Source organism: Eurosta solidaginis, chromosome 1, assembly GCF_040869045.1.
Source record: "Eurosta solidaginis isolate ZX-2024a chromosome 1, ASM4086904v1, whole genome shotgun sequence".
In the NCBI taxonomy this organism is placed as follows: domain Eukaryota; kingdom Metazoa; phylum Arthropoda; class Insecta; order Diptera; family Tephritidae; genus Eurosta; species Eurosta solidaginis.
The window spans coordinates 284,695,037-284,839,215 of NC_090319.1; the positions used below are offsets into that span (position 1 = coordinate 284,695,037).

Genomic DNA, 144,179 nt, shown 5'->3' on the forward strand with positions numbered 1-144,179 from the left:
AAGAGGAGGGTGGATAGTCCTCCTCGGTCAAACCAAGGCTGGTGGACTTGAACACTCCAGCTCACCGATTGGTACCAACTTGTTGGGCCGAAGATCAACGGACATTGATCTGTGTTTTACACCGGAGGTAGGTCTACGAAGACAGGGACTCCTGTAAGCACTTATCGACTGTCCGTAAACACGATAAATTGAGAAATTTTGAGGTATCTTGATGAAATTTGGTATGTAGATTCCTGGGCACTCATCTCAGATCGCTATTTAAAACAAGTAAGGAAGGCTAAGTTCGGGTGTAACCGAACATTACATACTCAGCTGAGAGCTTTGGAGACAAAATAAGGGAAAATCACCATTTAGCAAAATGAACCTAGTGTAACCCTGGAATGTGTTTGTATGACATGTGTATCAAATGAAAGGTGTTAAAGATTATTTAAAACTTAGTGGGCCTTAGTTCTATAGGTGGACGCCTTTTCGATATATCGCCATAAATGTGGACCAGGGGTGACTCTAGAATGTGTTTGTACGAAACGGGTCTCATATGAAAGGTATTAAAGAGGGTTTGAAAAGGGAGTGGCCCTTAGTTGTATATGTGAATGCGTTTTCGAGATATCGACCAAAATGTGGACCAGGGTGACCCAGAACATCATCTGTCGGGTACCGCTAATTTATTTATATATGTCATACCATGAACAGTATTCCTGCCAAGATTCCAAGGGCTTTTGATTTCGCCCTGCAGAACTTTTTCATTTTCTTCTACTTAATATGGTAGGTGTCACACCCATTTTACAAAGTTTTTTCTAAAGTTATATTTTGCGTCAATAAACCAATCCAATTACCATGTTTCATCTCTTTTTTCATATTTGGTAAAGAGTTATGGCATTTTTTTCAGTTTTCGTAATTTTCGATATCGGAAAAGTGGGCGTGGTCATATTCGGATTTCGGCCATATTTTATACCAAGATAAAGTGACTTCAGATAAATACGTGAACTAAGTTTAGTTAAGATATATCGTTTTTTGTTCAAGTTATCGTGTTAACGGCCGAGCGGAAGGACAGACGGTCGACTGTGTATAAAAACTGGGCGTGGCTTCAAACCGATTTCGCCCATTTTCACAGAAAACAGTTATCGTCATAGAATCTATGCACCTACTAAATTTCGCAAGGATTGGTAAATTTTTGTTCGACTTATGGCATTAAAAGTATCCTAGACAAAGTAAATGAAAAAGGGCGGAGCCACGCCCACGCACCATATCATTACTGGAGTTGAATGTTTACTTATATACTGTAAAGATTTTAAATTTTTTGTTAAAATTTGGCTTTAAACATTTTTTTTTTTAAAGTGGGCGTGTTCGTCATCCGGTTTTGCTATTTTTTATTTAGCATACATATAGTAATAGGAGTAACGTGCCTGCCAAACTATATCATGATATCTTCAACGACTGCGAAATTACAGCTTGCAAAACTTTTAAATTACCTTCTTTTAAAAGTGGGCGGTGCCACGCCCATTGTCCAAAAGTTGACTAATTTTCTATTTTGCGTCATAAGGTCAACGCACCTACCAAATTTTATCGCTTTATTCGTTTTTGGTAATGAATTACCGCACTTATTCGATTTTTCGAAAGCGATCTGAGATGAGCACCCAGGAACCTGCATACCAAATTTCATCAAGATACCTCAAAATTTACTCAAGTTATCGTGTTTACAGACGGACGGACAGACGGACGGACGGACGGACATGGCTAAATGAATTTCTTTTTTCGCCCAGATCATTTTGATATATAGAAGTCTATATCTATCTCGATTAGTTTACGCCGTTACGGATTACCGTTATGCGAACAAAGTTAATATACTCTGTGAGCTCTGCTCAGCTGAGTATAATGAACGAAATCGGACTATAACAACGCCCACTTTTTCGATATCGAAAATTTTGAAAAACCAAAAAAGTGCGATAATTCATTACCAAAGACGGATAAAGCAATGAAACTTGGTAGGTGGATTGAGCTTATGACGCAAAATAGAAAATTTTTAAAATTCTGGACAATGGGCGGGGCCCAGCCCACTTTTAAAAAAAGGTAATTTAAAAGTTTTGCAGGCTGTAATTTGGCAGTCGTTGAAGATATCCTGATGAAATTTGGCAGGAACATTACTCCTATTACTATATGTGTGCTAAATAAAAATTAGCAAAAACGGATTACGAACACGCCCACTTTTTAAAAAAAAATTTTTTAAAAGCCAAATTTTAACAAAAAATTTAATATATTTACAGTATATAAGTAAATTATGTCAACATTCAACTCCAGTAATGATTTGGGGCAACACAAAACAAAAATAAAAGAAAATTTCAAAATAGGCGTGGCTCCGCCCTTTTTCATTTAAATTGTCTATAATACTTTTAATGCCATAAGTCGAACAAAAATTTACTAATCCTTTTGAAATTTGGTAGAGGCTTAGATTCTAGGACGATAACTGTTTTCTGTGAAAAAGGGCGAAATCGGTTGAAGGCACGCCCAGTTTTTATACACAGTCGACCGTCTTTCCTTCCACTCGGCCGTTAACACGATACTTTTTCGATGTCGAAAATTACGAAAAATTAAAAAATACCATAATTCTATACCAAATATAAAAAAAGGGATGAAACATGGTAATTAGATTGGTTTATTGACGCAAAATATAACTTTAGAAAAAACTTTGTAAAATGGGTGTGACACCTACCATATTAAGTATAAGAAAATAAAAAAATTCTGCAGGGTGAAATCGAAAGCCCTTGGAATCTTGGCGGGAATACTGTTCGTGGTATTACATCTAATATATAAAATTCTTCTGTCACGGTTTTAGAGGCTGAACTCCTCCGAAACGGCTGAACCGATTCTCATGAAATTTTGTGAGCATATTGGGTAGGTCTGAGAATCGGCCAACGTCTACCTTTTTTTTCGCTACGTGCCTAGGGTCTTGAGATCAAAACCTGGACCCGGGTACCCCTAGAATGTGTTTATACAATATGGATATCAAATTAAAGCTGTTGATGAGCGCTATAGTACAGGATAATTTTCATACCCCTGGGTGACTAGGGTCTCGAGATATAGGCCAAAACGTGGACCCGGGTACCCCTAGAATGTGTTTATACAATATGGATATCAAATGAAAGCTGTTGATGAATGCTATAGTACAGGATAATTTTCCTACAACTGGGAGATTAGGGTCTAGATATAGCCCAAAACGTGGACCCGGTTACCCCTAGAATGTGTTCATACAATATGGGTATCAAATGAAAGCTGTTGATGAGTGCTATAGTACAGGATAATTTTCATACAACTGGGAGGCTAGGGTCTCGAGATATAGCCCAAAACGTGGACCCGGATACACCTAGAATGTGTTTTTACATTATGGGTATCAAATTGAAGCTGTTGATGTATTCTTTAGTACAGAGTAAGTTTTACACCGCTGGGTGACTACGGTCTCGAGATATAGGCCAAAGCATGGACCCGGATACACCTAGAAAGTGTTTTTATATTATGGGTATCAAATTGAATCTGTTGATGTGTGCTATAATACAGAGTAAGCTTTACGCCGCTGGGTGACTAGGGTCTCGAGATATAGGCCAAAACATGGACCCGGATACACCTAGAATGTTTTTTTATATTATGGGTATCAAATTGAAGCTGTTGACGTGTGCTATAATACAAAGTAAGTTTTACGCCGCTGGGTGACTAGGGTCTCGAGATATAGGCCAAAACATGGACCCGGATACATCTAGAATGTTTTTTGTATATTATGGGTATCAAATTGAAGCTGTTGATGTGTGCTATAATGCAGAGTAAGATTTACGCCGCTAGGTGACTAGGGTCTCGAGATATAGGCCATCATGCCTATGGATATCAAATACCCCTAGAATGTGTGTGTATTATGGATATCAAATGAAAGCTGTTGCTGAGAGCTCTAAAGGTCATTGTGATATTCGATTTAGTCGCATCAACCAGGCAAAACTGATAAATATGCATGCGAAGCCGAAATAAAGACAAGAATTAATAATACTCACATACCTATTTATATACGTCCTATTCGATTTGCCTGAAATTTCATATATAAATTTGCCTATATTAGTATTTACGATGCTTTTTTCCGGGAAGTATACCAGAGGCGGACTGGGACTGGGATTAGGACTAGGACTGGTACTGAGACTGAGACTCGGGGTGGAACTGGGACTGAGACTCGGAATGGGACTGGAACAAAATACATACCACCCTCTGGGACTGGCAATAAGAGATGAAGAAGAAGGAGAAAACCTTGAGAGAAGAGAAAAGAGAGAAGGATACTGAGAAGGAGATAGAATGAGACGAAGATGGAGATGAAGCGAAAAAGACGGAGGGAGGAGTGAACAAAAAGATTAGGAAAAAGTGTAGAGGGGTAGGGCAGAGTTAGACGGAAAAAGCTTATTAAAATGTATACAGATAGGCCAAATTTAGGGCAGAACAACGTCTGCCGGGTCTGCTATAAAACTAAGGCCCACTCCCTTTTAAATGATCATTAACACCTTTCATTTGATACCCATATCGTACCAATGCATTCCAGAGTCACCCCTGGTCTACCTATATGGTGATATCTCGAAAAGGCGTCCACCTATAGAACTAAAGCCCACTCCCTTTTAAAATACTCATTAACACCTTTCATTTCATTCCCATATCGTACAAACAAATTCTAGAATTACCCCTGGTTCACCTTTATAGCGATATCTCAAAAAGGCGTCCACATATAAAACTAAGACCCACTCTCTTTTAAATGATCATTAACACCTTTCATTTGATACTCATATCGTACCAATGCATTCTAGAGTCACCCCTGGTCTACCTTTTTGGCGATATCCCGAAATAGCCTCCACCTATAGAACTCCCTTTTAAAATACTCATTAACACCTTTCATTTGATACCCATATTGTACAAACACATTCTACAATTACCCCTGGTCCACATTTATGGCGATATCTCGAAAAGGCGTCCACCTATAGAACTAAGGCACATTCCCTTTTAAATAATCATTAACACCTTTCATTTCATTCCCATATCGTACAAACGCATTCTAGAGTCACCCCTGGTCCACCTTTATGGCGATATCCCGAAATGGCCTTCACCTATAGAACTATGGCCCACTCCCTTTTAAAATACTCTTTAATACCTTCCATTTGATACCCATGTAGTACAAACACATTCCAGGGTTACCCTAGGTCCATTTTTCTACATGTTGATTTTCCCTTATTTGTCTCAAAAGCTCTCAGCTGAGTATGTAATGTTCGGTTACACCCGAACTTAGCCTTCCTTACTTGTTTTGTTAAAGTTTGTGCGTACAGAATTTCCCCAGAATTTCCAGAAGTGACACACCTGTTTTGAAATGATGCGAAATTGCAGTTTTTAAACTTTTTACCAGCTGAATTTGTGGCATTCGCGTATTTAACGTTGAGTTGGTGACAGGCACGAAAAATAAACGCGGCTCGCGCAAAAACTCATACACGCAGACACGATCGTTTGAGCTTCAGTGAATGATATACTAAACATAGTGTAACTAAAACTCGGATTTTGTTGTTATTTATTATACGCTTTCGCTGCTGGGGCGTGCGGTGTATAGCTGTGTACTTTCGCAAAAATGATAATTGCATATTAATTTTAAAGATAAATCTCTTCGAAGTTCGCGTGTGAATATTTCATTGCTTAAACAAAATAAAAAATTGTGTTCTTTATTGCATTTCAATTCCTTTCAATTCCTGTGTTAAAAAATTATTACTAGTCAAATTAATAAAACCCGTAATTATTTAAGACTAAACTCAAATTTAGGCACAAACACCCCCATCAAATGACTACCGATCGTTTGGGTATGATCGCACCAAGCGTACAAGGCAGCTACAATAATTACGGTTCAGAAATATCCTTAGATATAACGCCAAATGGTCAATATATTGGCAGCAGTGATTGTATAATTCACGAAGATGATAACTCAAATCAAATAAATCACAAAGATTGCTGCGCACGGACTGGAGATTTGGTGAAACGCACAGCTGCGAATGTTTTTCGCAAAAAGACGCTTTACAAACGTTTACCAATATTAAAATGGTTACCCAAATATAATCGCCTTGATTTTGTTGGTGATCTTGTTGCTGGTATAACCGTTGGTTTAACTGTGATACCACAAGGTTTGGCTTATGCGGCCATAACAGGCCTTGATTTACAGGTAAGTTTTGAATGCCTATTTGAATGAATTATAACACAGTGCAACAGTGTTTTAGGAGACTGAAAAGCTTCTGTTCAGAATGTAAGATTAAATCTTTCACTGTAAATATAGGTTAGATTACGTTGAACTGGTCGGGAAATAAGACCTCACATAGACTGAATGTGTCCCTAGTTTTACCAGAATTTGTTTAACGACCAAACGTAGGAATTCCAATCATGCGCCAGGACCCACGCTATAGAATAACTATAGCCATCATCATGTCGCAAAGATCCTGATACAGATAAATAATTTTGCATGGAAATGCAACAACAACGATTTGAGCAAGATAAATCCAGATAGCAGTCTGGTTCAATTTGTGAGTCAGATAATTTGTTATACTCAGTTGAGCAGAGCTCACAGAGTATATTAACTTTGATTGCATAACGGTTGTTTGTACAGGTATAAAGGAATCGAGATAGATATAGACTTCCATATATCAAAATCATCAGTATCGAAAAAAAATTCGATTGAGCCCTGTCCGTCCGTCCGTCCGTCTGTCCGTTAACACGATAACTTGAGTAAATTTTGAGGTATGTTGATGAAATTTGGTATGTAGGTTCCTGGGCACTCATCTCAGATCGGTATTTAAAATGAACGATATCGGACAATAACCACGCCCACTTTTTCGATATCGAAAATTTCGAAAAATCGAAAAAGTGCGATAATTCATTACCAAATACGCATTAAGCGATGAAACTTGGTAGGTGAGTCGAGCTTATGACGCAGAATAGAAAACTAGTAAAATTTTGGACAATGGGCGTTGCACCGCCCACTTTTAAATGAAGGTAATTTAGAAGTTTTGCAAGCTGTAATTTGGCAGTCGTTGAAGATATCATGATGAAATTTGGCAGGAACGTTACTCTTATTACTTTATGTCTGCTTAATAAAAATTTGCAAAATGGGAGAACGACCACGCCCACTTTTTAAAAAAAATTTTTTTTAAATTCAAATTTTAAAAGAAAAGTTAATATCTTTACAGCATATAAGTAAATTATGCCAACATTCAACTCCAGTAATGATATGGTGCACCAAAATACAAAAATAGAAGAAAATTTCAAAATGGGCGTGGCTCCGCCCTTTTTCATTTAATTTGTCTAGGATGCTTTTAATGCTATAAGTCGAACAAAAATTAACCAATCCTTGTGAAATTTGGTAGAGGCTTAGCTCCTAGGACAATAACTGTTTTCTGTGAAAAAGGGCGAAATCGGTTGAAGCCACGCCCTGTTTTTATACACAGTCCGTCCGTCTGTCCTTCCGCTCGGCCGTTAACACGATAACTTGAGCAAAAATCGATATATCTTTACTAAACTCAGTTCACGTACTTATCTGAACGCACTTTGTATTGGTGTAAAAAATGGCCGAAATCCGACTATGACCACGCCCACTTTTTCGGTATCGAAAATTACGAAAAATGAAAAAAATGCCATAATTATATACCAAATACGAAAAAAGGGATGAAACATGGTAGTTGTATTGGTCTATTGACGCAAAATATAACTTTAGAAAAAAACTTGGTAAAATGGGTGTGACACCTACCATATTAAGTAGAAGAAAATGAAAAAGTTTTGCAGGGCGAAATCAAAAGTCCTTGGAATCTTGGAAGGAATACTGTACGTGGTATTACATATATAAATAAATTAGCGGTACCCGACAGATGATGTTCTGGATCACCCTGGTGCACATTTTGGTATATATCTCGAAAACGCCTACACATATACAACTAAGGGCCACTCCCTTTTAAAAACCTCATTAATACCTTTAATTTGATACCCATATCGTACAAACACATTCTAGAGTCACCCCTGGTCCACGTTTATGGCGATATCTCGAAAAGGCGTCCACATATAGAACTAAGGCCCACTCCTTTTTAAAATACTCATTAACACCTTTCATTTGATACGCATATCGTACAAACAAATTCTAGAGTCACCCCTGGTCCGCCTTCATGTCGATATCTCGAAAAGGCGTCCACCTATAGAACTAAGGCCCACACCTTTTTAAAATACTCATTAACACCTTTCATTTGATAACCATATCGTACAAAAAAATTCTAGAGTCACCCCTGGCCCACCTTTATGGCGATATCTCGAAAAGGCGTCCACCTATAGAACTAAGGCCCACTCCCTTTTAAAATACTCATTAACACCTTTCATTTGATACCCATATCGTATAAACAAATTCTAGAGTCACCCCTGGTCCACCTTTATGTCGATATCTCGAAAAGGCGTCCACCTATAGAACTAAGGCCCACGCCCTTTTAAAATACTCATTAACACCTTTCATTTGATACCCATATCGTACAAACAAATTCTAGAGTCACCCCTGTTCCACCTTTATGGAGATATCTCGAAAAGGCGTCCACCTATAGAACTAAGGCCCACACCCTTTTAAAATACTCATTAGCACCTTTCATTTGATACCCATATCGTACACAAAAATTCTAGAGTCACCCCTGGCCCACCTTTATGGCGATATCTCGAAAGGGCATCCACCTATAGAACTAAGGCCCACTCCCTTTTAAAATACTCATTAACACCTTTCATTTGATACCCATATCGTACAAACAAATTCTAGAGTCACCCCTGGTCTACCTTTATGGAGATATCTCGAAAAGGGGTCCACCTATAGAACTAAGACCCACGCCTTTTTAAAATACTCATTAACACCTTTCATTTGATACCCATATCGTACAAACAAATTCTAGAGTAACCCCTGGTCCACCTTTATGGCAATATCTCGAAAAGGCGTCAACCTATAGAACTAAGGCCCACACCCTTTTAAAATACTCATTAGCACCTTTCATTTGATACCCATATCGTACAAACAAATTCTAGTGTCACCCCTGGTCCACCTTTATGGCGATATCTCGAAAAGGCGTCCACCTATAGAATTAAAGCCCACACCCTTTTAAAATACTCATTAGCACCTTTCATTTGATACCCATATTGTACAAACGCATTCTAGAGTCACCCCTGGTCCACGTTTATGGCGATATCCCGAAAAGGCTTCCACCGATAGAACAAAGGCCCACTCCCTTTTAAAACACTTATTACACTTTTCGTTTGACACCCATGTTGTACAAACGCATTCTAGAGTCAACCCAGGTCCACTTTTATAACGATATTCCGAAATGCGTCCACCTATAGAACTTAGGCCCACTCCCTTTTAAAATACTCATTAACACCTTTCATTTGATACCCATATAGTACAAACAAATTCTAGAGTCACCCCTGGTCCACGTTTATGGCGATATCTCGAAAAGGCGTCCACATATAGAACTAAGGCCCACGCCCTCTGAAAATACTCATTAACACCTTTCATTTGATACCCATATCGTACAAAATAAATTCTAGAGTAACCCCTGGTCCACCTTTATGGCGATATCTCGAAAAGACGTCCACCTATAGAACTTAGGCCCACTCCCTTTTAAAATTATCATTAACATATTTCATTTGATACCCATATCGTACAAACAAATTCTCGAGTCAGGCCTGGTCCACCTTTATGGCGATATCCCTAAATGGCGTCCATCTATAGATCTATGGCCCACTTCCTCTTAAAATACTCTTTAATACCTTCCATTTGACACACATGTCATACAAACACATTCCAGGGTTACCCTAGGTTCCTTTTACAACATGGTGATTTCCCTTACCTTGTCTCCACAGCTCTCAACTGAGTATGTAATGTTCGGTTACACCCGAACTTAGCCTTCCTTACTTGTTAATTACTTGCCCTTAGTTTTGCAACGCTGCCTTTAATAAACTTACTTTTTCAAACATAGATGTCGCTGCTTAGCCTTTCGCCTACGACATCTGCCTAACACATTTCACGTGTGCAAAAATATCACAACCTCTGCTTTTCAAGTCGGTCAATGGTCCAGAGCATTTCCGTGAGAATTGAGCGTGATACGGAGCTAGAAAACTCACTGGATGATGGCTTATATCCTCTTGGCAAAAACTAGAAGTTTTCTAGGAGCTAGCTCGAGACCTGGCAACTTTGCCGCCCCAGATAGCTGGAGGGTTTACCTGGCGAGTGCAGGACATGAATCAGAATGTGCTCAACAGGTTATTTCTATAGCTCGCACTTTTTACATCTGCTGTTACTGATGAGGCCTAACTTATAAGAATGTGACGCCTTAAGTCTTCTTTCTTCATGAGCCAATTTGTAAGTCTAATATCGTAGTTTTTGCACATGACCTTAGAAATTTTATATTTTGACGCAACTGCAGGTTAAACACGCTTCCTTTAGAATTTCTGCTGCTTTCTTCACGGTTATACTTTCCGCTTGAAAGACGCTACAGTTACCTGTATGATCTACTTATTTCTGCATCGACACAGTAAACACCATCTCGCGAGCCCTTCCGTTTGATTGGAGTCATCGGTATACATGTGTATACTATGTTCTGCAATTTCTGCGCCCTGGCGCCAACCTTCCGGCGCAATTGTGGCCCCAATATCTCTTTCCATATATTCCGTTTGCCTTTCACTCATGCTGCCCCGAGGCTTTAAACCTTGCTGCAGTAGCTAACGCGATATTTTTGGCCATGAGGGCTGTAGGCGAGATGTGTAGAATAGCATGGAATGCTGCTGTCGGGGGTAGTTTTTAAGGCTCCCCTTATGCTTATCATTGAAACCTATAGGTTTATGAAAATTACAACTTGTTTGTTTGAGTATTGTAAAAAAAATATGGTAAAAAGTACTTAAGACCGGGTGTTAATGACACCGTACTTCTATGTACACCAATACGTTTATTCATACAGACTTCACGACAAAGTACGTTCACCTTTCTCCTCGTCTAAAAATATGGACCGCAAATTATAAGAATGGTCGGCAAGCGTCGGTTCAATTTAGAAACGAATCCTCTAACTCTAGGAAAAATAAACAGAGGGTCTACATATCAAAGCTACCTTGTTCACCATTTCCTACGCCGGCGACTGCGCGATAATTCCAAAAGGACCTGGTCCTACAATAGATGAACTTGTTTCTTGAACAAACAGCTGTCTCCCTAGTCTTTCTGTTTACGACGTCCAATGAACAGATGGGGGTTGATAAGCGCAATTCAAAGCTTCCGGAACGCAAATGTCAACCTCACATCGTGGCAGATCCTGTTACAATTGTGAATGAATCATACACATATTTAGCAGCCGAGGCTCTGGCGACCCCCAGTTTCTCATGGAATTATGGCGTGAATGGTGGGGTAGGGGATGGCCTGCATACGATGTGTTCCCATATGAGACCAAACATCTTTTAAAAATGAAATTGCAACCTACGCTTCCAACAGCACCTTTTGAAACTGCTAGTTTCCTCGGACTCCCGCTAGAGGAGTTTGATGACAATTTAGGAAGCACTGTTAACACAACAACAACAAAATGTTTTTTGAGATTTGCTATGAAAATAAAAATTATTGTTTTTCATTAAATTCTTAAGAATTCATGAGCTTTACACCGAATATTAATCATTGTTTCTCAGTTATTATTTCTGTTTATCAGGGAGAAACTGAAAAGTACGAAGCATATTCTACGGGCGTTGTGAACACTACAACGAGTTGTATGTCGTATTTAAATACAACCATACATTTAAATAACCATCAGTTAAAAGCATTAACAAATCCAAATTTATGCAACCGCTTATTTCTCTCATGTTAATAACAATTTTTTTTTTTTTTTTTTTGTTTTGCGTTTCGTTACGAAATTTCTTTGAAATAATTAAAGATACATACATAAATATGTTTATCATAATAATAACTTAGCACACCTGCCGGTTTCATAGTATTATCAAGGCAGAATTTGGTTGCTTTATCAAAGGCAATTCAAAAAGCTTGTCGAGCTTCATTTTTCTACGAAAAAGTTCTATAGAAAACTCACAATATTGTGCCAGTCGGGCATGGTGTACAAAACAAGTATGATATTGTGACGAATATTAGCATCACTAAGCTGATAGTAAATAATCACGCAACAACAAAAACATGAAGCAGCCACTCTTATGTACGTGTACACATTAAAGCTAGCAACGCTTATGCAGAAGGCGACGAAGAGCTATTTCACACACACAGATGTAGGCATCAACCGAAGTATTTACTGACACGCATACACGCATATGCCTATAAACTACAAATATACATGTACTTGTATAGCTGGTAACTAACCAAGCATAAGCTATAACTGTTCGCGAAATTACTAGACTTTAGGAGAAATGGGTGAACGAGGAAACCGAGAGTATAAAAGCAGTGCAAGCTGAGTAATAACAATTCAGTTTTGATTTAAGCACGCTGTTGGTTGTGAAGTTTAATTGTGAAGTACTACTCTCAAAGTATTCTAAATAAATACTTGTTTGCAATACTAAATATTGGAGTGAATACAGGACGACAGGATGTTTAATATGTTCGGCTATCTTCAGTAGTGACAGAAAGAGTTACAGGATGAGATCACGATAGTCACATTAAAAATCAGCTGATCCATTTTTTTTTTTTAATTTTGACGTCTATGCAGAAGATATCACACTTGTCTTCTCCACAATGCAGTCGGGTTTCGAAATTGTTGCTGAAAAAATTACCGCATTGTCATATATCATTTTCTTCTTTATTTTTGCTTAAACAGTAGCACTCATCGACTTCAAAATCATTAGAATTAGTGAAAAAATAATAGGGGGACTCATGTAACCGTATAAATGCCTTATAAAGTGTGTAAACGTATAAATTTATCTAGTTTACGCACGAGCTGTCAAATTTTGTATGAAAACTCATTTACACAATTTGTGTAAATTTACGCGCACATTTCATTGTGTAAACGCGGTAAACTCAAAGGAATGCAACCTTGCAGACATTACAGCAGGTATTTTCATCAGAAATCTCCAACATCAGCAAGTAAAGGCGTTGTAGTTTTAATTTTTCACTTAATCTTGGCATTTTTAAATTTGTATAACAATCAACGGCCACCGTGGCGTGATGGTAGCGTGCTCCGCCTATCACTCCGTATGCCCTGGGTTCAACTCCCGGGCAAAGCAACATCAAAATTTTAGAAATAAGATTTTTCAATTAGAAGAAAATTTTTCTAAGCGGGGTCGCCCCTCGGCAGTGTCTGGCAAGCGCTCCGATTGTATTTCTGCCATGAAAAGCTCTCAGTGAAAACTCATCTGCCTTGCAGATGCCGTTCGGAGTCGGCATAAAACATGTAGGTCCCGTCCGGCCAATTTGTAGGGGAAAATCAAGAGGAGCACGACGCAAATTGGAAGAGAAGCTCGGCCTTAGATCTCTTCGGAGGTTATCGCGCCTTACATTTATTTTTATTTTAACAATCAAAAAATTTTTGTTTGGCAATATTACAGCTGATAAACAATCAAGTTTATCAAGAGTATTTCTAGGTGCGTTCATATAACAGCGTGTGTAAATGGATATAATTTTACACCTTATAAGTTTATATGCTTTCATGAGTCCCCCTAATAAGTTTACATTCTATATAACGATGAATTTAAGTTAAATCACAATAGAGGTAACTTTACTAGAAACAAAAAGTTTCAGGCTTTTTCAAAAGAGCTTTGTCGGCTTCTTATCAGTAACAACCTAACTGCTTTGTTTTGTAAACACTTTGTGTATCAGTAATAAAAATCCCACATTTCCCATGTTTGCCCTTATATCTCTACCTCTTTTTTTCGTGTAGGACTTTATTTGTAGATGTAGAGTACGCGTTTGCCTCCAGTTGCTGTGTGTTTTCGCTCTCTCATCAACCTTATTCCTACTATCTCTATCTAGCAATCCATACAGTATATCAATACTTCACACTATTCCACGCTTACTCTTACGCTTGCATTGAGGATTCCCCCATACCGTGAGCAAATATGCTTACAAATCAAATGTAACTGCGAGTTTAGTCTCGCATTTTGTGTGATCGATTTTCAAAAAAGGCACTCCTACATACCTCTTTCTACGCTCAAAAAATATCGCTCAAGCGTAACCAATGCTACGTAGAACCTCTCCTCGTTCTTGTTATTTTTGTAGAGGTAAAAACACTTCCCGAAGGTTATGGGGAGTGTTATCGATGTTGACGGATATAGATCCGTTAATCTCCGGTAAGAAGCACCATAAAGGTACTAGCCCGACCATCTTGGGAACGATTTAATATGACCACATTCAACCTTCTAGGCCATCCCGCCCACACCCCCTTATTCCATGAGCAATTTGGGGTCGCATTTAGCATCGCCTGCTAAATATGTGTATGATACATTCATATTTGTAACAGGATTCGCCTCGCGTATGTGAGGTTGACAATTGGTTTGCGAATTGTGAATTGGTTTGAGTACTATCCTCTTCTCGTCTGTACAGGTCTTATTCATAAAAATAAAGTTTTTGTTCTGACTCGAATTTCTCAATAAAAGGTGGGAGTTTCATTTGTGTGGCAAAAACAAACAAGCCACCTTTTAATCAATAACTCGAGTTTATAAAGGTCTTATAATTGGAAATTTGTATTGAAATATTTTTTTAAAAAGCTTTGTAAACCTTTTGTATGTCTTATGAATAAAAGCGAAACCAAATGTAAGTATTTTATGCATTTGGCTCATTATCGGCGTGTGTGATTTACTCAGCTCTCTTGTAGGTTTGTGTATTCATTTTAAAACATATTTCCTTATGAATTAGCAATGTTGTCGCATCGCCTGCAAACTTATTCTTTTGGCAGAGCACAAGGTAACCTACCTGAAAAGTTTACAATTAATTATTACTAGAAAGAAAGACCTACATGATAATATAGGAGACTACTCCATAGTCCAGTCCTGGCCACTGATGGGTACTGTGAATTTAAATTGACTTGTAAAGGAAAGGACTAAGATAAACATTAAGTTTTATGAACGCCTGACATCTAATAGACTAAAATCTATGCGGTGAAAATGAAATGTGCTAATAAATATATTCAAAGCTGCAATAAGTAAATTTAAAATTGTTAAACAATAGTTTTTAACGCGGGTCAGTGAATGCTTTTAACCACTTTTGTTGTAAGAACCTTAGGAACAATGCGATTACGTGATTTTTTGTTAAATTTTTTGTATTGTTGTAGCCCGAACTCGTGGCTTGGGAGAAAATATATTTCATGGAGTAACAACATACAGACGTGCACATTAGCGACGCTAACCGCGAGCTTATTCATTAGACCGTTAATATATGTACATACATATGAACGTTCGATAGTAAAAAATTCCATCGCCGTTTGTAAACTTTGCAATTTTCTCTAATAAAAATAGTAAAAAATTCAGCGAAAATGCGCTTGGCTTGCAACTGCCGTTCGCAGTCAGCACAAATTGTAAGAGAAGTTTGGCCTAAATCTCCTCGAAGCTAAGAAGGGAGGCGCGTGTGCATATCAACTAATATGAAGCTTACTGCCACCTTTGTCCATGCCTAACAAATTGCACTTGCCTTGCAACTGCCGTTCGCAGTCAGCACAAATTGTAAGAGAAGTTTGGCCTAAATCTCCTCGAAGCTAAGAAGGGAGGCGCGTGTGCATATCAACTAATATGAAGCTTACGGCCACCGTTGTCCATGCCTAACGGATTGAGGGACTTCAATCAAATTTGAAGCTTACGGAATTGAGTCGTATATTCTTGAACCATTTTGGGACTGTTACGTTAATATTTCGCGATGATTTCAGCATCTTTTCTGCATTGAATTCGTTATCATTTCAATACTATATCAGGAGCAATTTGGAACGATTGCAAAATCACTTCGAGAGTATTTCGAAACCATTTTAGGATTGTTGCGGTATTATTTACGGAATCATTTGAAGACTATTTCGGGAGCAATTTGAAACATTTTCAGCGTCACTTCGGTATTATTTTGGTCATCTTCTGGAAAAATTTCATAATAATTTCGAGACTATTTTGAAATAAAGTGTTACATGAGCCTTAAATTAAGACTTGAACAAGTTCGAAGTCTGATGCGCACGTAAACATTCCAGTAATTATCCCGAAATGATCCCAAAACCATTCTGAAGTGACCTTATAACTATTTTAAAACTGTCCCGAAAAAGTCCGTTTTTATTACCTTTTTTTACAGCGCTTTTACAGATATGTTAATAAGTTTCGCTTTTATTCACTCCTAATATGAATCTCCATTTCACCACACCGACAGTTCGTATAGCTATCATGCACTGAATACTTTAGATTCGAAATTCATGAATGTGTGAATCTAGTTGTACAAAATTATACGTATTTTCGAGTTGTCGATTCGGAGTTATAGGCGATTAGATATTCACGTCTATTATATTGTAACGAATTTTGAGAAATTCCGCTTATTTGAAACCTTAAGCTAACGATCGAATCGCTGAACTGTCGAATAAATAAATCCAATATTCTGTATTGCAAAATGGGCTTTATTAGATTACTTTAGGAGTGGTACAATTATACTTCACAATTATACTGCACTTCGCAACTAATACCATGTTTAAATCAAACTGATTAGTTATTACTCAGCTTGCGCTGCTTTTATACTCTCGGTTTCCTCGTTCACCCATTTCTCCTAAGCTCTAGTAATTTCGCGAACAGTTTTATCTCATGCTTGGTTAGTTATCAGCTATATACAGTCCACGCCTCTCCCATAGCCATATGCGTTTGTATGTGTGAGTAACTTGGGCTGTGACTACATATTTGTGTGTGTGATATATCTCTTCGTCCCTTCTACATAAGAGTGGCTGCTTTATTGTTGTTGTGCATTTATTTAGTAGCAGTTTAGTGATGCTATTGGACTGTGGGTACTCCATGGATTACTATGATATAATGTTAAGCTGAGGTATTACCCTGCAAAAATCGCGAGTACTCTATGCATGCATGTATGGAGTGCTGCAAAATTAACCACAATTCATACAAAAAATATGGTCCAATTACCATTGCGATGTCCTAGGACCAGACCATATACTCCAGCTCAGCATTGCATCAGAGTAATCCATGCAGTACCCACGAGCAATGATCGGCTTACAATATGTTCGTGTAGAAACATGAGTTGGTCCATTGCTGCATTACAGTGGAGTATAATGGTAAATACTCCAGTGGACCACATGATCCAACTATTTTTCCAGGGTATTGTAAGCCGATCATTGATCGTTTTTAACGATTGTAATCACTACACGATGTTTATTGGACTGTGGGTACTCCATGGATTACTCTGATGTAATGTTAAAGCTACCCTGCCAAAATCGCGAGTACTCCATGCATGCATGTATAGAGCGCTCCAGAATTAACCACAATTCATACAAAAAATATGGTCCAATTAACATTGCGATGTCCTAGGACTAGACATATACTCCAGCTCAGCATTACATCAGAGTAATCCATGGAGTACTCCAGTATGGCACAAGGGGACCACATGATCCAACGATTTTTGCAGGGTATTCGTCACAATATATATATATAAGACAAATAGATTTACTGTGCACATTGACGACATTCCATTTGCGTATTTTCTAATTTTAGTGACAATTTGTTTACATATTTACATAAAAATTTGATGATGAGTTAAATTTTTTTAGATTTACTAACACACGTCTTTTATCTTATGAATATCCCTAATTAGCATCCTATCTGAAATTGCAGACCATTTAAGACGAAGGAAGAACAATCTCATATTTAACGCGTAGATACTACTTGTCATTGATGGATACATGAATTAAACTCTTTAGAAAAGTGCAAAATAGCACCGTATAATAAAGCAAATATGTACATTTTAGGCAATGTGATGTCTATGCAGAGCGTTTCCCTGGTATTGCAGTATTCCAATAGGCTACCAAGCTCCTGATCTCACTGGATTGTTCCAGTTTTATAAGGTGTGAATGCAACGAACACTTGATCATACACATTAGGGCGCCACTTATTTACTCATCTACAATATCAGACAATTTTCAAAACTAAATGAGACGTCGCCAGTTAGTGAAATAATTATTCACGCTCACTTCACACGTATTATTATTTTTTTTCGCTAATTGTAGTCGCTGATCAAGCGTTGTAGCAACATCGGAGAAAGCTATTGTTTATTTGCGTTTTTGAAAAAAAAAAAAAACATGTTTTATTGCCATCAAATGCTTACGCGCAGAATGCTTTAACTTTTTAATGCTAGAAATATATTATATTTTAATTGCTTGGTAGGCTCATGTAGTAAAGTAGTAAAATATACTATTATAATAATATATTCACGACTATTTTTTGACTATTAACAAAAATGCGTGCACCTTTTTTGCCTCGTTACTCGTAAACGTACGACTCAAGCACCACGACCACGATGAAAGAACTCTTAGCAACACTGTCGAAATTTCAACTTATGTAGGTGATGACTGATCTAGTTACTTGCTCAAAAATCGATCTACATATGTTCGGCCTCCACACTTAAGCACCAAATACACGACACGAACATTTCCGCGAACATTCCGCAATCTTGTTCGCAGCTTTGGCCATACACCATACGAACTTTTGGCCGAACATTAGTTCTCTTTCAGACAGCGATGAATACGTACAACAATTGTGCTGCAGCAATATTGCTCGCTGTGGCTCGCCCGCAAACTACTTATTATACTCAGTTGAGCAGAGCTCACAGAGTATATTAAGTTTGATTGGATAACGGTTGGTTGTACATATATAAAGGAATCGAGATAGATATAGACTTCCATATATCAAAATAATCAGGATCGAAAAAAAATTTGATTGAGCCATGTCCGTCCGTCCGTCCGTTAACACGATAACTTGAGTAAATTTTGAGGTAACTTGATGAAATTTGGTACGTAGGTTCCTGAGCACTCATCTCAGATCGCTATTTAAAATGAACGATATCGGACTATAACCACGCCCACTTTTTCGATATCGAAAATTTCGTAAAACCGAAAAAGTGCGATAATTCATTACCAAAGACAGATAAAGCGACGAAACTTGGTAGATGAGTTAAACTTATGACGCAGAATAGAAAATTAGTAAAATTTTGGACAATGGGCGTGGCACCGCCCACTTTTAAAAGAAGGTAATTTATAATTTTTGCAAGCTGTAATTTGTCAGTCGTTGAAGATATCATGATGAAATTTGGCAGGGACGTTACTACTATTACTATATGTACGCCTAATAAAAATTAGCAAAATCGGAGAAGGACCACGCCCACTTTAAAAAAAAATTTTTTTTTAAGTAAAATTTTAACAAAAAATTTAATATCTTTACAGTATATAAGTAAATTATGTCAACATTCAACCCCAGTAATGACATGGTGCAACAAAATACAAAAATAAAAGAAGATTTCAAAATGGGCGTGGCTCCGCCCTTTTTCATTTAATTTGTCTAGGATACTTTTAACGCCATAAGTCGAACAAAAATTAACCAATCCTTTTGAAATTTCGTAGGGGCATAGATTTTATGATGTTAACTGTTTTCTGTGAAAACGGGCGAAATCGGTTGATTCCACGCCCAGTTTTTATACACAGTCGTCCGTCTGTCCTTCCGCATGGCCGTTAACACGATAACTTGAGTAAATTTTGAGGTAACTTGATGAAATTTGGTATGTAGGTTCCTGAGCACTCATCTCAGATCGCTATTTAAAATGAAGGATATCGTACTATAACCACGCCCACTTTTTCGATATCGAAAATTTTGTAAAACCGAAAAAGTGCGATAATTCATTACCAAAGAAAGATAAAGCGACGAAACTTGGTAAATGGGTTGAGTTTATGACGCAGAATAGAAAATTAGTAAAATTTTGGACAATGGGCGTGGCACCGCCCACTTTTAAAAGAAGGTAATTTAAAATTTTGCAAGCTGTAATTTGTCAGTCGTTGAAGATATCATGATGAAATTTGGCAGGGACGTTACACCTATTACTATATGTACGCCTAATAAAAATTAGCAAAAGCGGAGAAGGACCACGCCCACTTTAAAAAAAAATTTTTTTAAAGTAAAATTTTAACAAAAAATTTAATATCTTTACAGTATATAAGTAAATTATGTCAACATTCAACTCCAGTAATGACATGGTGCAACAAAATACAAAAATAAAAGAAAATTTAAAAATGGGCGTGGCTCCGCCCTTTTTCATTTAATTTGTCTAGGATACTTTTAACGCCCTAAGTCGAACAAAAATTAATCAATCCTTTTGAAATTTGGTAGGGGCATAGATTTTATGATGTTAACTGTTTTCTGTGAAAACGGGCGAAATCGGTTTATGCCACGTCCAGTTTTTATACACAGTCATTCGTCTGTCCTTCCGCATGGCCGTTAACACGATAACTTGAGCAAAAATCGACATATCTTTAATGAACTTAGTTCACGAACTTACTTGAACTCACTTTATTTTGGTATGAAAAATGAACGAAATCCGACAATGACCACGCCCACTTTTTCGATATCGAAAATTACGAAAAATGAAAAAAATGCCATAATTCTATACCAAATACGAAAAAGGGATGAAACATGGTGAGGTAATTGGATTGGTTTATTGACACGAAATATAACTTTAGAAAAAACTTTATAAAATGGTTGTGACACCTACCATATTAAGTAGAAGAAAATGAAAAAGTTCCGCAAGGCGAAATATAAAACCCTTAAAATCTTGGCAGGTATTACATATATAAATAAATTAGCGGTATCCAACAGATGATGTTCTGTGTCACCCTGGTCCACATTTTGGTCGCGATCTGGAAAACGCCTTCACATATACAACTACCACCACTCCCTTTTAAAACTCTCATTAATACCTTTAATTTGATACCCATATCGTACAAACACATTCTAGAGTCACCCCTGGTCCACCTTTATGGCGATATTTCGAAACGGCATCCACCTATAGAACTAAGGCCCACTCCCTTTTAAAATACTCATTAACACCTTTCTTTTGATACCCATATTGTACAAACAAATTCTAGGGTCACCCCTGGTCCACCTTAATGGCGATATCTCGAAACGGCGTCCACCTATGGAACTAAGGATTACTCCCTCCTCATTAACACCTTTCTTTTGATACCCATATTGTACAAACAAATTCTAGGGTCACCCCTGGTCCACCTTTATGGCGGTATCTCGAAACGGCGTCCACCTATGGAACTAAGGATTACTCCCTTTTAAAATACTCATTAACCCCTTTCATTTGATACCCATATCGTACAAACGCATTCTAGAGTCAACCCTGATCCACCTTTATGGCTATATCCCTAAATGGCGTCCACCTATAGAACTATGGCCCACTCCCTCATAAAATACTCTTTAACACCTTTCATTTGATACCCATATCGTACAAACGCATTCTAGAGTCACCCCTGGTCCACCTTTATGGCGATATCTCGAAAAGGCGACCACCTATACAACAACCACCACTCCCTTTTAAACCCCTCATTAATACCTTTAATTTGATACCCATATCGTACAAACACATTCTAGAGTCACCCCTGGTCCACGTTTATGGCGATATTTCGAAACGGCGTCCACCTATAGAACTAAGGCCCACTCCCTTTTAAAATACCCATTAACACCATTCGTTTGATGCCCATATTGTACAAACAAATTCTAGGGTCACCCCTGGTCCACCTTTGTGGCGATATCTTGAAACGGCGTCCACCTATGGAACTAAGGATTACTCCCTTTTAAAATACTCATTAACACCTTTCTTTTGATACCCATATTGTACAAACAAATTCTAGGGTCACCCCTGGTCCACCTTTATGGCGATATCTCGAAACTGCGTCCACCTATGGAGCTAAGGATAACTCCCTTTTAAAATACTCATTAACACCTTTCATTTGATACCCATATCGTACAAACGCATTCTAGAGTCACCCCTGGTCCACCTTTATGGCGATATCTCGAAAAGGCGGCCACCTATACAACTACCACCTCTCCCTTTTAAAACCCTCATTAATACCTTTAATTTGATACCCATATCGTACAAACAAATTCTAGGGTCACACCTGGTCCACCTTTATGGCGATATCTTGAAACGGTGTCCACTCCCTTTTAAAATACTCATTAACACCTTTCTTTTGATACCCATATTGTACAAACAAATTCTAGGGTCACCCCTGGTCCACCTTTATGGCGGTATCTCGAAACGGCGTCCATCTATGGAACTAAGGATTACTCCCTTTTAAAATACTCATTAACACCTTTCATTTGATACCCATATCGTACAAACGCATTCTAGAGTCAACCTGATCCACCTTTATGGCTATATCTCAAAAAGGCGACCACTTATACAACTACCACCACTCTCTTTTAAAACCCTCATTAATACCTTTAATTTGATACCCATATCGTACAAACAAATTCTAGGGTCACACCTGGTCAATCTTTATGGCGATATCTCGAAACGGCGTCCACCTGTGGAACTAAGCATCACTCCCTTTTAAAATACTCATTAACACCTTTCTTTTGATACCCATATTGTACAAACAAATTCTAGGGTCACCCCTGGTCCACCTTTATGGCGATATCTCGAAACGGCGTCCACCTATGGAACTAAGGATTACTCCCTTTTAAAATACTCATTAACACCTTTCATTTGATACCCATATCGTACAAACGCATTCTAGAGTCAACCCTGATCCACCTTTATGGCTATATCCCTAAATGGCGTCCACCTATAGAACTATGGCCCACTCCCTCATAAAATACTCTTTAATGCCTTTCATTTGATACGCATGTCATACAAACACATTCCAGGGTTTCCCTCTGTTCATTTTCCTACATGGTTATTTTCCCTTATGTTGTCACCATTGCTCTCAACTGAGTATGTAATGTTCGGTTACACCCGAACTTAACCTTCCTTACTTGTTTTTTTTATAACATTTGCCCGAACTGTTCGTGCGTGTATGGCGAAATAGCTCATAATCGTAGTAATTTCTGAACGGAACAGACGTGCGCGGAAAAGTAAAATGGACAATAAAAAATTTCTGAGTGAATTTATCGAAATGTATAAATCTTTGCCATGCAAGTAAAAAGCAAAGATTATTGTAATAGAATTAAAAAGAATAATGATTATGCGACTTTAATCGAAAAATTAAAAGAAGTAGATCCTGATGCCACAAAGGATACAGTTATAAAAAAAAATAAGTAGTTTGCGGGCGAGACACAGCGAGCAATATTGCTGCAGCACAATTGTTGTCCGTATTCATCTCTGTCTGAAAGAGAACTAATGTTCGGCCAAAAGTTCGTATGGTGTATGGCCAAAGCTGCGAACAAGATTACGGATTGTTCGCGGAAATGTTCGTGTCGTGTATTTGGCGCTTAAGTGTGGAGGCCGAACATATGTAGATCGATTTTTGAGCAAGTAACTAGATCAGTCATCACCTAAGTTGAAATTTCGACAGTGTTGCTAAGAGTTCTTTCATCGTGGTGGTGGTGCTTGAGTCGTACGTTTACGAGTAACGAGGCAAAAAAGGTGCACGCATTTTTGTTAATAGTCAAAAAATAGTCGTGAATATATTATTATAATAGTATATTTTACTACTTTACTACATGAGCCTACCAAGCAATTAAAATATAATATATTTCTAGCATTAAAAAGTTAAAGCATTCTGCGCATAAGCATTTGATGGCAATAAAACATGTTTTTTTTTTTTTTTCAAAAACGCAAATAAACAATAGCTTTCTCCGATGTTGCTACAACGCTTGATCAGCGACTACAATAGCGAAAAAGAATAATAATACGTGTGAAGTGAGCGTGAATAATTATTTCACTAACTGGCGACGTCTCATTTAGTTTTGAAAATTGTCTGATATTGTAGATGAGTAAATAAGTGGCGCCCTAATGTGTATGATCAAGTGTTCGTTGCATTCACACCTTATAAAACTGGAACAATCCAGTGAGATCAGGAGCTTGGTAGCCTATTGGAATACTGCAATACCAGGGAAACGCTCTGCATAGACATCACATTGCCTAAAATGTACATATTTGCTTTATTATACGGTGCTATTTTGCACTTTTCTAAAGAGTTTAATTCATGTATCCATCAATGACAAGTAGTATCTACGCGTTAAATATGAGATTGTTCTTCCTTCGTCTTAAATGGTCTGCAATTTCAGATAGGATGCTAATTAGGGATATTCATAAGATAAAAGACGTGTGTTAGTAAATCTAAAAAATGTTAACTCATCATCAAATTTTTATGTAAATATGTAAACAAATTGTCACTAAAATTAGAAAATACGCAAATGGAATGTCGTCAACGTGCACAGTAAATCTATTTGTCTTATATATATATATTGTGACGAATACCCTGCAAAAATCGTTGGATCATGTGGTCCCCTTGTGCCATACTGGAGTACTCCATGGATTACTCTGATGTAATGCTGAGCTGGAGTATATGGTCTAGTCCTAGGACATCGCAATGTTAATTGGACCATATTTTTTGTATGAATTGTGGTTAATTCTGGAGCGCTCTATACATGCATGCATGGAGTACTCGCGATTTTGGCAGGGTAGCTTTAACATTACATCAGAGTAATCCATGGAGTACCCACAGTCCAATAAACATCGTGTAGTGATTACAATCGTTAAAAACGATCAATGATCGGCTTACAATACCCTGGGAAAATAGTTGGATCATGTGGTCCACTGGAGTATTTACCATTATACTCCACTGTAATGCAGCAATGGACCAACTCATGTTTCTACACGAACATATTGTAAGCCGATCATTGCTCGTGGGTACTGCATGGATTACTCTGATGCAATGCTGAGCTGGAGTATATGGTCTGGTCCTAGGACATCGCAATGGTAATTGGACCATATTTTTTGTATGAATTGTGGTTAATTTTGCAGCACTCCATACATGCATGCATAGAGTACTCGCGATTTTTGCAGGGTAATACCTCAGCTTAACATTATATCATAGTAATCCATGGAGTACCCACAGTCCAATAGCATCACTAAACTGCTACTAAATAAATGCACAACAACAATAAAGCAGCCACTCTTATGTAGAAGGGACGAAGAGATATATCACACACACAAATATGTAGTCACAGCCCAAGTTACTCACACATACAAACGCATATGGCTATGGGAGAGGCGTGGACTGTAAATAGCTGATAACTAACCAAGCATGAGATAAAACTGTTCGCGAAATTCCTAGAGCTTAGGAGAAATGGGTGAACGAGGAAACCGAGAGTATAAAAGCAGCGCAAGCTGAGTAATAACTAATCAGTTTGATTTAAACATGGTATTAGTTGCGAAGTGCAGTATAATTGTGAAGTATAATTGTACCACTCCTAAAGTAATCTAATAAAGCCCATTTTGCAATACAGAATATTGGAGTTATTTATTCGACAGTTCAGCGATTCGAACGTTAGCTTAAGGTTTCAAATAAGCGGAATTTCTCAAAATTCGTTACAATATAATAGACGTGAATATCTAATCGCCCATAACTCCGAATCGACAACTCGAAAATACGTATAATTTTGTACAACTAGATTCACACATTCAAGAATTTCGAATCTAAAGTACTCAATGCATGATAGCTATACGAACTGTCGGTGTGGTGAAATGGAGATTCATATTAGGAGTGAATAAAAGCGAAACTTATTAACATATCTGTAAAAGCGCTGTAAAAAAAGGTAATAAAAACGGACTTTTTCGGGACAGTTTTAAAATAGTTATAAGGTCACTTCAGAATGGTTTTGGGATCATTTCGGGATAATTACTGGAATGTTTACGTGCGCATCAGACTTCGAACTTGTTTAAGTCTTAATTTAAGGCTCATGTAACACTTTATTTCAAAATAGTCTCGAAATTATTATGAAATTTTTCCAGAAGATGACCAAAATAATACCGAAGTGACGCTGAAAATGTTTCAAATTGCTCCCGAAATAGTCTTCAAATGATTCCGTAAATAATACCGTAGTAAGTAATACTGCAACAATCCTAAAATGGTTTCGAAATACTCTCGAAGTGATTTTGCAATCGTTCCAAATTGCTCCTGATATAGTATTGAAATGATAACGAATTCAATGCAGAAAAGATGCTGAAATCATCGCGAAATATTAACGTAACAGTCCCAAAATGGTTCAAGAATATACGACTCAATTCCGTAAGCTTCAAATTTGATTGAAGTCCCTCAATCCGTTAGGCATGGACAACGGTGGCAGTAAGCTTCATATTAGTTGATATGCACACGCGCCTCCCTTCTTAGCTTCGAGGAGATTTAGGCCAAACTTCTCTTACAATTTGTGCTGACTGCAAACGGCAGTTGCAAGGCAAGTGCAATCCGTTAGGCATGGACAAAGGTGGCAGTAAGCTTCATATTAGTTGATATGCACACGCGCCTCCCTTCTTAGCTTCGAGGAGATTTAGGCCAAACTTCTCTTACAATTTGTGCTGACTGCGAACGGCAGTTGCAAGCCAAGCGCATTTTCGCTGAATTTTTTACTATTTTTATTAGAGAAAATTGCAAAGTTTACAAACGGCGATGGAATTTTTTACTATCGAACGTTCATATGTATGTACATATATTAACGGTCTAATGAATAAGCTCGCGGTTAGCGTCGCTAATGTGCACGTCTGTATGTTGTTACTCCATGAAATATATTTTCTCCCAAGCCACGAGTTCGGGCTACAACAATACAAAAAATTTAACAAAAAATCACGTAATCGCATTGTTCCTAAGGTTCTTACAACAAAAGTGGTTAAAAGCATTCACTGACCCGCGTTAAAAACTATTGTTTAACAATTTTAAATTTACTTATTGCAGCTCTGAATATATTTATTAGCACATTTCATTTTCACCGCATAGATTTTAGTCTATTAGATGTCAGGCGTTCATAAAACTTAATGTTTATCTTAGTCCTTTCCTTTACAAGTCAATTTAAATTCACAGTACCCATCAGTGGCCAGGACTGGACTATGGAGTAGTCTCCTATATTATCATGTAGGTCTTTCTTTCTAGTAATAATTAATTGTAAACTTTTCAGGTAGGTTACCTTGTGCTCTGCCAAAAGAATAAGTTTGCAGGCGATGCGACAACATTGCTAATTCATAAGGAAATATGTTTTAAAATGAATACACAAACCTACAAGAGAGCTGAGTAAATCACACACGCCGATAATGAGCCAAATGCATAAAATACTTACATTTGGTTTCGCTTTTATTCATAAGACATACAAAAGGTTTACAAAGCTTTTTATAAAAATATTTCAATACAAATTTCCAATTATAAGACCTTTATAAACTCGAGTTATTGATTAAAAGGTGGCTTGTTTGTTTTTGCCACACAAATGAAACTCCCACCTTTTATTGAGAAATTCGAGTCAGAACAAAAACTTTATTTTTATGAATAAGACCTGTACAGACGAGAAGACCAATTCACAATTCGCAAACCAATTGTCAACCTCACATACGCGAGGCGAATCCTGTTACAAATATGAATGTATCATACACATATTTAGCAGGCGATGCTAAATGCGACCCCAAATTGCTCATGGAATAAGGGGGTGTGGGCGGGATGGCCTAGAAGGTTGAATGTGGTCATATTAAATCGTTCCCAAGATGGTCGGGCTAGTACCTTAATGGTGCTTCTTACCGGAGATTAACGAATCTATATCCGGAAAGGAACCATCAACATCGATAACACTCCCCATAACCTTCGAGAAGTGTTTTTACCTCTACAAAAATAACAAGAACGAGGAGAGGTTCTACGTAGCATTTGTTACGCTTGAGCGATATTTTTTGAGCGTAGAAAGAGGTATGCAGGAGTGCCTTTTTTAAAAATCGATCACACAAAATGCTAAACTCGCAGTTACATTTGATTTGTAAGCATATTTGCTCACGGTATCGGGGAATCCTCAATGCAAGCGTAAGAGTAAGCGTGGAATAGTGTGAAGTATTGATATACTGTATGGATTGCTAGATAGAGATAGTAGGAATAAGGTTGATGAGAGAGCGAAAACACACAGCAACTGGAGGCAAACGCGTACTCTACATCTACAAATAAAGTCCTACACGAAAAAAAGAGGTAGAGATATAAGGGCAAACATGGGAAATGCGGGATTTTTATTACTGATACACAAAGTGTTTACAAAACAAAGCAGTTAGGTTGTTACTGATAAGAAGCCGACGAAGCTCTTTTGAAAAAGCCTGAAACTGTTTGTTTCTAGTAAAGTTACCTCTATTGTGATTTAACTTAAATTCATCGTTATATAGAATGCAAACTTATTATTTTTTCACTAATTCTAATGACTTTGAAGTCGATGAGTGCTACTGTTTAAGCAAAAATAAAGAAGAAAATGATATATGGCAATGCGGTAATTTTTTCAGCGACAATTTCGAAACCCGACTGCATTGTGGAGAAGACAAGTGTGATATCTTAGGCATAGACGTCAAAATTAAAAAAAAGTGGATCAGCTGATTTTTAATGTGACTATCGTGATCTCATCCTGTAACTCTTTCTGTCACTACTGAAGATAGCCGAACATATTAAACATCCTGTCGTCCTGTATTCACTCCAATATTTAGTATTGCAAACAAGTATTTATTTAGAATACTTTGGGAGTAGTACTTCACAATTAAACTTCACAACCAATAGCGTGCTTAAATCAAAACTGAATTGTTATTACTCAGCTTGCACTGCTTTTATACTCTCGGTTTCCTCGTTCACCCATTTCTCCTAAAGTCTAGTAATTTCGCGAACAGTTATAGTTTATGCTTGGTTAGTTACCAGCTATACAAGTACATGTATATTTGTAATTTATAGGCATATGCGTGTAATCTTTGCTTTTTACTTGCCACAATGATGGCAAAGATTTATACATTTCAATAAATTCACTCAGAAATTTTTTATTGTCCATTTTACTTTTCCGCGCACGTCTGTTCCGTTCAGAAATTACTACGATTATGAGCTATTTCGCCATACACGCACAAACAGTTCGCGCAAATGTTCGCCAAAAATCAAAATATTTTAATATTTTAATTTTTGGCGAACATTTGCGCGAACTGGCAAACACCACCATACACGACAGAAAAGGTCGCAGAAACATGACATAACGGGAATGTTCGCGGAAATGTTCGTGTCGTGTATTTGGCGCTTCAATAAACAATCGGCTTTTTACACGTTTACAACTGCTCGTCAAACTTTAATTAGTTTGGTGTAAACATAAAATAAATCAGTTTGACGCCGAATTGAGTATTAAAATAGGGACACTTTATGTGGAAAGTTTTTTATTAGCTTGAAGCGTGCAACACTGAAACGTTGATTTATATACATACTTGATGTGGTCGCATATACACTGAGTACTTCACTGCTTAGGTACAAATCTTCCGGCATTTTGACAAAATTTGTTTAATTGAACTGTTATTTTTCAGTTCCCTATAATACTTAACATTTTGTTCCTACTGAGTCAATTCGCCAAAAATATATTGTTTGTTATCAACAACCCAAATTATTGCATACAAGTATTATTTATGTATTTTAATGTTATAAACTAATTAACGCTTCTCTTGTTAGGTTTATTTGTTTGTATTTTTAAAGAATTTTGTTTTTGTTGTAAACAGTTCTTATTACGTAGCAGCACATTTGTATTTATTATTATTGTTTTAAGATCCTATTCACTCATCTTTATTATTAGCGATGACTCGTGTAAAAAATTCTACCGAATAAGTGGAAGTTTCCCCTTTCCACCGTTTCAACCGTCGACCAACAACGTATATACGAATACTTTCTCGTCCAGGAACTTTGCATTCATTAGCATAAATACCTGGACGACCGAGCTTTGTACAGGTTAATTTAATTTTGGTTCAAATATTCTACAGCTCCACCATTTTGTGGCGAATGTTTACATCACTAGGCTAGGTAATAATCACGCAACAACAAAACATGAAGCAACCATTCTTATGTACATGTACACATTAAACCAACCACACTTATGTACAAGTCAACGAAGAGATACCTCATACACACAGATGTAGTCATCAGCCGAAGTTGTTACTCACACAGACACACGCATATATGTATGTAGCTCAATTACCAAGCAAGAGATACAGCAGTTCTAGAAGGCGAAACCTCTAGACTTTAGTAGAAATATGCGAATTAAGCCACGGAGAGTATAAAAGCAGCGCAAGCTGAGTAATCAGTAATCAGTTTGATTTAAGGACGCTATCAGTTGCGAAGTGAAGTATAATTGTGAATTATAGTTGTACTACTCTCAAAGTAGGAGTAATTTATTCAACAGTTTAGCGATTCGAACGTTAGCAGAAGGTTTCAAATAAGCGGAATTCCCCAAAATTCGTTACAATATATAATTGTACGAATATATAATTGATGTAAGGTGGCAACCTTTTGTGGGGTTAGTAATACATTCATGTCCAAACTCTTTGCATTTGTTACCATAAGTACCTGGATTATTGATATTAGTGCGGATTGATTTAACATTGACTCACAGATTCTGTAGCCTCATAATATGCAAATATGTATTTTATGCTAGTTGGCAACCCATAAATATTTGTTGCGAAAAACTTTATGAAACATTCGCGTTTGATACCAATATTGCGTTTTCATTTATAGCTATACACAACATTGTCTATTACCTATATGAAAAATTGTATCCCCTTGGGTTATCCGAAGGAGTGTTGAAAATACAGTTCGGAGGTAACCCTAGATGAGAGTTCCCACTAAAAATATTTTACTTAAAAAACACCATGTAAAATAGGGTATCTTCGAACTGCAATTGTTGCAATAGTGTTAGTTTTTATGACAGAGCATCACGTTCTTCGGCAAAGTTTAAACAGCTGTGCCAACGTCGGGCGTTCGTTAGTGAAATGCAATTGCTGCACATTATCATCTAGAGTATCAGCAACTTCCCATCAATAACCAATAATGTTGTTATTACTTGGCTCGAACACACTCATACCTTTCGTTTTATACTCATTTTGATTTATCTCGTTTAAGTTTTAATAAATTGCAAATTGGCGGTAACCCTGTAAAGTCATTTTCGGAGGAGCACCTAAGCCAAAAGTGCCAAAAAGAATACATGTATATTATAGGATTACGTATACATAGATGGCAGCCCTATTTAAAATATTTTTAGTGAAATGAACCATAAACTATCTTTTGATATGGCAATATGAAATATCTCTTTAAAAAAGGTGTAATAGGTGGCAACCTTGTAAATACGTATTCAGTGATAAATCCTAGGTGGAAAGCCATAGAATATGATCGACTATCTATGTAAAAAATTGTATTCAAATTGAGATAGAGGCATTTATTCAAAGAAATAATCCAGTATTTTTAATTGATACTCCCAGGTGGCAACCCACTAAGAATTTTGTTTTGGTACGACGTTAAATACCCTTCGTTTAAAACCCATATGCATACCTCGCTTAATTTAAAAAAAAAACTAAATAAGTGGTAACCTTGTATTAGAGATTTACGCCGTCGATAAACGCCGCCGCCGCCGATTAGGATCGTTTTTCGTACGCCGCCGCCGGTTGTCAAAAATATGTTAATATATTTTCTACTGTTGTTGTTGTTGTAGCGATAAGGTTGCTCCCCGAAGGCTTTGGGGAGTGTTATCGAAGTGATGGTCCTTTGCCGGATACAAATCCGGTACGCTCCGGTACCACAGCTCCATTAAGGTGCAAGCCCGACCATCTCGGGAACTATTTATGTGGCCACATTAAACCTTCAGGCCATTCCCTCCCTCCCTTCCATGAGGAGCTTGGGGTCGCCAAAGTCTCTTCTGTTAGTGAAACAGGATTCGCCGCGGATAGGAGAGGTTGACAATTGGGTTTGGAGAAGCTATATATTGCGCTGGCAACCTGAAGGGTTGCGCTACACAGCCCCTTGAATCTGGAATTTTAGTCGCTTCTTACGACAGGCATACCTACCGCGGGTATATTCTGATCCCCTAACCCGCTGGGGTTTAGGCCATTTATTGTTCATGTCGAAAATTGGTGGGATATGATCGAAAGTGGTATCAACGGATACGCATCACTGCCAGTTATAAGAAACTAATTGCGAAATTTAACTCTTTCTAACTGTTCAAAAGTTATTTAAAAAAAAAAAAACAGACGTTTTCGATGTCACGGACTTTGCATCACCCAATTCACCAAGTTATTAAAACAAAACACTAAAAGAAAAGTTATATAATAAATTTATATGCTCACTTTGCATATTTTTCCAAAAAATAATGAACAATGAATTCAAATAAAATTACCCAAGGCGTTTCAAATTGTTTTCAAATTGTCCTCAAGTTGTTAAAAAAAGCAAAAAAGGTGCCGATTTTTTTAAAGTTGTATATTGCGATTGGTGAAAGAATAAGCCAAATCAGTGATGCAAAATTCTTTAGTAGGTTCTAGGGGCATAAGCACTCCTTTGAAATGATTTTTACCTCATACTTAAGTTGAGGATATATGTACGTATTAAAAGGTTTTGAAAAATCATTTGGGCTTACATTGAAAAATCTGTTGTTTATTTGCGAAACTATATAATAGCGTCTGAAAGGTTAATTTTAATTTTCACACTTCATCCTTCAACACCCAAGTCTCCCGGTTTGACATAAAGATGGCGGCCCTCTCCAAAAGTAGTCCCTTGGACTGAATCACATTGATTATAGCCTACCAACCAAGTTTAAATATCACCTACACGTTACGGCTCCTTTTACAAATGTGAATACGTAGGCACATATGTATATGTATTTACCAGGTGAGGCTTTCTCCTTCGCAAGAACAATCAAAGTGGTGAAGCAAAAGCTTTCCCAAGACAGTCGAAATAATGACCGTGTGTGCTACTACCCTAACGTAGTGGACAGTCGAACCAGTCTGAAAACTTTAGCTACGCGGTCATCCATAATGGTCACTCTCTAACGTTTCAAGTTATTTCTCTGGTGTAGCTCGGCAGCATAGCGCGACAAAAGCATCCGTTGGAAAGTCTTCGGAGCTACACCTAGAGCTTCTAGGAATATGACGTCGACGAAGGTATGAGTTCGAAGTCGAAGTCCTATAGATTCTGTGCTGGCATATCGTGTGAGGGTCAGGAGGCGTGGTAGCAACTGGTGGTCGGGATTGCTACTGTTCGCACATCGGGAATTGTAGCTCTTAAAAACAGCCGAAAAAAGTGGAGGCGCCCTGTGCCACGAGAGTCATGAGTATTAATAGACCATTAATAGCAACCGTAAGTCGCCGAAGCCTATCTGGAGTAAGTGAACGAGGGACAATCCCTCCGCAAGGAGCTACTCCTGAAATTTTTTTAGCGGTCTGCGAGATCTTGAGACAAAAACCCCGGATCTTTCCGAAATGGTCGACACGTTTTTAATAGAAAAATCAAGCTTTTTAAAGTAAGAAAACCGGCGCACGCCGCCGCCGCCGGTATATAATAGAGCCTACGCCGCCGCCGCGATAAAGTGATCGACGTAAACCTCTACCTTGTATAGACATCCTCAGTGGCAACACCTACTAGCGACATTTTAGAACCAATTTAAATTCAAATTTGTTGAGCCGCTTCCCAAAAGGTTATGTTAGGTCCATCCATAACATTAAAAAAAAAAAAATTTACAAAAAAAGCCATTTCCGGGATAGATGCGGATAATAAACAAATAAGTTTGATATATTTATGTGGTACTTCCAGGTGGTAATCCCCCAATGCCTTTTTTTAAAAGCGACGTAAAGTATCTTTCTTTAAAAACCCATATCGGCATACTTCGCTTAATGAAAAAAATAATAAAAATAAAAATAAGTGGCAACCTTGCAATATCCTTCAGCTGCGTCACCTATGTGGAAACTCTTAGAATGTCATACTCTATTTCTATAAAATTTTTTCATACAGATCTGTCTAGCCGCTTCCGAGAATATTAGGTTAGGTCGTGACTTCAGTTCACACTTGTTGTTGTTGTTTTAGCAGTGTTTCGCCCCATCCAATAGGTGCGACGATCACAAATTTTCATCAATGTCCTCTAACGGGAGTCCAAGGAAACTTGCAACAGTGGTGGACCATAATGAGAGGGGCGTTAGAGGCGTTGGTTCCACAATACAGTTCAAGAGATGGTTGGTGTCATGTGGGGACACATTACAAGCAGGGCCTATGCTTTGTTTGCCGGGGTTGATTCTGGATAGATAAGAGTTTAACCTGTTACAGTATCCAGATCGAAGTTGAGCTATAGTGTTTCTGGTTTCCCTAGGGAGAGTGGGTTCCTCCTCTGCTAGTTTTGGATATTGTTCTTTGAGTACAGGATTCACCGGGCAATTACTGGCATAGAGGTGCGACGCCTGTTTGTGGAGTTCACTGAGTACCTGCTTATGTTTTTTATCTTCATATGGCTGGTGCCGCATTTCCTCATAATGCTTACGGAAATGACTCCTTAAGCCCCGGGGCGGTGTAGGCTCATAAATCAGTTCACACTTATTGTTGCACAGTGTTGTATAATACTATATAATTTTTATTATTTGTCTGCAATTCATTTCAATTTTATTTCTTCATAGTATGGACTCTACGGCTGTTTTTTTGGTTGTTTTATTTACGTTCTCTTTGGCTCAAGCAAAGATGTACCGGTCGGTCCAACAGCCATTGCAGCCTTACTAGTCTTCCAAACTGCGCATGGCAGTTTAGCAAAAACAATACTACTCACATTCCTCACTGGCGTTATTGAAATGTTAATGGGCATATTTCAGCTGGGCTTCCTAATAGACTTTGTATCGGGGCCGGTTAGTGCGGGTTTCACTAGCGCGGCTGCCCTTATCATTTTCACTTCACAACTTAAGGATATATTGGTTGTGAATACAGCTGGTGATACTTTTCTTCGCATGTGGATCTCAATTATAAAAGATATTCGCAATATAAGCTGGAGTGATGCAATTTTAGGTGTAAGCAGCGTTTTTTTATTGCTTGCGCTACGTCTTATGACTACAATAAAAGTTGGCCCCAAGGAAGGCAAAACGCGCTGGCAAAGGATATTGGAAAATGCACTCTGGATAATTGGCACCTCACGTAATGCTGTATTGGTAGGTTTAGTTACCATTTTGGGTTACTATCTGCGTAGTTCCGATATTGAGCTATTCAAGATGGTCGGTTATGTGCCAAAAGGTTTACCCTCATTTAAAGTACCACCATTCTCAGAGACGACATACACTAACACGACTAGCGGTGAAGTAATTGAAAAGAGAGAGAATTTTGTAGATATGGTTAGCAGTTTGGGTACGGGTTTGATTGTGGTGCCACTGATATCGCTCTTGGAGAATACTGCGCTGGTGCAAGCGTTCGGTGAGTGAATGTGATGAATTTTGTAGCTTGAAAATTGTTTTAATAAATTTGTTTGCTTATTTTTTACAGCTGATGGCAAACCGTGCGATGCTAATCAAGAGCTCATCGCTATTGGTCTATGCAACATTGGTAATTCATTTGCGCAGGGTTTTCGTGGTAATGGACCCATTGCTCGTGGCGCTGTTTTGAATGCTAGCGGTGTTCGTACGCCAATGTCCAATCTGTATACAGGCATTATTGTCATATTTGCTTTACTTTGGCTAACTCCAGCTTTTTATTATATTCCAAATGCCGCTTTGGCAGCAATTATTTTGTCTGCAGTCATATTTATGGTGCAATATCGTGTAATCAAGCCAATGTGGCGTAGTAAAAGTAAGTACAATTTTTTTAATGTTTTGTAGTATAGTAGTTTTTGAACACAGGCTAATTTGGACAAAGAAATCGGTCGAAAATGGAATCCCTAAGCCGTGCGCGGCATATACTTACTTACTTAATTGGCGTTTAAGCGTTTAAACGGTTATTGCCGTCCAACAAGGCCCGCCAGTCGCTCCACATCTCTGCCAACAGGCGCCAATTGGTCACACCAACCTCTACTTCCATAGGCGTGTTCCGATAGAAACACTTCTTGACCGGAGCGTTATCTTTCATTCGCATAACATGGCCCAGCCAGCGCAGCCGCTGCGTTTTAGTTCGCCGGACTATGTTGAAGTCTGTGTATAGCTCGTACAGCTCATCGTTAAATCGCCATGTCAACGCCTAGAGGTCCATAAATATTTCGAAGAACTTTTCTCTCGAACACTCCCAGATCCATTTTATCTGATGTTGTCATGGTCCCTGCTTCTCCGAGGGAGGACTTTACTTTTCAACTGCCTACCTATTCCAAAGTAGCATTTATTAGCTAGACTGATTCTTCGCTGGATCTCTGAGCTGATGTTGTTGATGCTGGTGCCCAAATAAACAAAGTCTTTGACTATTTCCAAATTATGGCTGCCAACAGTAGCGTGGTTGCCAAAGCGCATATGCGCTGACTCTTTGCTCGATTACAGCAGTACTTCGTTTTGTCCTCATTCACCATCAAACCCATCTTTACCGCTTCTTTTTCCAGTTTGGAGTAAGCAGGACTAACGGCGCGGGTGTTTAGGCCGATTATATCAATGTCATCAGCATAGGCCAGTAATTGTACGCTTTTATTGAATATTGTTCCAGAGCGGTTAAGATCTGCAGCTAGTATAATTTTCTCCAGCACCAAAGTACAGAAATCGCACGATAGGGAGTCGCCCTGTCTGAAACCTCGTTTAGTTTCGAACGGCTCGGAGAGGCCCTTCTCAATTCTGACTGAGCTGATGGTGTTGTTTAACGTCATTCTGCAGGGCCGTATAAGTTTTGCGGGGAAGCCAAATTCAGAAAGAGTGGCATATAGGAAGCTCCTTTTCGTGCTGTCGAAGGCGGCTTTAAAATTGACGAAGAGATGATGTGTGTCGACTCTTTTCGCGGGGTTTTCCAAGATTTGGCGCATTGTGAAAATCTGGTCGATGGCAGATTTACCAAGTCTGAAGCCGCACTGATAAGGTCCAATCAGCCGATTCACGGTGGGCTTCAATCTTTCGCACAATACACTTGAAAGGACCTTATATGCGATATTAAGAAGGCTGATTCCACGATAGTTGGTGCATTTTGCAGTATCCCCCTTCTTGTGATCTGGGCAAAGAACACTTAGATTCCAACCGTCGAGCATGCACTCGTCCGCCCATATTTTGCTAAGAAGCTGCTGCATGCGCCTTACCAACTCCTCGCCGCCGTACTTGAATAGCTCCGCAGGCAATCCATCAGCGCCCACGGCCTTGTTGTTTTTCAATATGGTTATTGCTATTTTAACTTCGTCATAATCGGGCGGGGGACATATATTCCATCATCATCGATTGCGGGATCGGGTTCTTAATCTCTGCGCGGTGAATTGCTGCCTCCATTTAGGAGAGCAGAGAAGTGTTCCCTCCATAATCTAAGTACTTTCTGGACATCAGTTACTAGGTTGCCGTTTTCGTTCTTACAGGAGTTTGCCCCGGTCTTAAAACCTTCCGTCTGTCGCCGAATTTTTTGGTAAAATTTTCGGGCGTTACTCCTGGTGGCTGCCGTGTTGTGATGGTAGCGTGCTCCGCCTACCACACCTTATGCCCTGGGTTCACATCCCGGGCAAAGCAACATCAAAATTTTAGAAATAAAGTTTTTCAATTAGAAACAAATTTTTCTAAGCGGGGTCGCCCCTCGGCAGTGTCTGGCAAGCGCTCCGGGTGTATTTCTGCCATGAAAAGCTCTCTGTGAAAACTCATCTGCCTTGCAGATGCCGTTCGGAGTCGGCATAAACAACAAGCTCCTCACACTCACGCCTTTCTGCCTCTGTTTTTTCTTCCTGAAAAGCGTCTCGCATCCTTTTTTAAGTCGCGATAGCGTTCACACACTCCTCTTGTTGCGTTCGCTTTTAACGTAACGACATTCTTCATCGTACCAGTTGTTTTTCCGTGCCGCCGGTAACCAATTTTTTCCTCGGCGGCAGTACGAAGTACTTTCGAGATATGCTCCCACTGCTCCTGCATTCATTCAGGCTGAGTTGAGCTCTCAGATAGCAGGTGTGAGAGTCGAGTTGCGAAATCATTGGCAGCCTGTTGCGATTGCAGCCTTCTGACGTCTAGCTTTCCTTGTGTTTTTGTTCCTTGGTTTTAACCGCGCAGAGGCGGGTGCGTATTTTGGCTGGGACGAGATAATGGGCCGAGTCGATGTTAGGTCCTCTGATCGGTCGCACATCTAAAACACTAGGAGCATGCCGTCCGTTTATCACAACGTGATCGATCTGATTGCGAGTATTTGGATAGGGGGACAGCCATGTAGCTTGATGTATCTTTTTATGCATGAACCTCGTGCTGGAAATGACCATGTTTCGAGCACCGGCAAAGTCAATCAGCCTCAGTTCATTAGGAGAAGTTTCATTGTGTAGGCTGAACTTTCTGACTGTAAGGCCAAAAATACCTACTTTGCCCACCCTGGCGTTAAAGTCGCCAAGCACAACTTTTATATCATGGCGGGACAGCGTTCGTATGCGCGTTCTAATTATTCATAAAAAGCGTCTTTCACCTCATCGACTTTCTCCTCTGTCGCTGCATGGGCGCAGATGAATGATATATTAAAAAAGTTTGCTTTTATTCGGATAGCGGCGAGACGTTCGTCCACAGGCGTGAACACCAGTACTTGGCGACAAAGTCTCTCTTCCACCACGAATCCGACGCCGAAACTGCGCTTATTTGTATGGCCACTCCAATAGATGTCACAATTTTTAACCTTCTTTCTTCCTTGATTCGTCCAACGCATTTCTTGAATAGCGGTGATGTCAGATTTTGCTTTGACGATGACATCAACCAGCCGGGCATCTGCACCAATCCCATTCAGGGAGCGGACGTTCCAGGTACATGCCCTCAATTCATACAAACGTTTGCCATGGTCGTCATCAATAGAGGGTTGTTCTTTTATCCGAGGCTTGTTTTTGCTTTTCATTGGAGTGTGGTTTGACGTGGCGGGTCCCAACCCCAGCGCACAAACCGCTCAGCGGGTCTGAAAATATTACTTGCACGTTTATATAGCGAGCCGCTTGATCGAAGACAGACGCAGGCTTGCAGCCGCACCTCGTGGTGGAAAGACGCTGCTGATGAAAGATCCCCTGGCTAGCCCTTAAACCGATTATGTCAGAGTGGCCTAGCTACGTCGTCGCCCGGCATATACGCATGTATTAATACTTGAAGTTGAGGTACTGATGAAAGAATAGAATATGCGCAGATCTCTGCCATGTCAAGCTCTCTCAAAAAATAAGAAATTAATTTCGGCTTCATGTCTTTTACGAACTTTTGCTCCAACGTTTTAAACGCAAACCGTAACCAACTTCTTATTGAATTTTGGCCTAGATCGTTCACTTTTGGAAATCGTAAAGAAACTGCTTATGAGAAGGACTATCCAAACAGGTCTAGGAGTATCCCTGCACTGAATGCAGTCCTACCCTGAACCTACATTTACGTTGGCTATGCCAACACTTTTAGAGACTTGCGTCAGCTAGATTTTGCCACACCGATCTGGGAAAGGGGATTATTTCTATTAACACTCTGACTTCACGGCTTTCATAGCGAATGGTTTTGCACGCTCCTTAAGTATAGGGAGTCATTGTAACGTCTTTCAGGTAGAATAAACAGCCATAAGTGAGACCACTGCCGCTATGTAAGAACGCAACATCCGTGGGAATTTACTATGACAGTGTAGCAGCGATCAAAAGACTGCGGACAGTGTTCATATGCACTTGATCCGAGCGACTTTCAAAAACATCGGTTCATATCACTTCTTTTTAACGACGCCCACAACAACAATTGAAAAATTATTGTTTTGAGAAAATGTATCAGGATAAATAAAAAATCTAATAAATCTGAACGGCTGATTGTATAGTATTAAAACTGTACCTCAATTCAAAATCGTATTAGCCGTACCTTACAAGGTTGTCCAAGCTGAACAACGGGATCTGGCATAGCTGAATAGACAAATATTTATCGCTATAAAAATACATCTGATTTTTGGGAGAGTCGAAAGAATCGAAACATTTTAAGGAGAATTGCCCTCTGCTTTAAAAGGATCGAATAGTGTATCGTATATGACAATCTCTGCACCAGAGGGTTAAATGTTTCAATTTTACTATGGAAAATTCAGTTTCCATTAAACCGAAACCTTACCATTGAACTTAAATTTTCTTATAGAGCTGTTGGCATTGATCAATTTGAAAATCAACTTTAGTTGCAATAGAAGTTGTTTGAACAATTGATTTCAGAAAAGAAACCACTTCTTTACATAATTTCACAATCAATCATATTAGGACGATAGAATTAATCAATAGGATTGGATTAAGAAAAAAAATAATGATTGAGATATTGAATCAAAAGTGCGCCGCGTAGGAATTTTGTTGCATGCGATCAAACCATGCCCCATTTATAATTGCCAACGTTCAAATTAAACAATAAATTGATTTAAAAGTTGATCAATAAAAATGTATTTATTGAGTAATTTTTAACTCTTCCTATTCTTTTGCAGAAACTGATCTGATTCCTGGCGTCGGCGCCTTTGTTGCTTGCCTCATACTGCCGCTACAAGTTGGCATACTCGTTGGCGTAGGCATCAATATAATTTTCATTTTATATAGCGCTGCCCGTCCTAAGTTAACCGTCGAAACTATGAGCGTAAGTAACTGAAGCCTCAACCTTTATTTACAGCAAAAGTGAAAATTTTTAATTCAATTTACGTCTTAACACATTTCAGACTTCGAATGGCATCAAATATCTTATGCTTACACCAGATCGTTGTTTAATCTTTCCATCTGTTGAATTTGTTCGCAGTGTCATTAACAAACAAGGCCGGAAATCTACGTTGCCCGTGATAATTGATTGCACTTATATTTATGGCGCCGATTTTACAGCTGCCAAGGTGGTGTCACTGCTAATTAATGATTTTGAAGCGCGTAATCAGAAACTTTACTTTTATAATTTACAACCACGTGTTGCTCATGTTTTCGAAGGCTTGAATACGAAATTAAGGGTTATTTATAATGCAGAACATTTGGAAATGGAATTGTGTGGTAAAAGACATATTAAAAATTTTAACAAATTGATTGTTAGTTGACTTGGTGGTTATCAATTGAATTGAAATGCTCTCAATGGTCAAATCACAGGAATATACTGTACGAGTATAGAGTCATTATGTAGTTCTTTAAGAAAAAAAAAAGTATATGCTCAATCATTTTGTGATATTATATGCGTAGCAAACAACACTAATATTCCATCGATCACTCATAGCACTGCGCTACCAAAACGAGGTTTAGTTCTGCCTTATGAACCAAATATACTTTTCCGGAAAGAGGAAGAAAAATAAAAATACTCGTGTATCGGCGATTTTCATGTACACGTCAGAATTTTTTTTATATATAAAGTACTAGCAGACCCGGCAGACGTTGTTCTGCCCTAAATTTGGTCTATCTGCATACATTTTACTAAGCTTTTTCCGTCTAACTCTGCCCTCGCCCCTCTACACTTTTTCCTGATCTTTGTATTCATTCCTCCCTTCGTATTTTTCGGTTCATCTATCTCCATCTTCGTCTCATTCTATCTCTTTCTCAGTCTCCTTCTCTATTTTCTCTTCTCTCAAGTTTTTCTCATTCTTCTTCATATCTTATTGCCAGTCCCACAGTGTGGTATGTATTTTGTTCCAGTCCCATTCCGAGTCTCAGTCTCAGTCCGAATCCTAGTCCTAATCACAGTCCCAGTCCGGTCTGGTCTACTTCCCCGAAAAAAGCATCGTAAATACTAATATAGGCAAATTTATATACCAAATTTCAGGCAAATCGAATAGGACCAAGCGGTGTAAAACTTACTCTGTACTAAAGCACACATCAACAGCTTCAATTTGATACCCATAATGTACAAACACATTCTAGGTGTATACGGGTCCATGTTTTGGCCTATATCTCGAGACCCTAGTCACCCAACGGTGTAAAACTTACTCTGTACTAGAACATACAGCAACAGCTTCGATTTGATACCCATAATGTAAAAACACATTCTAGGTGTATCCGGGTCCACGTTTTGGCCTATATCTCGAGACCCTAGTCACCCAGTGGCATAAAACTTACTCTGTACTAAATCACACATCAACAGTTTCAACTTGATATCCATAATGTAAAAAGACATTCTAGTGTTACCCGGATCCACGTTTTGGCCTATATCTCGAAACCCTAGTCACCAATAGGTGTGAAAACTACCCTGTACTAAAGCACTCATCAACAGCTTCAATTTGATACCCATAATGTAAAAACACTATCTAGGCATTCACGGTCCCACGTTTTGGCCTATATCTCGAAACCCTAGTCACCCACGGGTATGAAAATTACCCTCTACTAAAGCACTCATCAACAGTTTTCATTTGATATCCATATCCTATAAACACATTCTAGGGGTACCCAGCGGGTTCGGGGGTCAGAATATACCCGCGGTAGGTATGCCTGTCGTAAGAGGCGACTAAAATACCAGATTCAAGGGACTGTGTAGCGCAACCCTTCAGGTTGCCAGCGCAATATATAGCTTCTCCAAATCCAATTGTCAACCTCACCTATCCGCGGCGAATCCTGTTTTACTAACAGACGAGGCTCTGGCGACCCCAAGCTCCTCATAGAACTTGGGGGTGGGGAGGGAGGGATGGCCTGAAGGTTTAATATGGCCATATAAATCGTTCCCGAGATGGTCTGGCTAGCACATTAATGGTGCTGTTACCGGAGCGTACCGGATCTGTATCCGGCAAAGGACCATCACATCGATAAGACTCCCCAAATCCTTCGGGGGGTAACATTATCGCTACAACAACAGGGGTACCCGCGTCCACGTTTTGGCCTATATCTCGAGACCCTATTCACCCATTTGTATGAAAATTACTCTCTACTGAAGCGCTCATCAACAGCTTTAATTTGATATCCATATTCTATAAACACATTCTAGGGGTACCCGGGTCCACGTTTTGGCTTATATTTCGAGACTCTGTGCGTCGATCCTGAATTTTCTTTGCTATTCACGGAGTCCGAGACCTTTCCAACGAATGCAAAACCGTGGGAATCGGTTCGTGCGTTCTGGAGTTATAGCGTCAGGAAGGAAAACCCGACTTATTTTTATATTATAGATAAAGCCCGTAGTGTCCGTCTGTCCGCCATAAACAGTTTAGTGTTAGAAAGTTACTATTGATAAACTACAAATATATGGAGTAGGATGGGTCGAAAAACAATTTTTTTTTCGGAATGCTTGAGTAGTTTAAAAATTTGGAGTCCCTTCAAATTATGCCGAAAAAAGTGAAAAAAAATAAAAAAAAAAATCTGGAAAATCTGAGAATTGATAAAAATCTATTTTTTAATTTACGTGATACAGACATTTTCACGAGTATGCCTGCAAAAATTCAGCTCGATTGGACCACGGAAAAAGGGTTAAAAATCGACCAAAGTCTTTCACACAGGCGGACAGACGGACACTAAGAGCTTTATACTTTTTACATAAAAAAATTCTGACATGTACATGAAAATCGCCGATACACGTGTATTTTTATTTTTTCTCCCCTTTCCGAAAAAGTATGTTTGGTTCATAGGACAGAATGTGTGTAACGCGGTGTAAGTAACAGTTACAGGAAAACTTTACAAGGAAAAAACACTTTGTTTTCTTTGGCTATGAAAAAGAAAAGCTGCTCTTAGAAAAATATTTGAATTGCGACTGTCTCAGAACTAAATCGCTTACCTATTGTTGTATTTAATTGAATTTATTAATACCCAGCACATAGTGTTCTTAAAACGAGTTCTCAAACAAAGCATTCTTCATACAAATTCCGAAATAATATCGCGTGTTTGAAATCAATCTTTCACTCAGTCGACGAACTTTACCTAAAGAAACACATTTGTTTAAATTTCACTTGCTATATGATTAAGCCCATGACGATATAATATTGTAACGAATTTACTGCAATTCCGCTTATTTCAAATCTTCTACTAAAGTTCGAATCACTAAACTTTTGAATAAATAACACCACTATTCAGTAATGCAAAATGGTCTTTATAAGACTACTTTGAAAATAACACTTCTATTGCTCGACAGATAGCGTGCTTAACCAAAACTGATTCTCGCGCCCCTACGGTTGGTGTTTTATACTCTGTGATTTCCTCGTTGCATCTTCTAGGCGCTTCCAGAATTTACTTCGTTACTGACATATAATAACAACTACAGATGCAGGTGTATAGCTTCTCATATGCGCGCGTATTTGTGAGCGACACTTCCACAATTACAATTGCATACTTTTGGGAGCATCTCAGATAAGATATCTGCATGTGTTTGTGCGTCTCTTCTCCGCTGCGTGTACGTGCATATGTGTAGGCATAATGACTGATCTATTGATGTGCATACAAGGCACTGCTTAGCATCGGCTTAGAGATGAGAGTATCCCTTAGTGTTGCTAATATTCGTCACACTGCCCTCCACCTAAGTCTGATCGTCCCGATCAGACAAATTTCTCGATCTAAACGCCTCTAGCATCTCCAAATGTACCACTCTTCTACTTCGTGGTTTCCCAATGGTTTGTATGCGGTAGATGGTATCACTGATCTTTTTCACAACTTTGTACGGGCCTTCTCAACTGCACCGAAATTTGGATGGAACACCTTTCCGCCGGTGAGGGTTGTATAGCAGTACCAAATCTCCCTTCCGAAAACCTTCCGATTTATTTTCCTTGTCGTACCTGTGTTTCATCTTACTGCTCATTACCCTGGGCCGTTCCTTCACACTCTGTTGTTTGGTCAATGAACTACTTCGTAGTGCTTGCGCTTGAAGGATTAGCTTCGCATAATCAGTATCGTTCCCACGTTTCACAACAGTAGTGCGCCCCGGCCTGAAACTACCCTCGTATTCTTTCTGGAAAATTCTTTCCTTCGTTTTGGTGCGTCCGTTCGGGTTTGTCAATGCCAGTGTTTCTCTCGCAGGTATCTTTGATTTTGTTTTGTTTGGCCCATTCGTTCCATCAACTTTTACCTTTGACTTTCGTGGTCTTTGTCGACTCTTCTCCACCAGTACTCGATTACTGCTGAACCCCTTTTTCAAACTGAAGCTAAGTGGCACATCCTGGTTCTCATAGCGCATAATCTTACTTGGCATATCGATCCTGATGTCATGGTCAACTAAGAAGTCCACTCCCAATATGACTTCATCAACGATCTCCGCCACAACGAATTTGTGTAGAACCATGACATTCCCAATTAAGACTTCACAGATCACTTCTCCCTGGACTTGGTTATACTCGCCAGTAATCGTACGCAATCTTGCTCCAGGTAATGGCTTTACTCTCCTGTTGACCAAGTCGGATCGGATTAAAGAATGAGATGCGCCCGTATCTACAGTCAGTACACGCTCCTTGCCATCCACATTTCCTTTGACGGTAAAACTGCTCGTTTTCCTTCCAGTTTGCGAGATAGGTATCACCCGACATTCAATAGCTGCGGCAGTTCTCGATCTTTACATTTGACTCGCTCTTGCTTATCTCCTCCAGCTTTGCGTTTACGACCAGCCAAGTTGGAACTACCATGACCGGTGCTGCAATGACGCGCAATGTGTCCTGGCTTTCCACACTTAAAACATTTGACTGCATCATTATTCTTCTGCAGCGTACCCTTCAATGCTTCCAAAATTGTGTCTACCCACTCTGGTCTTTCTACTTCCACACGATGAGCCTTATATGCTTGATTACTCAATAGGGAAGCAGTTTCCTGAGTCAATGCATGTGATACCGTTTCAGCAAAAGTTGGCTTTGGGTTTGCGTATGTGGCTCGCTTCGTTTAGACGTCCCGTATGCCATTTATAAAACTCTGGATTTTTACCCTCTCGGTGTATTCCACGGGTGCGTCCGCATTTGCCAAATGAGCCAACCTTTCAACATCCGAAGCAAACTCTTGCAAAGTCTCATTAGCTTTTTGGTAACGGTTTTGCAATTCTATTTGGTATATCTGTTTCCTGTATTCGCTTCCGTATCGCCGTTCTACAGCAGCCATCAATGCGTCATAACTGTTCCGTTCGTACTCTGAAATAGTCTGTAAGATTTCGGCAGCTTGTCCTTTCAATGCTACGAAGAGTGCAGCAACTTTATCTTCAGTATTCCAGTTGTTCACTGTTGCGGTCTTCTCAAACTGTAGCTTAAAGACCTGGAAAGGAAGAGAACCGTCAAAGGATGGTGTTTTTACCTTTGGATTACTCGTTGGAACTGCTGGGCGATTTAGTTGCAACTGCTCGATACGTGCTCTCAAAGCATCCACCTCGGCCTCGATTTTTTCTTCAAACTGTAAAATTTTTGTATCTTGCGCCTCCAACTTCGAGGAAATACGTCCTTCTTGCTCTTCCAGTTGAGCAGAGATCTGCGATGATATCTGTGCTGAAATTTGCGTCGACATTTCGGATATTCGTGCCTCTTGTGCTTCAATCTTCGCTGTTATTTCAGACGACATTTCTGCAATACGTGTCTCCTGTGATTCCATCTTGGATGCCATATATGTCTTCTGTTCTTCCATCTTGGACGTTATGCGTGTCTCCTGCGATTCCAGTTTTGATGCAATTTACGACGACATTGATTTTACTGTCGATGTTTGCGCAGATATTGCAGCCAATATCATGTTCAAGTCTGTGCTCGTAACTCTCTGCGATGTTTCATTTTTCTCTTCAATTTTTGTTGTCTTCTCGCCATCAAGGGGAAAGACATACTCTTCCACGTTAATTCCTTCTGCTTCCATTGCCTCTCGTAGTCGTGCTTGAAGTTCGATTTTAATGCCGCTTGTATTCAATCCACGGCTCTCCAACTCCTTCTTCAGCTGCTGGATCTTTAATTCACTCCACTTTGCCATGCCTAAGTTGTATTCGAAGTCTTCGGAATTTATTCAACAATTCCTCTTCTGACTCCAATTGTAACGAATTTACTGCAATTCCGCTTATTTCAAATCTTCTACTAAGGTTCGAATCACTAAACTGTTGAATAAATAACACCACTATTCAGTAATGCAAAATGGTCTTTATTAGACTACTTTCAAAATAACATTTCTATTGCTCGAGAGTTAGCGTGCTTAATCAAAACTGATTCTCGCGCCTCTACTGTTGGTGCTTTTATACTCTGTGATTTCCTCCTTGCATCTTCTAGGCGCTTCCAGAATTTACTTAGTTACTGCCATATAACTATAACTACAGATGCAGATGTATAGCTTCTCATATGCGCGTGTATTTGTGAGCGACACTTCCACAATTACAATTGCATATTTTTGGGAGCATCTCAGATAAGATATCTGCATGTGTTTGTGCGTCTCTTCTCCGCTGCGTGTACGTACATATGTGTAGGCATAATGATTGATCTATTGATGTGCATACAAGGCACTGCCTAGCATCGGCTTAGAGATGAGAGTATCCCTTAATGTTGTTAATATTCGTCACAATATTTTGTATTGATTAAGAATTTTTAATCTTCTGTAAATTTTTTAAACTATGTGTTATAAGTTGTCAAGATACGAAAATCGATATTATAGTTTTAAAACTCAGTTTGAATGTATTATTTACCTGCTTTAAATTGCTTCACTCAGTAGTATAACTCAAGTACTTGATCATAGTTGCAATATTACATTGTGCAACGTTTTCAGGCCATATTATCAAAACGAAAAATTTCAATCCAGGATGGGGTCGTTTATAGATCGTAGAACATACTTTTGCTTTTGTTTCTTTATTGCTTCGCCATAAAACCGTTGCACTGTTTTAATTATTTTTATTATTATTTTTTTTTTGATAACTTTACATATTTGAAAATCAATTTGTGAACAAAATTTACTTTAAGTGGAGAGGTATGTTAGTGTTATCTGGCTCTATGCTCTCGGAACAGAGTCGTTTGCTCAAAGTACTCTAATAATAACTACTTAAGTAATTAATTTGTATAGTTTTATATACAATTACTAAACTCAAGAACGCACTCTTATGATTGTGTTTTTTTTTTTTTTTGTATATTTATTTAACATTTGAATATTGTATAAATAAATTATTCAAAAATAATAATAATAATACTTTTCTTTGGGGTATGAGTTTAGACATACTTCCAGTGACGTAGCGAAGGGGAGAAGGGTGCTATAAAAACTGCTGGCAATTTTCAATTCTTATAACAATTGATTTCTTGAATATATTCTGAGGCAGGACTTTTTTGAACTGGCAAACGAGGCTGATATCAGTGGCGTAGTGAGGTTTTCTTGCGTCCGGGCAAAATATTTTTTTGCGCCGCCGTTTACTATATCAATATCCCATTTTTCACAAAGAGACTTCGCTTTTTCTATAGCTTCTTTAAAGAGAGTGTGTCGAATTTCGGACATTTCACTCACTAATGATTTAAGATCATGATATACTTCTCTAAAATTCATCCCCGGATCTTGTAATCTGAGCTGCACACGATCAATCCTCCTTAAGATTTCATACCATAAATGAACTAATGTTATGAAACTAAAATTTTGTATATTCAGAACTGGCAGTTATAATAAAAATACAAATTATCCAGGAAGTTCTGCTTTGCGGACCATTTGGCGCCCCCTGTGGGTAGCGCCCGAGGAAATCTCCCTACGCTACTGCATACTTCTATCAGTGAACTTAAGATTGTAGATAGATGGATAATTATAATTTATTGAGGATTGCACTGCAACCATTGGTCTATTGTGCATTCATCTCCTTCACAGCACCTCATACAAGCCGACTTCCTTGATGAGGGATTTAATGTGGGAATGCTCTGGCCATGGTGAGCCCATAAGCGTAGCCCTGCGTCTTGAGGTCTCCGGTGATCGATTGTATAAAACTGTTTATATTAAACTTAAAGGCCGAGACACAATGAAGCTTTTCATACGCAATCTTACAGTAACATCGCCACAATCAACCAAGATGTTGCGTCTGTAAATATAAAAAACTTCAGACTTGGCAATTCAAGTTTATTTCGCCTTGCCCATTCACATACAAGGTTTCGCGAAGCACTGTTATAAACATTCACACTATACAAGAAAAATACTTGCTAACAGATTTTGTGTTCTATTGATTTATTAAATTGGAGTTTTTAACTGTGAAAAATGTTAAAAGAGCCCCAACATATGGCAAAATAATTTAACTTGCGAAGTGTGAAAGCACCCTTAGCCAAAGGAAATGTCGAATTCTTCTCCTTATGCTTTGCTTGCAACAAAAGTTGGAAGTTGGCTACTTTTTCATGTCAGATGGTGCCAGTGTCGCTCGATCTGCCATTTTCCATAAAAATACGTGAAATCTACTCGTATTGCATTAGGTTGCGTTATACGCACAAATTGCTTATGTGACGGGGCTTGAAATGGCTTCAAAAGCAAGCCTCGCTTAGGGCAATTAGAGCTTAGAGTTGTGCTAAAATAGCTACATAAGGGAGAAGGGAATGCGTCTCCTTGCTAAAAACCTGACTATGGTCTCAAACGTGGATGCGTCAGGCAAGTTATCTTTTTAACTCAGATTTAGTTTGTCATAAGGGGATAAACTTATACTTTACTGAAGTTTATTTGGCGCAGAAACTTTATAGATTTTTCAAAAGCTAAAATAATCATAACCTAATATATGTATTACCAACCTTTGTATAGAGATTGTTGTGAAGCATGAGGTTTATCAAAACGCCTAAAATTATACATGAGAGCTGCTATAGCCTAAAGTCTAATTTTTTTTAGTGTAAAAAGCTTTTTTAATTCTTTTACCCAGTAAGAAAAAAACATATTCAGAGCGTGCAAATATAGGTAAATAGAATATTATTGTTGAATAGCGGCAAAGCTATTATACAACAAAGAGTCAGTTTATTAAGTATTTCTGGATTAAGGAAGGGTAAATATACTCTATTGGTGCAAGAAGAACCAGGTAGATCAAGATCCTGTGTGCTTGTTAAAAAGCAGTTTAAAGCTTTTCTTCTTTGTAGTGTTAGCAATAACGATGTCTCAACAGTTAACACTCTATGGGTGGTTTCGTTTTTCGTTTGCCGAGAGCGGTTTACTTTTCAATTGAGGTTAAAATAGCATTTACATATTGGCAAGAGTGATTCACTGCTAGATTTCTAAGCTGACGTTGTTATTTGGCTTAGCATTAAGCGAAATTAAACGAAATCGTTTGCTATTGCGAAATTATGGCAGCCAACAGAGACTTCGATTTTCCCTTATTCACCATCAAACCCATCTTTTCCGCTTCTTTTTCCGCTTGAGGTAAACAGAACTTACGTAGGGTTTCAGAAATTGCATGACTTGCGGTCATCCCGTCTGAAACCTTGTTTATTTTGGAAGAGCTCAGAAAGATCCTTCCTAATTCTGACTGAGCTGGTGGTATGGCCCATCGCCATTCGTATAATTGTATAAGTTTTGTGCGCATATATGTATTACCAACCTTTGTATAGAGATTGTTGTGAAGCATGAGGTTTATCAAAACGCCTAAAATTATACATGAGAGCTGCTATAGCCTAAAGTCTAATTTTTTTTTAGTGTAAAAAGCTTTTTTAATTCTGTTACCCAGTAAGAAAAAAACATATTCAGAGCGTGCAAATATAGGTAAATAGAATATTATTGTTGAATAGCGGCAAAGCTATTATACAACAAAGAGTCAGTTTATTAAGTATTTCTGGATTAAGGAAGGGTAAATATAATCTATTGGTGCAAGAAGAACCAGGTAGATCAAGATCCTGTGTGCTTGTTAAAAAGCAGTTTAAAGCTTTTCTTCTTTGTAGTGTTAGCAATAACGATGTCTCAACAGTTAACACTCTATGGGTGGTTTCGTTTTTCGTTTGCCGAGAGCGGTTTACTTTTCAATTGAGGTTAAAATAGCATTTACATATTGGCAAGAGTGATTCACTGCTAGATTTCTAAGCTGACGTTGTTATTTGGCTTAATGCTGGTTCACAAATAAACGAAATCGTTTGCTATTGCGAAATTATGGCAGCCAACAGAGACTTCGATTTTCCCTCATTCACCATCAAACCCATCTTTTCCGCTTCTTTTTCCGCTTGAGGTAAACAGAACTTACGTAGGGTTTCAGAAATTGCATAACTTGCGGTCATCCCGTCTGAAACCTTGTTTATTTTGGAAGAGCTCAGAAAGATCCTTCCTAATTCTGACTGAGCTGGTGGTATGGCCCATCGCCATTCGTATAATTGTATAAGTTTTGTGCGCAAACAGAATTCAACATTGCGGCATAAAGGCAACTCGTTTTCGTGCTATCAAGGCGGCTTTAAAATCAACAAAGAACTGACGTGCGTCAATTCCTTTTTGTTGTTTTTTTTCCAATGCTTGGTATATAGATATACAAGGATAGTCGTATTATGCTCGACTTAAAAAAATCTGCATCAAAATAAAAACTACCTCTGTCCGTTTTTCATCTAATCAAGAAAAGCCACGTGCAGGATACGATTTTTTCCGACGAGGAAGTCATTTATTATTGCAACCAGGAGGATTTTAAGAAGTACTCATATACAGAAAAAAACGATTTAGGGCTGTTATTGGAATGAACCAAAGGAGTTATGCCCGTATTACTTTGTTTGATTTAAATAAAATTATCTCATGTTCAACTACAATCTTCCGAGGACGGAAGACCTAATATAGAGCTTTCTGTGTGATATCCAATCCCTGCTGGGGGAGGAAAGCTTCTCATGAAGCAATAGTGTTTTAAACCTTTTGGTCGTAAGGGATTCATCTTAACGGATCAGGGTGGGTGTACCGTATCGAACGCTTTCTACAGGACGAGTGCCACTATATCGTCGCGAACAGGGTTGTGGTTAAGACCGTAATTTATTTGATGGTATTTAGGTAGTCGAAGGTTCGCGATAGAGGAAAGAAGCAGAATCGTCTGAAATGTCTTTGACTCCTTGTTTTTGGATTTTTCTTGCCTTGAGTTTTTGAAACACCTTTCCATAATAACTTTTCAACTTAACGATCCCTACGGACATACATATAAGCGCAGTTCAGTAAATAGATAAGCAGCTCAGAAAGTTTTTTCATCGACAATCGTTGATGATATCAAAGGAAGAGTGAAAAACTCCGAGTTCTAGGAAAATGAAATACAAAATTAAACTTATAGTCGGTAATCGTTTAACATAAGGATTCAATATGAAGCAACATATTGTACGTAGCGTTACAATAACGTAACCCCCTGTATTTCCTTATTCACTTAAACCTGAACCTCCCTGTACTTATTTTTCTATAGCATAACCAACAACCACTTGTACTTATTCTTATATAGCATAGTCAACAACCACTGATATCAAACCAATGAAAATCACAATAATGGTGTGTTGACTTCTCAACCAGTTTGCGGCACCACCCATATAAACATCAAATTTGCATTTTTGCAATTCAGTCCTCACAGGTGAGCCAGCGGGAGTGGTTGTCTTTTTAAAGACAAAGTAACCACTTCGGCTAGCTTGCTGAGTGGAAGCGGCGCTGTCATGGCGCGGGTCACCCTCCACCAGGGCTGGACGACGCGAGTGGTGTCTTCGGACTAATTTTCCCTCCGTCGCCCACCTTGGTGCTTGAGCGGCCCGCTGCTTCAATGATCAAATACCCCCTCAGCTCGGGCTGCGAGGCAGGGGCGCCGTCATGGCGCGGGTCACCTTCCACCAGGGCTGGACGACGCGAGTGGTGTCTTCGGACTACTTTTCTCTCCGTCGCCCACCTTGGTGCTTGATCGGCCCGCCGCCTCAATGACCCAAAGCACCCCTCCCCCTCAGCTCTGGTTTAATTGGCTGGCCGGAGCGGTGGGACCACTCCCACTAGTTAGCTAGGGAGAAGAGGGTGCGGCCGTGGCGCGAGTCACCCCTTGCTGCACCAGGATGACGAGAGTGGTGTCTTCGGGCTACTTTTCCCTCCGTCGCCCTGGTCTGGTAAGGAATGACCCGCTGCCCGAACGACCGCACGACCCCTCTCCATAGCTCTGGTTTCAGCCGTGAGCCGATGCGTGCGCACAGGGGCTACCGCTGTGCGTTAAGGTGCACTTCCCCTCCGCCCACGGGTCGACCCACGGTGCCCCGGCTGGTACAACTCCGCCCCCTTACGACCCTTCTACTTATGTGCAAGTAGGGAGGCGGGGGTGTCCAGCGGTGAAACCAGCACTAACGAGTCCTCACAGTCTCTTCCCCAGGTGACCGACCCCGCGGACTACCGATCCTGCCGAAGGCTACCGATCAATCCCATCCCGCCGATACCGTCAACCGAGCCGCCGCTGTCCAGGTAAACACCATCTCCAGCCTACTTCCCCCCTCTCCCCGGCCCTGGTACGCACTCCGTAGCCCACCGCCGCTGCCGTCTGCATCCGTCACGCCGCTGCTTCGACGACCGTTGGCCGTCTGCCATCCTACCGCCGTTAATCCGCTTCATCCGTCCCGCCGCTGCTACGACGACCATTCGTCGTTCGCCGTCCTACCACCGTTAAGCTGCTGCATCCGTCACGCCGTTGCCACGACGACCGTTGGCCGTCTGCCACCCTACCGCCGTTAAGGCGAGGCATCCGTCCCGCCGTTGCTACACTAGCCACTGGCCGCTTGCCATCCTACCGCCGTACGAGTCCGCCTGTCACCCGACCGCTCAACCGCCCTACCGAACCTCCTCTACCCCAACGACCGTTAGCCGCCGCTCCGCCCCCTCGCCATCTTGCGACGAAAAGCTGCTGCCCGCCTAATATCTCCAGCCGTGTGTGCGTGTGTTCGTAACACATAAATATCGTGTATTTATTCAGTAGGGGTTTGTGGGACCTTTACTCGACTCTGGATTGACTCAGCGTTACCCCAGCCTTAGACAAAACCCACCTCATAAATGGCGCCCGAGCAGGGACCCTCCTCCGCAGATGACCGTGGAAAAACAAATACAACAACCACCAACACTGCCGGGGCGGGTTCGACGAACACACCATCAGAAACAACAAACACACCGGCCCCCGAAGGTACGACGCTGAATACCGACTCACTCAATTGGATCTACTTACTGAAAAGGGAGAGGCTGATAGAGGAATGTAAGAAGCATAGCATTCCCGTGGAAGGCCAAACCGTAGCCGATCTACGCTGCACACTGAGCACGTACGTGCAAGCAAAACGCACGAGGAAATCAAGCGAAGACCTACTGAAGGAGTTGGAGAAGGAAGTAGAAGAGGACGAAGGGAAACCAGTTAAACTACCAACACCGACACTAAACATCACCCCAACACAACCGACCAAGTCAATAACCGCCATCCAGGTACAAAATTCCCTCTCGCATGCGCATGAGAGAGAACGCGCGCAACCGAAACGAGACGAAATGAGCACCAGTATGCTAATGAATACCGTCCGCCACTGGGATCTGCATTTTTCGGGAGAGGAGTCGCTGCACGAATTTCTGGAGAGAATAGAGGAGCTCCCCGAATGCTACCGCATCCCTGTCGACCGACTCCTCCTAACGCTGCCGGAACTGCTGCGTGGCAAAGCACTCCAATGGTACCGCATCCGTAAGCAACAAATCAACCACTGGAGCGATTTTCGAAGGGAGGTGAAATTTTTTTTCTGCCTAAGCGTCAGCTTCAACATTTAGAAGAGGCCATCCGAAAACGCAGGCAACAAGGCCGAGAAAAAGCCAAGGTCTTTGTCCTGGCATTGGAAACGCTGATCCGCCAGCATCCGACAATGTGCAAGGAAAATCACCTCGAGCGAATATACGATGGCCTACGCGTTGAATACCGCCTCTTCGTCAAGCGGAGCGAGTTTAAGACGATCGATGATCTCCTGGAAATAACGGAGGAATATGAGCTGCTAAAAAGCGAGGAAGCGAAACAGGACAAAGAGGCGATCCACAGCCTGTATCATCTTCAAAAGGAGTACGATAGCAAGGAGTGCTGCTGGCGCTGCAAGGAACGCGGACACCGCCGCTTCCAATGCAGGGGCCGCTGGAGAATGTTCTGCTCCAGGTGTGGAGAAGACAACATCCTCTCCAGGGACTGACTATGCCCTTCGACCAACCAATCCACCGACAACAACACATCCAGGATGCCGTCAAGGTATGTGAGAGGAAGCCGCCAAGCATTATTTGTGCGGCCACAGAAGCCTATTGAACCACCAGCCTGCGATCCCGCTGCCGAAATGCAAGTAGATGACCGTTTCTATATACCGATAACCATCGAGGGCATGAGCGTGCGTGCGCTAGTGGACACCGGCGCCACCCTTTCATACGTCGATGAGTCAATACTAAATCACCTGGAGAGAAGCAACATCAAACCACGTCTTAACAGGCGGAGCGTCCAATTGGCAGACCAAACGTGTGTCTATAGTTCGAATTCCTACACAGCAAGGATAACGTACCAAGGACGAACGACCAACACAATGATGTCCGTCATCCCGAGCCTGGCAGAACGGATGATCATAGGTATGGACTTTTTACGGGAAAGGGGAATCACCCTCACGCTAGATGGCCAGCCGTTAGAAGCCACTTTGACCAGAAGATCAGCCGAGTTAGACACACTATGTGCAATGACCAGCTGGGAACACGTGAGCAATCGCCAAAATTCGGAGCAGGAAACTTTTTCAGCGCACCACCAGAAGCGATTGAGTAAAACCGTTAGCCCAATTACCGCAGCCGAACATTCGACCATCCGTAAACATAACCGACCGCTGAAGCAACGCTTCCACCCCCGTTGCCCGGCTATACAAAAATACAACCGCAATAAAGTGTACTGAAAAAGAGCGCCGAACGCGATATTCAATACGCTCTCCCGCCGCCCGTTACAAAACACCGACACACCGATACAAAAACCACCAGACATATTTTACACAATAAAAAGCGACAGAGAAGAGCCCGGTGAGATTATTGGCAACCATGCAATAGCCGCAGCCATGGGAAATAGTAACCATCGACTTCGTGCCACCACTACCACGTTCCAAGCAAAGAAGCAATTATCTCCTCGCCATGATCTACAAATTCTACAAGTGGGTGGAGTTAATCCCGGCGCGCCAAGCAAAAACGGCAAGCGTGCTCAAAGCGCTACAAGAAAAGGTCATATACTTACTTGGTTGTCCGAAAAGTTTCCTCACCGACAATGGGAAGCAGTTTGACGGAAAAGCGTTAGCACCGTTCCTGAGCGACCACGGCACATGGGATTAGGAGATTCCACAAATGGCACTTGCAATAAACATGGTCAGAAAAGAGGGTACAAAAGCATCTGCAGCAGGCATAAACTTCGGCGAAATAAAACAACGTCAGAGCGGGTGCACACGGAGGGAGCAGTACCAGTGGCCAGCCAACCGAACAAAAACACGAAGGGGACCTATTTTTTTCGGGCCACATTTTACCGAATACCTGATAGCCATGATGAAATCACAACCCGAGGAAGATGGAAACGAAGAAGAAAAATATTATGTATTATAATGAATTATATGAAATATACTCTGTTAGTTTTAAGAACAATGAAATGTAATTATTCTTACGTTATACAAATGAATTAAAAACATAAACTCTGTTAGATATAAGTGGAATGACTCTGTATATTTTTGAGAAAAAAAAAATAATAATTAATAAAGTGCTTCTCCCACATGCACACCGGCATAGGACCTAGGCCATGCCTGGAGATCCATCTTTTCCCACCGCAGCTTTCCGTCAACCGAAATGGGAGGGGGACTGTAACGTAGCGTTACAATAACGTAACCCCCTGTATTTCCTTATTCACTTAAACCTGAACCTCCCTGTACTTATTTTTCTATAGCATAACCAACAACCACTTGTACTTATTCTTATATAGCATAGTCAACAACCACTGATATCAAACCAATGAAAATTACAATAATGGTGTGTTGACTTCTCAACCAGTTTGCGGCACCACCCATATAAACATCAAATTTGCATTTTTGCAATTCAGTCCTCACAGGTGAGCCAGCGGGAGTGGTTGTCTTTTTAAAGACAAAATAACCACTTAGGCTAGCTTGCTGAGTGGAAGGGGCGCTGTCATGGCGCGGGTCACCCTCCACCAGGGCTGGACGACGCGAGTGGTGTCTTCGGACTACTTTTCCCTCCGTCGCCCACCTTGGTGCTTGAGCGGCCCGCTGCCTCAATGACCAAATACCCCCTCAGCTCGGGCTGCGTGGCAGGGGCGCCGTCATGGCGCGGGTCACCCTCCACCAGGGCTGGACGACGCGAGTGGTGTCTTCGGACTACTTTTCCCTCCGTCGCCCACCTTGGTGCTTGAGCGGCCCGCCGCCTCAGCTCTGGTTTAATAGGCTGGCCGGAGCGGTGGGACCACTCCCACTAGTTAGCTAGGGAGAAGAGGGTGCGGCCGTGGCGCGAGTCACCCCTTGCTGCACCAGGACGACGAGAGTGGTGTCTTCGGGCTAGTTTTCCCTCCGTCGCCCTGGTCTGGTAAGGAATGACCCGCTGCCCGAACGACCGCACGACCCCTCTCCATAGCTCTGGTTTCAACCGTGAGCCGATGCGTGCGCACAGGGGCTACCGCTGTGCGTTAAGGTGCACTTCCCCTCCGCCCACGGGTCGACCCACGGTGCCCCGGCTGGTACAATTCCGCCCCCCTTACGACCCTTCTACTAGTGTGCAAGTAGGGAGGCGGGGGTGTCCAGTGGTGAAACCAGCACTAACGAGTCCTCACAGTCTCTTCCCCAGGTGACCGACCCCGCGGACTACCGATCCTGCCGAAGGCTACCGATCAATCCCATCCCGCCGATACCGTCAACCGAGCCGCCGCTGTCCAGGTAAACACCATCGCCAGCCTACTTCCCCCCTCTCCCCGGCCCTGGTACGCGATCCGTAGCCCACCGCCGCTGCCGTCGCATCGTCGCCCCTCTGGTGCTGCCGGTGCTACGCCGACCGTTGGCCGTCCGCCATACTACCGCCGTGCCCATCCCGCCTTGCTGGTGCCGCCGCTGCCACACTAACCGTTGGCCGTTCGCCATCCTACCGCCATTAAGCCGCTGCATCCGTCACGCCGCTGCTACGACGACCGTTGGCCGTTCACCATCCTACCGCCGTTAAGCCGCTGCATCCGTCACGCCGCTGCTACGACGACCGTTGGCCGTCTGCCATCCTACCGCCGTTAAGCCGCTTCATCCGTCCCGCCGCTGCTACGATGACCGTTCGTCATTCGCCGTCCTACCGCCGTTAAGCTGCTGCATCCGTCACGCCGCTGCCACGACGACCGTTGGCCGTCTGCCACCCTACCGCCGTTAAGCCGAGGCATCCGTCCCGCCGTTGATACACTAGCCACTGGCCGCTTGCCATCCTACCGCCGTTAAGCCGCTGCTTCCGTACCGCCCTACGAGTCCGCCTGTCACCCGACCGCTCAACCGCCCTACCGAACCTCCTCTACTCCAACGACCGTTAGCCGCCGCTCCGCCCCCTCGCCATCTTGCGACGGAAAGCTGCTGCCCGCCTAATATCTCCAGCCGTGTGTGCGTGTGTTCGTAACACATAAATATGGTGTATTTATTCAGTAGGGGTTTGTGGGATCTTTACTCGGCTCTGGATTGACTGAGCGTTACCCCAGCCTTAGACAAAACCCACCTCGTAATATTTCACAAAGTAATCATGAAATTACGTAATTATAAATATGTACTTATGTAACTATAGGCATTCTAGTAGTAATTTCGCAGAGCATTTACTTAAATATAAGTTGAATTCATCGGCACATTAAATTTCATAATTTCACCTCAGCAGTTAAAGTCGAGCTCAACGTCTCATTACTACTTGCCACTCCGGCTTCAAGATCATTGCCAACTTTAGGTGCATCATTTCGCGCCATTGCACAATTTTGATCTCTTCTCAACTCCTGTGTGAGTGCATCAGTATTATAGCATAGCACCAAGTTTGTGTTGAGGCCTTCGAAGATTTGTACAACATTCGGCTTTAAATTATAAAAAATAAGTTTCTCATTTCTTTGTTTAAAATATGCGATTAAAGATGAGATCACTTTAGCAGCTGTGTAATCAGCGCCATAGATATAAGTACAATCGATCACAACAGGTAGTGTCGTCTTATTGCCAAATTTCAAAACGAGATTGCGTATAAATTCGACAGAAGGAAAGATTACGCAACGATCTGGTGTGAGTTTAAGGAATTGTATGCCATCATGGGTCTGAAATGCAACAAAAAAAAATTATTTTAAGGTACCTAATAAGTTGACTGAATGCTCTGAAGCTGTTACCTCTAATGTTTCCAGTCGTACTTTGGGTCGCGCTGCATGATATAAAATGAATAGTAAATTCACGCCGACCGCAACCAAAATTCCAACTTCCAGCTGTAGTACCAAACAAGCAATCAAAGCTACGAAACATGGAATTAAATCAGTGCCTAAAAAATATTTTTTAATAAAGTTAAATAAGGCCACATTCATAAAAGTATTTATTCATTATTCGGGGCTTCACCGGCTAGGCAATTTTAGCAGTTGTTTAGCACGCCAATCATCCCTTCTTAGTTATAACTGATGGCAAATGTATATACCAAGGGAAGCCAAGTCACCCCCAGCAAGCTCTTTCCAAAATCAGTGGAGATCCCTCCTTCCTTGTGGGTCGAAGTCTCTTTCTTTCGTTTAATCGCGAAGCCTTTGCGCTTTTTTCGCTGCAATGTTTTCATATCAGACTCTATCGCCTTGTATGAAGCCTCGTCTGGTTTCAAATGACACGGAAAGGTCTGCAGTCCTTATTAAACCGATGATGTTGGTCACGCATAACTAGCCAGATATGGGAGTATATTGGCAGCTTCTGTTCTTCCTGCCAGCAGCTGATTTTAAGTCGAAAAAGAAATGTTATTTTGAAAACCTGGTTAGGTTGAATTACTAGGCTTAAAGTCGCAATTTAGTTAAATATGGGCTTCAGTTTTTCCCACACACAGTAGAAAGAACATTATATGCGACATTAAGAAGACTGATTCCATCGGAATAGACGCGGAATTGTGGACTGGCCAGGGCACCTTGAAGTTCCATTCTAAAGGCATTCGCTCGTATTTGATATTTTGTATTGCAAAACGACTCTCAGACTATTTAGTTTGAGGAATACAGTAGTATCACCTTGTGATACTAGTCCGACTATCTCGGGAACGATTGTCTCAACCCCTCGAACCTTGGGGACGGGTTATTTTAGACAACCCTGACGACAGGCATGTCTATCGGGTTTGACATCTCAGTCGCTTTTTAGGAAAGCTGTCACTCCACAACTTAAATGCACTCAGTTGCAAGGCCGCCATTATGCTCCCTGCAGGAATCTGCCTCGATCTTTAAGCCACTCGCCCACCGCTGGACTTTTTCCTGCCAATTTAGGGCCATATTTCTATAAGCCGGTATATGAAGCTCCTCGCGTTGCTGCATCCGTGCATCCCAATATGCAGCGTTTTTTCGAGCAGCGCAACATTCCTCATCGCGCCAGTTGTTTTTCCGGGCTCGATAAAAATGTATGGTGTCCACAGCGGCTGGACGTAGCTAGTGTGAAATGTGCTCCTAAAGCTCGCTGTTTCGTGATTAGCTTCCTGACGGCAATTCTATACTGCTTCAACCCGTTAGAGAATGTTATTTCTAAAGGCCAGACTGTGTGACCAAAGTTCCTTTCTTTACCCACTCTGGCGTTAAAGTCTACAAGTATTATTTTGATGCCATGACGGAGGCAGTCATCGTCCGTGGGTTCTAGCTCACCATAAAAAGCGTTCTTATCCACCTAAGCCGTATAACCTGTAGGTGTTTTATTAATCAATCTCGCCTTTGTCGCGGATTTCGACGAGGCTGCTTGAGCGACAGTGCTTGGCGCCGCAGTCTCTTTTTCACTCCAAAACCAGCACTGACTTGGGTCTCCCCTTTTTACGGCTACCGCATCGTTGTCCCGCCTAGCTCCGTCTTGCGCGTTTCTTGTACTGCGATAAAATCACCCAATATCTTTACGAGCACATCAACAAGCAAGTTTTCCAGCTACATATTCCAAAATCATACTCCTTAAAGCATTTGTCGTGACAGTCATCAGACAAAGAAAATCTTATCCGAGACTTGTTTTCATTGGCAGGGGTTCTTTAGTGGTGGACGCCAAGTCCAGCGCAGATTTATATTTCAGATGCCTTTTATGACAGGCATGCCTTACCCGCAGGTGCGGCCCGTCAGATCACTTAAATATGTACTTACGTTTACTACGCCACATTGGCAAGACCACATTATACTGAAGCTGGAAGATAACGGCTGACATGATGATAGCCCCCAAAACTGCTTTTGGAATGTAATAGAAAAAGTCCGTTAAATAGATTAAAGCGAAGACCACAACTGCGCCAATATAAAGATTGGCCAATGGCGTGCGAACACCACTAGCATTATTGACAGCAGAGCGTGCCAGGCCGCCGTTAGCACGATAGCCTTGAAAGAATGAGTTAGCGATATTTGCGATTCCCATAGCAATCAATTCCTGGGATGCGTCAATGGGCTGTCCTTTTGCTGAAGGAGAGAAATGAAAGTAATGATTAGGACTTAAAAGTAGCGCACGACCTAAAATAGAAACTCACCAAAAGCTTTACAAACGGCGATATTCTCGAGTAATGCCACTAGTGGGATAATCAATAGACCATACCCCATATTACCCACCATGTCCATAAAAGATTCAGCTTCAACAGCTTTTTGTCCAGTAGTCTCATTAGCCGGTACTGCGTCTATATGAAATGGTGGTGGACTGAATTCCGGCAATCCACCAGGTATATAACCAGTCAAACGGAAGTAATGAATACCCTGCTGATGCAAGTACATACTCGCAGCAGCACAAATCATCACAATGGTTGCATTTCTCGATACGCCAATAAACCATAAAATCTTAGACATCATCTCGTGATACCACCTGCGTTTACTTTTATTTTTTGGCCCAACTTTCATGCGTCCCAAAAAACGCATCGATATCAAAATGAAAACACAACTACATCCGAGTATGGTATCAGCGAGACGTATACTTCTAATATCTTTTATCATACTAATCCATCGTTCTAGGAATGTATTGCCTCTGGCATATTTTATACCAACAATATCTTTAACTTGTGATGTGGCTATAATTAGCGTAACAGCGCTGGTAAAACCGGCGCTCACAGGTCCCGATACAAATTCAATTATAAAACTTAATCGGAATATGGCCATTAAAATTTCTATGATGCCGGTAAGGAATGTGAGTAGAACTGCTCTTTGCCATACACCTTTGGCGAATTGGTAGACCATAAGTGATGCGATGGCTGTTGAACCGACTGTGCTGTCTTTGCAGGTGCCGAGTACAACGTAGGCGAAGCACCCCATAAAAGCGCCATATAGGCCATACTGTGCGAGAAATATAAATAAACAGTTCAAATTGTAAATAGTAGATATTGGAAAAGAGGAAGTGATAATACGCATCCAAGGGACATTTTCCTACTGCAACCATTTCTCGATAAATATTGAATTTATTTAACATGTACCTAATCAGGACTCTATCATATTAGCTTCTGGCGATATGCAGTGTGTGTGATATTAGTTTCGAGTTTTTGATGAATAAAAATCTTTGCTCACGGATGAGTTAGTTTAAGCGCTATTTGCAAGCTAATACAGACTCTAACGTTAAACAAATTGTGTAAGGCGTGTTTGTAGAGAAGAGGAGGAAAAACTACTACTAATAGACTTGCGAATAATTTAGTAGCTGAAGCTAATTAAAACAAAAAAGTTATTTAATTTATCTCAAATGTTTCTCGAGCCACCCAAACATATTAAAGATGGAAGAGGAACTGGCCGTTCAATAAAAACCTCACATTGACTGAATGTGTCCATATTGTTAGAGAAAGGGGATAGTTAAGTGTATAATGTTTTTCTAGTCAATATCTAGCTACAATATTTGATGAACAAGTTGACAATAAGAATAAGACTCAGTGAGTAGACATAAACCAAATCAGAACGATGTGTTCACGTCACTAATATGTCCTCATGAAAAAATAAAAAGCAACTTGGCTCGTATTACATCCGGAGAGATTAAGATTAAACTTCACTTCGCATTCTACTTATATAATTTTGATCCTACACTGTCGCGTAATAGCCATCACGAAATGGTTTCATAATGGTTCCTACATGAATCTGAAAGCCACCCCAATATGTATATATATTCCCAAATTATACCAAATTTATCCCAAAATCTTCGAAACTATCCAAAAATCAAAGTTTTCCTGACAATAATCCCAAGTTATTATTCCGAAAACAATCTCGAAATGATATATTCCAAAGATAGTCTCGTAATGATAAAATAGTTCCAAAATGAACCTTAAATCAATATCAAATAGATCCCGAAAAAAACCTGAATCGATTCCAACAACAGTTCCGATTTTAAACGGTCATTACCCTAAGATCATCACCGAAAGAAATTGTCACCGAAAAATACTTAAATAATTCGCGTAATGTTCCCGGAATCACCAAAAAACCATCCATGGATAGAGAAATCTCAACAAGACACAATCTAAATAATACAGTTTCTCATCTCTTCATACATATACTTACGAACATCCAGTAGAGTTTTAGATTGTATTTTGCCCTGCAAGAACCAGATAATGGGTATTACTATCCTCTATGACTTAATCTATTTTTGAGTCTCGTTGCCGGTTCCGATTAAAGAGTTCCGCTCTCTGCGATCACCCAGCTGTCATCCACTTTGGGAGAGTTCGTCGAACATTGGAAAAAGATGGCAACCATGCTTCTATTTTTATTTTAATAAAATAAATTATTTTATATCTATACGTATATCAAGCGACACGGCGGTCGCCGTGGTGTGTTGGTAGCGTGCTCCTCCTCACACACCTGCGTTCACGCCCTGGGCAAAGCAACATAAAAATTTTAGAAACAAATTTTTGCAATTAGGAGAAAGTTTTTCTAAGCAGGGACGCCCTTTGGCAGTGATTTGGCAAGTACCCCGAGTATATTTCTATCATGAAGAGCTTCTATGTGAAAACTCATCTGCCTTGCATTGGCCTGAAACTCTGTGGTGGTTATCGCGCCTTTCATTTTTTAAACGGTTTTATTTAGGTTGACTTGACAGGCTGCACGGCTGCACGGCCGTTGTGAACGAATTTTGTAATTAAAATTTCAGTAACTTCCCGATAAGCTAAAAGCTTGAAACTTGGAATATAGTTCAGAACTCGATGACAATGCAATAATAAGAAAAAAACGTCACTAGGTGGCGCAAGAATCGAGATATTCACAAAAATCGTATTTGTGCTCCGATTTGGCTCATATTTGGAACACATAATATATACAAGAATAGAAAGCGACCTATGAAAAAATCGCCGCTAGGTGGCTCAAGGATCGAGATATTCACAAAAATCGTATTTGTGGTCCGATTTGGCTCATATTTGGAACACATAATACATACAAGAACAGAAAGCGACCTATGAAAAAATCGCCGCTAGGTGGCGCAAGGATCGAGATATTCGCAAAAATCGAATTTGTGGTCTGATTGGGCTCATATTGGGAACACATAATACGTACATGAATAGAAAGCGACCTATGATGTCCGATTTGGCTCATATTTGGAACAAATATTACATACAGTCCGGTAGAAGTGACATCAAAATATTTTGGAGTTGGAGGAGGGACAAGCATACGTGGCGCAGAGTCGAGTAAAGTCTTTGGAAGGATTAGGTATTGAGGACTTCGATTGTAACAAATTGTCAGGAAAGAGTCCTTGTAATAATGAGTTACTAAATGAACTAAATAGAATGAGAAATAATAGGAAATTAAATAAGGAATAAAAACTTCAAGTCCAAGGTGTGGAAATGAAGATATCTAGCATCAATACTGCGGACCATTTTTTTCTCAACGGAATATCATAGAGAGTAAAATTTTGCGTATGTGGTTTCCTTGCGCGCAAAAATGTGCTCCAGAACAAGTTTTTGCACGGTTTTTGCAACAATTTTAAAAATAGAAATTTATTTCACAGAAACAAAAAATGTACTCTTAAAGAGTTTTTAATAACAAGCAAATTGGTTGAGGGGTCGACTGCTAATATGCTACCAAAAATATCGAGAGAGGTGTCAAAAGACGCGTATTAACCTCAATGATGATAAAAGTACTAAATAAAAAATATAAAAAGTATTTAAAAACAGAATACATACATACTCTCGAAAATACTTTGAAATCGAAAGCTTAAATTTTGGTATAATTCCGCTAGCAGCATATTTAGAATCAACAAATCATAATGTTGGATGACGACATATTTTTGTTCTATTGTTCGTATCCCTATAAATTTGTTTGTGCATATTTTTGTTTACACCTACGGTACTTTAAATTATATACATTTTTGGTGTTTATTTTACTTTTGTTTTTCGAACATATGATCAGTCGATTAAGCATTATCCATGTGTAAGTTGTGTTTCGTTTATATGTATACCTAGTTGCGTAAAGTAAATTTTAATGACCATATATCCAAAATTCATATTTTTATATATTTGTGTTTAGTTACAATCCTGAAGATGGCCTCAGATTGAAGCCGAAATATCGACAAATTAAAAAAACCAATGCATATTTAAACATTGTGTTTTATTTAACTACGGCCTTTAAGCTCATAAAATTAACATAACATAAACGTATAAGGCTATAAAAATTACCAAAAATTTAGGAAAAATCGATATATCTTTACTAAACTTAGTTCACGTACTTATCTGAACTCACTTTATCTTGGTATAAAAAATGGACGAAATCCGACTATGACCACGCCCACTTTTTCGAAATTTACGAAAAATTAAAAAAATGCCATATTTCTATACCAAATACGAAAAAAGGGATGAAACATGGTAATTGGATTGGTTTATTGACGCAAAATATAACATAAAAAAAAAAAAACTTTGTAAAATGGGTGTGACACCTACCATATTAAGTAAAAGAAAATGAAAAAGTGCTGCAGGGCGAAATCAAAAGGCTTCGGAATCTTGGCAGGAATACTGCTCGTGGTATTACATATATAAATAAATTAGCGGTACCCGACAGATGATGTTCTGGGTCACCCTGGTCCACATTTTGGTCGATATCTCGAAAACGCCTTCACATATACAACTACCACCACTCCCTTTTAAAACCCTCATTAATATCTTTAATTTGATACCCATATCGTACAAACACATTATAGGGTCGCCCCTGGTCCTCCTTTATGGCGATATTCCGAAATGGCGTCCACCTATAGAACTATGGCCCACTCCCATTTAAAATACTCTTTAATACCTTTTATTTGATACCCATGTCATACAAACACATTCCAGGGTTTCCCTTGGTTAATTTTCCTACATAATGATTTTTCCTTATATTCTCTCAGCTGAGTATGTAATGTTCGGTTACACCCGAACTTAGCCTTCCTTACTTGTATTATGTTGACAATATGCCGCGTCTTTGAGTGCACCGTAAAAGTTAATTATTCAGAACTAAAAGCAAACTTTGAGATACTTTTTTGAAACAATGTTAGAAAAGCAAATTTGTTTTTAGAAAATCATATTAGAGATGAAAGTGTGATAGTAGATTTGATAAACGCGTGAGGGAGGGTCTGCGACACGCAAAGTTTTTTGAATATGAGTTCTTGACAGATTTTGGCATAAATATTTAAAATACACTGTCCCTTAACTTTGAAAATTTTAGCACTTAGGAAAAAACGAAGTTGTGCCACTTTGAAAAGATCCCATGCATTCCGTCTTTCTGCTTCTCTTATAAAATTTTCAATTTGTTGGTTAGTTCCTTTGTGAATTAAGATAATTGCTATATCAACAAATACAACGTAAGAGAACTGCAAAACTTCAAGATCGCGTGTTTAACGCATTGGTTACCATAAATCATATTAATACCCTGTAAATGCTACTGTCTACAACTGTACTATATCACATAGAGAATTTTGGTCTAGATAAGCGGTATAGTGCTTGATCTTAATTTTATTATGATTTTTATTCATCTTGATCTTTAGTTTTGTTTAGTTATTTTTTTTTTTGCAACAAAAAGTGTAGATATCGTGCTAAATACGTGTATTTATATACTATTATTATTATATTCATTTTTAGCAATATTCCTTTGAGCAGATTTAGGCCGAGATTCTGCTCAAATCTTTGGAAAGCTAATTTTGATAGTTCAAAGTTTTTCGGGAACTACAGTTTCGATGCCGACTCTGAACGTGTTGGAAATATGAAATTTTAATAAGAAGATTTTAACGGCAGAAAACCCTAGGACGGCTAGCCGTATCGTTGAAAAAACTTTTTCTGCGAAATTCTCTTGTTTGATGTTACTTGTGCCAGGATATAAATCTAATAGCTTCGTTATGGTAAGTAAGCACTCTACCCCGATAAGCTGGCAACTGCCTGCGCATGTTTTACTTGTGCTGAAAAGAATGATAATTGAAAGACAAGGTTGGTATACGCATTCCGGAAAAAAATTCTTAGAAATAACCTCGACAATGGCCGTTATCGAAACAGGTTTGGTGTTGAGAAATATTTTTTTTATGTATCCACTTAGTTTAGCAAGTAAAAATCTAGCGACTATATTGGACCATGTTGGGCGAATGAGTGAAGATGCTCCGACAGAGGAAGCGTATGAAAGGGTCGGCGTCGAATTAAATTTCTGATAAGAAAATTTTCACAAACTCGGTATTCGATTAAAGACAAAGCAGTTTGAAACCACCCTAGGTATATCGGTTCTAAATTGGCTGGAAAAAAGCCATTTTTTCCAGAAGGGTCTTTTTTAGAATTCCATTGAATAACGTCAAAATAGGGCGTGCTTTAGAAGAGTTTAAAATCCCCCTATAGTTATTGGTTCTACAGCGCCCTATTTCAGAATTGATTTGAAGAAAGCCTTATTCCCAAATTTCTTTTTTCGAAAAAGCCTCTACCTTAAAATTCGGTTGAGGAACACCTAAATACAGCTAGTTTTAGAAATTAGCTGAGACAGACCGTTTTCAATACAACAGGAGAGATCACTTGGTTTTCCGCTCAGAATTCGATACGTAAGTTCTATATATTAGATATATTAGCAAAATAATAACGTTACGTAACAAATATGGTCCTTTCTCAGGGCATTGCCTCAAGCAACTTGAAGCAACAATTAGCCTAGTTCCCCTATGACTGTAGTATTATTGTCCAAGAAGACAGAGTTATTTTATAACATGAGCCTCCCTGCGGTGCATAACATTACTTCCATACTAGCGCAGATCTAGAATGATAATTTGCCGACGGTTCTAATTATGTCCCTTGGCAGTTCTTATACTGTCCGCTCACACTGCTTTCAAATGACACTTAACATTGTGATGTCCTACGAAATGGCAGTTGTCCCCATTTGCAGACCTTTTTAAACGAGCTCTTAACTGATTCAGTCGTAGGTACTTCTGAAATAGGCGCTACCTTTGATTAATTAATTTAAATTCGTATAGCTCAGACTTAAGCGTTGTTGGTACAAGTGTGACTGGTTGATCGGTTTTAGGCCCGACCCAAGATTGCTCAATATGGTTCGTAGAATATTTCCGCATATGAGATTTTTTGGGCAAAATATACCACACCTAATTACAGCAGCGGGCACAAATATAGCAGTGGCAATTTTTATGAAATTTCGTCAGTTATATTAATTTCATATAGAGGGTTAATGAAATAATTAGTAAATTTTTCTACATTAAAGACCTTATTGAACATTTACATTTTTTTCGCTACAGTTTCGCTGCAGTTCTTTGTAGCAGTGTTGGTTATGAATAACATTTTTCCTCCTAATACGGTAGGGAATTGTGAAAAATAATTTAAGAAATCATTTCCCTTAAAAAGGTAAAATTTTTTCAACGTATCAACAAAAATAGTGTTCGCTGAAAGCGCCCATTGTTTTTTGACAATTATATTTTGAGTGTTTTCGATTTTCTTCCATAAAAAAATAGGCTATGCGTCCTTCGTATGGTAGAAAACATAAAACATCCTTAGGGAAAAATTTGTTCAAAAAATTAATGCGAATTTAAGAGACCTATAATTTGAACTTTGCCAGTCTAAAATTGATTAGGCTATCAAACTGCTTGCACAAAAAAATAAAACTTTAAACAAATACTTCGGAGTTATTGTTCACCGAAAATAAAAAAAAAGAATTGAGTTGACGAAATTTGATAAAAATTGCCACTAATATTTTCGTCTTTCCTGCTGTATATGATCTTAAATTTTTTTATAGATAATTTCGCACGTTTTACTGTAAACTGATTTAACTCGAAATTTAGATGTTTTCAGATTTAATGAAAATAACCAACTGACGAGAATATGCTGACATTTATACAATATCCAAAAATACTACAATAGCATGCATTTAAATCTCATTGCTATAATGAAACTCTATGGGAAAATAAATCCTTGTTTACGTTTTCCCAAAAAGTTTAAAATTTGGATTACTCCTGTTTACAATAAACGTGAAATTTAAATAAAAAAAAAAACAAATTATCAAAGCTTGTTCCTTCGCTCAACAACAAACCTCTGTCGGCAATCCTGCTACACTGGCATAAGCTAAACCCTGTGGTATCACTGTCAACCCTACAGTTATGCCCGCTATAAGATCACCTATAGCATCGCGTCGTGTATATTTCGGCAACCATCGGCATATCGGTAAACGTTTATAGAGAGTTTTTTTACGAAACACATTTTTCGCAGAAGATGCACAAAAATCACCAAAACTGCGTTCTTGCGTTGATTTTTGATGATCGGTAACTAATTTAAAATCGGTATATCCACTAAATTGTATTTCATTAGGTTGATCGATTTGTAAACGTTTTCGAAAACTTTCTGCTGTTTCAACACTTGACATGTTTTTTCTAAAAAGTATGCGTACAATCGTTTATTTGAATTTAAATAGTTTTTTAGTATTTTTTCACAATTGTTTTATATTAATGAGATATTTATTTATTTTATCTCTTATTATCAATAACTTTGAAATATTTTTTTTTAATTTTAACACCTTTTCGAATACTTTTTTCAGGAATGCACTGATAAATTCATTGAAACACTTCAAAGGCCGAAGACGAGCTATCACATCTCACACGTCCACTTGCTTCAAACGCAAATAACATATTAAGTAAATTCCTCAAGTGGCAACATTGTCTGTCCCCCGTGTTATTTCCACTTTCAGTTAGTATTCTACTACTAATAGAGTGGTAGTTAATATGAATGAAGTTTCTTGAATTACAAACGAATTATGCCTACGTACTTACACTTACATACATACGTACATAGAATTGGAAATACTCTTACTACGCGTTTGTGCTCGTGTTTTTTTTTTTATTAAAACACCGCATTATATTCTAAACAATATTTATAAGTAAATAATTGTATCTATGTTGTTTTTGTATGTGTGTATATTAAAATAAAACTACCGGGCATTTGATTGACTTGGCAAATATTTTTTTTTTTTCGCTATGCGCCTCTTTACAGATTTGTTGATAGGTAGTTATAATTATCAATCACGGTATTTTTATCAAATAAAAGTTCATTGGATAGTCCAAAATGATATTTTAAATAAATGAGTTGTGGTTAGAAGACGATAGCAAAAATTATTATTTGGATTCTACTTATCGCCAGTGGGGAACATAAAAAAAAACAATAATGTGAATTTTACATAAAAACAAAAGTAAAATTCACACAATCGAATAATATTGTGGCGAATATTAGCATCACTATACTGTTAGAAAATAATCACAACAACAAAAACAGCAAGCAGCCACACTTATGTACAAGGCAACGAAGATTATTCCATATACAATGGAGCTTGAGAAAGAGAGATTATTTCACATCCATACATGTATGCAGCTAAGAGCAGAAGTTGTTACTCACACATACACACGCATATGGCTAGAAGAAAAACATTAACTAGATATATACATGTATATAGCTAAATAACCAAGCATGCGATCCAACTATTCTGGAAGGCATGTTCGTGAAACATCTAGATCTTAGGAGAAATGGGCGTTCGAGGTAACCGAGTGTATAAAAGCAGAACAACCTGAGGAATCATTAATCACTTTGATTTAAACACGCTATTAGTGAAGTATAATTGTTATTGTGAAGTAGTACTCCCAAAGGTATTTTAAGTAAAGACTATTTTGTAATACTGAATAGTGGAATTCAACAGTTCAGCGATTCGAACGTTAGCAGAAGGTGCAAAATAATCGGAAGCCCCTAAAATACGTTGCAATATTCTTCCTATCTGTCACTTCCTGTACTTTGTAGCTTTACTCTTGCTCACTGAAATTGGGTTTTTTCTTCCTCTTTCTCCCACTTTTCCTAGCCCTTTATCTCCTGTAACGAATTGCGCTAGTTTCGAACTAAGTTTATGACATTTTTTCAAATAAACCTTTTCAAATTTTGATGTCCTTCGAAATTGCCCCCTTTGCAGACCTTTTGACCGCATTATTAGGCAAAGCTTATCTTCCAATTTATATGCTCGCTTTTTAAATTTTCCAACAAATATTAAGAAATACCTGGGATATGATACCATTTTTCTAGTAGATTTTGAAGAGCTGAGAATCGGTTTATAACCAACAATGTTATAGGCACGTAAAGGTCCCAAGGTCCGAGAAACCGATTTTAACTCGTAACTAACGATTTTGGAGGTGTCCGGGGAAAATCTTATATGCAGTCATCCTTAGATTTTTGAGATCTGCAAGAAAAATGTCATCACTACCCAGGTATTTTCACTTTTGTCTTTTTTGTAACACTGCGTTATAAGAGCATTATCAACCTTTTTTATTTTGTATAAATAAAATGGAAAGCTTTTACGTGAAATATTTAAATTTCGCATTCATTCATTCATTTATTAATAATATTGAAAATGTAGCCAAAGTATGACCCTCTTTTATATATAAACTTCGAACAATGAACGTTGTTTGCGAACACCTGTGCATTTTTTTTATATTTGTAATATTCGTTGGTGGGAAAATAGATCGAGTACGTGTTCGAAAAGTGTACATAATACTTAATACATAGTTTTGTTGGAATATAGAGTCAGACATATCAAATGTGAAAAACTGCCTGCGTTTCATTGATGAAACAAATTGTTTAGAAAAACTTAACACGTTATTATAATTTTTCAGGTTGCAGCACAAGAGTTTTATTGTTTTTTTAAAGGCTTTAAATGACCCTTATTGTTGTATTGTTTGTGGGATTTTTATAAGAAAGAATTTTTTGTTGTATTGTTTTGTTTGTGGGATTTTTATAAGATAAAATAAGAAGAGTAATAAAATAAGAAAAATAATAAAATAAAATAAGAAAAATAATAAAATTCAGAGCAGCAATTAAAAAAATTAGTAAAGTTAAACAATACCAGAGAAAGAAAATGAATTGAATGGTACATGGTTAAGAGTTTGAGTCTAAGGCCCAATTGCAGAACGGTAAGTAAATTTTTTGACTCAGAGTTAACCTGACATGAGGTTTAAATTCATACATTTTGACAAATTCTGAGTTTAAAAATAATTTGCTGTTTTGCAAGTAGGCGTAAATCTGAAACTTTTTTGTTATTCATACTATATTTTAGGTTTAAACTTTAGATTATAGCGGTTTCCATGCAAATGAGAACGTAGAATTGTGTTTTAAGACCACACATGCAGCTGTAAAAAAAAAATAAAAATCTAGTGGGCAGTGGCCTGGTTTCGAACCGACAGGCAGGCTTTGTGTGCTCTACCCACTAAGCTATCATATCTGTATAACAAAACATATTGTAACGAATTTAGTGAAATTCCTCTTATTTGCAACCTTCTACTAATGTGCTAAACTGTTGAATAAATAACTCCAATATTCAATAATGCAAAATGGTCTTTATTAGACTACTTTGAAAATACTTCACAATAACACTTATATTTCGCAACTGATAGCTTGCTTCAATCAAACTGATTGCTGCTTACCCAGCTTTCGCTCTTTTTATACTCTCTGCTGTCTCGTTCGCATACTTCTAGGCGTTTCTTCTTCTAGAATTTGCTACTTAGTTACCAGCTATAAACTACAGATGCACGTTTATAGCTTCACGCATAGCAATATGCGCGTGTATATGTGAGTAATAATTCCACCGATGATTGCATAGTTTTGCGAGTATCTCGATATATGCAAGTGTTTGTGCGTATCTCTCCGCTGCTTGTATGTGCATATGTGTAGACATAATGATTGATTTGTTTATGTACATACCAGTGACTGCTTAGTATCGGTTTAGAGATGATTTGGCCCAAATCGCGGGCTGTTACGTTACACTCTTTCGTGCATCTTGACATAATGCCTGATAATAAATGTTTCTGGCAACAAGCACCATTAGGGTACTAGCGCGACTATCTCGGGAACGATTCATATGACAACATTAAACCGTTTAGGCCATACCGCCCATGTTATAGGGTTCGCTTTTCAAAAGCTACTACAATTTGAGCACTGTTAAGTTTCATGAATTCGGAAAAAGGTTTTGTAGTTGCCTCACGTAAGTGAAAAGCTTTGCTCTATTTGAAAGTTAATGACAGCATAAAGCATAATATCCGCAAGCTTTAGTATGCAAGTAATGGACAAAATTGTAAGCAGAATGAAAACATTTTTCAGTAGCAAAAACGGTAGGACTGTTGCGTTATCCATATGACTGTCTGTCTGTGAAATGCACGACTTGGAATTAAAATTGAACTCTGGAATATGATAAATTGTTTCATTTCTTATAAACAACACTCAGCCGTATGAATTTAAAATATTAGGCCTATTGTCTTAGTCTAGAATTCGTAGATAGCGCTGAATAGTTTACACAAAGAAGTAACGGTAAGATGGACCAAAAATGTCAGTTACATTACATATAGTAAACACATACATATTGTTGACACAAAACTCAGATCACAATGAAAACAATGCTGGTTGATGGTATTTTCGAAAAAGTGAATAAAAACACTCAAAAAAAAAAAAAACATTGGACTTTTCTTTCTAATTTAAATACTTTCCCAATTTATGACTGTTACGTTACAGTTTCGTCGCTTTCTTTTTTTGTTCAAATACCGATAAGATTAAATTAATGCTAACATTTCCTATACACATTTTCCGTCACATACAAACAGGACCCATATTTTCAGAATTTACTAAATATGTGCGGACCTTTAAGTGAAGCATTGGACGCTTTCAACAAACAAAACTGTTGATCGGTCGTTGAGTGAACACTTTCTGAACGCACCGTTGAATATTTTTTTTACCGTCAAATTAATGAACATAAAGGGCCCATTACTGATAATTACCATAGACTTGACTTGACTGCGCTAAGTGGAGCGCATACAATCTGGCATCATAATCAGCTTTGAAATTAATTTTTATAATAAATGTCAATTTGTATGTCAAAATGTCAAAATGAAATGGAAGCAAACAAATGGCATCTCAAAATGTAAACGTCACTTAGAACTTACATAGAAAATCAAAATTCAACAGACATCTAAGTCAAGTTAAGTGCTGCCAAGTTTCGAGTAATCAGTAACATGCAATGTTCATTTAACAAACTGTAAGTGATAGTTCTCAAGTCAAGTCAAATCTATGCTAAGTATGAGTAATGGGCCCTTAAGCTTCTTTCGCTACATTCTCTCAAGGTGTTTGTTCAGCTGTCTGACAAATTTTTGAAATTTTATAGTGGGGTGAAATTTAAAAAATAATTTAAGAAGTAGTTTTTTTTAAATTTAAGGATAGTTATTTCATTTGACAGATGGCTAAACGCGCCGTTCATAAAACAAAAATTGTATCGCTTAACTGACGGAGCAACAAATATTGCGTCCGCTTAATGTGCCCATTTTATTTTTATCAATTTTGAAGCACGGAAAAGTAACAGTAAAGCAGACTACAGCTCTCAAAGAATACAAGAGATGTACAACCCGGAAATAAGCAAGAACACGCGAAATTCATTCATTTCATTTGTGCAACACTTTTCGAACATGAAATTTTTCATTTTTAGATTTTCAGCAGTAAGTTTAAACTTTCGGCTTTTGTTTTGAAACAATTTTCTACAGAGTATACAATTTTCTAAGCTATATTGTGAATTTAGACATATTGGGGAGCTAGGCTTATATTTTACACCGAATAAAATTAGGAAACAAGAGTAGCAAATTGAGAGATTATGAATTAAGTCTAAAAAGTTTTGAAAAATTTCCTCAGCAAATGAACCGTGTAACGAAAGTAGAGGGTAGAGTGCCGGAGGTAGAGTGAAATAAACATTTCAAGCAGTTTTTAGATGGCCTGCTGGGTCTGCTGCAATTTGGCCATATGTATTTCCTGCGACCATCAGTTATAGTAGTCTTACTCAACCGCAGGCGTACCGAGGTTTTCAATTTTAAATAGTGATGTGGTTGTTCTAAGAGTTATCGAATTTTTTAGATCTGATTTTGAGCAAATGCGTCCACTCGCCAAAGCAAATTTTTTTTTTAACGGACAGCCTAATATACATATATATGGTGCGTAGCTAAATCTATGAGGGAATAAAACTTATTATAATTCGCATTAGTCCTCCTATCTTTGAAACTGATGCAACTACTGTGGTGTGATCATAATTAGCACTTTTTAATTATTTTTATATGATAAAAGGTAAAAATTTAATTAAAAATTCTGTTTATTTCTTGGAATACATAACATGCGTCAGCAGTTTGGAAATTTGGAGTCGGATTATTGGGTCAACAAATTTTGATAGTAGCAAATGAAGACGAGGCCCGCCTATCTATGTTGAGTACTAATATGTAGATCATGCCTGAGGTTGAGTATAAAAGACAAGTTTTTTACTTGGGTTAAATAAACACTTCTCTTTGCCTCTCCACCTCTGATGTTGCTGTATCTGAACATAGCACGCCATTAATCCCTTTTGAGCAAACACAATTCCAATTGCAAACATCTAGAGTATTTCTAGTCATATTCCATCCGAACTGCTCAGCTGCTGTCAGCCGCGTACTCGGGTGCTGTGGAGTTCAGCTAAGCCCTCACACCAGCGATAAGATGCCTACTGTACTGAGGGAATTTAAGACCTTCGCAAAGTTGACATACCCATAATGCCTTAGTCAAAACTAGATTTAAACTTAAGCATATTATTTGGCATCGGTTAATGGTTCTTGAAACTAAAAAGTGTTATAATTTCATAAAAAAGAAGAAAATTCACAACAATTAATAAATCGCTTAGTCAAAATATATCCAAAAGAAGACATCAAATACCCGAAAAGTTAATAAATTCATCAACTCAAATCATTTTTTTGGTATGTTGCCAACCTCACTTAAGTGATAGAAAATTTGTTCTGCAAACAGCCAACTGCCAAAGTAAATAATTATCCTTAAATTTTAAAGACAAGGAGTTCCTAAACTATTTTTTACACTTCGCTATTATATTAAGGCGGCCACCGTGGTGTGATGGTAGCGTGCTCCGCCTACCACACCGCATGCCCTGGGTTCGCACCCCGGGCAAAGCAACATCAAAATTAGAAATAAGGTTTTTCAATTAGAAGAACATTTTTCTAAGCGGGGTCGCCCCTCGGCAGTGTTTGACAAGCGCTCCGGGTGTATTTCTGCCATGAAAAGCTCTCAGTGAAAACTCATCTGCCTTGCAGATGCCGCTCGGAGTCGGCATAAAACATGTAGGTCCCGTCCGGCCAATTTGTAGGGAAAATCAAGAGGAGCACGACGCAAATTGGAGGAGAAGCTCGGCCTTAGATCTCTTCGGAGGTTATCGCGCCTTACAGTTTTTTTTTATAATTATATTAAGAGAAAAATTTGTTTTCATAGCCAACACATTAAAATGTCAAAGAACTGTCAGACAGCCGAATAAACACGTTGAATAAATGTAGCGCAAAAAATGTTGCTCAATAGTTTGACGTAAAATCCAAACCGTTGAGTGGATCAAAAATACTCAACGGTGCGTTTAGAAAGTTGTCCTTCAACGACTGAACAGCAGTTGTGGCCACTGAAAGTGCACATTTATTTTCATAAGATTGGTTGGTTCAGCTGTTTTATATGGGCATGGGTAGGGTAAGCTTGCGAGGCCCTTTGGACACCAAAATACTTAGATATTTTCATTACAATTTAATTTCAAGAAAAAATAACTATGCACATAAAATGGTTTAGCTCAGCTATAAGTGAGGAAGATAACTTATTAAATCTCCCGGCTAATGCATTTGTTTTGAAGTACCGCTATTCACTTCCCTGGTCGAACTTATATTTCTACCTATCCTAATAGAAAGGTCGTAACTTAAAAGTTTGGTTAATAAGGCCATATCTTAGCGTAGTCGGGAATAAAATCGTATCTTAAGAGACCGGTTAAAAAAATTGTAATTGAGACAAGTAAGGAAGGCTAAGTTCGGGTGTAACCGAACATTACATACTCAGCTGAGAGCTTTGGAGACAAAATAAGGGAAAATCACCATGTAGAAAAATTAACCTAGGGTAACCCTGGAATGTGTTTGTATGACATGGGTATCAAATGGAAGGTATTAAAGAGTATCTTAGAAGGGAGTGGGCCGTAGTTGTACAGGTGGACTCCTTTTCGAGATATCGCCATAAAGGTGGACCAGGGGTGCCCCAGGTGGTAATGTGTATTTTAAATGGGAGTGGACCTTAGTTCTATAGGTGGACGCCTTTTCGAGATATCGCCATAGACCAGGGATGCCTCTATAATGTGGTTGTACGATATGGGTATCAAATTCAAGGTACTAATGAGGGTTTTAAAAGGGAGTGGTCCTTAGTAGTATATGTGAAGGCGTTTTCGTGATATCGACCAAAATGTGGACCAAGGTGACCCATAATCACCATATTCCATCCCTTTTTTCGTATTTGGTATAGAATTATGGCATTTTTTTCATTTTTCGAAATTTTCGATATCGAAAAAATGGGCGTACGGGAACTAAGTTTAGTAAAGATATATCGATTTTTGCTCAAGTTATTTTGTTAACGGCCAAGAGGAAGGGCATACGGTTGACTGTGTATAAAAACTAGGAGTGGCTTCAACCGATTTCGCCAATTTTCACAGAAAACAGTTATCGGCCTAGAAGCTATGCCCTTACCAAATTTCACAAGGATTGGTAAATTTTTGTTCGACTTATGGCATTAAAAGTATTCTAGACAAATTAAATGAAAAAGGGCGGAACCACGCCCATTTTGATATTTTCTTTTATTTTTGTATTTTGTTGCACCATTACTGGAGTTGAATGTTGACATAATTTACTTATATACTGTAAAGATATTAAATTTTTTGTTAAAATTTGACTTAAATTTTTTTTTTTTTTTAAGCGGGCGTGTTCATTATCTGATTTCGCTAATTTTTATTTAGCACACATATATAGTAATAGGGTTAACGTTCCTGCCAAATTTCATCATGACATCTTTAACGACTTCCAAATTACGGCTTGCAAAACTTTTCATTTACCTTCTTTTAAAAGTGGGCGGTGCCACGCCCATTGTCCAAAATTTTACTAATTTTCTATTCTGCGTCATAAGGTCAATCTACCTACCAAGTTTCATCGCTGTATCCGTCTTTGGTAATGAATTATCGCACTTTTTCGGTTTTTCGGAATTTTCGACATCGAAAAATAGGGGCGTGGTTATAGTCCGATTTCGTTCATTTTAAATAGCGATCTGAGATGAGTGCCCAGGAACTTACATACCAAATTTCATTAAGATACCTCAAAATTTACTCAAGTTATCGTGTTAACAGACAGACGGACGGACGGACGGAAGGACATGACTAAATGAATTACTTTTTTCGCCCAGATCAGATGTGAGCTCTGCTCAGCTGAGTATACAAATTACTTTTCAAAATTTTTAAATTGGTGAAACCGAATATAGATTCCTACATCTTTTAGAGAATAATTAAGCGTTTTAAGTCGTTTACGAATTGTGAAAAGGCGTTAAACTAAATAACGACTTCGCTGAGATACGGCCTTATTAACAGAATGTCTGGGGTACGTCCTTGTTACCAATACTTTTAAGTTACGACCTTTCTATTAGGATGGGTCGATTTTTCTGCATTATTTTAAAAGAACATCAAGTAATTTCTATCTATCACTCTTTTTCCGTTGTCATGTGATATTTCTTTTACTTTTCTTTGTTCTACTCAATCTGCTCTATTAAATCCTATTCGATCGTTTTCGGTTTCTCTCTCTTTCAGAAAAACCGTATCCCTAACGTATATAAATAATGAATACAAAGTCTGAACAGTTTCATTTTGCTGAAAATTTTCAAACTTGGCGAGCGTCTCTGAACTAGTTTCCCCGATACTGAAGCAAAGTTTCTATAATTAAAATGCAACTCGATCTGAACATAAGCTTGCTTTATACTCTTTCAACTTTAGGAGTTTAGATATATATATAAAACAAGTAAGGAAGGCTAAGTTCGGGTGTAACCGAACATTACATACTCAGCTGAGAGCTGTGGAGACAAAGTAAGGGAAAATCACCATGTTGTAAAAAGAACCTAGGGTAACCCTGGAATGTGTTTGTATGACATGTGTATCAAATGGAAGGTATTAAAGAGTATTTTAAGAGGAAGTGGGCCATAGTTCTATAGATGGACGCCATTTAGGGATATCGCCATAAAGGTGGACCAGGCCTGACTCTAGAATTTGTTTGTACGATATGGGTATCAAATGAAATGCGTTAATGATAATTTTAAAAGGGAGTGGGCCTTAGTTCTATAGGTGAACGCCTTTTCGGAATATCGTTATAAAAGTGGACCAGGGTTGACTCTAGAATGCGTTTGTACAATATGGGTATCAAACGAAAGGTGTTAATAACTGTTTTAAAAGGGAGTGGGCCTTAGTTCTATGGGTAGACGCCTTTTCGGGATATCGCCATAAACGTGGACCAGGGGTGACTCTAGAATGCGTTTGTACAATATGGGTATCAAATGAAAGTTGTTAATGAGTATTTTAAAAGGGCGTGGTCCTTAGGTTTATAGGTGGTCGCCTTTTCGAGATATCGCCATAAAGGTGGACCAGGGGTGACTCTAGAATGTTTTTGTACGATATGGGTATCACATTAAAGGTATTAATGAGGGTTTTAAAAGGGAGTGGCCCTTAGTTGTATATGTGAAAGCGTTTTCGAGATATCGACCAAAATGTGGACCAGGGTGGTCCAGAACATCTTCTGTCGGGTACCGCTAATTTATTTATATATGTAATACCACGAACAGTATTCCTTCCAAGATTCCAAGGGCTTTTGATTTCGCCCTGCAGAACTTTTTTCATTTTCTTCTACTTAATATGGTAGGTGCCACAACTATTTTACAAAGTTTTTTCTAAAGTTATATTTCGCGTCAATAAACCAATCCAATTACCATGTTTCATCCCTCTTTTCGTATTTGGTATAGAATTATGGCATTTTTTTCATTTTTCGTAATTTTCGATATCGAAAAAGTGGCCGTGATCATAGTCGGATTTCGTTCATTTTTTATTCCAAGATAAAGTGAGTTCAGATAAGTACGTGAACTAAGTTCAGTAAATATATGTCGATTTTTGCTCAAGTTTTCGTGTTAACGGCCATGCGGAAGGACAGACGGACGACTGTGTATAAAAACTGGGCGTGGCTTCAACCGATTTCGCCCGTTTTCACAGAAAACAGTTAACGTCATAATGTCTATGCCCCTACCAAATTTCAAAAGGATTGGTAAATTTTTGTTCGACTTATAGCATTAAAAGTATCCTAGACAAATTAAATGAAAAAGGGCGGAGCCAGGCCCATTTTGAAAATTTCTTTTATTTTTGTATTTTGTTGCACCATATCATTACTGGAGTTGAATGTTGACATAATTTACTTATATACTGTAAAGATATTAAATTTTTTGTTATAATTTTACTTTAAAAAAAGTTTTTTTTTAAAGTCGGCGTGGTCCTTCTCCGATTTTGCTAATTTTTATTTAGCGTATATATAGTAATAGGAGTAACGTTCCTGCCAAATTTCATCATGATATCTTCAACGACTGCCAAATTACAGCTTGCAAAAGTTTTAAAATACCTTCTTTTAAAAGTGGGCGGTGCCACGCCCATTGTCCAAAATTTTACTAGTTTTCTATTCTTCGTCATAAGTTTAACGCATCTATCAAGTTTCGTAGTTTTAGCTTTCTTTGGTAATGAATTATCGCACTTTTTCGGTTTTTCGAAATTTTCGATATCGAAAAAGTGTGCGTGGTTATGGTCCGATTTCGTTCATTTTAAATAGCGATCTGAGATGAGTGCTTAGGAACCTACATACCAAATTTCATCAATTTACCTCAAAATTTACTCAAGTTATCGTGTTAACGGACGGACGGACGGACATGGCTCAATCAAATTTTTTTTCGATCCTGATTATTTTGATATATGGAAGTCTATATCTATCTCGATTCCTTTATACCTGTACAACCAACCGTTATCCAATCAAACTTAATATACTCTGTGAGCTCTGCTCAACTGAGTATAAATATAAAATAAACAAGTAAGGAAGGCTAAGTTCGGGTGTAACCGAACATTACATACTCAGTTGAGAGCTGTGGAGACAAAGTAAGGGAAATCACCATGTTGTAAAAGGAACCTAGGGTAACCCTGGAATGTGTTTGTATGACATGTGTATCAAATGGAAGGTATTAAAGAGTATTTTAAGAGGAAGTGGGCCATAGATCTATAGATGGACGCCATTTACGGATATCGCCATAAAGGTGGACCAGGCCTGACTCGAAAATTTGTTTGTACGATATGGGTATCAAATGAAATGTGTTAATGATAATTTTAAAAGGGAGTGGGCCTAAGTTCTATAGGTGGGCGTCTTTTCGAGATATCGCCATAAAGATGGACCAGGAGTGACTCTAGAATTTGTTTGTACGATATGAGTATCAAATGAAAGGTGTTAATGAGTATTTTAAGAGGGCGTGGACCTTAGTTCTATATGTGGACGCCTTTTCGAGATATCGCCATAAACGTGGACCAGGGGTGACTGTAGAATTTGTTTGTACTATATGGGTATCAAATGAAAGGTGTTAATGAGTATTTTAAAAGGGAGTGGGCCTTAGTTCTATAGGTGGACGCCTTTTCGGAATATCGTTATAAAAGTGGACCTGGGTTGACTTTAGAATGCGTTTGTACAATATGGGTGTCAAACGAAAAGTGTAATAAGTTTTTTAAAAGGGAGTGGGCCTTTGTTCTATGGGTGGACGCCTTTTCGAGATATCGCCATAAAGGTGGGCCAGGGGTGACTCTAGAACTTTTGTGCACGATATGGGTATCAAATGAAAGGTGTTAGTGAGTATTTTAAAAGGGTGTGGGCCTTAGTTCTATAGCTGGACGCCTTTTCGAGATATCGCCATAAAGGTGGACCAGGGGTGACTCTAGAATTTGTTTGTACGATATGGGTATCAAATGAAAGGTGTTAATGAGTATTGTAAAAGGGCGTGGGCCTTAGTTCTATAGGTGGATGCCTTTTCGAGATATCGACATAAAGGTGGACCAGGGGTGACTCTAGAATTTGTTTATACGATATGGGTATCAAATGAAAGGTGTTAATGAGTATTTTAAAAGGGAGTGGGCCTTAGTTCTATAGGTGGATGCCTTTTCGAGATAACGCCATAAAGGTGGGCCAGGGGTGACTCTAGAATTTTTTTGTACGATATGGGTATCAAATGAAAGGTGTTAATGAGTATTGTAAAAGGGCGTGGGCCTTAGTTCTATAGGTGGATGCCTTTTCGAGATATCGACATAAAGGTGGACCAGGGGTGACTCTAGAATTTGTTTATACGATATGGGTATCAAATGTAAGGTGTTAATGAGTATTTTAAAAGGGAGTGGGCCTTAGTTCTATAGGTGGATGCCTTTTCGAGATAACGCCATAAAGGTGGGCCAGGGGTGACTCTAGAATTTTTTTGTAAGATATGGGTATCAAATAAAAGGTATTAATGAGTACTTTAAAAAGGAGTGGGCCTTAGTTCTATATGTGAACGCCTTTTCGAGATATCGCCATAAACGTGGACCAGAGGTGAATCTAGAATGTGTTTGTACGATATGGGTATCAAATTAAAGGTATTAATGAGGGTTTTAAAAGGGATGGCCCTTTGTTGTATATGTGAAGGCGTTTTCGAGATATCTACCAAAACGTGGACCAGGGTGATCCAGAACATCATCTGTCGGGTACCGCTAGTTTATTTATATATGTAATACCACGTACAGTATTCCTTCCAAGATTCCAAGGGCTTTTGATTTCGCCCTGCAAAACTTTTTCATTTTCCTCTACTTAATATGGTAGGTGTCACACCCATTTTACCAAGTTTTTTTCTAAAGTTATATTTTGCGTCAATAGACCAATACAATTACCATGTTTCATCCATTTTTTCATATTTGGTATATAATTATGGCATTTTTTTCATTTTTCGTAATTTTCGATATCGAAAAAGTGGGCGTGGTCATAGTCGGATTTCGGCCATTTTTTATACCAATACAAAGTGAGTTCAGATAAGTACGTGAACTGAGTTTAGTAAAGATATATCAATTTTTGCTCAAGTTATCGTGTTAATGGCCGAGCGGAAGGACAGACGGTCGACTGTGTATAAAAACTGGGCGTGGCGTCAACCGATTTCGCCCTTTTTCACAGAAAATAGTTATCGTCCTAGAAGCTAAGCCTATACCAAATTTCACAAGGATTGGTTAATTTTTGTTCGACTTATGGCATTACAAGCATCCTAGACAAATTAAATGAAAAAGGGCGAAGCCACGCCCATTTTAAAATTTTCTTTTATTTTTGTAATTTTTTGCACCATATTATTACTGGAGTTGAATGTTGGCATAATTTACTTATATGCTGTAAAGATATTAACTTTTCTTTTAAGATTTGAATTAAAAAATTTTTTTTTTAAAAAGTTGGCGTGGTCGTTCTCCGATTTTGCTAATTTTTATTAAGCAGACATAAAGTAACGTTCCTGCCAAATTTCATCATGATATCTTCAACGACTGCCAAATTACAACTTGCAAAACTTCTAAATTACCTTCATTTAAAAGTGGGCGGTGCCACGTCCATTGTCCAAAATTTTACTAGTTTTCTATTCTGCGTCATAAGCTCAACTCACCTACCAAGTTTCATCGCTTAATGCGTATTTGGTAATGAATTATCGCACTTTTTCGATTTTTCGAAATTTTCGATATCGAAAAAGTGGGCGTGGTTATTGTCCGATATCGTTCATTTTAAATAGCGATCTGAGGTGAGTTCCCAGGAACCTACGTACCAAATTTCATCAAGATACCTCAAAATTTACTCAAGTTATCGTGTTAACGGACATACGGACGGACGGACGGACGGACATGGCTCAATCGAATTTTTTTTCGATACTGATGATATATGGAAGTCTATATCTATCTCGATTCCTTTATACCTGTACAACCAACCGTTATGCAATCAAAGTTAATATACTCTGTGAGCTCTGCTCAACTGAGTATAAAAATTCGATCCTCTTCGGCATGAAATTCCTATATTTAAGAATTACCAAAAATCCCATATAAAAATTGCCCACTAATATTGAAAACACTAATTGCAATGCACAAAAGTTTAATATTTACGAAAAAAGTTAGTTCACCAACACTTCACACATTGAGATTGAACAAATATGTTTACTGATCAGTTATAATAATTTACCAAATGATTAGTTGGAGATTTTAGAAAACATTTTAATCAAAAAGTAAATTTTATAACATACTCTTGTGAATTGAGTGTATAAATATCGTAAATGCAATAACAATGGCTTCTGAGTTGAAATTTTAACAGCTTTAAATTTGTATAAATCTCAATCAAATCATAGCTAAAAACTTTCCAAATGCATTAAGCAATTTTTTTATTAAATCTTGACGTCTCAATTTGCTAGGGTCGTACAAAATAGTTTTGTATGGCGGAGGGTCTGATGGGCGAATACTGAATTTTTAACAAATCAGCACGAAAACTAAAAATTGTTGTTGTTGTTTTATGGGTAAAGGTTTTGGAGAGTGTTATCGATGTTGATGGTTCTTTGCCAGATATAGACCTGGTACGTTCCGCTAACAAGCACTATAAAGGTATTAGCCCCACCATCTCGGGGACGATATAATGTGATCACATTGAACCTTCTAGGCCATAGCTTCTCCCCATCCCCTAGTTCCATGAGGAAGCTGGGATCTCCAAAACCTCACCTGCTAAAGAAACAAGACTCGCACGTGAAAGTGAGGTTTACAATTGGGTTGGGCAATCTATAAATTACCTGGCAGCCCCTTCATTTCTGAAATTTTTAATTAAAGTGGCTATTTGCAGGAAATTATTTCTTTTCGTTCAAACTAAACAGGGCTTTTCAAAAATTTTTATATTGAAAAAAAAAAAATTGTAAATGTTTAAAGAATTTTGATGGTCCCTTTAATGAATAAATTTTCAATTAAAATTTTTTTCAGTGCTACAATATTTTTGAAAAATTTATTGCTGTCAATTTATTAGTGTAAAATTGAATATCATAACGAAGTGCCTTGGCTTCATATGGAAGTGCTTTTTCTTTGCACTTTCATATGAAATTCAGGCACATATATATGTGAGGGCATATGGGGTGCTATGAAAATTTTTTTTATATTCTAAGTGTGAATCTGTATCTGTTCTTATTCTTCAGGGCAGAACAAAAACAAAAGTGCTATAAGTGTATAGGGGTTGAGCAGCTCTGAAAATAAAGAATTAATTAAAAAAATCCAAAATTTTAGTACTTGTTACCTAAATATTTGGATTCAAACGCCATGGGGTTGTGAACTATGTTCAAAGTACGTACGTATTATCGACTAAACATCCCTTTCAAGGTGTTTTGAAAATTACATGGACAATTCACAAGAATGTCATATTCATGTAAAATTTTAATAGTTGAATTGTTTCCATCGTTTCCAATAAAAAATTAGATTAAAGCATAGCATATACGGCGAATAGGTGAATTGGGAATTTATCTTCACAATCAAGGTTGCTATGGATCATTCCTGTGTCGGATTTACATAGAACGCTTCAGCGCTTCGCTTTGCCAGATGAATTTTTAGGTGCGGTATTGCTACACAACTTTTTTGGAACGTAAAACGAAGCGATAAGTTAACAGATCGTGTCGGGTTCCCGATTGTAGAGCGATACTTCATGTGAGTACTGTATCGATATCGTGTCCCTAACTATTCCATTATTTGCTAGCTAGTTAGTCGACTAGTTAATTAATCGCACTCAATAATAAACTCATAAAAGCTAATCTTCATTTTCACGTGTGTCCTGTCCGTAGAATCAAGTTTATAAGCAGTCAAACCTTGCAGCTAGTCATCTTTTTTACGCTTTTTAACGTCGTAACTTCTTTATTTCGTCTTTACTACAGATGAAAGGAAAAAAATTATCGATTTCAAAATTACCGACTATCGAAGACGAAAACTTAGGCCAAATTTATATATAAAGGGATTTTGTATTTATCCACTAATCGGTAATTAAAAAACTAGATTTTATATATAAATTTTTTTCTTCAACAATCGTGTACGTAAATACAAAACGCGATATACCTCCGAGGAGATTTAAGACGATTTCCATTTTACGTCGTGCTCCATTTTAATTTGGCCTATAAATCGGCGGGATGTAGGTCTCCATGTTGTATATCGGCTACGAACAGCAGTTGCAAGGCAGCAGACGAATTGTTGTTGAGAACGTTTTTGATGGCAGTATTATGCAAGGAGTGTTTTGCCAAACAATTGCCGAGTGGCGACAACGCTTAAAAAACCGGTTTCTGAATTATTTTAATGTTTCTTTTCCAGGGCCTTGAACCCAGGGCTTTCGCTGGGGCGAGCTTGCATGATACTACTACACCACGGCGACGGCGTGTTCAAGTAAACATATACAACATTCCGTTTCTCCATGATACGGCTTAATGTACATTAGACTGGGCTGGTACCCATGTGAAATAAAAAATTGCAAAAATTCGCCCCGAAAACGCGATATCCAGGTCATAAGAAAATGTTCAAGAAATTTTTTTCTTATCCCTTTCTAAACCAAATTTAAAGTTCTTTTATTTGTAAATATCTATTTTCCTCCTTTATAATTCATTTTCTTTGTAAAACTGCTTTCGATATGAATTTTGTTTCCACAATTGAAGCATGATTTCTTGGTCATTCTTGAGTGCTTGCAGGCTTAAATTTGAGGGGGCAGCACAGATCTCAAAAAAATTTGATAAAGAAAAAGGAAAATATAAATTTCCAAATAAAGAGTTTGGCTTACAAGAGGAATATAAAAAATTTCTTGAGCGTTTTTTGTAATCTGGATAGAGCGCCTAAGTTTGGGGTTTATGTGGAAAGGATCTTGGTTTGATTTTTCATTTTATTTTTTGCTTGATCCTAACAAATACAGCCGAAACTGTTTTTCCGTTGTAACTTTGTTGTTTGACATCTGACTTTTAAATTTGATATGTAATATATTCTGTCTTAGATATCTCTATAAGTCCTTTTGATGTCCTTTTGAGCTCTGCAATCGTTTTCACATCTCGTTTCTTCATAGTTTGGTGAAACGAAAATCATACTTTTAGGAGCTACAACTGGTTTAGTAGACAAACCCCCAGCGGGGTAGTGGACTTCGAATATATAAATTATGACATCAATTTTAGAAATCAGATGTTAAATAACCAAGTTAAAACACAAAATACGTTTTGGCTGTATTTGCAAGGATCAAAAAAAATTTTTTTAGACCTTGTCAACATAATACCGATTTCACACAGAGGGATAATGAAATAATTAGTAAATTTTTCTACATTAAAGCCCTTATTGAACTCAATCTTTCATATAAAATACAAATTCCTAATTATCTCATTATTGCTTGATGAAAGCATAATGGAGTCAAAAATTGAGTACGTTTTGCTTGATGGGTTCGATTTTATTGTCGATGTAACAAATGGCAATCAAAAATAAATTATTTTCAACAATTTACGAAAAATAGAAAAACTCCAAAAAAAAATTTAAAAAAATGTTTTTGTTGCATTTGTAGTAAAACATAAAATGGCTTTTTCAAAAATAGGCACATATTTTTTCTAAAAGCGTAATATTTTTTTTGAGGCTGCTGACAGATCATGGCTCAATTACATGGTTGGCTCATCTCGTCAGCTGATTTTATTTTTTTTTTTTCATTTCCCTGGTATAGGGATTGTCAATAGGAGATGGCAAACGCAAAATGTAATCAGCACATTGACAATTATTTACTGCCGTGGTGCTCAATTTTTTATAAAAAAACATAGTTTCAAATCACTTTAAGTTATTTTTTTAGTAAACTCGCATAATTTATTGCATTATTTTTCCACAACACAGGAAGAATTGCAAATTTGTATGTTTTCTCTCCATTTCATTCGCCTCAAACCAACACGCAAATTGTGACAATCTGTGCAAAGATATGTTATTGCTGTAGATATGAGCCAACCATATAGTTGCACCATGGTCATAACAAACCGAGATGGTCGGGCTTGGTACCGGAACGTACCGGAACTGCATCGGGCGAAGGACCATCAACATCGATAACACTCGCCAAGGCCTTCCGGGAGTGCCCTTATCGCTACAACAACAACAACAACAACATATGACAGATGTTCTCTGTAGGAAGCAAGTGGCCCTGTGGGAAAAGCAAAACTTAATTATTTCATTAAACAAAATTGTGATTCGATTAACTTTCTGTGTGAAATCGGTAGAAGTTTAAAATTTAGGGGCGGAATTTCGACTTTCCACCCAGTACGTGAGTATCGGTTTGTATTCCAATTCGGATTTGGCGCGCTAAACCATTTTTATAAATTTTTTTTATATTAATTGCACCACACGGAAACCAAAACCAAATCTTCATAGACTTTTACTTTTTTAACTTTTTTATTTAATATTTTTTTTTTTTCAATTTTACATTCTTCATTAAAATAGTAAAATCATATATTCAAACATAATTCAATATTAAAATAATTTATTTAATATGCAATTTGAAACGATCCATTGTAAAAAAATGTTTGTGTTTGCCTTTTTTGATAAACGTATTAAGCATTATGTTTAAATTGTTAAATTTTTTTTTCTTTTTTCTTTCTTTGCTTATTCGCGTTATCTAAGTAAATAAATTGATAAGCAAAATTTGTTTTCGTATGTTTGTATGTAAAATGGTAAATATTAATTGTGAGCTATATGTATATAAGCATGTAATTATTTGCAAGCAAATTACAAACTATTCTGTGCTGTTTGTGTAATTGGATATATGCATAAATATATATGTGTGAGCTGGAAAGCGTGCGTTTGTCTTTCTGTGGTTCAATTTTTCTTGCGCAATCTTAAATACGTGTAACGCCATATAAAAGCTATATTGATTAATATTCGGTTTATTTGAATCTTTGAAGAATTTATCCAAAACATATCTATTTTTCTAAATTTGAAATCCGCAGATATTTAAAGATACATAGCCAAAATGTATCTATGATTTATATGATTTAAATGTCTTTTTCTTTTCTAATTATTTATACTTGGGGTAATCACAGTTGGGTGACAAAATTAATATCTGGCATCATTGGCCAGGTATTACACCAGCTTAACGCGTAAGAACTAATACCGCTATGTAGATTGTGTTTGTCAACTCGTGAGAAATTGTGATTACCCTTATTGCAGTATGTGCTAATATACATTAAAGCCATAGATAAGCATGCATTTGGGTGCCATGTTATTGAAAATTAAATCTTCCATGTACAACCAATTAATAACAAGTAAGGAAGGTTAAGTTCGTGTGTAACCGAACATTACATACTCAGTTGAGAGCTATGGTGACAACATAAGGGAAAATAACCATGTAGGAAAATGAACCGAGGGAAACCCTGGAATGTGTTTGTATGACATGTGTATCAAATGAAAGGCATTAAAGAGTATTTTATGAGGCAGTGGGCCATAGTTCTATAGGTGGACGCCATTTAGGGATATAGCCATAAAGGTGGATCAGGGTTGACTCTAGAATGCGTTTGTACGATATGGGTATCAAATGAAAGGTATTAATGAGTATTTTAAAAGGGCGTGGGCCTTAGTTCTATAGGTGGACGCCGTTTCGAGATATCGCCATAAAGGTGGGCCAGGGGTGACTCTAGAATTCGTTTGTGCAATATGGGTATCAAACGAAAGGAGTTAATGAGTATTTTAAGAGGGAGTGGACCTTAGTTCTATAGGTGGACGCATTTTCGAGGTATCGCAATAAAGGTGGACCAGGGGTGACTCTAGACTTTGTTTGTACGATATGGGTATCAAATGAAAGGTGTTAATGAGTATTTTTAAAAGGGAATGGGCCTTCGTTTTATAGGTGTTCGCCTTTTCGAGATATCGCCATAAAGGTGGACCAGGGGTGACTTTAGAATTTGTTTGTATGATATGGGTATCAAATGAAGGGTGTTAATGATTATTTAAAAGGGCGTGGGGCTTAGTTCTATAGGTGGACCCCTTTTCGAGATATCGCCATAAAGGTGGACCAGGGGTGACTCTAGAATTCGTTTGTGCAATATGGGTATCAAACGAAAGGAGTTAATGAGTATTTTAAGAGGGATTGGGCCTTAGTTCTATAGGTGGACGCCTTTTCGAGATATCGCCATAAAGATGGACCAGGTGTGACTCTAGAATGCGTTTGTACGATATGGGTATCAAATGAAAGGTGTTAATGAGTATTTTAAAAGGGAGTAATCCTTAGTTCCATAGGTGGACGCCGTTTCGAGATATCGCCATAAAGGTGGGCCAGGGGTGACTCTAGAATTCGTTTGTGCAATATGGGTATCAAACGAAAGGAGTTAATGAGTATTTTAAGAGGGAGTGGGCCTTTCTGGACCAGGGGTGACTCTAGACTTTGTTTGTACGATATGGGTATCAAATGAAAGATGTTAATGAGTATTTTTAAAAGGGAGTGGGCCTTCGTTCTATAGGTGTTCGCCTTTTCGAAATATCGCCATAAAGGTGGACCAGGGGTGACTCTAGAATGAGTTTGTACGATATGGGTATCAAATGAAAGGTGTTAATGAGTATTTTAAAAGGGAGTGGTGGTAGTTGTATATGTGAAGGCGTTTTCCAGATATCGACCAAAATGTGGGCCAGGATGACCCAGAACATCATATGTTGGATACCGCTACTTAATTTATATATGTAATACCTGCCCAGATTTTAAGGGTTTTTTATTTCGCCCTGCAGAACTTTTTCATTTTCTTCTACTTAATATGGTAGGTGTCACAACCATTTTATAAAGTTTTTTCTAAAGTTATATTTCGCGTCAATAAAACAATCCAATTACCTTATCATGTTTCATCCTTTCTTTCGTATTTGGTATAGAATTATGGCATTTTTTTCATTTTTCGTAATTTTCGATATCGAAAAAGTGGGCGTGGTCATAGTCGGATTTCGTTCATTTTTCATACCAAGATAAAGTGAGTTCAGATAAGTACGCGAACTGAGTTTAGTAAAGATATACCGAGTTTTGCTCAAGTTATCGTGTTAACGGCCATGCGGAAGGACAGACGGACGACTGTGTATAAAAACTGGGCGTGACATCATCCGATTTCGCCCATTTTCACAGAAAACAGTTAACGCCATAAAATCTATGCCCATACCAAATTTCAAAAGGATTGGTTGATTTTTGTTCGACTTATGGCGTTAAAAGTATCCTAGACAAATTAAATGAAAAAGGGCGGAGCCACGCCCATTTTTAAATTTTCTTTTATTTTTGTATTTTGGTGCACCATATCATTACTGGAGTTGAATCTTGACATAATTTACTTATATACTGTAAAGATATTAAATTTTTTGTTAAAATTTTACTTTAAAAATTTTTTTTTTTTAAAAGTGGGCGTGGTTCTTCTCCGATTTTGCTAATTTTTATTAAGCGTACATATAGTAATAAGAGTAACGTTCCTGCCAAATTTCATCATGATATCTTCAACGACTGCCAAATTACAGCTTGCAAAAGTTTTAAACTACCTTCTTTTAAAAGTGGGGGGTGCCACGCCCATTGTCCAAAATTTTACTAATTTTCTATTTTGCGTCATAAGTTCAACTCATCTACCAAGTTTCGTCGCTTTATCGGTATTTTGTAATGAATTATCGCACTTTTTCGGTTTTTCGAAATTTTCGATATCGAAAAAGTGGGCGTGGTTATAGTCCGATATCGTTCATTTTAAATAGCGATCTGAGATGAGTGCTCAGGAACCTACATACCAAATTTCATCAAGATACCTCAAAATTTACTCAAGTTATCGTGTTAACGGACGGACGGACGGACGAACATGGCTCAATCAAATTTTTTTTCGATCCTGATTATTTTGATATATGGAAGTCTATATCTATCTCGATTCCTTTATATATGTACAACCAACCGTTATCGGATCAAACTTAATATACTCTGTGAGCTCTGCTCAACTGAGTATAAAAAAAATATTTCTATAAAGCATTCCAAAATCAGAGAACATATGACAATAGAGAACCACCAACAGAACGAATAGTAGGAAAGAGTAAACCATCAAATCGCGGGTAGGTAATTAACCATGGGGGAAATGTGGCATGAAATTTATCAACTCCAACGCTAGAAAAATTGTATTTTTATATAATAACAATTTAACTATTTTTTTAGGTTTTCAGTCACTTTTTTGTGAAACGTTAACGAAAACACCGCGTTTTTTGCTAATCTTCAGTCTGACAATTTCTATTGCTGTCCGTCGTTGGCGATTCTCTATAGTTTTACTTCTCTGCACAAAATTCAGATTTTTGGATTTTTTGCCTTCTACTTTTTAAAGCTCCAAATTTATTGATTTGTTGCACCTTTTCACATTTACATATATACCACTCTTCGAACATATATCTTTTTGCGTTTAGTAGACACTTAAAAATGATGTACATACAATGGAACAATTTTCCATAATACCTTGTCCAATCTGGTTTGGTTTTCGGTGTAGTGTCATCTTCAGCGTCATTTTTCGTACTTACTTCAAAGCATCGGCTAACTATGATAGTTCGTCCACCTTACACCTGTTCGCTATAGCACTAGCTGAGAACTAGTTGCAAATTAATATAAAGCGAGACCATTTTCACTGCCAATGGCATAGCAATATCATCTAATGATTTAAATCAGTGATGTGTGAAGCCAACAGAGCTTTGAATACAAACACACGATTTTTTGTAGTAGTGTGTGTGTGTGCACAAGAGAATGTTGAACAAATTTTGAGCATACCATTTACGCCAGAAGTTCAAGCGAAAGCTCTACTGAAAAAAGTCGCTGCGCTCACACGACATGTAGGTGAAAGCTGAAAGAAATTGCGACGCTCTACAAAGCTCTTGAGGGCATTTCTAGTGTAGCTGTACGTTAGTTGTAAGCTAGATAAGTTTAGACCAGAGGTCGTCAGCTAGTATAATAATTATTTGGGCTCTAATTCATAGTTTCGAAACGCTCGCTTGTGTTCGCTAAAACATTTGAAGCTCTTTCGAAAATTTAAGATTTTTAATCTATTTATTTTTAACTAAAATGCATTGGCTTCGAAATTCCTAAAAGGAAATAAATGAAGTTGACTACCTTTTTGCTAAGGGCCGCAGTACAGATTTGTAAATTGTGTAATCGAGTAAAAAGCTACATTTTACCCTATGCACAATGCGCAATTTTTTCTTTTAAAGTAAAAGTTAGTGTTACCACATTTGTTCATTTGAACACAAAATTACCCATTTTGTTCAATTTTCGTTTTATCGGCTTTCATGTGTGTTGTGTACACATCTACGTAAATAAATATATATGTAGGTAGGAGTTATATAAATAAACATGCATTATAAATAAAAATTTATAAAACAAATGATGTGCACACAATACAAAATAATGTGCTTTTATATATTGAAGATTTGTCTTGAACAATATTGAAAAAATATGCGCTTTTTTAATTAATTAATATTCAAAGAGCTTTCGCGCATTTTTGTTTTTTAATAATAATAATTACAAGTTATGCGGTGTACACAATTTTTAGTTTCTTCTCTATCTTTTATTAAAAACTTTATAATGAATTCGTTTGTATGTATATAACTAGGTACATATGTATATGCAGTTTCATTATAATTCGTATTATCAGTTTGTATATGCATATATGTATGTATTGAAGTGGTGATATGGATGTGCTTCGGCCTGCTGCATTTCTTTTCCGCCTTTTCAATTTGCTCGATTTATTTTGCTCAAACGTACACTTTCATATTTGTAAGTATGTATAACCGATTTACTGCCAAGCACCAACTGTATAATTGTCTATGTAGTGGCCCACACGTCGTTTACGTCCACCTGAGAAAAGTGCAATATAAAGTTAGTGGGCATTTTTATACAATTTATTATAAGATATTTTAAACAATTACAAATAATAAATAAAATAGTAAATAAGTAACTGTGACGTACATGGACACAAAAAAATAATAATATCTGATAGACAAGTTCAATAAGATATACTTCAATAAACATTTAATAGGCTATTTATACTAGTATGCTGTCCAATTAAAAAGTTTTCAATCTTCATTGAAATTAAAAATAAAATTCTATTATAGATAAGGTATATCTTTTTATATCATACTTGAAAATTTAAACTTACATACATACTATATACAGTGGTGTTCACCAGAATAGCACACTTTAGTTAATTTTCTTCCATATGAAAATAGTTATTGTTTATTCGTTTAACAGAAGAAAGGCAAATTTCAAACTCCACTGAATGGGCTATAAAAAGTTGAGTACTCAGAAAAGGTTTTTTAAATAGTTATAAGACTTGAAGATTCATTTTTTATTTTTTTAGATTTCTGTGAATTTTTTTTATTAAGCACTGAACTTACATTCTTACATGCAACGCCTTTTTTTGCCCCAACCGAAATAGTTATGCGTTGCGATAATGTAAAACATGTGTGCAAACGTCAAACCGAAATGTCACGCAGAAAAACTGGAAATGGTTTTCACGCAGCAAATTCAATTTCGGTTGCTCTCATACAAGTTGTATGTGCATGAGACATTTTTAACAGAAAATGACTTGTGTGCGTTTATATTAGTTTGGCATGTTAGACCCCTTGCAGAACGGCAACATTGTGGTTAAGTACAAGTGTGTTGACTGTCAGAAAGGCACTCGACTAAGTTGTCATAACGGGAAAATCTTCGGTTGAAAACAGTCGATTGGGGTTCTGTGTAGGGGCAGGGAAAGATTGAAACAGGGTTTATGTAGTCACAAAAGTGTTGCCGTGTTCCGCAACATTTTAATTTTATATCATGGTGAAAACTTTCCAGTTCAGAATTAGAGATTTTCATCAAAATTTTATTTATTACCTGAGGTTACTTCTCTAAGTCTTAAAACCATAGAAAACGTAGAGTTTTTCAAGTAGTTGTTAAAAAGCTTTTTAAACGCAACAACAAATGATATGGGTAAGCTATTTTCTAGGTTTTCTATATTTTCTATACCCGACTCTATTAAATTTGTTTAATACAAGAATGTGGTAACAGCATTTTTAAATAAAAAAAAAACAACTATATTATTGCAGAAGCGTATTTCATAATTTGGTTTATTTCTACACTCGCAGCACCGTCTTTTTGCGGGGGACTTTCACAGTGCCATAAGTTAAGGCTGATTTACAGATACGCTTTGGTGGTGATGCTTCGATCTGACGCTTTGGCAGGCCCATAACATATCAATGGAACTTCCTGCAATTTTTTGTGCTTTGAAGCCATCATTTGCACATATCTTCCATTATTTATATTTCCGCGGTAATTTATTAAACTTTTTAATTTTTAAATACTACTAAATTTTTTTCAAACTATCAAATGCAACTCAGCTTAAAATAGTCTTACGTAACACAAATGCAACTCTAGACCTGAGATTTGCATCAGGTGAGCGAGGCTAAGTTTGACGTTTATCGCTTAGTTGACACACTTAGTATAGTACACTATGAAAGGAAAATTATGTTTTTAGCTCAGAGTAAATGTAAAAAATGTATGAGTTTAACCCCCCATGTCAGGTAAACTCTGAGTTTAAAAGTTAACTTATCGTTTTGCTAGTGGGTCTTATGGTATTGTATTTTAATTCAAATTCAAGAAAAAAGTGGTGAACAAACAGTTAATCACCCCTATTCTGCATTTCAATTACGTTCCCGTTCTACGCTCCGCTTTAATCGAAGTTTGGTATTCTGCATTACGACGGAATCGTAAAGAGAAGAGGAAGAGCAAATGATTTTTCGAAATCAGCTGTTGGTACGGAATGTGTGAACATTGGAACAAAATAAATTAAAGAAAATTTGTAAAAAAAACACTGAAAAACGTTTATATTTTATTGTCCACGCCATTTTGTACAAAAAAAGCAATAGAATATATTGCCGCTGTGTTATATTTTTTTGAGTGAAGTGCTTTCATAATTGTAAGTGTGTTTTTGTCGTTCTTTTGGCCAATTCCCTGCCGTGGCCACCGAGTTTTGTTAAAACGGATTCCTGCACGAATATAGTTGACATTTTCTGAATTTTAAGGATGCTAATTTCATTGCACTGGCCTAAATTACTTTATAAAGGTTTATTTATTCTTTCCGCAAGGATTGTTTACGTTTTCGCTTCACCTTCCTCTACGCCGGCAGCTTGCTTTGGCATATAACTGGACCCAACGAACAGACACAAATTATAGCTGTCTATTATAATGGAATCAATAGCCGCGGCGTTATTTGTGGAGTTGGAAAGCAACGCATACGAAAATGGCCAGGCGAGAATGGGAAGGCAAATACTGCGAGATTTGTGTAATCTATTTGAGATGAGTGACGAATTGTAAGAAATTGAACTTAAAAGTGGTAAAGTTTAATGACATATTTTCTTATCTAGGTTCAAAAAAAACTTTCGACTTAACTAGGATGCTTTCAAGTATGTGTTAGATACTTTTGCGGGGCAAATACGTCCAAGGACTTCGACATCGACATGTTGTTTTTGACCTGGAAACATATAAAAAACAATCATCATCAAGCCTTCTACGTTTCTTAACAAGTTTTACTTACATTTTTGTTAAAATTCTGTTATAAATTAATAAAAAAAAATAAAAAGAAAATATTTTTCCGCCAACTAATTTGCAACTTAGAAAAACGGAACTACGATCGAAATGCAGAATACAAAAAATCGAACGATTCGAAGTTGGATCGAAAGAGATTGGAACACATAATACCAAAATTGCCAAATCGAAAAAATTCCAATCCAAGTCGAAATGCAGAATAGGGCTGAATAATACTACAAAAAGCCAAATTGAGCTCTTCGGCTGAGCACCACTGTACATGCGTTTCATACACATATTCAAAAGAAATACATATATAGGTTTATTGATGAATACGCACTACGTATGAGTTAATGTATTATTGCAAATACTTTATAAAATACTTTATAAATTTCCTTGTACTTATAACACGTGCTTACTAAATAACACTGTACAAAAGCATTTTTGGGAAGCAATAACTACAATTAAGAATGAAAGCCCTACATCCTTTAAGTAAAATCTTGAAATCGTTTTCCATTTACATTGGTCAAATTGCTATATGCTAAGGTAATTTAAGCTTTGCAATTTGTTTAAGTGTTTTTAGAAATAAACAAATAAAATACCTGTAATACCCAGTTGGGGTATAATGATAAAACTTAAATTTGTAGAATATTTTAAAATATCTCACAAAACCGTATTTTTTCCTTTTGTTTAAAGATTGTTCGTATAAGTTAGCACTTAAGAGGTAGCTAAAATATTAAATTTAAAAAAATACGTTTAATCCAAAACCCAAAAAAAAAAAAAAAAAATTATTGAATTGATGTATAGTGTTCTTACATAAATTATTGTTGAAAATGGGAGGTTGAGCATATTAAATATTGCAACTTAATGGTAACGTGACGGAGTATTCCAGATTCGAAATGAAGGGTGATTAACTTAGGCTAAAATATATGTATGTCGCTATGAGTATGATTTAATTGTACGTACGTACATATACACATTAGATAAGCAATATGACAAAAACAATTTTAAAATACAATAGACAAATAAGACTTCGAAATATATATACCTCTTGTTCAGAATCAATTTCTCAACTAGTCGTCTGGTCTTGAATAGTCACTATTCGAATTCAAACAACTAGTCATGATGATGATAATCGATTATTTTACTAAATAACTTTTTCTAATCGACCAATCGATTATTCGATTATCAAGAGATTTACTTCGAAAGCACATAAAGACAATACACTATTTAATCAACCTCATAAACAAAAAGTGATGGAGCTTTAAATAGATATACCTACATTGGACATTTTTTTGGTTAACTTAAATAGTTGTTTTGTACTTTCCAAAAACGCATACAAAGATATTTATATTTTAATCTATAATGTAAAAATTGAAACTAAACTGAAAATCTTAAAACAAATGTATAAATAACTTCGAATTTTTTAAATACGTACTTTTCTAAACAATAACATTCAATGGGACTTTTCTTTGCTTGATTTCAAACGCACTTGCAATTTTTTCGACTGCGATCAGTAGTGTTGTTGTAGGTAGTAGGCGGTGATATTAAAGTTGATATATATTAAATAGTAGAGCGAGGTGTGTGTTGTTGTTCGATATATACTTATACATATATTTTTGCTTTAACATGATTTACAAGCATTCGTACAACAATACAAACATTATTATTAAGGTTTACAATTTTCTTTGTTTTTTTTTTTTTTTTTTGTATATAAAAAACACAATAATATTATTAGCATGTACTGTAGCGGATTTTCGGTTTGGTTTTTTAAAATAAAGCGAACAACAATTGGTTGGTTTGTTTTGTTGGTGTGTTCTTGGTGTATTGGTTCACATAATTTATTTACGTTGATTCAGGCGGTTTACACGTACTGAAAGTAGATAAAAACACGTGGAAGAGAGAAAGAGAAAAAAACAAGAAAACAAAAACATTGATTAGTCAAACATACAGACAAATAACATATGGTTTAAAAAGGTAAGCAAATTTTAGTTAAACAACAACTAACGCCAATAAATTGCAGGCGGTTTTTGGGTTTATTTTTGTATTTAGTAATAACAGAGCATCAGCAGGGTTTCATATTTGTTATTAATTTTTAAGGATTTGTTTAATTTTCTAAAGGCAAGAACAGATTGTAGGGTATAATTGCAATGGCGTTTTTGTTAAATTTCGGCGCATTCTGTAGCATTTTTTTCATTTCAGCTAACGAATAATGACTTAAGTCCAACGTTGATTAATAAAGAGGAACTTCATGAACTCAGTGTTGACTTCCGAATTTAACTTCGAAAATTGAAATGCTTAAGACAGATGTTAATATACAAATACAATACAATAGAATTTGAATTAAAATAAATTGAATTAAATAAAAATCTTAAAATATAAAAATGTTAAATGAAACTTAAGCATTAATAGTTTCTCAAACATCAATTTGAAGGATTTTAGTCGAATAGTGTTACAAAATTAAAGCACAAACGCAAATGCAACAGCAAACATTTAAAAATATATTACGAACTTTTAATTGACTCTCCACATCCGCGTCGATCAAGAATGCAAAGTGTATAAGTGTGTACATTTTAGCAGTCAGATTTGCTTTGGGGTAAGGATCTGTACTTTAATTTCACACCTGTTTTTCACGAAGGTTTATATTCATTTTAATTTTATAGATTTTTTATAATATTTTTCTTTTTATTACTTTCCATTGCTATTTTGTTGAAGTATTGTATAGCTTGTTATGTACTAATATATGATTTTACTGTTTTATAAAATTATTTGTAAAATAATAAAATTATGTTTATATATATTTGATTCGAATTTTGCGTTGTTTAAATTTTTTAATGTTTGACTGCAGTGAGTGATAGTTTTATTATATCTGTTGTGGCTGTGTTAATTTTGTGGGTTGGCTATTTCATCTGAAGTTTTTCTTTATATATTTTTTGAGTATCGTTAATATTTCACTTAATAATTTAAATCGCAGTTTTCTTCCTGAATAAGAAATTAAACAAAATATTTTTGTAGTATTTGTAATATACATATATATTTTTTTTGCTTGCTTATGTTGTATTAAGTTATGTGGCATAGTGTTATATTAGTTATGTGTTTAATGTTAACAATCGCTTAAAGAAGTGCTACACCGTTAGAAAATAATCAAGTCGTTAAGATGACAAATTTCTAAGCCAAATGTGTAAACAATCTGCTTTCTACGCCTACTCCTTTACTACCCAAAAGTTAACAGCAGGTTTTATTCACTTTCACATAACGAAGACTCTCTGAGGAAGGTGCGAATAGCACCAAAACGTGTAGGGGAAAAGGAAAACTTGTTTTTTTTGTCGCCTTAAGTATTGGCCCATCAAAATTGAATTAATAATTTTTTGTTTATTGCACCACTACATTATTATATTAAGTTCTTTCTTTTTGAAGGACACTGGAACGATAGTATAAAAATGAGCCATCAGTTCTCATAGCAAAAGTTTATCAAGTAACACTTATTTAAGCGGCTAGGATGCGGCTTAATTTCTCGCGCAAGGCTTTTAGTTATATAGTTTCTTGTGTGCCCTTCTTTATTTAGTCAATAGAAAAACTGTATTATCAAAAAGAGCGTTCGGTAGAGAAAGCATACATTATTGCACTGAATTCTTTCCATTCTTTAATGAGCACTTTAAAAAATTCGGCTTGCAAATAAAGAGCCAGAATTTCGTGACTTTTTTGAAATTTTTACTATTATTAGATTTTTCGAATATCGAAAAATTAAGTTCAAAGAAAAAATTTTTTTTTTCAAACAACACCGTATTGTATAATTTAATTTATTATGACGATTTGGAGTAGATTTACGCCACTAAAATCAATTTAGCAGATTTTTTGTTCTTCAATTAATAATCATTCGGTAAAATTTCTCAAGTGGTCTCAAGTGTATAAATGACAGATTCTCAATCAGTCTAACTGATTTTTCAGTTAAAACAACTTATGCAATTGGTCCTTTCCACAGTGAACGACTGTCAATATTACGCCAATACATCTGCATTTTTTTTAGCTTATGTCCACTGCGCCCGCCACTTAGTTCTTATCAACATGGTGTCGCAGAAATCTCTGTCATATAAACAGGTTTCACTGTTAATAGAGCTATAGAATATTTGATTTAGACGATTAAAAGGGTTAAATCAGAATCAACAATTTTTGCGAAATTGATTTCACAGCCATTTTTGTTGAATTAAAAGTTTACAGAAATCTCGGTTGAATTAACCTGTAATTCGACTGATTTTACCAGATTTTTTTAAGTGATTAACTTCTCTGTCACGACTTTATTATTTGTATATTCAGTAAATATTTATGATAATAAGTTATATGTATATGTGCACATGCTTTTAGTAAGTACGCAAAAAATTTTTAACAAATGTGATAAGAGAAAATAATATTTAACAAAATCATGCATGCAGCCATCAAAAAATATTATGGCAGCGTTTCTATAAAACTATAAAAAAACGAAAAATTATTATAAGCTTACTAAAGGTACCTCTAACTGGATTTGGTTATAAAAGCAAAGAGGATAGATATAATAAGAGCCCTCACTCGTTATATTTTTGGCATTTACTCGATGTAAACTGTGAGGTAGTCGCTACTTTTTTTTTGGGCGAGATGTTTATAAATGTCTTCGATACATTTTCATGGGGTATTTGTGTTTATTTTTCCGACTGTATTTAATGAATTATTTAATTCTCTTTCCAAAAATCACGTTTGCATAAAGTGTCAACACCGCATGGATAAATGGGAGGCAATTCAAAAATGTCCCTCATAAAAAGAAGTAGCGACTACCCCACAGTTTACATCGAGTAAATGCCTAAAAAATAACGAGTGACGGCTCTTATTATATCTATCCTCTTTGATAAAAGTTTCTAGGCATGAAAAGACAATAGAGGCAGGCATTTGAAGTAACGGTAGTTTGAGTGCGTAAAGGAAATTGCTACTTTTTTGAGATAAACAATCACGAATTAAAATTGTTATTATAAGAGTTTTTTCATATACAAGAGCGAGGAACACTCATTTGTTTGACTATTTATTATTTATGCTTCAAGTACAGCAACAGCAGCAAATACAAGTTTATAGTTTTAAGCGTTTTCAATTAATTGTTGCTTAGTTTTTGTTTCGCTGATTTTTTTTTTTTTTGAGATATTTGCTAATAGTTATTGTTAAACATGCTTGAATTGCAGAAATTTACGCTTGTTTCATCGATCTACGCTTGCAGCAGCAATATATTGTACATATACCATATACATATATAATAGTTTTATAGTTATAGAGTTCATAGATACCTTGTTTAATTTTTTATAAATATATTACGCCCAGAAATCATTTAAAAATTTCTCGTGTTTAAATAAATCAGTAACAGTATCAGTATTTATCGTCTTCTTATTTTTATAGCGATGATTTTTTTGTTTTTTTTTTCTTCAAACGCCATTCACTTGTTTACGTATAGTTAGCATATGAAAAGTATTATATGATTTAACGTAATCCTAAGTATTTTTTTCTGTGTAACATTTCATATATTTTGAAACGTGTTTTTTTAGTTGTTTTTTCTGCTTTTAAATTTTTTTTTTGTGTATAGTATTGCCTGTTATAATCCAATTTTAAATGTAACCTACTGTTTGCATTTACACAATTCATACATTTCAAAACTTCTGATTTACAGTCCTTTGCCAAGTGGTTTCCGCCACATTTAACGCATATTTTTTCACCCTTACATGCCTCACTCCCATGGTCGTACGAATAACATTTCATAAACCGTGACAATGCCAAATACTCCTGCACCTTACACCTCCGCCACTTGATTTTCAATCTTCTCTGGTCCATCATTCTTTTGAACGGTAGTGGATCACATTCCAAAACTACCATATATGTATTCTTCAATTTCATATTTCTCTTTATTTCGACTTCTGAATCTGCCTTGAATATTTCTGGGTTTTGATTTTTTATTGCCTTTGTAGTACATATTCCTTTGTATGTAGGTCATAAAATTCCAAACTCTTGGGCAGATAACTTCAGGTTAAGGCGTGGCACATTTTCATTGAAAATGCCCAGAATCGGGTTTTTTGTAATTTTCGAGAGCCATGTCCGACAAAACCTTATAAAAAGTTGTTAATATGCTATTTATCTTCTAAAGTTTATTTATAACAAATAAAAGAATGGGAACAGTTTTTGGAAACGGGCGTGGCAGCGCCTCTTATTTGATCATGCATTGGGTACCGTTTCTGAAGCCGTTACTAGAATACCGTTTGACGTAACTTAAACATTTTTAAATGGGTATGGTAACCTCTTTTGACCAATGAAGAAACTCTTTACACTCATTTCTTGTACAAAGAGGAATACTTCTTATAAAAGATACCCAAAATCATTAAATAAACACCCTCCATGGTCTAAGGCAGTGGCCGTCAGCTAGTGAAATAATGATCCGCGCTCACTTCACACATATTAGCCATTATGCAGTGAGTTTTCTAGCTCCGTATCCCTCTCAATTCTCACGGAGTGCTTTGGATCATTGGGAGAATGAAGAAACAGAGGTCGTGATATGTACAAATAAGTTGGCAGATATCGCCGTTGTGTTCCATTTAAAACATGCGGCTAAAGGCAAAGCAGCGCATCTATTTTTGAAAAAGGATGTTTATTAAAGGCAGCGTTGCCAAACTAAAGACAATAAATTTACAAGTTGTTGGGTTGATGGCAAATAAGGACAAAACGAAGTACCTGCTGTCATCGTGCAAAGAGTCAGCCATAATTTCGAAATAGTAAAAGACTTCGTTTATTTGGGAACCAGCATTAACACAAGCAACATCTGTTCTTAAATCCAGCGAAGAATAACTCTTGCCAATAAATGCTACTTAGGACTAGGTAGGCAATTGAAAAAGGAAGTCGTCTCTTGGTAAAGAAAATCATGCTCTACAAGTCACTTATAGTGCCCGTCCTGCTATATGGTGCAGAAGCATGGACCATGACAATATCAGATGAAGCGGCTCTACGAGTGTTCGAGAAAAAAGTTTTTCGAAGGGTTTACGAACCTCTACGCGTTGGCAATGGCGAGTACCGAAGTAGATTTAATTATGAGCTGTACGAGCTTTACGCAGACATCGACATAGTCTAGCGAATTATAATGCAGTAGCTACGCTGGGCAGGCCATGTTATGCGAATGAAAGATGACGCTCCGGCCAAGTAAATATTTTCATCGCAACCCACATATGAAAGCAGAGCAAGAGGACGGACCCCACTACGATGGAAAGACCAGGTGGAAAAAACTATTTAAATTCCCTTGGTATGACTAATTGGCGCCAGTTGGCTGAGCGAAGAAGCGATTGGCACGCCTTGTTGGACGGCTATAACCGTTTAAACGGTTAAGCGCTGTCATACAGTTGTCAAAAGGGGGGATTTATTAAATGATTTTGGACGATTTTATTAGAAATATTCATATTTATAAAAAAGAATGATCTATACTTTCTTCACAATAGTTCTAGTAATTCTTCTTCCAGTAATGGCTATCGAAACGCAGAATAATGAATGGTCGAAGAAGGAGTGCTGAAACACCTATTTCAAATATTTTAGTTTCTTAAACTTCTTGTTATAATGGTATTTTGAAAGGAAAATACGATTGATATGAAGATTTTTTTTGCAAAGATAATACCTTTTACATTGGTCTATGATTCTTTATTAAAAAAAATGTTTATAAAATAGGCGTGCCCCTTAACCAATGTGGGAGAAATATGTGTAACGGATTTTGACTATACGTCAATTGGTTTTGCTAAACGTTGGAAAATGCTTGATTGAAAAAGGAGAGTGCCACGAAATGACCACAAATTGTTTTCCTTTTTCATTTTCTTTTATAAATACTCTATAAGTAAAACATCATATTTACAACTTTTTATAAGATTTTGTCGGGCGCTATTCTCGAAAATTAAAAGAAAATGGGTTTGGACATTTTCAGTTGGAATGTGCCACGCCTTAATTTGGTGTAATCTGCCCAGGAGTTGTAATATTTATTACTTACATGCAAAGGAATACATTGGGGGTGCGGTACAGTCTTTTTACGGAAAACAAAATTTTAAGACCACTCTAATGTACATCTGTTTACTACATATTTCATATCTTTGGATATTACGAATGTGATAAGATTACTGTTCAGCCTTATTCATGAAAGCACAGCCGAAGAGAGTCCCGTCCTTACTTGCGTTGTCGTTAATGCATTTGCGTACGTATGTATCAATAAATGTATGTAGGTGAACGTCTCGCAATGGGCTGATCAATGAAAAACTCTAGCATTATTTCAATATATCGTTGGTCTGAGAAGGAATGTTCCTCAAGAACACGCCGTTTTTTGACCGACCCATAAACGCTTTCGCTACAAATAGTGAGTTCAATAACCTCTTTACGGTTTTTAATAATACAAATTGGTTCATTACCTACATTGCAAACCACCAGGTTAGTTGTTAAAAGGTAATCGAAAAGTGTCTCACCATGAGTGTTTATGTCGGAACTACCCCACTGGACTGAGTGGGCGTTTGCGTCCTTCCCAATGAACAGATGGCCCTTACTTAGGTCGGCCACCAGATCCTTTACCGTCTTTGGGGGAGGAGGTTCCTCTGCATGGTACGGCATATAAACGGAGGCTAGCGTTAATTGCGTGCCTCCGTTTTCCAAGCTGTCCGCTGTAACGTCGCCATTGCTATAGTTAGGTAAGAGAAAGATGTCTAGCTCAGACTTTACCAAAATACAGGTTATAACTTTACCATCATCTGCAGATCGGATGAGATTAAACCCAATTGCCCCCAATCCGTGAGTTATTCACCCAGAGTTGTTGGATAAGGACCACGTCGACGTCGCCTTTAGAAAGGCGACTGATGAGGGCAGCCGAGTCTTCCTTACACTTGTTCGGGTTTATCAGCGTGATCTTGCTCAGACTCGCTTGCATTCATCCTTATGTCGTGGTCCTCCCCGCCGCTATGCAGCAGAGCATCCTCCATCGAAAAGTTGCACAGAGCCCCTGCGCAATATGACTTAACGGAAACTAGGCTTTCTGCATCGGCGAGCTCCGCTTCCACTTCGGGTGCCTCGATGTCCGTGTTCAAAGAGGCAACCGAAAGGGATGCGCGCTGTAGGTCGCCACTGTATACGTGAATTACGACCTCGCCGAGGTCGTAAAACACTCGTCCTTTACTCTGTTTAAGGGGCTCGAGAGCTTCTTCATTCAAGGCCAAAACGACCTGCCGCCTAGGTCCTAAAGCGTCATCGACCTGAATGAAACCCCAGTCATGATTCGGGAGAGCCGGGTTCATTAGCTGCAAATCCTGAAAATTCTATCAGGTTCTGTTGAAACTGCTGAAACCCATGCCCTAGCCCTTGGCCGAGCCGGAATGTCCTTCCAGTCGACGACCTCAATACACACAAGCACAACAGGCCTTGTGTCTCCTCAAGCGATGACCTTGATCTGGCCCTGGTCCATCCTGCGCCAGAACCTTGCGGCGGACTATCCGGAGACTCCATCAGAACATCGAGAACAGCGTTGCCGATTTCATTCCGGACGTACGGCCACTGGTCTTTAGGGATTACAGCACGGTTCAGGATTCCTATTAGAATCCGGCCCTTGGCTAACTCGGCAAAGCTGGGTTTGGCTACAGCCTTTTCGGCGGTGGTTTGATGTTCTCGTCGGACCTTTGGCGCTTATAAGGGGCTGCGCTTTCTACGTTTGTTGCCAGAGAACCCCGAAAATTCGGCAGCAGAGCTCGCGCCCTTTCCACCGGCTTCCCGACGTTCTCTGACAGCGTTTCCGGGGAACGCCCTCATACCTATACAGGACTTTTGCAGCCCTTCTTTTGTTTCTGTGGAACGATCCCCTGTGGGACTCTTCTTGAGAATGGGTCCGACCCGTAGTTGCCCTCGCGGTCGAACCCCCGGATAATGGCTTGTTTATGGCTCCTTTCTCCTTTGACTCAATGTCACCAGATGGTGGGACCCCTGTCACAGCCGTGGGGAAACCAGTCGCCGTACTGGCGTCAGACGGACGCCCAGCATCAGCATGCGCGTCAGTGTTCGCCGTTGCCAGCGCAACTACCTTCGCCGCCATACTGGTGCCTCCCACCATCAGATGGGATCATCCATGGGGAGCCGACCCGTCGTTTCCAGTGCAGTCGTTCCCCTGGTAGAAATAATTTTTGCGGCCCCTTTTTCCATTGGCTCGGAAGTGGACATGTCGCGAGACCCCTGCCACAGCCGTGGGTTGGTTGCCCGTCCGGCGCTTTGTCGTTTTCCGGCATCAGAAGCGCGTCAGAGTTCGCCGTTGCCAGCGCAACTACCTTCGCCGCCATACTGGTGTCGACACCCACCAAGTCGCTCTTCCCTCTGCTTGCGGTAGTCATCCCTAGTGCATTAGGGTGTATGGGTTCCCTTGGCCAGTGCGGTCCTTCTCCTTGTGGAGGAGGACGAATTTTTTTTTTTATTTTATTTATTATTCATCTTGTTCGCACGACCCCTTGCTAGACAAGGATCAATAAATTCGAAAGGGGAAGAAATGCCGTCCGCCGCGGCAGAGCCCCTTAGCGCGGTAAGACCATTTATACTCTCTGAGGTGGCCCAATGTCAGAGAGGCTCCGTGCAAATACAGCCAGATTAACCACACCGCTGCAAACATCCAATGGGCACGGCGCCGTATAACACCCTGGATTGGGAGGGGGAAGATCTTTGTCATCGCTCACCCTAGGACTAGGCCACCACAGTCACGGAAATCCATACGAACCTGCATCTTACCGGTTGACATAGTACCGTGGTCAGCGAATAAGCCCGCATCGCGGCAAGATGTCTGTCCCTCGGGAAGGTCCTCGAAGGTAAATCGCGCCAAATATTTTTTTATTTACATGTTCTACTACGACTCTCAATATCATCTGCAATTAAAAGGGTTCTGTGTATGTGATTTCGCAGCTGAAGCGAATTTTGAATATGAATCTTATCGCAGTTCTCTCTTGTACTACTATCTACTGATAGCTGTCATAGTCAGATGGTGGTGGATGGATTTACTTAGCCGACTCTGTAGCATTATATGGAGCAGTCATCGTATATTGTGACATCTACTGCTACTAAGTCTTAGACGCATTGGTAATAGCACAATAAAAGAGAATTAGAGTTTTTTCTTGCAACGGAGCAATCAGAGTATTTTCGTAAAACACATTTCGCGCAGATCATTTCGCTGAACATGGTTACTGTGCAGCACGTCTAAGTTAATTTTAATTTTCACTTCAAAAATTGGGGGTGGCAAGGGATTATTGATAAAGTTGTAAAAAAATCTTCAAAAGTTTACGGGAAAATATTGCTGCCTTTACAAAGCCTAAAATTTCATAATAACATTTGAACCCTCTACCAAAGCTTAAAAACTTCAGGATTCTGCACACCCCGCGGCCAGTTTTTCTTTTAAATGCTAATTTAAAGTAAACTGGATTAGAAGACTTTAAGTTTGTTTAGACAAATTTATCTGTGCGAGTGTAGTCGGAAGTTTGCTCACCCATAGAACAGCAGGACATATGAGTAATTCGCTAATGTTTCCGCGGCTTAACCTTAAGAAGCATAAGTAGTATCCACACAGCATCGGTTAACTTCTTTGCTCAGTTATTAGGGCCAAATAGCCCATACTGGCATAAGACTAAAGTAAACGTCCTAAGGAGATGCGTTCTGGCTCAACAAACAAGAAAATAAAAAAAAGGTTAAGCATGTCCTTTATATACATAAATGGACAATATCAGCCAAAAATGTATCCCTATATAAAGAAATATATATATAAAATTTTGAATAAGAAATTGTAAAAATATTTATGGGAAATAAAAATATAAAAGAGGAGCACACATTACATGGTTTGGAAAGTTGACAGAGAAGGAGTCAACTTATCCATATATCGTCATTTAATTGCGCTCCGCCATGAACCAATAAACAGATCCCGCACTGAAAAATGAGAGCAAAAAAATTATAGCTATGAAATAAATTTTCTCGGCGTGACGACACGCTTTTGACAACATGTTTCATTGCTGACGCAGTGTTCAGACTTTATTCTAGTCGGAGGAATTTGCTCCGCTCTTACCTCCTACAACATATTTCATCTCAAAGGTTTATTTTGGTCGAGTTGAAAACTAAATAGTTTTACTACTTAATATCTTTTGGTTCAAGTTTTCATTGTATACGTATGAAAAGCTGATTGTTTATAAGAGACGATTCGATGAAATGACGTGAATTCATTGTTCGTGTCTTAAGACATGTTTGTTTACATTTTACTCATAGTATTTGTACGGAATGAGAATAGATAGAGTAAAATATATCTGTAAATCCAGCCAAAATTTAACATACAAAGATAAAATTGAGTTTAAGGTTACTATAAGAAATATAAATAAATGTACGGCGCGACAACCTCCGAAGAGATTTTAAGCCGAGCTTCTCTTCCAATTTGTGTCGTGCTTGTTTTTTGAATTTTTTCTACAAATTGGCGAGACAGGACCTAATTTTTTTATGTCGACACTGAACGGCACCTCCAAGGCAGATAAGTTTTCACTCAGAGCCTTTCATGGCAGAAAAACACTTCTAGTTCTTGCCAAACACTACCGAGGGGAGACCCCGCCTGTTTCTAATATATTGATGTTGTTTTGCCCGGGGTCTGAACCCTGGATCTTTGGTGTGGTATGCAGAGCACGTTACCATCACACCACGGCGGCCGCCAAGCAAACCAATAAAACTCTGTTTTAATTTGACTATCACTACGGGCAATTATATCAGGTTACCTGTTACATGTACGATCTTGGCATATCGTGCGGACTGGGACGCGGTTTTAAGCTAGTTTTACGGATATCTGAAAGGTGAACAGCCATTTTAAGATCGAGCGTGTTGTTGTTCATAATTTTATGCAGTTCTCCCAACTCTGGTTTTTTGGCAGTATACGATAACCCTATTAGCAGTTTGTAAACAGATAAAAGTAATTAAGTGTGCCCTTTGTACTTTTCTGTTTTTATTCACTAAAATACAGTCATTGTACACACGTAAATTTGACACCGCAATTCAACTCTGCAAACATACATACATATACATATATAAACAAACAATTATTTGGAAATTTTCTTTTGAAAAAGTATAGCAAGATGTTTTGTCGAAGCCACGTTGATTTTATTTCGCTGGTATATGCGTCAATATCAATCTGGTTGTTTAACTAATTAAAACTTTCCATTACAGTTATTAATTAAATAGGCGTATTAGGCTCCTATATCAGAAAATTTTTATGGGAAGGTCATTATAAACGCTCACTAAGTTTGGCACGAATCTCCAAATTATAAGTCCTTAAAGGAGAAAAGATAGACCCACCAATAAGTATACCGAAATGATCAGGATGAAGAGCTGAGTTGATTTAGCCATGTCCGTCTGTCTGTATGTTTGTTTGCATGCAAACTAGTCCCTCAATTTTTGAGATATGTTTATAAAATATGGTGAGCTGGTATATTTAGGTGTCCGATTAGACATATGCTGGAACAGGTCGGATCGGACCACTACAGCATATATTCCCCATTCAACCGATTTTCCAGAAAAGAGGATTTTTGTCATATCTTCCTCAATTCTCTTTCGGGATTATTTTAAGAACATTTTCGGGACTATTTCAAATTTTTCTAAGACTATTTCTAGACCGTTTAGCAACTGTGTTCGAGATCTTCTTTGGGCTGCTTCGAATCCGTTGCTGGATTGTTTTCGTAATAATATCGTCGAGACTTTTTGGGAACTTACTCCATATAGTTTCAATATTATTTTCGAAAGTATTTCACGATTGTTTTGGTAATCATATCGCAAGAACTGCCACCGAATATTTTTGTACTATCGCCGGATCTGTTCGTTGTTTTTAGAACTATTTCAAGATCATTAATAAAAGTATTTGAGGGGAGTATTGGATCCTGCTTTTTTAAGAACTTGTGAGGGCGAGTTAACATCACCCATAAACAAACATGCACAGATACGAGTTAACAGCGCCATCAATGTTGCTGACATACGCCGTCTCAGCCATGGCAACATTAAGCCCTCTTGCTAAACATATTGGCACTTCCAACAAGGAACAGTGTGAGACGAAATAAGACTGACAAGTATACATGTGTTTGGTTAGGTGTGTATTCGAACTATAGGCAGATATTTTATGATTTTTGGTACCGAAAGGAGGAATGACCCAGTAGGTTCGGCCCAAAAACAAGTGAATAGAGAATGAGTTAGTTCGAAAACAATAATCAGGTGATCACTAATGCAATTTATGGTAATAAGAAATTAGTTCGAAAACAACGAAAAGACCACCAATGCAATTCCAATGAAAACAGCAGCTTCAACTAAAGGAGGCAAATGAGAAGAAGTCAGTTCCAGACATAATCGTAATCTATGCGGTCAGGACTAATAGTTCTCCGCGAAAATAAAGAAAATACTCTAACTATCGTTAGAAATAAAGTGACAGTTCTAAAAACTTAAAGAAATATAAACTCCCTTAAATGCTTTGTCGGGAATGTGAATAAATTCGGTATAGCCAGTAGAACTGTTTATTCTCGGCGGCGAAATTATAAAATCTAAAACAATGTAATAATTTTTTAATAAAGTGCAGTGTCGGAAACATGGTGTTTATGGAGAGAAAGTTGTGTATGACTTAGAGTCTGCCTCCAAAATGTGTCAGGACTTTGAGTAAACAGCGAAATATCAAATTTCGATATTGATTTTATAAATCTTGTTTCGCCAAAGATAGTTCAAATATCTGCCGATCATATATATATATATATATATATATATATTATATATTATGTGACTGTGGTTTTAAACACAAAAAGCTTTAAATGGATGAAAATGTGTCAGGCCTTTGAGTCCAATTGAGTCATGTCGTTGAAGTTATAAATCTTCTTTCGCCAAAGACATTTGCAATACCGAGAAAAAGAAAAAAAAAGGTTTATTACTTATTTTCTTGTGCCGACCCAAAAGTCAGTGTAGGAGCAAGAACCCCACCCCATCCGCTGAAGCATAGCTGGTTGACCTTAAACAGAGTATACTCCTTGAACTCTATACCTATACGGTCGGGTAGGCAATCCATGGTTCGACCCCGTACTGTGGCACTGCCTATTAATGTCCTTTTGGTATTTTGTTGTAGTAAGGCTGGCTGTTCATTCCTTGATAAAGAATGTCGGCTAAGTGTTGGGCATCATGGACCGACAGGTTCGTTACAAACTTCACTATACCCTTCCTTCTGTTTATTACCGTGTGCTTATCTCCGCGACTGCGAGTATTTCGCGATTTATTGGAACCATTTAAAGATTGTTTTCTAAACGATCTCGTTATTTTTTTCAAAATCATATCTTCGCATATCGTGCGGACTGCGTTTAGGCTAGTTTTACGGATATGTGAAAGATGTTTAAGCCTTTCGACCCGGACGCTACGGATGTGTACCACCTAAACTTCAAACGTTTCTTAACCGTTTCAATTAAATTAGTTTGAGTTTTGCTATTGCCCTGACCATATACATATATTCTTTTCTAAATACATACTAACAAGTCCCGTTACAACTGGTTGTTATTTGTTTTTACTATATCTTTTTTGTGCATTGAAGAGCAGTAAAATTGAAGTGCGAAGTTAGTTTTTTCAAGATTTTTCTATGATATTAAGTGTTAAAAGCGCCAAAAAGATTTAAAATAAATAAAGATATATGTTTTAAAAGTGTTCACAATTTCAAACGTAAGTGTTTATTAAAAACATATATTTTTACGCTTTTTTTAACATATGTTACCTATATGTACCAGTCGCCCGGCGGTAAGTATTAAATTTATTATTCCGCCAGAAAATGTACCCTGAAGTTATCCGAAAAATTCTAGAAGATGAAACTGATAGTGCTAGTGACTATGAGGACATTTCAAGAGGGAGCTCCCACAATTTCATACCAAGTGATTGCACTAGTTCCAGTGGTAACGAAGAGTCCGCAAACGAGGAGAATGTGGCTGCTGGGGGAGAAGTCACACCAATGGGTGTATCGAGTTCTAACAGTGATAACGAAGAATCAAGAGATAAAATTGCTTCAAAACCCATCGCATCAAACACTAATATTATATGGAATACTCCTGATGAGAATTTCGTACGGAAAAATATGTTTATGAACCTCGAAATTACACAATAGCAGAGAACATACTAGAAAAGATATACCTAAGTTATCTGGAAAAAAACTGAAGAGACGTGAAACGGAGTTCAAGTGCACATCAACTGGACTGTTGTGCCCAAAACGGCAAGACACTAAAGAAGTATTGGTACTGAGCAATTGTCACGTAGTTACTGTAGCGACTGTGACAAAAACCTTGAAAGAGGCGAAAAAATTGAAGTACCATGTCCAAATCAAATAAAATTTTATCGGGAGATTATGGGAGGGCTCGATTTAGCTGATCAAATGTCTGGACTTTACGAATACGATATGAAATCGGATAAGTGGTGGAAGAAGGTATTTTATAAGCTTTTATTTACCTTCACTTGGCTGTTGTATGTAATGGAATCTTGCAAGCTAAATTTGATACACTTCCCGGTGTCCGATTGAGCTGAAATTTTGCACACATGTATAACTCCGATTACAATGCCATATTACTTTGTGAGAATTCGATAAATTAATCGATAACACAGTTATCGGTAAAGATTTGTGTTTACTTTGGCATAATAGCCTAAGTCCCATACAAACCCGCCGGTACCTAACCGTGGATTTTGAGATTTAGAAGTGGTGAATCACGCGTGTCACACGTGGTGAATCTCACGCTTGCGAAAAGCGGAGACACAACCCTCTGCTGTATTTCTGTGTATAACCAACATAGCTGCATTTTTAAGGCTGTTTAACTCTGTAATCTTTTCTGTAATTTATTTTGCTTTTGGAAAAATTACCTATTTGAAAAAAGCTGGCTGAAAATATTGGCATAACAGCTTAAGTTAAATCAAGAATGGAAAATCTTGGAAAATTTGAGCAGATGTGGCAATTACGCGCATTCGTTGAACGAAATATTGAAAATCTATTGATCATCGCTAGGAAGTTAGCGGCGTTCCATCAACTAAGCAGCACTTTAGCAATACTACTGTTATTATTTGGCTGCTCAAACATACCCATATTAATTGTGCATTAAATCTAAAATATACAACTCAAAAATGACTCCGGTTGTTATGTCCGCAGCATTTATTTGGTTCAAATACACAACCAATGGCGGCCACCGTGGTGTGATGGTAGCGTGCTCCGCCTATCACACCGTATGCCCTGGGTTCAACTCCCGGGCAAAGCAACATCAAAATTTTAGAAATAAGGTTTTTCAATTAGAAGAAAATTTTTCTAAGCGGGGTCGCCCCTCGGCAGTGTCTGGCAAGCGCTCCGATTGTATTTCTGCCATGAAAAGCTCTCAGTGAAAACTCATCTGCCTTGCAGATGCCGTTCGGTGTCGGCATAAAACATGTAGGTCCCGTCCGGCCAATTTGTAGGGAAAAATCAAGAGGAGCACGACGCAAATTGGAAGAGAAGCTCGGCCTTAGATCTCTTCGGAGGTTATCGCGCCTTACATTTATTTTTTTATTTTCATAGTAATTTACACGGGTCATCAATTCTTTCTCTGGTTCAAAAGCTGAACTACCAGCGCTACCGTCATCAGCTCAGTGTCATCATTGCTAGTAGCGCCAATAACACCAAACTCGTGCCTGACACACAAAAGTCGTTTCACTCAATAGCGCAAGTGAAATGTACTACGCCCTCACCACTAAGACGGCCCATACATGACACAAAAGCCATGCGCAAATATAAAACGACGAAATTTGTGCAAATGAAAATTTTGACATACACGGCTCAAAAACACTGGGCAATATTCATTTTTAAAGTAGCGCAACAAATGAAACATGTGTTTTAATTGTATAAAAAAGGCACTAATTGTTTAAAAAATGACTGCTTATTTTCCACAGTGCTCGTAATTCACGGTATAAGTCAATTGTACACACCCGTTTGTATCACTACCAGTACCAGCAAAATGAAGAACAAGTAAGGAAGGCTAAGTTAGCGTGTAACCGAACATAACATACTCAGCTGCCAAATTACAGCTTGCAAAATTTTTAAATTACCTTCTTTTAAAAGTGGGCGGTGCCACGCCTGTTGTCCAAAATTTTATTAATTTTCTATTCTGCGTCATAAGTTCAACTCATCTACCAAGTTTCGTCGCTTTATCTCTCTTTTGTAATGAATTATCGTAATTTTTCGGTTTTTCGAAATTTTCGATATCGAAAAAGTGGGCGTGGTTATAGTCCGATATCGTTCATTTTAAATAGCGATCTGAGATGAGTGCTCAGGAACCTACATACCAAATTTCATCAAGATACCTCAAAATTTACTCAAGTTATCTTGTTAACGGGCGGACGGACGGACGGACATGGCTCAATCAAATTTTTTTTCGATCCTGATTATTTTGATATATGGAAGTCTATATCTATCTCGATTCCTTTATATATGTACAACCAACCGTTATCCAATCAAACTTAATATACTCTGTGAGCTCTGCTCAACTGAGTATAAAAATACAGCCATTGTACACATATCAATTTGATAAAGCAATTCAGCTTTACAAACATACATATATATAAGCAAACAATTATTTGGAAATTTGCTTTTGAAAAGTTAGCAAAATGATTTGTCAAAGCCTCGTTCATTTCATTTCGCTGATATATGCGTCTATATGAATTTGTTTGTTTAACTAATTAAAACTTTCCATTATAGTTATTAATTAAATAGGCTTATTAGGCTCCTAAAAGTTAAGCTAGAGAAGGAACGTTGAGATGAGATCAAAGAAAGCTCTAGCAGCATACTACGCCCGCAAAAAGGCTTTTAGGCGGAACTGGGACTGGCACCACATGTAATTCATGGCATGAACAGCGCAGTCATTCGACTGATGCTAACATATGGAGCTCTGGTCTGGTGGAAGGCGCTAGAAAAAAGAGCAATCATCAGACGATCGGAAAGGTTCAAAGGCTGGCGTGCTTGAGAATGTCAGGCGCCGCGAACAACGCATCTCAGGAAGCGCTAAATGTAATATTTCACTTGACGCCTCTACAAGTCTTCATGCATGGATTAGCCGCTAGAGGAGTTCTACGACTAACAGAAACTAACATGTGGAAGACAGCTAAGCAAGGACACGCGACGATTAAGGATGATATGACGAAGGGGCAATTAAACGGAATAATAACCGACCTAAGATCCAAAACAAACCACATCGCAGGGGTTTTGGACTTCCAGGTTAAGAACATACGATATCCTTCAAGAGAAGAATGGGAAGTAGGCCTAGACAACGACAGCGGTATCACAATCTTCACCGACGGCTGGAAAATGGAAAAGGGAACTGGAGCTGGGATATACTCAACACATCTAAAGTTAAGCCAATCATTCCGACTTCCTGACGCATGCAGTGTATTCCAAGCCGAGGTCTATGCCATAGACATAGCGGCAAAGCTGCTCCAAGATAGTGCGGTCTCCAACACCGACGTAGCAATTTTTGTTAGCAGCCAAGCCGCCTTAAGGGCATTAGAGTCCAACATTATAAAATCGGATATCGTGCGGAGGTGTAGAACCTCTCTGGCTTCAACAAGCCACCTCAATGTCTCCCTTCGCTGGGTCCCTGGGCACAGCGGCATTGAAGGGTAATGAAATCGCCGATGAGATGGCTAGGAAAGGTTCCAACTTAGACATAAGTAATGTGGATAGCTCCGTCCGACCGCCGCTGATTTATCTCCTAGGGAGAATCGATGAATATGAGAACAGGGCAATGGACTTGCTATGGCCCAATAGGGTTTACTGCGAAGTTTCAAGGTCCTTATGGCCATGCTTGGATAAGAAAGGCACCATCTTCCTTCTCAAACTGAACAAATCTGCGTTGAGGGTACTTGCGGGTGTCATCACAGGTCATTGTGCTATCGCACCAATGCTCCGACGGTAGCGAATACCAACAATCTCCTTCTGCTGAAGCTGTCAGGATGAGGAGGAAGAGGAGTTAATCTACCACTTTCTCTGCCGATGTCCGGCGCTTCAAAGAAGAAAGCTCAGATTTCTGGGTTCTTTCACAGCCTGGCAGAGGTTGGAAAGGTGGACGCCTCACTTCTCCTTAGGTTCATCAGGGAAAGCAAGTGGTTCGTTGAGGACCACTAGGAGGTAATGGAGCTAAACTAATCTGCCGCCACCCTCACACCTAACCTAACCTATAAGGGTTAAATCCACAACAAATAGACGCCTTATTAACACTTATGTAATGATATTGATTACACGACTCTAAAAAAAAATTGTTGTGCTTTGTTCTAAAGTTTATTTCATGATTTTATGTTTTACTCTAAAAAAAAACGAAAAGAAAATACCTTTTTTCCGTATAAAGCTTGCTTTCGTAATAGTTATAGTAACAATACTCATGGCGCTAAAACGATAAACAACGATCAGGTGTTTTGTACAAATCTAGAATAACCTAAAATGTCGTCGCGAAAGTGTAAATATGATGATGCTTTTTGTTATATATGTGGGCAATTTGTTAAAGTTCGAGATATAAAATATGAATTATATACATCTCTCATCCTCTGTGAAGGCTACGAAGAATATTTTGGCTGTCCTGTTTGGAATCAAGACAATACATGGGCTCCGCATGTTGCTCGTATTTATTGTAAAAGATGTTTGGAAGGTAAGCAAATTTTAGTAAACTAAATAAAGTAAACATATTGATTCCTCTTTCTAGATTTTAGGTTGGTATCGAGGTGAGAAAAGATATATGAAATTGGCAATACCAAGAATCTGGCGAGAGCCAAAAGATCACGTTGAAGACTTCTACTTTTGCATTGTGAATCCGAGTAAAAGACGTAGAGGTAAAAATGCAAAACCTATCGAATATCCTAATATTGAATCTTCTTCTGCTACAGTCGCACATGATCTGACATGACCAGTACCAGAACCACCGACAAAATTATGGCAGAGAAGTGGTTCATCTCTTAGTTCTTATAAAAGCAATGGCGATAAGGAGTTTTTACAGACACCAGAACAACCAAAACATCATTTCATGACTACTGAAGATTTTAATGATTTGATTAGAGATTTAAATTTACCAAAAAGTAGAGCTTTTAGGCTCTCGCTTAAAACAGTGGAATTTGATTTATGATGTTAATATCACGGATGAGCGAACTGGGCATGAAAAATTCTCAACATTTTTCACAAAAGAAGATGGGCTTTGTTTTTGTAATGACATAAATGGTATGTTTGAATTGACATACCTTGTGTTTCTAGCGAATGGCGTTTATTCATTGACAGCTCAACAAAAAGTTTAAAAGCTGTTTTATTACACAACGGAAATAAATTTCCATCTCTTCCAATTGCTCACTCAGTACATCTTAAAGAAAATTATGAAAGTGCCAAAATTGTGCTTGAATCTGTAAAATATCGCGTGTTCAACTGGCAGCTGATTGGAGATTTTAAAATGGTCGGATTTTTGATGGGCCTTCAAAGCGGATATACAAAGTATCCGTGTTATTTGTGCTTATGGGACAGTAGAGCGGATGCTAAGCATTATACTCAACGGTCGGGGCCTGTAAGAAAGGGACTTTGTGTTGGGAAAGAAAACATAAAATTTGAGGCAATTATTGAAGCGGAAAACGTGTTAATGCCGCCCCTGCACATTAAATTAGGGTTGATGAAACAATTTGTCAATAAACTGGATCAAACTTCAGAAGCATTTGAGTACTTAAGAAAATTTTTTCCAAAGTTACCGGAAGCAAAAATTAAAGCAGGTGTTTTTGTTGGTCCACAAATCAGACAGATTTTCGGCGATGAAAAATTTCCAGCATGGCTGAATCGTTCTCAAAAAGCGAGTTGGAACTGCTTCAAAGCAAACGGTTATGGTTTTTTAGGAAATAACAAAGCTGAAAACTACGAAAAGCTAGTTGAAAATACTCTAAAAAAAAATTCAAGACAATGGGCTGAAGGATGTCATTGAAAGTGCATATGCTGCACGCTCATTTAGATAAATTCAAAAACAACATGGGAGCATATTCAGAAGAGCAAGGAGAACGTTTTCATCAGGACATTATGAGCTTCGAACAATGTTATCAAGGCCAATATAACGAATACATGATGGGAGACTATATTTGGGGTTTATTGAGGGATAGTACCTATGAACATAAAAGTAAAAGTGTACACTTTTACATAATTTTTCACTTCTTTGTAAGTTATTTCGATATTAAAACTTAATAAAAATATTTATTTGAATTGTTTCATTTTCAAGTAAAAATTAAAACCACATATTTTGAAGAATATTATTCGAGCGATTTCCTAAAAAGAAAGCAAACTTTTTCATCCCATATATTTTTTTCGTTAAATTACGACCTTAAGGATTGAAATTTAATGCATTGAAGTCAAAGTCAAATTTGTGTTGACCCGTATTATGTCAGCCCATTTAAGTTCGAGCAGTGTTGTTGCTCAGAATTTCGTGCATTTCTTCCAACTCTGGCTTTTAGGCAGTATACAATGGAAACTATTAGCAGTTTGGAAACAGATAAAACTAATTAAGTGTTCCCTATGTTTTGTTTTCATTCATTAACAAGTAAGGAAGGCTAAGTTCGGCTGTAACCGAACATTACATACTCAGTTGAGAGCTGTGGAGACAAAGTAAGGGAAAATCACCATGTTGTAAAAAGAACCTAGGGTAACCCTTGAATGTGTTTGTATAACATGTGTATTAAATGGAAGGTATTAAAGAGTGTTTTATGAGGGATTGGGCCATAGTTCTATAGGTGAACGCCATTTAGGGATATCGCCATAAAAGTGGATCAGGGTTAACTCTATCAAATCAAAGGTGTTAATGAGTATTTTAAGAGGGAGTGATCCTTAGTTCCATAGGTGGACGCCGTTTCGAGATATCGATGAGCATTTTAAAAGGGAGTGGGCCTTAGTTCTATAGGTGGACGCCTTTTCGAGATATCGCCATAAAGGTGACCCGGTGGGACTCTAGAATATGTTTGTACGATATGGGTATCAAATGAAAGGTGTTAATGAGTATCTTAAAAGGGAGTGATCCATAGTTCTATAGATGGACGCCATTTAGGGATATCGCCATAAAGGTGGACCAGGCCTGACTCTAGAATTTGTTTGTACGATATGGGTATCAAATGAAAGGTGTTAATGAGTATTTTAAAAGGGCGTGGGCCTTGGTTCTATAGGTGGATGCCTTTTCGAGATATCGCCATAAAGGTGGACCAGGGGTGACTCTAGAATTTGTTTGTACGATATGGGTATCAAATGAAAGGTGTTAATGAGTATTTTAAAAGGGCGTAGGCCTTAGTTCTATAGGTGGACGCCTTTTCGAAATATCGCCATAAAGGTGGACCAGGGGTGACTCTAGAATTTGTTTGTACGATATAGGTATCAAATGAAAGGTGTTAATGAGTATTTTAAAAGGGCGTAGGCCTTAGTTCTATAGGTGGACGCCTTTTCGAAATATCGCCATAAAGGTGGACCAGGGGTGACTCTAGAATTTGTTTGTACGATATGGGTATCAAATGAAAGGCATAGATTAGATTGATACGAATCTTTTGTTTACGCTCTCATATTTTCGCTCTCACTAGGGATTTATCTTCTAGTTGTTGCTGGCAACAATCACAGATAAATCCCTGGCGCCAGCTGAAGCGGGTGCCAGAACAAAAAATGTGCCAGCCAAAACAAAAAACGTGCCAAAAATTTTTGTAAACTTTAGTTTGACCTACAACTGTAGAATAGCGTTCAAAAATTATAGGAAAAAGGATAAAAAAGCTTGTTTTAGTGTAAGTATTATTAGTTCGAAGGCGGAGGGTAAATATTATTTCCCATTCAAAAGTTATCACTAGAAACAGGGTTTGTAAATATGAACTCCCGATGCAACCATTCCATTTTGATCACAGAACCTGGAACGCCAGACATGTAGGATAAGCCCTATCCATTAAATAATGTTAACTATTATATCATAGTTCCGATTTACTGAAATATAGATAGAATATATGGTTTTCACTGCGAGTTAAATGCGTTACAATATCTGACTAATTAATTTAATCGAAATGTTAGTTTTACTTAGATTTGTTTATATTTAACTCTAACTAGTCGTATTATTGTAAAATAACTTTAAGGAAATAAATATTTTACGACTATCATTTTATTAAATGATTGAAACTATAATCGCCGAAATGTATGTCAAAAATCCCCATTTTCAGATCTAGTAATTTTTGTTTGGAGTGGCATCATTGATAAATGTTATAAAAAATGTGCATTTTGACAGCGCTCTCTCGAAACAAAGAGTTGCAAATCCATTCATCTATGATGAAAGGTGTTAATGAGTATCTTAAAAGGGAGTGATCCATAGTTCTATAGATGGACGCCATTTAGGGATATCGCCATAAAGGTGGACCAGGCCTGACTCTAGAATATGTTTGTACGATATGGGTATCAAATGAAAGGTGTTAATGAGTATCTTAAAAGGGAGTGATCCATAGTTCTATAGATGGACGCCATTTAGGGATATCGCCATAAAGGTGGACCAGGCCTGACTCTAGAATTTGTTTGTACGATATGGGTATCAAATGAAAGGTGTTAATGAGTATTTTAAAAGGGCGTAGGCCTTGGTTCTATAGGTGAACGCCTTTTCGAGAAATCGCCATAAAGGTGGACCAGGGGTGACTCTAGAATTTGTTTGTACGATATCGGTATCAAATGAAAGGTGTTAATGAGTATTTTAAAAGGGCGTAGGCCTTAGTTCTATAGGTGGACGCCTTTTCGAAATATCGCCATAATGGTGGACCAGGGGTGACTCTAGAATTTGTTTGTACGATATGGGTATCAAATGAAAGGTGTTAATGAGAATTTTAAAAGGGCGTGGGCCTTAGTACTATAGGTGGACGCCTTTTCGAAATATCGCCATAAAGGTGGGCCAGGGGTGACTCTAAAATTTTTTTGTACGATAAGGGTATCAAATGAAAAGTGTTAATGAGTATTTTAAAAAGGAGTGGGCCTTAGTTCTATATGTGGACACCTTTTCGAGATATCGCCATAAACGTGGACCAGGGGTGAATCTAGAACATCATCTGTTGGGTACCGCTAATTTATTTATATATGTAATACCACGAACAGTATTCCTTCCAAGATTCCAAGGGCTTTTGATTTCGCCCTGCAAAACTTTTTCATTTTCTTCTACTTAATATGGTAGGTGTCACACCCATTTTACCAAGTTTTTTTCTAAAGTTATATTTTGCGTCAATAGACCAATACAATTAGCATGTTTCATCCCTTTTTTCGTATTTGGTATATAATTATGGCATTTTTTTCATTTTTCGTAATTTTCGATATCGAAAAAGTGGGCGTGGTCACAGTCGGATATCGGTAATTTTTTACACTAATACAAAGTGAGTTCAGATAAGTACGTGAACTAAGTTTAGTAAAGATATATCGATTTTTGCTCAAGTTATCGTGTTAACGGCCGAGCGGAAGGACAGACGGCCGACTGTGTATAAAAACTGGGCGTGGCTTCAACTTATTTCGCCCTTTTTCACAGAAAATAGTTATCGTCTTAGAATCTAAGCCTCTACCAAATTTCACAAGGATTGGTAAATTTTTGTTCGACTTATGGCATTAAAAGTATCCTAGACAAATTAAATGAAAAAGGGCGGAGCCACGCCCATTTTGAAATTTTCTTTTATTTTTGTATTTTGTTGCACCATATCATTTCTGGAGTTGAATGTTGACATAATTTACTTATATACTGTAAAGATATTAACTTTTCTTTTAAAATTTGAATTTTAAAAAAAAAATTTTTTAAAAGTGGGCGTGGTCGTTCTCCGATTTTGCTAATTTTTAGTAAGCAGACATATAGTAATAAGAGTAACTTTCCTGCCAAATTTCATCATGATATCTTCAACGACTGCCAAATTACAGCTTGCAAAATTTTTAAATTACCTTCTTTTAAAAGTGGGCGGTGCCACGCCTGTTGTCCAAAATTTTATTAATTTTCTATTCTGCGTCATAAGTTCAACTCATCTACCAAGTTTCGTCGCTTTATCTCTCTTTTGTAATGAATTATCGTAATTTTTCGGTTTTTCGAAATTTTCGATATCGAAAAAGTGGGCGTGGTTATAGTCCGATATCGTTCATTTTAAATAGCGATCTGAGATGAGTGCTCAGGAACCTACATACCAAATTTTATCAAGATACCTCAAAATTTACTCAAGTTATCTTGTTAACGGGCGGACGGACGGACGGACATGGCTCAATCAAATTTTTTTTCGATCCTGATTATTTTGATATATGGAAGTCTATATCTATCTCGATTCCTTTATATATGTACAACCAACCGTTATCCAATCAAACTTAATATACTCTGTGAGCTCTGCTCAACTGAGTATAAAAATACAGCCATTGTACACATATCAATTTGATAAAGCAATTCAGCTTTACAAACATACATATATATAAGCAAACAATTATTTGGAAATTTGCTTTTGAAAAGTTAGCAAAATGATTTGTCAAAGCCTCGTTCATTTCATTTCGCTGATATATGCGTCTATATGAATTTGTTTGTTTAACTAATTAAAACTTTCCATTATAGTTATTAATTAAATAGGCTTATTAGGCTCCTAAAAGTTAAGCTAGAGAAGGAACGTTGAGATGAGATCAAAGAAAGCTCTAGCAGCATACTACGCCCGCAAAAGGGCTTTTAGGCGGAACTGGGACTGGCACCACATGTAATTCATGGCATGAACAGCGCAGTCATTCGACTGATGCTAACATATGGAGCTCTGGTCTGGTGGAAGGCGCTAGAAAAAAGAGCAATCATCAGACGATCGGAAAGGTTCAAAGGCTGGCGTGCTTGAAAATGTCAGGCGCCGCGAACAACGCATCTCAGGAAGCGCTAAATGTAATATTTCACTTGACGCCTCTACAAGTCTTCATGCATGGATTAGCCGCTAGAGGAGTTCTACGACTAACAGAAACTAACATGTGGAAGACAGCTAAGCAAGGACACGCGACGATTAAGGATGATATGACGAAGGGGCAATTAAACGGAATAATAACCGACCTAAGATCCAAAACAAACCACATCGCAGGGGTTTTGGACTTCCAGGTTAAGAACATACGATATCCTTCAAGAGAAGAATGGGAAGTAGGCCTAGACAACGACAACGGTATCACAATCTTCACCGACGGCTGGAAAATGGAAAAGGGAACTGGAGCTGGGATATACTCAACACATCTAAAGTTAAGCCAATCATTCCGACTTCCTGACGCATGCAGTGTATTCCAAGCCGAGGTCTATGCCATAGACATAGCGGCAAAGCTGCTCCAAGATAGTGCGGTCTCCAACACCCCGCCGCTGATTTATCTCCTAGGGAGAATCGATGAATATGAGAACAGGGCAATGGACTTGCTATGGCCCAATAGGGTTTACTGCGAAGTTTCAAGGTCCTTATGGCCATGCTTGGATAAGAAAGGCACCATCTTCCTTCTCAAACTGAACAAATCTGCGTTGAGGGTACTTGCGGGTGTCATCACAGGTCATTGTGCTATCGCACCAATGCTCCGACGGTGGCGAATACCAACAAGCTCCTTCTGCTGAAGCTGTCAGGATGAGGAGGAAGAGGAGTTAATCTACCACTTTCTCTGCCGATGTCCGGCGCTTCAAAGAAGAAAGCTCAGATTTCTGGGTTCTTTCACAGCCTGGCAGAGGTTGGAAAGGTGGACGCCTCACTTCTCCTTAGGTTCATCAGGGAAAGCAAGTGGTTCGTTGAGGACCACTAGGAGGTAATGGAGCTAAACTAATCTGCCGCCACCCTCACAACTAACCTAACCTATAAGGGTTAAATCCACAACAAATAGACGCCTTATTAACACTTATGTAATGATATTGATTACACGACTCTAAAAAAAAATTGTTGTGCTTTGTTCTAAAGTTTATTTCATGATTTTATGTTTTACTCTAAAAAAAACGAAAAGAAAATACCTTTTTTCCGTATAAAGCTTGCTTTCGTAATAGTTATAGTAACAATACTCATGGCGCTAAAACGAAAAACAACGATCAGGTGTTTTGTACAAATCTAGAATAACCTAAAATGTCGTCGCGAAAGTGTAAATATGATGATGCTTTTTGTTATATATGTGGGCAATTTGTTAAAGTTCGAGATATAAAATATGAATTATATACATCTCTCATCCTCTGTGAAGGCTACGAAGAATATTTTGGCTGTCCTGTTTGGAATCAAGACAAGACATGGGCTCCACATGTTGCTCGTATTTATTGTAAAAGATGTTTGGAAGGTAAGCAAATTTTAGTAAACTAAATAAAGTAAACATATTGATTCCTCTTTCTAGATTTTAGGTTGGTATCGAGGTGAGAAAAGATATATGAAATTGGCAATACCAAGAATCTGGCGAGAGCCAAAAGATCACGTTGAAGACTTCTACTTTTGCATTGTGAATCCGAGTAAAAGACGTAGAGGTAAAAATGCAAAACCTATCGAATATCCTAATATTGAATCTTCTTCTGCTACAGTCGCACATGATCTGACATGACCAGTACCAGAACCACCGACAAAATTATGGCAGAGAAGTGGCTCATCTCTTAGTTCTTATAAAAGCAATGGCGATAAGGAGTTTTTACAGACACCAGAACAACCAAAACATCATTTCATGACTACTGAAGATTTTAATGATTTGATTAGAGATTTAAATTTACCAAAAAGTAGAGCTTTTAGGCTCTCGCTTAAAACAGTGGAATTTGATTTATGATGTTAATATCACGGATGAGCGAACTGGGCATGAAACATTCTCAACATTTTTCACAAAAGAAGATGGGCTTTGTTTTTGTAATGACATAAATGGTATGTTCGAATTGACATACCTTGTGTTTCTAGCGAATGGCGTTTATTCATTGACAGCTCAACAAAAAGTTTAAAAGCTGTTTTATTACACAACGGAAATAAATTTCCATCTCTTCCAATTGCGCACTCAGTACATCTTAAAGAGAATTATGAAAGTGCCAAAATTTTGCTTGAATCTGTAAAATATCGCGTGTTCAACTGGCAGCTGATTGGAGATTTTAAAATGGTCGGATTTTTGATGGGCCTTCAAAGCGGATATACAAAGTATCCGTGTTATTTGTGCTTATGGGACAGTAGAGCGGATGCTAAGCATTATACTCAACGGTCGGGGCCTGTAAGAAAGGAACTTTGTGTTGGGAAAGAAAACATAAAATTTGAGGCAATTATTGAAGCGGAAAAAGTGTTAATGCCGCCCCTGCACATTAAATTAGGGTTTATGAAACAATTTGTCAATAAACTGGATCAAACTTCAGAAGCATTTGAGTACTTAAGAAAATTTTTTCCAAAGTTACCGGAAGCAAAAATTAAAGCTGGTGTTTTTGTTGGTCCACAAATCAGACAGATTTTCGGCGATGAAAAATTTCCAGCATTGCTGAATCGTACTCAAAAAGCGAGTTGGAACTGCTTCAAAGCAAACGGTTATGGTTTTTTAGGAAATAACAAAGCTGAAAACTACGAAAAGCTAGTTGAAAATATACTAAAAAAAAATTCAAGGCAATGGGTTGAAGGATGTCATTGAAAGTGCATATGCTGCACGCTCATTTAGATAAATTCAAAAACAACATGGGAGCATATTCAGAAGAGAAAGGAGAACGTTTTCATCAGGACGTTATGAGCTTCGAACAATGCTATCAAGGCCAATATAACGAATACATGATGGGAGACTATATTTGGGGTTTATTGAGGGATAGTACCTATGAACATAAAAGTAAAAGTGTACACTTTTACATAATTTTTCACTTCTTTGTAAGTTATTTCGATATTAAAACTTAATAAAAATATTTATTTGAATTTTTTCATTTTCAAATAAAAATTAAAACCACATATTTTGAAGAATATTATTCGAGCGATTTCCTAAAAAGAAAGCAAAATTTTTCATCCCATATATTTTTTTCGTCAAATTACGACCTTAAGAATTGAAATTTAATGCTTTGAAGTCAAAGTCAAATTTGTGTTGACCCGTATTATGTCAGCCCATTTAAGTTCGAGCAGTGTTGTTGCTCAGAATTTCGTGCACTTCTTCCAACTCTGGCTTTTAGGCAGTATACAATGGAAACTATTAGCAGTTTGGAAACAGATAAAACTAATTAAGTGTTCCCTATGTTTTGTTTTCATTCATTAAAAATACAGCCATTGTACATATATCAATTTGATAACGCAATTCAGCTTTGCAAACATACATATATATAAACAAACAATTATTTGGAAATTTGCTTTTGAAAAGTATAGCAAAATGTTTTGTCAAAGCCGCGTTCATTTCATTTCGCTGATATATGCGTCAATATGAATTTGTTTGTTTAACTAATTAAAACTTTCCATTATAGTTATTAATTAAATAGGCTTATTAGGCTCCTAAAAGTTAAGCTAGAGAAGGAACGTTAAGATGAGATCAAAGAAAGCTCTTGCATAGCAGAAAGATTCAAAGGCTGGCGTGCTTGGGAATGTCAGGCGCCGCGAACAACGCACCTCAGGAAGCGCTAAATGTAATATTTCACTTGACGCCCCTACAAGTCTTCATGCATGGATATCGTGCGGAGGTGTAGAACCTCTCTGGCTTCTACAAGTCACCTCAATGTCTCTCTTCGCTGGGTCCCTGGGTACAGCGGCATTGGAGGGAATGAAATCGCGGATGAGATGGCTAGGAAAGGTTCCAACTTAGACATAAGTAATGTGGATAGCTCCGTCCCACCGCCGCTGATTTATCTCCTAGGGAGAATCGATGAATATGAGAACAGGGCAACGGACTTGCTATGGCCCAATAGGGTTTACTGCGAAGTCTCAAGGTCCTTATGGCCATGCTTGGATAAGAAAGGCACCAGCTTCCTTCTCAAACTGAACAAATCTGCGTTGAGGGTACTTGCGGGTGTCATCACAGGTCATTGTGCTATCGCAGCAATGCTCCGACGGTGGCGAATACCAACAAGCTCCTTCTGCAGAAGCTGTCAGGATGAGGAGGAAGAGGAGTTAATCTACCACTTTCTCTGCCGATTTCCGGCTCTTCAAAGAAGAAGGCTCAGATTTCTGGGTCCTTTCACAGCCTGGCAGAGGTTGGAAAGGTGGACGCCTCACTTCTCCTTGGGTTCATCAGTGAAAGCAAGTGGTTCGTTGAGGACCACTAGGAGGTAATGGAGCTAAACTAATCTGCCGCCACCCTCACACCTAACCTAACCTATTAGGCTCCTAAATCAGAAAATTTGTATGGAAAGGTCATTATAAACGCTTGATAAGCTTTCTATAACTTTCATGAAAATGAAATGATATAAAATTAAAGAAAAAAAAACTTTTTTAAAAATAAGCTTTTATTATTGGTTAATAAAATTAACTAAAAAGTAAACAATAAATTGACTCTAAAGAAATATAACACTTTATTATAAGTTCATTGTAATCTTTAACGATAATTAGGCTTTTTCGTCTGCGACAAAAAAATACTATATTGTACATAATTATATATTTTAACCATTAAAACTTTACACCTAAATTATTAAATCTTACAGTTTATATCACAATCCTAATTGTTCTAATAAAAAGCGTGTTAAATTTTGATGGTATAAGTAAGAACATTTAGGACCTCCTTTTCTTTCTATCGCAATGTAACACGCTTTTGTTAGAACAATTAGGACTGTGATATAACTGTAAGCTTTAATAATTTAGGTATAAAGTTTTAATGTTAAAAATATATAATTATGTACAACATAGAATTTTTTTGTCGCAGACGAAAAAGCCTAATTATCGTTAAAGCTTACAATGAACTGATAATGTGTTATATTTCTTTAGAGTCAATTTATTGTTTACTTTTTAGTTAATTTTATTAACCAATAATAAAAGCTTATTTTTAAAAAAGTTTTTTTTTTCTTTAATTTTATTTTTTACTTTTTAGTTCGTTTTATTAACAAGTAATAGAAGCTTGTTCTTAGAAAAGCCTTTTTCTTAAATTTAATTTAAATATGAATTTTTTTAAATTTTTAGTAGCGTAAAATATTGTTTAAATTAGTTACGTAATCTTTACTTAGTTATTTGTAACGTGCATGCATCAACTTACTTTTTAGTTAATTTTATTAACCAATAATAAAAGCTTATTTTTAAAAAAGTTTTTTTTTCTTTAATTTTATTTTTTTCTTTAATTTTATTATATCATGATCCGAATATATTGGGGCATATTCATAATCGAAATAAAATGTGACTAAGTTAGTTGAAGCATTTTTGACAGAGAGCACATATAAAATTGTGTCAAACAGTGTTAACTAACTTAACTTTGCCTATGCCGCGTTCAGTTTACAACTATTGCAGATCTCTGATCTGTGGGTTAAATCTGTTTTAAAATAAAATTCCAACTTTCGCTTAGCTAAAATTCCATCACCAAAAATCTGTAAAACAAAATCAAGTGCGCAGAAAAGTACACTTGGTACACTTGCAACACTTACCGATAACAGCCTAACCGCGTTAGCGTTGTTGTATCACAGAATTTTTACACTTTGAAAATGACGGCTGTTGTTTGCAAGGTTGCATTCCTTTAAGTCTTCGTTTTCACCATCTAGATTAACAAAGTCATGAGCCTGGGCATTCGCGCAATTTTAGTGATATAAATTGCATGGCGCCAGCGCCAATGCGGTGCCAGCTCAATGGTAGCTCATTGACGAAATTACTCCAAGCGAATTTTTGACGCTACTTAGTAGTGAGTGCGTAGTACATTTTACTTGCGTTATTGAGTGAAACGACTTTTGTGTGTCAGCCACGAGTTTGGTGTTACTGGCGCTAATGGCAATGATGACACTGAGCTGATGACGGTAGCGCTGGAAGTTCAGCTTTTGAACCAGAGAAAGAATTGATGGCCCATGTAAATTACTATGGCTTTGGCTATTATTGGTTGTGTATTTGAACCAAATAAATGCTGCGGACATAACAACCGGAGTCATTTTTGAGTTGTATATTTTAGATTTAATGCACAATTAATATGGGTGTGTTTGAGCAGCCAAATAATAACAGCAGTATTGCTAAAGTGCTGCTTAGTTTATGAAACGTCGCTAACTTCCTAGCGATGATCAATAGATTTTCAATATTTCGTTCAACGAACGCGCGTAATTGCCACATCTGCTCAAATTTTCCAAGATTTTCCATTCTTGATTTAACTTAAGCTGTTATGCCAATATTTTTCAGCCAGCTTTTTTCAAATAGGTAATTTTTCCAAAAGCAAAATAAATTACAGAAAAGATTACAGAGTTAAACAGCCTTAAAATTGCAGCTATGTTGGTTATACACAGAAAGACAGCAGAGGGTTGTGTCTCCGCTTTTCGCAAGCGTGAGATTCACCACGTGTAACACGCGTGATTCACCACGTCTAAATCTCAAAATCCACGGTTAGGTACCGGCGGGTTTGTATGGGACTTAGGCTGTTATGCCAAAGTAAACACAAATATTTACCGATAACTGTGTTATCGATTAATTTATCGAATTCGAACAAAGTAATATTGCATTGTCATCGGAGTTATACATGTGTACAAAATTTCAGCTCAATCGGACACCGGGAAGTGTATCAAATTTAGCTTGCAAGATTCCATTACATACAACAACCAAGTGAAGGTAAATAAAAGCTTATAATATAATATAGTTTGTCACGACCCACCAATAAGTATACCACAATGATCACGATGAAAAGCTGAATTCTTTTAGCCATGTCCGTCTGTCCGTCTGTCTGTTTGTATGCAAACTAGTTCCTCTATTTTAGAGATATCTTGATAAAATTTTGTGAGAAGGTATATTTAGGTGTCTGATTAGCATTTGGCGGAACCGTACGGATCGGACCACTATAGCATATATCCCCCATATAACCTAACTGATTAAGTATTCCCTTTCTACTTTTCTGTTTTTATTAACCAACAAGTAAGGAAGGCTAAGTTCGGGTGTAACCGAACATTACATACTCAGTTGAGAGCTGTGGAGACAAAATAAGGGAACATCACCATGTAGTAAAAAGAACCTAGGGTAACCCTGGAATGTGTTTGTATGACATGTGTATCAAATGGAAGGTATTAAAGAGTATTTTAAGAGGGAGTGGCTCATAGTTCTATAGATGGACGCCATTTAGGGATATCGCCATAAAGGTGGACCAGGACTGACTCTAGAATTTGTTTGTACGATATGGGTATCAAATGAAATGTGTTAATGATAATTTTAAAAGGGAGTGGGCCTAAGTTCTATAGGTGGACGCCTTTTCGAGATATCGCCATAAAGGTGGGCCAGGGGTGACTCTAGAATTTTTTTGTACAATATGGGTATCAAATGAAAGGTGTTAATAAGTATTTTAAAAGGGAGTGGGCCTTAGTTCTATAGGTGGACGCCTTTTCGAGATATCGCCATAAAGGTGGGCCAGGGGTGACTCTAGAATTTTTTTGTACGATATGGGTGTCAAATGCAAGGTGTTCATGAGTATTTGAAAAGGGTGTGGGCCTTAGTTCTATAGGTGGACGCCTTTTCGAGATATTGCCATAAAGGTGACCGGGGTGACTCTAGAATTTGTTTGTACTATATGCGTATCAAATGAAAGGTGTTAATGAGTATTGTAAAAGGGAGTGGGCCTTAGTTCTATAGGTGGACGCCTTTTCGGAATATCGTTATAAAGGTAGACCAGGGTTGACTCTAGAATGCCTTTGTACAATATGGGTATCAAATGAAAGGTGTTAATAAGTATTTTAAAAGGGAGTGGGCCTTAGTTCTATGGGTGGCCCCTTTTCGGGATATCGCCATAAACGTTGACCAGTGGTGACTCTAAAATGTGTTTGTACGATATGGGTATCAAATGAAAGGTGTTAATGAGTATTTTAAAAGGGAGTGGGCCTTAGTTCTATATCTGGACGCCTTTTCGAGATATCGCCATAAACGTGGACCAGGGGTGACTCTAGAATTTGTTTGTACGATATGGGTATCAAATGAAAGGTGTTAATGAGTATTTTAAAAGGGAGTGGGCCTTAGTTCTATAGGTGGACGTCTTTTCGAGACATCGCCATAAAGGTGGGCCAGGGGTGAATTTCGAATTTTTTTGTACGATATGGGTATCAAATGAAAGGTGTTAGTGAGTATTTTAAAAGGGAGTGGGCCTTAGTTCTATATGTGGACGCCTTTTCGAGATATCGCCATAAACGTGGACCAGGGGTGACTCTAGGATGTGTTTGTACGATATGGGTATCAAATGAAAGGTGTTAATGAGTATTTTAAAAGGGAGTGGGCATTAGTTCTATATGTGGACGCCTTTTCGAGATATCGCCATAAAGGTGGACCAGAGGTGACTCTAGAATTTGTTTGTACGATATGGGTATCAAATGAAAGGTGCTAATGAGTATTTTAAAAGGGAGTGGGCCTTAGTTCTATAGGTGGACGCCTTTTCGAGATATCGCCATAAAGGTGGGCCAGGGGTGACTCTAGAATTTTTATGTACGATATGGGTATCAAATGAAAGGTGTTAATGAGAGTTTTAAAAGGGAGTGGGCCTTAGTTCTATAGGTGGACGCCTTTTTGAGATATAGCCATAAAGGTGGACCAGGGGTGACTCTAGAATTTTTTTGTACGATATGGGTATCAAATGAAAGGTGTTAATGAGTATTTTAAAAAGGAGTAGGCCTTAGTTCTATATGTGGACGCCTTTTCGAGATATCGCCATAAAGGTGGACCAGGGGGGACTCTAGAATTTGTTTGTACGATATGGGTATCAAATGAAAGGTGTTAATGAGTATTTTAAAAGGGAGTGGGCCTTAGTTCTATAGGTGGACGCCTTTTCGAGATATTGCCATAAAGGTGGGCCAGGGGTGACTCTAGAATTTTTTGTACGATATGGGTATCAAATGAAAGGTGTTAATGAGTATTTTAAAAAGGAGTGGGCCTTAGTTCTATAGGTGGACGCCTTTTCGAGATATCGCCATAAAGGTGGACCAGGGGTGACTCTAGAATTTGTTTGTACGATATGGGTATCAAATGAAAGGTGTTAATGAGTATTTTAAAAGGGAGTGGGCCTTAGTTCTATAGGTGGACGCCTTTTCGAGATATCGCCATAAAGGTGGACCAGGGGTGACTCTAGAATTTGTTTGTACGATATGGGTATCAAATGAAAGGTGTTAATGATTATTTTAAAAGGGAGTGGGCCTTAGTTCTATATGTGGACGCCTTTTCGAGATATCGACATAAACGTGGACCAGGGGTGACTCTAGAATGTGTTTCTACGATATGGGTATTAAATTAAAGGTATTAATGAGGGTTTTAAAAGGGAGTGGTGGTAGTTTTATATGTAAAGGCGTTTTCCAGATATCGACCAAAATATGGACCAGGGTGACCCAGAACATCATCTGTCGGGTACCGCTAATTTATTTGTATATGTAATACCACGAACAGTATTCCTTCCAAGATTCCAAGGGCTTTTGATTTCGCCCTGCAAAAATTTTTCATTTTCTTCTACTTAATATGGTAGGTGTCACACCCATTTTACCAAGTTTTTTTCTAAAGTTATATTTTGCGTCAATAGACCAATACAACTACCATGTTTCATCCCTTTTTTCGTATTTGGTATATAATTATGGCATTTTTTTCATTTTTCGTAATTTTCGATATCGAGAAATTGGGCGTGGTCATAGTCGGATTTCGGCCATTTTTTACACTAATACAAAGTGAGTTCAGATAAGTACGTCAACTGAGTTTAATAAAGATATATCGATTTTTGCTCAAGTTATCCTTTTAACGGCCGAGCGGAAGGACAGACGGTCGACTGTGTATAAAAACTGGGCGTGGATTCAACCGATTTCGCCCTTTTTCACAGAAAACAGTTATCGTCCTAGAATATAAGCCTCTACCAAATTTCACAAGGATTGGTAATGGTTTGTTCGACATATGACATTAAAAGTATCCTAGACTATTTAAATGAAAAAGGGCGGAGCCACGCCCATTTTGAAAATATCTTTTATTTTTGTATTTTGTTGCACCATATCATTACTGGAGTTGAATGTTGACATAATTTACTTATATACTGTAAATGTATTAACTTTTCTTTTAAAATTTGACTTTAAATAAAATTTTTTTTTAAAGTGGGCGTGGTCGTTCTCCGATTTTGCTCATTTTTATTAGGCATACATATAGTAATAAGAGTAACTTTCCTGCCAAATTTCATCATGATATCTTCAACGACTGCCAAATTACAGCTTGCAAAACTTCTAAATTACCTTCTTTTAAAAGTGGGCGGTGCCACGCCCATTGTCCAAAATTTTACTAGTTTTCTATTCTGCGTCATAAGTTCAACTCACCTACCAAGTTTCATCACTTAATCCGTATTTGGTAATGAATTATCGCACTTTTTCGATTTTTCGAAATTTTCGATATCGAAAAAGTGGGCGTGGTTATAGTCCGATATCGTTCATTTTAAATAGCGATCTGAGATGAGTGCCCAGGAACCTACGTACCAAATTTCATCAAGATACCTCAAAATTTACTCAAGTTATCGTGTTAACGGACAGACGGACGGACGGACGGACGGACATGGCTCAATCGAATTTTTTTTCGATACTGATGATTTTGATATATGGAAGTCTATATCTATCTCGATTCCTTTATACATGTACAACCAACCGTTATCCAATCAAAGTTAATATACTCTGTGAGCTCTGCTCAACTGAGTATAAAAATACAGCCATTGTACACATATCAATTTGGTAACACAATTCAACATACATATATATAAATAAACAATTATTTGGAAATTTTCTTTTGAAAAGTATAGCATAATGTTTTGTCAAAGCCACGTTCCTTTTATTTCGCTGATATGTATATGCGTCAATCAGACCAATTCTAAATATTCTCGCGGAATTTTGTTCTCGCGGATTTTTTTATTCCCGCGGAAAAATTCCTCCAATTCTTTTCTCCTAGGGAGAAGAGTAATTGGGGAATAGGAATTTCGAATTTTCGAAGTCAGCTGTTTTGTCAATTGAAATTTCGTTGCGCATATCTTATTTTGTTTAAAAAATTTTAAAGTTTAATTATTGGTGCCAATTTGTTTGAAATTAAGAAATAAGGTATAAAAAATGCACATTATTGCAGTTCATGTGGTATTCACTGAAATGAGTAATGAATTGGTGCCACAGCAACATCAACAGAGGAGCATAAGAAGAAGACCGGCGGGATAACACAAATCCGCCGGAGTGGCCTGCATTCATTCTGCAAAGCAATTTTCTGGCGGCCAAGTCGAGTTGAGTTCGCCTTTCGCCATATGCCAAAATCTATTTAAGCCTTCTTAAAAAATCCTTGCGCAATTTCTGGATGGCTGCATCAAATATGCGAAGAGCTCTTCCGTTGCTTATGATATATTTTTCGACTTAAAATAAAGAATATTGTGGTTGTTGTTGTTGTTGTATTAACAGTGAGAATATTGTGGTAGAATGTAAATACATATTTTAGCACAAATTTGTACAAATAAGTGTTCTTTCTTAAAATAACCAATTTCCTTTAACTATTTTGATGCATTCCCTTTAATTTAACTAGTGAAAAAACTCCTATGGAATTGCATAGAAATCTCCCTCACATTCATAATACCCACTTTTCTCCCATAACCGGTTTCCGCTTTTTCGAACATTGTTCAGAATAGGAGGAAAGGGAGAAGTGAAAAAACTCACAAGGAATTTTTATTTAGAATACGAGGAATGGGAGAAGGGAAAAACTCGCACGGAATTTTCTTTTAGAATTGGGCTGATTATGAATCTCTTTGTTTAATTAAAACTTTCCATTACAGTTATTAATTAAATAGGCTTATTAGGCTCCTATATCAGAAAATTTTTATGGAAAGGTCATTATAAACGCTTACTAAGCTTTTTATGACTTTCGTGCAAATGAAACGGTATATTAAGTTTGTCACGAATCTTAAAATTATAAGTCCTTAAAGTAGAAAAGATAGACCCATCAATAAGTATACCGAAATGATCTGAGTTGAGTTGATTTAGCCATGTCCGTCTGTCTATATGGTTGTTTGTATGCAAACTAGTCCCTCAATTTTTGAGATTAGGTGTCCGATTAGACATTTGTCGGAACATGTCGGATCGCACCACTATAGCATATATTCCCCATTCAAACGATTTTTCAGAAAAAAAGGATTTTTGTCATATCTTCCTCAAGTCCGTTTCGGGATTATTTTAGGAACATTTGCGGGACTATTTAAAATTTTTCTAAAACTATTTCGGGACCGTTTAGAGACTGTGTTCGAGATCTTCTTGGGGCTGCTTCGGATCTGTTTCTGGATTATTTTCATAATAATATCGTCGAGACTTTTTGGGAACTAACTCCATATAGTTTCAAGATTATTTTCGAAAGTATTTCACGATTGTTTAGGTAATCATATCGCAAGAACTGTCACCGAATATTTTTCAGCTATCGCCGGATCTGTTCGTTGTTTTCGGAACTATTTCAAGATCATTATTAAAAGTATTTCAGGGGAGTATTGGATCCTGCTTTTTTAAGAACTCCACTATATCCTTCCTTCTGTTTATCACCGTGTGCTTATCTCCGCAACTGCGAGTATTTCGCGATTTATTGGAACCATTTGAAGATTATTTTCTGGACGATTTCGTTATCTTTTCAAGATCATATCTTGGCATATCGTGCGGATTGGGATTAGGCTAGTTTTACTAATATGTGAAAGATGAACAGACGTTTAAATCCACAACAACACTTAACTAAAGATATTGATTACACGACTTTATCCAAAAAGTGTTGTTCTTTGTCTTAAACTTTATTTCATGAATTTCTGCTTTACTATAAACAAAATCGAAAAGAAAACACCTTTTTTCGGTATAAAGTTTTCTTTCGTAATTGTTATAGTAACAATACTCATGACGGTAGAGTGATAAACAACGATCAGGTGTTTTGTACAAATCTAGAATAAACTAAAATATCGTCGTGAAAGTGTAAATATTGTGACGAAAATTATGATCACTAAGCGATACTACCATCACTAAGCCGATACTAAGCAGCAAACAAATCAATCATCATGTACACACATCCATACAAGGTAGCAGAGAGATACTCGCAAACGCATGTCATCATCAGCCGAAGTAGTACTCACATATACACACGCATATGGATACAAACTACAAATATACGTGTATATAGCTGGAAAAGAAGCATTAAGTTCACAAAATTACTAGATCTTAGGAGAAATTGGTGAACGAGGAAACCGAGATTATAAAAGCAACACAAGCTGAGGCATGACTAAGCAGTTTTGATTTAAGCACGCTATTGGTTGTGAAGTACAAGTGTTATTGTGAAGTACTTTCAAAGTGGTTTAGTAAAGACCATTTTGCATTATTGAATATTGAAATTATTTATTCAACAGCTTAGCGATTCAAACGTTAGCAGAAGGTATGGAATAAGCGGAATTTCACTAAATTCGTTACAATATGATGACGCCTTTCCTTTATATGTGGGCAATTTTTAAGGTTCCGGATATAAAATATGAATTAAATACATCCCTGATTCTCTATGAAGCCTACGAAGCATATTTTGGCGGTCCTGTTTCGAATCAAGACAAGACATGGGCTCCACATGTTGCTTGTAGTTATTGTAAAAGATGTTTGGAAGGTAAGCAAATTTTAGTTAAATAGTAAATTAAATAAAGTAATCATATTGATTTCTCTTTCTATATTTTAGGTTGGTATCGAGGTGAGAAAAGATATATGAAATTTGCAATACCAAGAATCTGGCGAGAACCAAAAATCACGTTAAAGATTGCTACTTTTGCATTGTGAATCCGAATAAAAGACATAGAGGTAAAAATGCAAAACCTCTCGGATAACCTGATCTCCTTCCTCAGTTTATAAGATTGAAGTTTCAAGTTTCACGAAATGCTTACGTTTATGTCATATATTGTTGGGATATGTGACACGATCAAAGCTATTTCATGCAGACCATAAAAAACGGGAAATCGCTTAGGTATGTACATCTGTTTACTATATATTTCATATCTTTAGATATTACGAATGGGATAAGATTATTGTTCAGCCCCATTCATGAAACCACAGCCGAAGACAGTCCCGTCCGCGCTAAACCATCCAAAGCAGTGGGCCCAGACGGCATAGCCATGCCGATGCTTAAAAGCCTAGGGAAAGAGGGTTTCAAATATTTAGCGCAGGTCTTCAACCTGTCTCTTTCCACCTTTGTCATACCCGAGAAATGGAAAATGGCCAAGGTGGTCCCGCTACTAAAGCCTGGTAAACCAGCTAACATAGGAGAGTCGTATCGTCCGATATCTCTCCTATCGCCAGTAGCAAAGACGCTCGAAGCCATTTTGCTCCCTTATTTCCAGGCAAATTTGCAGCTAGCCTCCCATCAGCATGGCTTCAGAAAACTCCATAGCACTACCTCCGCGCTAAATGCCATTAGCACCCAGATAAATTGCGGTTTAAATCAAAACCCCCACCATAGAACAGTACTCGTAGCGCTAGACCTATCAAAAGCTTTTGATACGGTCAACCATGGCTCGTTACTGCAAGACCTGGAAGGGTCTACCCTTCCCCCATGTCTTAAAAGGTGGACCGCAAATTATCTGGGTGGTCGGCAGGCATGGGTACAATTTTGAAACGAAACATCAAAACCAAGAAGAATTAAACAAGGGGTACCACAGGGTGGTGTCCTATCCCCACTTTTGTTTAATTTCTACATATCTAAGCTACCTTCACCACCGGAAGGAGTCACAATCGTTTCCTACGCCGATGACTGCACAGTAATGGCCACAGGCCCAGGCCCACAGATCGATGAGCTATGCAATAAAATAAACGGCTACCTCCCTGAACTCTCCAGTTTTTTTGCCTCGCGAAACCTGGCATTATCATCGATTAAATCTTCCGCGACCTTATTTACAACATGGACGTCCCAAATGTCGACCATTTTGAACATCCACGTCGATGGCTCTACGCTACCGACTGTCCTACACCCCAAAATCTTGGGTGTGACGTTTGATCAGGACCTACATTTTGGTGAGCACGCAGCCGCAATTGTTCCGAGAATTCAGAGCCGTAACAAAATCCTCAAATCCCTTGCTGGCAGTACCTGGGGAAAAGATAAAGAAACGCTCATGACTACATACAAAGCAATTAGCCAGCCGATTACGTGCTACGCGTCACCCATATGGTCGCCAAGCCTAAAAATTACCCACTGGAAGAAGCTACAGGCCTACCAAAATACTGCTCTCAGAATTGCCACGGGCTGTCTTCTTATGTCCCCAGAACACCATCTGCATAATGAGGCGAGAATACTCCCCATCAGGGAAAGAAACGAGATGCTGACCAAACAGTTCCTGTTGAATACCCAGAAACCTGGGCATCCCAACAGACATCTGATTGACGAGCCAGCACCGCCTAGGGGCTTAAGGAGTCATCTCCGTAAGCATTTTGAGGAAATACGGCACCTGGGAACCCAGCTGTATGAAGCGAAAAAACACAAGCAGGTCCTTGGTGAACTCCACAAACAGGCGTTGGACCGTTATGCCGGGAATTGCCCGGTGAATCCAGTACTCAAAGTAAAGTATCCAAAACTTGCGGAAGAGGAACGCATACTCCCCAGGGAAACGCGTGTCACTCTGGCTCAACTTCATCCTGGATACTGTAACAGGTTAAACTCTTACCTATCCAGAATCAACCCCGACATACAAAATGTATGCCCCGCTTGCAATGTGTCCCCACATGACACCAACCATCTCTTTAATTGTAATGTGGAACCAACGCCTCTAACACCCCTTTCCCTATAGTCCACCCCTGTTGAAACAGCAAGTTTCCTTGGACTCCCGTTAGAGGATATTGATGACAGTTTGTGATCGGTCGCGTCTGTTATGTGGGGCGAAGCACTGCTACAACAACAACAACAGTCCCGTCCTTACTTCCCGTCCGCTTCAAACATCCAATGGGCGCGGTGCCGTATAATACCCTGGATTGGGAGGGGGAAGATCTTGGTCATCGCTCACCCTAGGACTAGGCCACCATAGTCACGGAAATCCATACGAACCTGCATCTTACCGTGTAGCATAGTCCCGTGGTCAGCGACTGAGCCCACATCGCGGAAAGATGTCTGTCCTTCACGAGGGTGCTCGTAGGTAAATCGCGCCAAATATTTTTTTTGTATTTACATGTTCTACTACGACTCTCAATATCATCTGCAATTAAAAGAGTTCTGTGTATGTGATTTCGCAGCTGAAGCGAATTTTGAATATGAATCTTATCGCAGTTCTCTCTTGACTGCTATCTACTGATAGCTGTCATAGTCAGCTGCTGGTGGATGGATTTACTTAGCCGACTCTGTAGCATTATATAGAGCAGTCATCGTATATTGTGACATCTACTGCTACTAAGTTTTAGACGCATTGGTAATAGCACAATAAAAGAGAATTAGAGCTTTTTCTTGCAAATGCTAATTTAACGTAAATTAGACTAGAGGACTTTAAGTTTGTTTAGACAAATTTATCTGTGCGATGCTATATTTCAGAAAAATACCATGCTTATTTTATTATAAAGTTGCTGTTGTACAGTGTAGTCGGAAGTTTGCTCACCCATAGAACAGCGGGGCGTATGAGTAATTCGTTAATAGCCGTGTTTTTTTACATGCGTATACGTTTGCGGGCAAAAAACGCTTATCCTCGCTTAGATTATTCTTAGGAGACCCATCTAGCGGCAGTGGTTAAATAACTAGCTACAGAACAGGGTGTACCTAAAATCGGAGAAACAAACCTCTGGTGTATAATAATGTATAACATATAGCTAAATTAGTTGCGATGAATTGTGGTCACGCACCATTTTAAGAGGTGAAACATAGACACATATTTCAGTTACATCTGAGTATAATGCGTATTGAAATGTAGTAGCAATTTCATAGGTGTATTTAAAGTTTGACGCTTAGCATTCCCTTGAGAGCTTTGGGGACAAAATAAGGGAAAATCACCATGTAGGAAAATGAACGTAGGGTAATCCTGGAATGTGTTTGTATGACATGGGTATCAAATGGAAGGTATTAAAGAGTATTTTAAAAGGGAGTGGGCCATAGTTCTACAGGTGTACGCCATTTCGGGATATCGCTATAAAGGTGGACCTGGGGTGACTCTAGAATGTGTTTGTATGATATGGGTATGAAGTGAAAGGTGCTAATGAAAATTTTAAGAGGGAGTGGGCCTTAGTTCTATAGGGGACGCCTTTTCTAGATATCGCCATAAAGGTGGACCAGGGAATGTTTTGTACGATATGGGTATGAAATGAAAGGTGTTAATGAAATTTTAAAAGGTGGACCAGGGGTGACTCTAGAATGCGTTTTTACGATATGGGTATTAAATGAAAGGTGTTAATGATTATTTAAAAGGGCGTGGGCTTAGTTCTATAGGTGGACGCCTTTTCTAGATATCGCCATAAAGGTGGACCAGGGGTGACTCTAGGATTTGTTTGTACGATATGGATATCAAATGAAAGGTGTTAATGAGTATTTTAAAAGGGAGCGCGCCTTAGTTCTATAGGTCGACGCCTTTTCGAGTATCGCCATAAAGGTGGACCAGGCTGACTCTAGAATTTGTTTGTACGATATGGGTATCAAATGAAAAGCGTTTGTATAAAAAACCTTCGCTAACACAGCACTTTTCCAATTAAAAGAGGGCACACATATATGCAAATATTCAATATATATTGTCAAACACACCGAAAGTATAACACTACGGAAATGAAATTAAATTGAAATATAAAATGAAAATAAGACTGAATTTAATATATTTAAATACAATTTAAGCTGCGCGACGGCGGGTGGGCGATGAATAGGGCGAACGATTGCGATTCGGTCGATGCGTTTAGTTGGGCAGTTTTAAGCAAACTAAATTGAGAGTGAGCGCGGTGTTGGTCGGCAAGCACAGCTGAGCTGCACTTTCGCTTGGTCGCACTGGCCGGGTGTTGCCAGACGGAGGGGGGCGGACTTTGTCCGAAAACTGGATAATGTCTTCAACATGCTCCCCCTCCGCCCGACGAGTTGATGGGTTAAGGGCGGCGTCAACCCTGTCCAAGGCCGCCCGTGCCTCGGTTACTAATTGCCTGAGCTTCTCCTCCTCTTGACGAGCCGATCGGGTTTCTGCTGCTCTGTGACGGGTTTGTGCGCGTGCCCGCGGGGTTGCCCTGTCTCGGCGTTGAGGGTTGTGTTCATGGCGTCCCGCGTTGTTGCTCTGGCGTCGAGCCCTGTGTAACAGCGTGTAGTGGCCGAGGGCGCATTTTCGGCACCTGGACGGGGAGTCACATGCCCCGGTGCGGTGTGACACTGCGAGGCAGTTGATACAGTACCGGTGGTTCCTCGTACACTCGTAGCGCTCCTCCGGCTTCATTACGAGGAACGCCCGGCAGTGCCTTAGCGCATGTCGCTGCCCGCATAGCCGGCATTTCTGGATCTCCGTAGATCTGCGGGTCCTGTAAAGACAAGAAAAGAAAAAATACGTATGTATTTCTAAAAAAATGGGCTAGAAAAATACGTTGGGGAGGGTAGCTTATATGTAGATTGCTAGGGGCATGAAGCAGAGGGTACCTGTTCCGGTATTATTAATTAAACAACTTATAAACAAAACATGGTTTAGATTTGGTATAGTTAATCCATAATTAATTAGTACTATGTAACCTTGTTATAATATTCATTATACATAAGAGAGGCACATGCATAAACCAGTAACTAAAACATCACAAATAGCTCACGATAATATGTACATAAATATGCACGCTCATTATTCTCTTTGTTTGAGCAGCGCTTGCTTTGATTAGCGGCTACCCTTCAAAAAACGCGAGTACTGTATAAATAATGTAAGGAATACTCCTTTGGGAGTATAGGACTGCTCCAAATCTAATCCGTATTCAACAAAAAAATTGCTCCAATTAACATTGCGATGTCCTAGGAGAGGAGTAGGTGATCCCACTCTCGCTTTGTTTGTGAGTATTCCATAGAGTACATACGTGAGAGTACTTTCCAAAGTACTTTCCCTATTGTACTCCATGGAGCACCCACAGAGGATCATATGCCAAAGTACTAAAGAGGAATTGTGTCGGAAAGAATTATGGGAGTGAATTTAATTTAAAAAGAAAGTAAATAAAGAGGGGCAATACAACTTTTATATTTTTTACTACGAATATTCATATACTAATATTTCTCTATACTATAGTATTTATACATAAAACCAGTGCGCATTTTATCAGAGTTGCCATAGTAAAATTTTATTATAAGTTATTTGTATGCAATATTTTACTTTTGGCAACTCTGTTCGATCGTCATCGTGTCGTGCAATGATCGGCTGATGGTGGTCCGCAAACGCATTTCAAAGGAGTATTGTTAGAGTACTCCAACATGAAGAAAATGGAACACGTAATCCAACAATTTCTGCAGGGTAGCTGTTTTATGCATTTCCATCATAAAAAATTTTTGTCTCGTCCATTTGGATTTCAACGGCAACTCATGGGTACAAAACGACTCGGAAGTGGAGCATCAAGGCAGGCCGTAAGGTTTATCCATCATTTTATAGTCTTAGAAAAGCTAAGGCAGAATGCTATCCAAATGAAATTGATGTGGATGAAACACGTGCGGAAATTAAAGTCCAGCCCGTATTAGATAAAACTGTTGAGCGTTTAGTTTTAGCAAATCAAGAAGTCTTTGTTAGTTTATTACCTACAAACTTGACGTATACTTTAATCAGCAAGTGGGGTTGCGATGGAAGCTCTGGCCATAGCACATATAAGCAAAAGTTTACATGCAGTTCTGACACTGATGAGTTTTTGTTTATATTTTCTTTCGTTCCTCTTCAATTACAGGATGAAAAAGGTAACATTGTTTGGCAGAATCCTCGACCTTCTTCTACCATGTATTGTCGTCCAATTAGATTAATTTTTCTAAAGAAACAAAAGATTTTATTGTTTTTGAAACGAACAAAATTTTAGAGGAAATAAATGCGTTGTTGCCAACAAAGAACATGCTCGAAGAATACGAAGTTTCCGTAAATCACAATATGCTTCTAACAATGATTGACGGAAAAGTTTGCAATGCTTTGACTGAAACTTCTTC

The 144,179-nt window shown here is 38.1% G+C and overlaps 2 protein-coding genes and 1 long non-coding RNA gene across 7 annotated transcripts; 1 reads left to right on the forward strand and 2 right to left on the reverse strand.

Annotated features, from left to right (window-relative positions):
- The first annotated feature begins 5,457 nt into the window (after window positions 1-5,457).
- Window positions 5,458-48,079, forward strand: LOC137237409 (sodium-independent sulfate anion transporter). The gene is made up of 5 exons (XM_067761009.1): window positions 5,458-6,211; window positions 34,649-35,426; window positions 35,496-35,798; window positions 40,539-40,684; window positions 40,764-48,079. The coding sequence occupies exons 1-5, from the start codon at window positions 5,837-5,839 to the stop codon at window positions 41,121-41,123; spliced, it is 1,962 nt and encodes a 653-aa protein (XP_067617110.1). The 5' UTR covers window positions 5,458-5,836; the 3' UTR covers window positions 41,124-48,079.
- An 8,444-nt stretch (window positions 48,080-56,523) lies between these two features.
- LOC137237410 (sodium-independent sulfate anion transporter) lies at window positions 56,524-70,145 on the reverse strand. Of its 2 annotated transcripts, none has more exons than XM_067761010.1 (5): window positions 69,488-70,145; window positions 61,543-62,332; window positions 61,172-61,474; window positions 59,216-59,361; window positions 56,524-59,146 (listed from the first exon to the last, which is right to left on the reverse strand). In XM_067761010.1, exons 1-5 carry the CDS (start codon window positions 69,815-69,817, stop codon window positions 58,709-58,711), a joined length of 2,007 nt encoding a protein of 668 aa, XP_067617111.1. In that variant the 5' UTR covers window positions 69,818-70,145; the 3' UTR covers window positions 56,524-58,708. The 2 variants fall into 2 exon arrangements, with proteins under 2 accessions (XP_067617111.1, XP_067617112.1); XM_067761011.1 differs by lacking the exon at window positions 69,488-70,145 and adding an exon at window positions 63,533-63,645.
- Window positions 70,146-93,939: 23,794 nt separating this feature from the next.
- LOC137237411 (uncharacterized) lies at window positions 93,940-129,548 on the reverse strand. Of its 4 annotated transcripts, XR_010948937.1 has the most exons (4): window positions 102,281-102,757; window positions 99,490-99,959; window positions 98,416-98,850; window positions 93,940-94,268 (listed from the first exon to the last, which is right to left on the reverse strand). It is a non-coding gene; the product is annotated as an uncharacterized lncRNA (long non-coding RNA). The 4 variants fall into 4 exon arrangements; XR_010948939.1 differs by lacking the exons at window positions 99,490-99,959; window positions 102,281-102,757 and adding an exon at window positions 129,533-129,548; XR_010948940.1 differs by lacking the exons at window positions 99,490-99,959; window positions 102,281-102,757 and adding an exon at window positions 112,053-112,068.
- Window positions 129,549-144,179: the final 14,631 nt, after the last annotated feature.

Excerpts from the sequence above, each read along its gene's own strand:
- LOC137237409 (XM_067761009.1), top strand. The coding sequence starts at position 5,837 with ATGACTACCGATCGTTTGGGTATGATCGCACCAAGCGTACAAGGCAGC. Across the intron at positions 35,427-35,495 it reads TGCGCTGGTGCAAGCGTTCG|CTGATGGCAAACCGTGCGAT; the intron begins GTGAGTGAATGT and ends TATTTTTTACAG. Across the intron at positions 35,799-40,538 it reads GCCAATGTGGCGTAGTAAAA|AAACTGATCTGATTCCTGGC; the intron begins GTAAGTACAATT and ends ATTCTTTTGCAG.
- LOC137237410 (XM_067761010.1), bottom strand. The coding sequence starts at position 69,817 with ATGTCAAGTGTTGAAACAGCAGAAAGTTTTCGAAAACGTTTACAAATC. Across the intron at positions 62,333-69,487 it reads TAGCAGGATTGCCGACAGAG|TATGGCCTATATGGCGCTTT; the intron begins GTTTGTTGTTGA and ends TTTCTCGCACAG. Across the intron at positions 59,362-61,171 it reads GCCAATGTGGCGTAGTAAAC|GCACTGATTTAATTCCATGT; the intron begins GTAAGTACATAT and ends AATATTTTTTAG.